The sequence below is a fragment of the Cinclus cinclus genome, chromosome 1 (assembly GCF_963662255.1).
Source record: "Cinclus cinclus chromosome 1, bCinCin1.1, whole genome shotgun sequence".
NCBI classification, from domain to species: domain Eukaryota; kingdom Metazoa; phylum Chordata; class Aves; order Passeriformes; family Cinclidae; genus Cinclus; species Cinclus cinclus.
In genome coordinates, this window is record NC_085046.1 from 37,767,427 (window position 1) to 37,900,645 (window position 133,219).

Sequence of the window (133,219 nt, forward strand, 5' to 3'; positions counted from 1 at the left end):
TGGAGGGCTTTCATTATTAATATCAATTGTCTCACTTGACTTCACCGAAGGTTTCCTGTGACAACAGGAAAGGGCCAGAGTTTTTTGGTTTTGTTTTTTGGAGTTTTATTAGGGGTGTTTTTTGTGGTAAAAATGAAGATTTTCTGTTTTAAAAGAGCTATTCTATATAAGCAGTGAAATTTGTTAAGCCTGGTCACTTTGCTCTGTGTCCTCATATCTTCTGCATTCCTCACCTGGCACATAGCACCATACTGCTAGCCCCATTCTCCACAGCCCCCGGGTCAGTTAGGAAAATGCTGGCAGAGGGGCTCATTGCAGTTTTCAGGAACTGAATTCTGACCCTGTTTTGTCAATAAGGGGCATGAACTAATCAGATCCACGTTTATCTAAATGTCAGCTTTCATGACATTTATTATGTGTCTTCAGGGCCATGGTCAATGGTAGAGATGCTCTACAGTTCCTAGAAGGTATCATCAGGCGCTGCTGAGATGTGTGCAGAAAATGGATGAGGGAGGGGAAAGAGAGAGGAAAAGAAGAGAGAAATAGCAGATGCACAAGTCCAAGGAACCAGAGGAGAGGGTGACAGAGGAAAAGACTGTCCCTGCAAGGTTGTCCACTCTAGGGGAACCTCTGGCTCAAAGATTACAGGTTATAAATGGTGAAAGGTCAGTGCCATGAGCAGATTCTTGTGTTGAGTCACGAAGTGTGAAGCTGCTGTCCCATGGGAGAAAGGCTCAGCCTCCCCAGACAGCCTGACTGACAGCTGACTCCAAAAGAAGCCAAGGGCACCCACAACCCAACCCCAGCCTGAAGGGTTTCATCCCCATTCAAGCCTCTGCCCTAGCTAAGGGGCAGGCTCTTCGCGGGGGACAGCTCCACACCGCAGGTCCCACGGGAGCCCGAAGGCAGCAGCTGGGCACGGCCGCTGGCCGCGGGGAACGGGGAAGGAGGGTTTCTTCCCCAGGCCGACCCCTGGCCCGCCGCTGGGGCCATGGGGGCAGCCCGGGAACGGGCAGCGCCAGACGGGAAGCCCTGGTTTCAGGAGGAGCCAGCCTCGGCCGCCCCCGCTCCCCCCCGCGGTCGCTGCGAAGCGGAGATGTCCAGCCTTGGGATGTCCCCTCGCCCCCGGTCCCCGCCGCTCCTGCGGCTTCGGTTTTGTAATTGACCCCTCGGGACTCCCCCGGTGTCGTGTAGCAACAGCGCCCTGCGGAGCCAGCAGTCCTGTGTGCCTGCGGATCACCTCGAGGTCCCCCCGCGGGAGAAAGGGTGACATACAAACTCCGATCCATTATCGTGGTGCGTGGTGGTGACAGCCTAGTGTATTTTCGGCCACTGAAGACACCAAGTAACTCGATAGGCGATCCCTCGATAGGCTGTGGAAACTGGCGGCACCGAGCCAAATGTGCCCCGGGTGAGGTCGGTGGGAATGCTGGTCCCCATTGTCCCTTCACCTGGGGGTCCGGCACCCCCAGGAAGAGCCGCGGCTGCCCACCGGGGCTGCTCCCCGCGCCTGGGCCGGGGGCGGTGGGGTCGCTCCAGCCAAATTACTTTTCTCCGATGAGTGGACAGTGAGCGAGAGATGGATAGCAGAGGTTTCGGAGAAATTAGAAAATCGCCTCGCGATTACAACACGCTAGCGAATACAACACGCCTTTTCCCGCAGACGGGCTCCCCATCAGGGGACTAGGGGAAAAATAATTCCTAATACTTTTACCTCTGGGAAATTGAAAGGTCTGCGTGTGTATCTGTGTGCGTCTGTGTGTTAGTGCTGTCGCTGCCAAGCCCAGAATTTTGTTTTCTCTCCCAGCATGCGTTGATGACATCACGAAGTGCCCCTTCTTTGTGTGTCAGTGATGTCACCAAATGCAGTGTGGGGGACAATGGAATCCTGAACTCCGGGCGAGGGCGAGTGGGAAGCGTCTGCTCCTGCTGCTGGTTCAGGGCTGAGCCGGGGGAGGGAAGGTAGAACACAGCTGCTGCTTTAGGGCTGAAACAGGTGAGAGACGGGAAAGCTGCTGGGGATTCCTTTTGCCTGGATCGGTGGGGGCGAGTGGGCTTTGGGCAAGGCTTTTTTTTTTCTTCCCCCTTTCTTTTTCCCCCTATTGCTTTCAAACTGAGACAGGTGAGAAGTTACTGCTGCCGGAGGGACAAAGCAGGTGAGGCAGGGGAGAAGCTCTGGGGTTGAAACAGTTGTGAGAATAGGAGGAAAGCAAGCAGCTCCCGCGCCGAGCCTAATAGCCCCCTCTGAGCCTTAAAAAAAGCAGCCCCGGGAGCTGCCCCTCTCCCAGCCACCTGCTTCCACCGCGTCCCCGCGGGGCTCTCGCACGGCAGCAGCAGCAGAGCCGGGGAGGGCGCCTGTCCCTCTGCCCCCCGACACCCCTGCAGGTTACTTTTCAGAGGGTCTCCATTAAAAACTCACGTCCCCCTCCGTGTGCCCCTTTCTCGCCTCCCCGGGGGGGAGGGAAAGGGAGGGGGCCGTGGCGGACGGGATCCCCCTCCATCCCTGGAGCTGGGGCTCCGCCGCCCGCCCCCGCCGCCCCCCGCTCCGCTCCGGGTGGCGTCCCGGCCCCGCCGCCCCCCAGCCCCGCTCGGCGGTGGGGGAGGCAGCCAGGGAAGCCATTGCCTGTTTAATAGTTGCTGTTGCAGCACTTCCGCTTCTCTCCCAGCGAGAGAGACACGAGTGGCCAGGCCCAGCCGCACCGAGGAGGAGCAGCCAGACACAAAGGGAGAGGTAGGGGGACGGGGCACCCCCCGCCGCCCTCCCCGGGGGCAGGGGCGAGGGGCAGGGCCGGCCGCGGCCCGGCGATGGGGCGGCAGCCGGCGGGGCAGGGGGGTCGCGTCCGGGGCTGTCAGGTACCGCTGTCCCCCGGCCCTGCGGGCCCGCGGCCGGGGCAGCTCGGCCGGGCCCCCTCCGGCTCTCGGCCGGCGGGCAAGGGGAGCTCCCCGGGGGCCCGTGGCCCTGGGAGGGAGGCGGCCGTGTGTCGCTACCGCCCCCCCCCCTTCGGGCCCGCGGCTGCCCCCCGAGCCTTTCCCCCGAACTCTGCCGGGGTGCCCTGCCAGCCCCCCCATCCCTCCCGACGGCTTCTCGCCCATCTCGTGTGCGGACCTGCCCTCGGTAGCCCGCCGTGCTTTCCCTCCTTCCCCCGTGCCCCCGGGGTGCCCGCATGGACCCGGGCTGCCTCTCCCTGGCCCCCGCTGCCCCCCTCCCTGACACCGGCCTCCCCGGGCCCTCCACTCTCGCCCCTTCTAGGCCTTGGCCCTCCTTTTCCCCCACGTCCCCCCCGGCACAGACCCTCTGCTCCCTTCCCCCTCCGCTGGCACATGCCCTTCGGTGCAGTGGGCCTCGGTGGGTGTCACCAGTGCACCCCACTCCCTGCTTAGCCCTTCCCTTTGGTCTGCTCCCTTCCTGCCCGCCTCCCCTCACGGCTTCCAACACCCGATCCCACAGGCAGGGGTTATCCAGCAGGCAGGGGTTTCCCCACCGTAGGTCACACATCTGCCAGGGACATTCCCTGTGTTGCCAGTGATGCTCCACTTCCATTTTAGAAGTGGCGACGGTCACCACCCCCCCCCTCCCCCCCGGCCCCATCCCTTCCTGCCTCCCCCACGTGCCTCCCGGGAGCCCAAGGGACCGGAGCTGTTCCATTTTTATCTCCTACACCCCTAGGTTCGATAGTGGTGGGTGGTGATGGCTCCTCTTGTGTGTGCAGTTTGGGGGAGATTAGAAAGAATTCCTTTGAGCTTCCCTGATCCTCGCAGTTGTCCTCGTTCCAATCTCCTCTCATTCCACCCTTGCTTTCTGAGAGGAAGCTTTTAAAGTCCCTTTCCCCCTGCTCCTCTGTGTTACTAGTGCAGGGGAAGCTACTGCTCCTCCTGCTATGGCTGTAGGGCCTAGATAGGAGAGGGAGACACGAGGATCCTTTAAAAGGAGCATGACCCAAACACAGAGCGAGATTGTCGGCAGCCTTTCTCTGTGTGTGTTTGTGTTCACTGTTTGTTCCCCACGCCCCATGGTGTCTCCTCTCCAGGTTGGGGTGTGTGGTGGGGGGGTCGCTATGTCGGATGACGATTCGAGGGCCAGCACCAGCTCCTCCTCATCTTCATCCTCCAACCAACAGACAGAGAAAGAGACAAGCACGCCTAAGAAGAAGGAAAGCAAAGTCAGCATGAGTAAAAACTCTAAACTGCTATCTACCAGTGCCAAGAGGTGAGGCTGCAGTCAGTTTTCTCACTGATTTGTTGCATCTTCTTCCAAAATTTTATTTTGCTCTGTTCCCCCACGGCTCTCATTCTTCATCTCTAGCCCTTGTGCTCAACCTTTCTACGTGAAGATGCTATTGTCTCACTTTTTTCAGTGTCTCACTGCAGTGAGTGTCTGCCCAACTTCACTGCTTTCAGGTCCCTCTTCCTGCTTATTCCAAATATTTTCCTGTCTTTTCTTCTTCTGGGCTGGTATTCTGACCCACAATTATTTCTGTCTTTTCCTTTTTCCTTACTAGCATTTGTTATGGGAATGGTGTAGGATTGACATTTAGACCTTATTTTTTTTCTCTGCTCCTGGAAGCTATATAGTCCCAAGTAAGGCATTGCATTTCAACATCCGTTTCCCTCTCTTGTGGTTTGGAGTCTTGAGTGTCTTTTTTTTTTCTTCCCAGGACTGATTTGGAGATTAATTAATGTTTGTGAAGTTTTGAGTTTGCTTGCTTTGGAGGAGTGCACTCCAGTGCTAGGAGTTTAATATAGACTCAGATCTTTACCAACAAATACATTACTGTTATTTTTGTCTGCTCATCACTTATATTGAATTTGCTGTGTATGATTGGATACTGACTGGAATAAACAATCACAGCAGGCCCACCTGGGGACATTCTGCTCTAAAATAGTCTTTGCTCACAGCACAGAGTGGGTTTGGAATTTTTTTGAGAATAAAGTAATTTTTATTCCAGAATAATGTGTAGGGAGAGACACATGTGTAGAATAGGAATTCCAGAATAGCTATGTCAGTCAGTTTTGTTCACTTGGACAGACTCTTAGAGCTACTCATCTTAAAATAAATAAATAAATAGTTACCCTTTCTTACTTATTCTGTGTGTCACCTGAATTCAGCACCATCCTGCTTCAGGGAGCTGAGCTGACAAATGGAGGTTTTCAAGCAAACTTGCAGTACTTCAGTAGGAATAATAAACCATCTCACTGAACAGCTTTGCCAAGCAGCAGAGAGGTTGTATCAGTAGGTGTCTAAAGTGACTGGGGTTTTATGTAAATGCCCTGTTGTAGCAACTAAGGTTTCTTTGGCTTTGTAGAATTTAGGCAGTTTGGTTATTCCAGATCTCCACTCACAGGTTTCCATGGTAAACTGACATAGACAGTGGCAAGCAGTGTTTGTGTTGTGCCCTTCACTCTTTTAAGGAGAAGATTTTAAACTGCCTCCTGTGGAAAGGCTGTGGTTCTTGTGTGTGACAAGTGGCAGGAGATGCTGGCTGAGTTAAAGGAGAAGGGAGGCAGGCTGAATGCTGGGTGGGGAAATCTGGAAGGGAAGCCTGAGTGACAGTAATGGGACTCCAGGGAAGAAGATGATAGCTGTTTGGGCGTTTTGTGGCAAAAGCAGTGTAAGCCCAGAATAGTCTGGGCTGGGAGGACAGGGTGTTGGCTGAGCACAGTGGAGAGAAGGAGCATCTGGAGTCCTAGGGAAGGGACATGGGAGCGTTTTGTGCCTCTCAAGGGTGAAGAGAGAATTGAAGGTGGTAAGAATGTGCAGGAACCTCAGAAATAGGTATTCACCTTCCTTAAAATGTCCTTGAGAATGGCGCAGTTATTGACTCCCTCAGGTCTGTGGGGTTTTTTTTCTCAGGATGGTGATGAGAAGCTGGGGGAGAGAGGAGGGAGCCAATCTGGAATGACTGTTTCTCTCAATCCTGTAAGACAAAATTCCTTTTCAGACTGCAGTTTCCTCTTGGTGCCTCACATTTGCAGAGGTTTCTCCTCATTTACAGGCTGGTTGGCAGAGCAAAGCGGACAGTGTTTTTCACTGTGTGGTTGGTATCTTTGTGGGAGTGCAGAGCAATGCACCTGTCTGGGTTCTGTGCATGATGCTGGTCTGCTTTTCTGTCTGTCCCTTTAACAGGGCAGGGTGGCTGTCCTGCCTAGGGGGTTTGGACTGGTGGGAGGCTGCAGCTAGGAGTTCCTCTCTCTTAGATACTGTGGCAAGCTCACAGTGTCAGTATGTCTGCAAGGAGAACTGCTATCCCCCACAGTGCCTTACCTTTGTTCCTTCTTGCTTTATTGCCACAGGATTCAGAAGGAATTGGCTGACATCACCTTAGATCCACCTCCCAACTGCAGGTTGGTGTTGATTCCTTACCTGAGGAGGGTGGGGGAAAGTGAGGGGCTGAAGTGTGCTGGTGTGTTGTAACTGTCCTCAGAGGCTCTGGATGGAGCAGAGGAATGGCTGTTTAGGTGACCAACAGTACTTTTGTGAATGCTTGCATGACTTTAACAGTTTCCAGGTAGAGGTATGTCCAGAGATTATATGTGTTTTGATCAGTTTTCTGTTTGTTTTGGGGGTTGTTTTGTTGTTTTTTTTAACAATTGCCTTTCAATATGTTTTACTATTTTGTGTGTGCATGTTTCAGAAACTGGTCTATAAAGAAGAGTGTGAAAACTTTCTCCTTGTTTGTTTTGGTTTTAGTTTATAAATCTAATGCTTCACTGCACTAATCTTATATAAATAAGAATCCTGCCAAGGAAGCAGTGAATGCTCTGAGGTTTTTAGCTCAGAGTTCTGTTGTGAACAGCAGCTGACAGTGGAAGAGAAGTGTGAATTCGTCACTCAGTGGGTGCCCCACTGGAACTTATGTCTTAGCTGATGAAACAGAAAGCAGGGATGTTCTGTTGCCCTTTACAAAGCAGCTTGGTTTTAAGTATGTTTTAGAAACTTGTATTGTTTTTTTTTTAAAACAGCTGGCAGATTGATTTGTTTCATTGCATGGTCTCCCTGAACCTCTTTGCATTTGAAGAGGAGGCAGTAGTAACATCATTGGTTATACTTGCTCATTCAAGAGAAAAGAGGCTTTGGGTCTGTTCTGTTTGCTGTAGTTGCCAAAGCATAACTCTGTTCCTATCTTCTTGCTGTAGCTGAGGTTTGGTGTCTTTTTCATGTTGGTAATAGAAGAAATCAGAAAAAAATCATGTTTATAAATAACTCTTTAAATTGGTCACTTTAGTACTGAGTTTCCACCCACAAAATGTACATGAACCTTTTTATTGAAGCTTTTTGCCACTGTTAGTCTGTGGGGAGGCATTAGCACAAGAGTTAGCTTGACAGGTCCAGAGCCACCCTTTCAGTACCAGTCCCTAAGATCATAATTAATTAAAGGAGAGATTGAATGTGATGTGTGACATCTGATCTGATACTGAGAAGATTTTTTGTGCTGTTGGGATGATAACCAACAAGTTTTGAAATCTTTAGCTGTGACAATGTTGTTTTAGCGACAGTAATGACTTATCTGATTATTACAAAATTTCCAGTTCTTGGGCTGGATATATCTGTCCTGTGTGCTCATCCCAGCTCTGTGTCAGGATGAAGTCCACATGCTTTTCTCTCCTCCTCCCACTTTAACATGATTTTCATGGGAAAGAAGCACCAAAGCACATCTCAGGCACTGTTACTGGCTCTCTATACAGCTGAGTCTGGATGGTCAAGGTGCTGGGACTTCAGATTGAACTTCGCAAGTCTGTGCAAAAGCTGTGAAAATGTATGAGTACATTAGATTCCATGTTTCTTCTGAAGGTTTGTGTAAATCATATTAGAACCCTAAATTGTCCTTGTTTCAATTGGATTCATTCACAGGTAAGGATGAACTAGTAGACTACTTTTCAAAATACAATATAGTTTTGGTTTTTCTTTTTTAATTACATAGACCATTGAGGATAATGCACTTCAAGGCCCATATAGTAAGTTTGTGTTATTTCAGCCTTTACAAATATTTCTAATGGTAAAAATAAGTTTGCAGTACAAGTAGTGATGATTAATCTTCATCCATAGTAGAGTTACAAGTATTCTGGATTCCTTTTGACTTTCAGATGAGTGACAGGGCTGGCAGCTCCTGCAAGTAATGTATGAAACTGGTATAGTTGTTACTGCCTTTTAATATGTTGATAGGTAGGAAAACGTGAATGGAGGGGTTTGCTCTCTGTGTGTGTGTGTGTGAGACCAAAGGAGTTTTGGTATTGCTCATCTTGGGGTGAAGTCATCCTACATCTGTAAATACGGTGCTGAGAGCCAAGAAGAGCAGCTCTGCTTATGGCTAACAAGGCTCCAGTTGTGCAGTCAAGCACTGGGAGTTTGCCCCTGTAGTTGCTTTGTAAAAAGGCAGGCAAGTGCTGATTGCTGCAGTAGTGAGATGAGTTTCAGCTATTGCAGTTGTGGGGAAAGTTCACCTCTTGTGAAAAAAAGAAATAGAAATAGTCAGTTTATGACTGTGAGGAGATTAAGCAAATGAGAGATTCTGTTTGCTGCATGATGTTTAAGGTTGCCAAAATTTTTTCTTGGGAAGCCTGCTGACAGTGTCACTGCTTTCCTTTATATTTTTTCCTTTCATATGAGCATTACTGGCTGACATTCTGTGAAGGGGGTATTAAGTATGTACTTGGAGAACATAGTTTCAATTTCCTGCCTTTATGACTTTGCTTATTCTAATCTTTCCTCTGACCTCCTGCCCCTCATATCTCTGCTGCCTTTGTGCCTCTACGGACTTTTTTTCAGGTGTCTCTGGAGGAGTGGCCAGTCTTCTCCTTTTAAGCATCTTGCTTTGTCCTGCAAGTTTAATCTTAAAACTTACATATTCAGGGCATGATGTATGATGCCATGTAGTACCTGTCGTGCTGTCAATTTTAGGGCTTGCCAAAGCCTCAAGTCACATTTGAAACTGTTTGTCCAAAACAGTATTCTGTTTTATGTTGGAAATATCATAATCTTTTTCTGGACGTCTGTTCTTACACCCCCCACCACCATGTTGGTATTTTCCCCTGTTCTGTGCCCAGTCCTTGATATAAGTTCATGGTTGGCTATGCTTTAATTTTTGGCCTCACTGTAAGATACTTTTCATCTCTCAGTCTTATTGCAGCGGTGGGAGTTCAAGATATTTAACACATCCCAGAGCAGCTCTGCATATTGAAAGACAAAGGTTCAGGTCGTGAATGATTTTTAGTAAGAACTGGTTTACCACATCTTACATGAGGTATTTTTCTTCTTACAAAATATGACATAAAAGATGCAATTACAAATAATGACAATCATTTGACATTTCAGACAAAATAGCTTAAAAATAAATGTTTCGTTTTTATTTTTGTAGCTTCGGTGACTGTATTTTCATGTATTTAACCCACAGATCATCTGTTTAAAAAACAAAAACCAAAAAACCCAAACTCCAAGCACACTCAACACCCTGTGATTGAGAAGCTGTGTGGTTTTTGCACATATGTGGGTAATATGAGGGGAAGTTTATTCCAGAACTTCTGCTCTCAAAAGTACTTTCCTTTCTTCTGTTTCTTTCCAGTGCTTGCCTCTGTCCCCCAAAAGCTTACCTGGGCTTATGTCTCATTGACTGGTTAATTTCTCATAGTCCCTTTGCACTTGTGTCTCCTTCCTCAGGCTGTGATTTTGATTTTCACAGGCTAGTACAGTAACTTTTGCACAGGTGCAGAGTATGTGCATGGAAATAGTCTGTGTTTGGCCTGCATTCAGAAAGTAGATTTTTGGAATTGAAAACATTTTCTAAAAATATATATTTAATACATGTTGAAAGTTTGTGGGTTCCTGCTGGGAGCAATGCTGTCCTCCTAAGTATCCTAGTGTAATGTGTGTTTGGCAGCTACTTCTGAATGGATTTTGGTCCTCTTCATTATTTTCAGTAGGCCAGTGTTCTGGAGGTCTTTAATTTCTGCAAGATGATTCGACTCCCAATATTAATACTGAGTTATGAAAGGTAAATGTGACTTTCAAGTTGAAAAGGTGGTTAGTGGTTAATATGAGTTGGAGAATGACTGTTTGGACCCAGGGTGTTTTAAATCTTTTAAGAGTGCATCTGCTTTGTTTTATATCAGACAGTTTAACTCCTGTTTGAGAACTCAAGTTAACTAGGATCTTCTTACTTTTATAGTCTTTTGTATATGCTGGTGACAGAGGAGATGTCATGCCTTTGCTTTGGGTCTGCAGATGTCAAAATATGGTCCCATCTTGTTATGTAGGCAGTCCTGACTTTAGTTTGCTGGTAACACTTACGAGTGGTGTGCAAAAGCTTTCCTTCTGTCTCTGTGATGAAGTGTCCAAAGCTTTAAGAGAAGTTAATTAAAGTTTAAAGTACTCTTTATTCACTTTGTGTCCTTTATTCAACCTCTGTATCTAAGCATTTCCTGATGGTAGATCTGCTTGTTGAAGTGAGGTTATGGAACAAGTGCTTTTCCCCATTCTTAGGGGTGGGGAGTTACCACACACAAAAAACAAATTACTTGTCCAAGGTCATGCAGGAAGTCTCTGGCAAAGTGGAGAAATGAATGTAAATCTCTTTTGTTTCATGCTAACTTGCAGCTGAGCTGTTCTGCTGGAACTGTGTGCATCAGTTGTATTATGAGCAGGGCTTTGAATTTGTGCTTTATTGGGTGTCTGGTATTGACTGTATGTAAGCATGGTAATATAATGTTATTTTTCCCATCTGTGTAGTGGGATCAAAATGGATATTAATTAGAATTAATGTTTTTTAATCTATTCTAGCCAAACTGAAACAAGTTTGTCTCCACATGGCTCATTTAAGTCCATATAGTCAAGACCAGCTGTTATTTAAACAAAAATTATTTTCAAACCTTTGCTGAAGGAGGTATTTGCCTGCAGGGCTTACCACTGCTTCAGAGTAAAATGCTATCACAAGTTCATTATTTCAATAATAATAAAATGCAGTTGTGTTTCTTGGCGCCTTCATCCCAGTTTTTGTAAATTTGCAGAATAAGGACCAGATCTCCTTGAGAGTCTTGTGAAAGTTAGCTGTCAGCACTTAATAAATATGTGTCTCAGTGAAGATGGTGGGGAGAAATGCTCTCTGTTATAACGTATGGAATATTAATGGTTTTCAAAACTCTGCAATGTGGAATTAAGATTTCTTGGCTTGAGAGAAGTCTGCATAAAATGCGTGGCTCAAAGGCAGTTTTGAATTCAACAGCTTCATATTATAATTAATATATTTCATCTGCATACCACATAAGTCTGGCATTTGTCTTGCTTACATTTATTTTTTATGGTGCTTGTAATATTTTGCAAATGTATTTTTTTAATACTTTCAACTCCAGTAATGCTTTAAGTGCTTTTGCTTTTAACTCCAGTATATTATCTAAGGATGGATTGTCACTCTGATATTGTTAAACTCTAATATCAGTATTGTTTTTGTTATTTTCATGTGTGAAATAGCCCTTCTTGAACTCTGTAATATTCTCTAGCATAAACTTTTCAGTCTTACATTTTCTACGTAACAAGCTTGATTTCATTATGACTTTTTTCCTTAGTGTGCACAGTCACATTATTAGGTCAGGAGTGACACAAATGCCAGCTTTTGCTGCCTTGTAGAAATAAGACATTATCATCATCTTTAAGGAAGGTGAAATTACCAGCTTTAGAAAGTGGTTTTATAACTCTTTTTTTTTTCTTTTTTCCCCTCTTGCTGTGTTGAAAATGTGTTTCCTGTGAGAAGTTTCCAGATGCAGGATAGTAGGACCTTCATAATTAGCGCTGTGTGTAGTTGAAAAATATCTTTTGTCGTATAAACTACCAGTGGTTCAGCATTCCCTCCTTGCTTTGTTTGGCACATGATCCCTGGAGAAATAACTCTTCCTTTTGAAATTGTGTATTAACTAATTTAGAGATCCTCTGCAGCTGTGTATGGTCTAGCTTGCAAACCATAAAAATAATGCATTTCTACACTGGCTGAGTTTAAGTATGTGGAGGTAGCAGCTCCTGCAGGTGAAGTCCTCTGCCCGATGTACTCAGACAAAGGCTGCATAGGAGCAGTTTCTTTGCTGAGCATCAGTTAGTTAATATTGCAGGAATTAACTTTTCCGAAGCTGCTTCTGTTTTTATTTTAACTGTCAGAAATGTTTTGATGGCCAGGCCGTTCTGTTCGGATGCTGTGGCAGTAGCTGGCTGATGCTGTGGTAGATTTTGCTTGGCATGTCCTGGCTTGGTAATTCCCAAATGAACTGCATTCTGTGCTCTTGCATGCCAAACATGGAAAGGATGAATCTTGAGAGCGACTGAAATTGTATGATGGCTAAGAACAAAGAGGATTGAAATCCTTTCTGTGCACACTCCCTTGCATACCACTTAATTTTATTATTTGACTTTCAGTTTTGCTGCCCTTGGAGGGCACTGTGCAACTGTGTTTATGATGCTGGCATATATGTTCTATCTGACAAATTCTTGTATTTCCTCTTGGTTGCACAGTCTTGTTTGGTTTTTCAATTGCACTTCAGAGCTTCTTGTCTAGATTTTTATATTGGATATATGTAAAGCAGCAGTTTATATGTCTGGTTTTGTTTTATGAAACGTACAATGTATGTGTATGATACTTCATAGACATGAATGGGAAACAATGTATGTGCGCTGTTTATACTTTAGGGCTTGAATCTATCTTGCCTTTTGATATGAAGACAAAATTACCCATGGATAATTGGCTTGTCTAGGGGATTGAGGAGGATGGGTTCATGTTTGAACATTTCAACAAGAGCAGGTTGCTAGAGCCTTGTGGTTTCTGAAGAGTGGGTTGGTTTCGAGAGCTGGTGTCATTGTGTCTGACAGATGTCCACTTTGGTCCTGCTGTTGGAGGGGGTTGTGCTGGGAATGGAGATGGAGCTCACCTCCCCTGGTACCTCAGTGGATTAAGGTTATCAGTGGGTTTGTGCATAGTGAAACTTCTGCAGCCTCTGCCTGCACTCTTCTGTAATTGTACATGACAGACCAGCCTTCCATGCAGCACCTTTTCAGAAGCATTTAATGTACAAAAAAAAGGGATACCATTTTATGTGAATGGATTAAGAGGTTACTGCACACCTGTGCAGACACACACCACACTCAAAGTTAAAGGCTATGGTTTCTCCACAAAACAAAGTGCTTCAAACTAAGTTAAATTAATGATACAATTTAGTCATTATATGCAAAATCTTGCCAATCTGTACATTTATTTGAATGAAATAAATTTATACTTATTTTTCCCTCTGAGGCTTAATAGTGGAGGTCTGCTCACTTCATTATATTACAAAACTGAGGAGACAACATGTATTGTCAAGTACTATAAATAAACTACAGCTATCAAAATAAGCACAGTGCACTCAGGAATTCGGAGGGATTTTCTTGTTTCTCTTGCCAATTTGCAGATTTCAGCAACATGCAATTAAAATTACAAGGCGTTTGGGGAAAGTGTAATGGTTGCAACCATGCATTTAATACATATTTTCTGTGTGTAAGGGGCTAATTGACATTACAATGAGGTGTTGCAGAGCTGTATACTTAACTTCAATATCTAATTTGCAGTGTTCTTTATTAACCTGAAGTCTGTGAGAAGGAAGTTGGGTGAGAAAAGGAGAGTGGGGCATGCAGACAGTAGCTCAGGGCAGATGTAGTGTTTGAATCTCCCCCACTTCCTCCAGTCTCTTCCAAAATTTCACAATTGAAAATATGGGTCAGGTAAGATGAAACTGAACTGTTTGGAGAACTGGGTCCAGGCCAAGTTTTGGTTTTAATTTGTTTAAGAGAAAATACAAAGTAACTGGATTAAAGAGACTGTACAATTAATGAAGTAGAGTCCTGTTAGATTTCTTTGTTTCTGTGTTTTTGTGAATCAGTGTAGAATATAGGTCTGAATTCCTCCAAGAAGTTTAACTTTTAGAGTCAAAAGTGAGTGTGGATCTAATGAAATAAATATGTTAGTAGATGTGTTTTGTGGCAGTGTAAATGACTGTTTAAACTCATCTCTCCCTCTGGAGCTGCTGGACTTGCTGGAAACACAGGGTTTTGATCTGGTACTGAGAATTGTAAAGCAAATTGGGGAGGGCCTTTCTGGAGCAGGTGGACTGCTAATATTTAATGCTTTTTTCTGCTGTGGCTATCTGAGCAACACATTTTGGCCAGTGTGCTAATCCCAGTGTCTCAGTGGGAGAGATCAGGAGAGAGGGGTCTTGTGTGTTTTCTTTTGATGCCTAAGATCACACAGGAGTTAAGACCCCAAAACATTAAAAATTAATTCTGAAATCAAAAGCATCTTTTTTCAATAGGTGAATTGATTGAAAAAAACAAAAAACAACCTACTTCTGATACGGTATAAGAATGTTTTCAGATTTATTTGAGACAGTGAGTGTTCTAAAAGGAAGACTGCCAGGGTAACTGCCTCAAAGTTTTTAGCTGCAGTTTGAATATCTTCACTGACATTTTAAGGTGCTAATTTCGGTTATTACGGATTGTCATATGTTTCCAGTTTTCAAGCGGACAACCTCTAGGAAGTTTCAGTGTGTTATTTTATATTCTGTACAAGTGTAGCTGGTCTGGGAAGTAGCCTGTAAATTGTGGACAAAGTGCAATTTATTTCATTAATGCAGTGTTTAGCTGCTGCAGCTGGCTTTGAAAGATTGCTAAAATGTACACAGTTGTAATAATACCGTTTTAAAGTAATTAGATCAATATTGTAGTATACCACAAAAGGTTATTTTATCAGAAATTTATGATCAATCAGATTGTTGTAATACTTGTATTTGCACAGTATTTTCTATCTGTCTTAGTAACCTTTTTAAAGGGGGTAAATTAGGTGATACATACAAGCCCTTATAGTTAGTGTCCTCCTTGTCTTCCTTACAAGTTATTTATCCACAAGAATTGTCTAGCTTTCTTTTTGATGGGGTAATTCTTAATTTGAGATTCTCATTGTATTTTGTAGTACTTTGAGTTCTGGTAAAAGTATTTATGCCTCCTTACACTTGGGTGACTGTGGGAGAGAGAAAAGACTGAAGGCTTTAAATAGCTATGCTAAGTCTCAAAATGTCATGAATCTCACTGAGTTCTCTATTGCATTAAAGTAGTGGTGGTGCTTTCCTTCCTGCTTTAAATTGAATTTCAACAGCACCCTTGTAACCTAGGAAATCAGGCAGAAAGATGTACAGTAGTGACAAGAGTGACCTAGGAGATCTAAGTGTTGAATGTAACTAGTGCCAGGCCTTCAGCTGCCCTGCTGCTTGTCTTTCAGCTGCATCCCAGAGTTGAAATCTCTAGTGAAATCTTAATGTTTTCTTTAGAATAGCGTCTTTCCAATTTTTCCATCCCCTCACTCCTCTTGTGAGGTTAATCAGATTGCAGGTATTGGTAAGACTGGGAGATGAATGAGTTGCAGGTGAGGAACAGAAAAGGACATAAAACCATTCAAGACAGCAAGACTTTACAAGGTATTAACAGAGACCATAAAGGACAGCAGAGAGAGGTGACCGCTCAGGATGACTGAAGTGATTTTGCACTGCTTCCTGGAACGCTTGCAGCAAAGTTGGAAGTAGACACAAGACTGATGCCTTTTCTGCTCCAGCAATTTAGCTCTGCTTTCTACTCCTTGCATGGTGAGGAAGGGGAAGACACAGGGCATCTTCCTCTTGACAGATGGGGAAGGACCATCCATGAGCCACCCTCTTCCTGGGCATGAGTAGATTTTTGAAACAGTAAACCGTACAAGCTGCAACAATAGTTTTTATGTGGTGATTGTTTTACACCCCCGCTTGGGAGATGAAATATTAATTTAGATAAAGTGAATGCACTTGTATGATCTTACAGTGGGAAAAACATACTATACCTTGAAAAGTATGTGTAACAGGTGCTCCACTGTATCTTCGCAGACCTCCTGGAACTGCTACTTGAATCACATGTGACTCTTGAGCCATGTCCTCCTAGAAGCATATCATTGAGGTGTGAGGAGTGGGGAAAAAAAGACTGGGGAAATAATAGCAAGCAAAAAGGCAGAGGGAGTGAAAGGTAGGCAGAGAAAGAGGGCAAAAAATGGAGAGAGAAACAAGTGACTCAGTCAATCCCAACCAAATAGACTAGTATTAAAGATAGGAATTTGCAAATTAATTTTGTTGAAGGCCCTGTGAATCTGAATCTCCCAAAGGAGCATGCCTTGTTTTTGTAGCAACTGGAAAGAGAAGTACGGCAAAAGCTGTTATTCAGTAAATTCCATAATACTGGAAACACATATTCACTGAAACTGTTAAAAGATCATTTTAGAACAGGTAGTCCTTCTACCAAGTAGGCAGTGAGGTTCTGGAAACTCTTCTGCAGGAGATTGTGGAGGCAGATAGTATCAGCAAGTTCAAATGTGGGTTGAACGAATTCATGAGCACCATGTCCATAAACAGATACAAAGAGAAAAGTCAGGCATGTACCCTTTAGCACCCCTAATGAAGTGGGTGTGGATTCTGAGGGAGTACAAAGGGAATGGACTACAGAGAGTGTCCACCATCACCTATTCTGAGAAGTAGGCTCTTACCACTGCCTGGAGTAGGGTGCTGAGTTAAATGACCCCAAATGGTCTTTTTAGGTTCTATGTGGAATACCCACAAAATTACTTCCTTCCCTCACCCCACTGCTTCTCATTCCACTCCACTAACTTCAGGCTCTTTTCTATTCTCTTGTTCCAACTGACATAGCTTTTAGCCGCAGAAAATGTTCAACTTCTGCCCTTCTTGCCTCTCTTCTTTACACTTTGCCATTTAAAGCAAGCTCTTGGTTCCTGTCACTTAGCCATTTCTCCTTGCTTTTGTGAAGGATTAACCTTCATGCATTTGTGTTGCTGAATTTAGACTGTAAAGCACTTCTTTAATTTTTGTCAGTGTTGGCAAAGTGATACGTAAATTTACATCTATGTTTAAATGTTCCTTAATAATAAGGTAGGTTTAGTCTTTGGGCTTGTAGGTGTCACCCTATCCTTCCTCCCCAAAAACGTTCTGCTTATGTTGCAAAATTGACTTTTTTTTTTTCCTTATCTGATAGATGTAAATAAGTGAGTTGTTTTATTCAGCAGCTGTTGTATTATCTTGAATATGTGATTTGGTTATTTTCCAGTTTTATGCACACCAAGGTTATCACAGCTGTTATTTTGTGATACTACTACTTTGTAATAGGATACTGTATTTTGAGATATATTAGTGCTGGGGCTTTTTTCTTCCAGGATAGTGGCAGAGAACTAATGAAGCTGTCCAACAGCTAATCTCCTCCTTTGGTGTCTTTGTGCTCCTGCTTCACCTTCCACCTCAATATCTAGGAGGACTGTAACTATTTGTTTGGGAAATATGAGTTAAAATGTGTAGCTGTTACATATGTTGAGACATTCCAGTACTTAGTATTCAGTGTGTGTACTCTTAATAACTATAAATATTGTGTTACATATGAGGTTTTGTAATGTATCAGGTGTGTGTTGTACATTATTTTTCCCATGAAAAACGCAATTTTTTTTAACCCCATAGACTATGCAGTCTCTACTTTGTGCATGGCATTTCAAGGATTCTGCCTTGTTTTTCATAGAAGAGTCTTATTTATGAGGAAACATAAAGTCCAGGCAAATAATTTAGTGTTGGGATTGTTCAGGTGCACATTTCACTGCATGCTGAGTACTGCAGAACTAGCCATTTAGGATGTATTTATTAACTAGTACTGGATTTTGTCAGGAAAGGCTGAAAAGTAGGGACTGCTAGCAGAGGCTTGTGTGGTAACACCTTGCAGTGGGGATCCAACAAGATGGCAGGGTCCAGCTGTAAGTGCTGGCAGCAGAGTGGAGGGCTGTGGGTTCGTGGCTGGCTGAACAGCTGGGTGAGATTTGTTAGTGATACACAGCTGGACTTAAAGAGAGGTAGGGGTGGAGTGCTGATACAGCTTTGGATCTGGAAAAGAGAGCTGTCTTTACTTACCGAAATCTGTTCTGTTTGCAGCAGTCTTCACTGATTCGGAACAAATGAGGAAAAAAAGAATGGAACTAGAGTTTATGGCTAAACTATGGCATACTAGGAAAGAGTGAAAATATAGGGTGGGGTTAGATGTAACTCTTAAAATCAGGGAACAAGAGAGAAGAATTGTATATTGCCCGGATCCAATTCCACTGGTAAATCTTAGTCTCTTGCAGAGGCTCTGAGCAATCTCTAGACTTCTTTTCTAGGTTTTTCTTTTCTTCATCATAATCCAATGTGTTCCAAGTCACCAGTGTGGTGTAAGTTCTGGAAGAAAGAGCTATAGTGCCTGTTTTGGCCTATGGAGCTGGGCTTCTTTCTGCAAGCCATCTCAGCCTTGTAAAGAGCAGTGCTAGTGTCTCCTGCCTCCTTATCCTTCTCAGCTGAGCATGTTCTGGTCCCTTTTCTTTTCTGATGGCTGCACTGATCCTTCAGCAGTAAGCCATTGCATCTGTCAAAGTCTGCAGCCCATGCCTACAGAGAACTGAAGAGACAAGTTTGTGCTGTTGACAGAAATAAAATGTATATTAGGAATTTAAAAATAAGCAGACATAACAATTTTTATTCTGTTAATTTACTTGCAAATGAAGTAGCAGTGATCTGCTAAACTACTGAATGTGTATATAGATTTTTTTTTTTTAATTGGCAAGGTACCTAGTCATGAATCAGAGTAGCTTGATGAAAAGAGGAAAGTGTTTTTAAAGTACTTAAATGGGCAAATGGGATAATCCTGAGTTGCAAGGTAATATAGAAATGGAATTTTGTCATCTTTATTTATGTAGTACTCTTTGGTCATTGGAAAAGTATTTTATTAGCTTGAAAGGTTTCTAGTCAAGAGGATACATCTAAACTTTACTTGGGAGTTATGAGGACATTTGACTGTGTGGAAGGTGAGCATGTGTGAGCATTATGTAGCAGACAGCTGTATGCCAGGCGAATCAAAGATTCTTTGGTCAGTATTTTTACTAATCCTCTTCTCACATACACGTGGAATGTCACACCCAGAAAGTCATTTAATTGCTGTTTTAGCAGATGATTTCTTTTCAGGGGGAGAATCTAATTTTTTTAGGTATTAAAATAATGGAACTATGATGTTTGTTTAGATTGGCTTTCCTGATAGATAATGTGTCATATCCTAATGACACACTAGGTCCAGTGTTAAATTTCAGTCCTTTCTAGAGACAGTGAATGAACTGTGTCTAGAAATAAGTGGGTTTGCATGTCCCTGCTTATATTACTAGAGTTCAAGGTCACTAAAACAGTTCTGCAGAGTTTAATGTGCAGTATGTGTTATTTACCCTTTTTTTTTTTCTTTAAAGTGCCAAACGTTGTGTGTGAGCATTTTACAGTTTTACATATAGGCAATGATTTTCTCAGCTGGTTATGCACAGAGTAAGCATTTTTTGTCCTTTTTTAATTAGTTATTAATTATGCTGAGACAGCCAGATGGAAGAAAGCATTCTTGCCTTTGGCATCTGAAGGAAAGACCTCTATTTTTGTTTAGTGTGCTAAGCAGGGTTATTTTTTAGTAAGGGTTATATAATATTATTATGAAGTCATCTTCTGTTCCAGAGGGTCATATATGTGACCTCTGGTCAGTACAAAGAAACACACTTTTCACCTTTCTATCTCTTTGGACCCATTACTTGTTGGACATAATGGTCTTTCTAAAATTGCTTAATTGTTCCAAAGAGATCGTTTGTGTCTACTCCATTATTGCCATTTGAAGCTGCCTCACTACACACTGCCAAAAGTCCATGGTATATCACATTTTTATTGTTATGTAAAACAGCTGTAAAACAAACTGTGGTTGTGTAAGTGTATTTGAAATCTTTGCTATTGGCTACTTTATTTTTTCCCTTTATGTCTCTAACTTTTACATTTATAGTTTTGCCACCACAGGGAGCTAATGAAAAGCATACATATAGACTGCTAAAAGAAAAATAAAGTTAATGCTATGCACAGATTGACATTGCTTCCTTACACATATTTGTTATACTGTTTCTCAGTATAAGAAAACATAGGAAGGACATGCGGTGCTGGCGTGTTTTTTGATGGGAGGATTGGGGATTTTGTCTTTTCTTTGCATTGCTTTGGCTGTTAAAGTCCTCTGATTTTAGAAGAATTCAGGAATTATAGACCTGGTGGCCAAAAGCAGACAAAGGAAGAAGGTGAATGTATGTGCAGTAAGACATTGATCTGGTTGAGGGTAGGTCTGTGTAGCTCCTTTTGTTTAATATTTGCATGCCTGTGGGCAGTCAGGCCCAAGTGCATCCTTAGCACACTCACAGGGTTATGAAAGGTGATTTCTCTTGTGTGTTCAGGTTTCTCTTTACAAGTAGTACGGAGGAAAACAAGGGCTTAAATTATCCTATATTTTTGATTCTTTTTGTATGTCTTTAAATATGTGGTAGAACACTATGTCTCATAGGAGTAAAATTATGACATGGATATATTTAAGGGTCTGACTTTCCACAAAAGCTGTTTCCAGTAAGAGTACTCATTGAGATTATGAGTCTCTTGATCATTCTCTGCTCTAGTGGGAAAAGTGTGTGAAACCAGAGCAGCAGCCACTGGGCAACCTCTCTCACCATTTCTCATCCATGCTGGTCACAGCTGCTAAGACGTTTTTAATAGGTAGACATTTTCTTAGTTTAAGCTGGTTTTCTGCTTTAATTGGAGCTTGCACAGCTTAGATCTTGCTTTCCAGTTTTTTCAGAAATATACCTGAACTCAGTCGACACTGAACCAGAGCTGCCTTCCCTCTGTAACTTGGGCTGGGGAGACGTACCTACTTGGTGGGGGTCTGTTCTACATGGATTAAAGGAACAGAAACTATAAAGATCAAAAGATGCCCAGTAGGGGATCATGTGCTTGGATTTTGCCAGCAGTTAAAAGTAAATCCCTTCCTACAGTAAGGAAGACTCTAAATGGTGCCTCTCAATATGTGTTTTGCAGTAGTTGCATTGTTCAAGAAGACTGAACGACTAGCAGACTTCTCTGAAATGATGAACAACTTTAAAATGATGAAGTAGATTTAAGCTTGATTTTTATTTTGCCAACCATTTCATTTTGCAAATTATTAGGTAATTCATAGTAATTTTGCACATTTTAAAACTGTTAGATACTATCTAGGACAGCAGCTCTAGGGGAGCAGTGTTGAATCAGATCTGCTTTTTGTCAGCAGTGTGTTTAAAGCATGTACGTGTGTGCAAACACTTACTTTTCATTCACTTACCACAGTGCAGTTGAAGTTTTGAGAAAGTAAAGAGTTGGTTTTTTTCTTTACTTTTTCCCTCCTAAATGTGCTGGAGTAGCTCTGTGGAAAATAATTTAAGATCAAGCGTCCTTCAGCATTTAATTTGACTTGTAGAAATTGACAATATGTGTTTTCATAAACTGCAAACATTACATCACCCAGGAGAAGAAGCACACATAGGAAATCTCTTAGGGCTGTGCAAAACAGACTCCAAGGATATCACTGAGTTGCCAGTTAATACCAATGGTATAAAAGGTAAAGTCAAAATTTTGTGACTGAGAGGGGATCAATGCTGCCATAATGTATATTCTTGTCATTATTTTGTAGCAAAAATGATTATACAGTTCTAGATCCACTGTAATGGAATACCCTATAGGAGTGTGTGTGTGTGTTGGCATGTCACTGAACAGAGTGAGTACAGCTATGGGGGTGTACAGGCTTTGTGTACTCCAGTTTTATACATGACATAGTGTCTGTATGATCAGAGCTGGCTATAACAGGACCATTATCACACAAGTTTGTTAAAAGATGTATGACACTTTTAGAAAATTCAATCTCAGTGTTGTCATGCTCAATCAGGACACCTCATTTTCTATATCACCTACCTGGGTTTCCTTTTTGTATCTGATTCTGTCATCAAGTAAGAACTAATTGTGCTCTTTTGCCCTTGCTAATCCTAGCAGACCTAGTGGCTTTCATCCAGTCTTTGCAGTGTTCTGACTTTGAAAAATGAACTTCCTGACGGTATAAGAACACTTTATTTATTTATTATCTGTTTCACTGTTGAAAATACACCTTTTAAAATAAATCTGATCTGAATGGTATATATTGTCAACAAGAATTTCTCTGCTCCAGAAATTTGTTTTCAAGTCCTCAAAACTGGGCAATATAGGTGAGGCCTTCTCATGTGTATCAAATGTATGCTAATGACCCTAGTGTAAAGATCAAGGATCCCATCATCGTGCAGAATGAAGCATTGAAGTGTGTATTTTTCCTCAACTGAATTGTTGTTTCCATTAAAATAACTGAGGAAAATTGGAATTGGGTGTAGAAAGATGCAGTGCAGGCTGGTAGTGGATCTAAGGGTAGGCAACCTTTGTATTTAGGGATCAATCCTATAGCTGAAGTAACATAAAAGCTCTGTCATTCTCTGAATTGTCCTTTCCTGTCCTGCAGTAACTAAATCAAGCAAGGTTTCCACTGAAATTGTGACACCGATGTCATCAGTCTGCAGTCTGGTGTGTTCCCTCCGAAATCTACTTCCACTTGCTTCTACAAATTTAATGCCTCTGCATGGGCATCCTTATTTAATAAAGTGTTTTGATTGAAGTAATTCTTTTGTTTGAGGCAGCTCTACACCCAGATAATGGTAGTTACACGCAAATACAGATGTACACCCTTCCTGCAAGCGTCCAGAAAAGTCATTGCAAAACGATGGCATTGATCCCTTTTTAAGCTGTTCATCCATGACCCTGATAATGGTACCTGAGAACCTGCTTATGCTCACAAAGGAAGCTGCAACTGTTGACTATAATTACTTCTACAATGACATGTAAAATAGCATGCTGAGTATGTGTGATACCAGAGGTTTGGGTAACATTACATATAAAGTTCTGGTTTTTTTCTTTTTTAATTGTCCTTCTCTCTCACTAGCATCTTCAGCCATACACACTTATTTAATTTGGTTAGCTTGTGGTTCCTTGGGGTCGTTTGTTTGGTTTGTTTTTTTCCAAATATAGACATACCAGCATTGAATAGGGGAGCATTTTTAATGCTTTTGGTATTTGTTTTCTCATTTTCTGTCATAAACCTTATGCCTAAAGTTCATAGGTTTGAATTTCTTTACTTCCTCACTCATCTTTCTCTGATTCTCCTAGTAGATAGGTAAGTTTTCTCTGAAAGAACAGACATTTACTCTGTCTAGAAGAACACAATCAGGATGAAATACTTCAGTCATTTAAATGCTAACTTCATGCTGCACTGAATTCTAGTGTAAGAAAAAATAAATTAGAAACATCTGTTTTCTTTTTCTCATAACAGAAGAACCAAGAGAGATGTTCTATTGAAATCAAAGGTGGCAAACAGAAGAGCAATAAAAGGAAGGTATTATATGTGTATTTCACGCATATAATTAGTCTCTGGAACTTACTTTCATAGGAAATTATTGAGGCCAAGAACATAACAGAATTTGAAATAGAATTGGGCAGGCATGTGGCTACCATCAACATTCAAAGTCAGTGTTATTAATTAGGGTGATTTGGGAGCAATATTAAATTTATGCTCCTAGGTTTAAGCAAGATAACCTTGAGATGTTGTACCCGAAGAGCATGGTGGAGGGGTTTTTTGGGGGCTGAGGGGGAGTTGTTTGTTTCTTCCAGTTGAACTTGCTTGTAGACTAAAATCTGCTTTAATTCTGAGCATTACATTGAAATCTTTGTCCAATCCCAGCTTGCACAAAGTGTTTTTTCCCTTCTTCCACATACACATGTGCACACTTTTCTTGTATCTCTTTGGGAATTAGAAATCCTTCTCCCATACTGACTTTGTCCCTTTTCATGCTCCTTTTCCACATCGCTTTCCATATCAGGTCATCCCAGAAATTACTTTTATGCATTATGTCTGATCAGGTTGCAAGGGAATGCCTGCAGAAATGACCTACAAAGTGAGCAATAGAATCCAAGGACTTATAAATGATTAATACCTACACAGAGCAGAAGCCACACTGTTGATTAAACTTGAGTGTGCTCTAATGAGTGAAATCACTATATTTCTGTAAAGGAAGTGATGGTAGCAAGCTCTTTACCATGGCTTGCTTTTCAATAAATGGCACTTCAGGTTACAGAGTTAATTCCACAGAATAGAAAAATACCAGGAGTGAAGAAAGAAATATGTTAAAAAGCTAAACTATTATAGTTGACATTTATGCCTGCAAATCTCAGCAGGACTTTAAACTGTACAGTTTCTACATGTTGGGGCTCAGGAGGGGAAATATCTTGATATGCTAAAGATGTTTTTTTAAACAAAACAACAAACCCTTCCAAAAAACCCAAAACCACATAACAGAAAAACCCAACACAAACCCACATCTGTAGATGCAGAGAGAAAAGAAAAATGTGGTTGAGCAAGAACTAATAGAAACAAAAATTAAAAGTAACTAGGCTTTAATCAAAATATTCCTGGCCTCAAACTTCTCATATTGGGAGTGTAGGAAAAGTAACTTGAATAAATAATGTGGCTTTAAACAAAAGAACCTTAAAATGTCTCCTGTAGAGGACTTCAGCTCTCGTAAAGCTCTGTGCTTTCCTTAAAAGGTTCTTATCTTCTGTTATTATCTATAAACTAATGTCGGTTTAATGACAGAAGCAAAGCTTGTTTCATATTTTGAAGATGCTCAGCAGCAGCATTGATTGATAACAAACTTTTAGACTTTACTCTTCCATAAAAAAGTACAGTATTTTGTCTCCTCATGGGCTGCAGATAGAACAAGGTTGCTTTTGAAAGTGTTCTTTGCTGACAGTGGGAATTAGGAATGCCATAATTACTGACTGGGCTAAGTGTGATGAAGCAAACCCCCCCCAGTCCAAGTGCTCTGCAGTGATCTGGCTTTTGCAGTTGGCAAAAGTTGGGAGGGTTTTGCTGCTGGCTTTGTTGGGAGGGTTTTGCTGAATTCCCAAGCGATTTCTGTGCCCTCCATTGCATATGAATTAGTTCAGTTGAACTTGATGGAATTTTTGTCATTGACTTCAGCTAGCCCAGAGTGATACAGAAGTACTTGCTTTTAGAAAGGGACTATGCTTACAGGATGCATCTTTAACAATGAGTGGTTTGCCACAAACTTTGAAGTAGGGAAAGAAACTTGATTTTTACTGGCCTTCTGCTCACTGGGGACATTATCACCTATGCTGATAAGTTTTCCCATTTTCAAAAAAGGATCTTTTGAATGAGAAAAAGGCTTAATTCAAATACATACAAAGTAATGACTCATCTATCAGCTTCTGTGGAATGCTGTCTGCTTTATCTAAAAGAATGTATTGGAGAAGTAAGTGGATTTTGGAGAGAGATGGAATTTATTAAAAAAAGGAACTGGAGGACTTCTTATGCAAAGACACACGGATTGTTTCCTTAAAAAAAACAAAAAAACAAACAATAAACGTAGCATTTACAGAATTACAGGATATGCTGAGTTGGAAGGGACCCACAAGGATCATCAAGTCCAACTCCTGGCCCTGCAGAGGACCATCCCCAAGGATCACACCATGTGCCCAACAGTATTGTCCAAGCACTTCTTGAACTGCATCAGGCCTGGTGCTGTGACCCCTTCCATGGGGAGCCTGAGCCTTTTCCTTATTTTTTTAACCTCAAGAGAAAATAGGAAAGTTTTTTCCTCTTCTAAGACAAGAACAAAGGCATATGGAATGAGATTAAAATATAGTGGAATTTAATTTGTTCACTTTTTACAGAACTAAATGAGGCACAGGGGTTCCATGCTATATTGCATTACTGAAAGCAGGAATTAAGTAAGCCTCAAAGTCTCAAGCTTCTATGGAGGTCAAAATCAGTCAATTACTTCAGTTTATTCTTAATACTGGTTTCAGAAGGAAAATGTGGATGCCTGGTGTTGAGGCTGAAGCAGTTACCACGGAGGGTGTTGCTGTGGTAGAGGAAAACAGAATACTTGGCAGAAACTTTCTGATGCCCATCTCTGACCTGTTTGACACTGGAACCAGTGAGATATGAGGTGTTAGACTAGGTGGACTTCAGATCAGATCCAGCCTGGTGGATCTGTATTTCTTCTGATAAGCTAGTAGATAAAATTTGCACTTGACCTGTGATCAAAATCTTTATAGTAGTACTATCTCTGGTGTACCAATGTGTGAACTGAACTTTATTTTAACACTGTTTTATAGGAGGAAAGATGTGTTTAGAAAAACAGTCTTTGTAATTTGTGTTATTAAAAGGTTTGTGCCGTATGAAGCACACACTCTCATATATGCGTGTATGTATATAACAAAACCACAATTAAGAGTGATTTCTAAAAGCATTTTCTGTTATGTTTTTGTCAAATTAATAGATCTCTTAGAGAATTGAGTCTTAAAGCACAAAACAAGGACTCACTTTGGTGTTTTACTCCAGTACTTAAGGTTGACTTTACCTGACCAGATTTCAAGTTTCTAGTAACATTAACTCATGGCTTGAAAGTTGCATGAGTTTTGTGTATATTTACATAGAGTGAATTAAAAAAAACCAAACATATTAGTATTGGTTAGTTTGCAAATCTGTTAATGTTGCTGTCATTGGGATGACTTTTTTTGTGAGTGATGTATTCTGCTCTTCTGACATGTACAAACTCAGCAGAAGAGAGTTATTTTCAGCTATTTTACCTTAAATGGAAAAAAGAAGTTGGCTCGTCATAGCCTGTAACTACATTTTATTAAAAACACAATATAGTCTTTAAAAAAAAAAAAAAAAGATAAGTCACTTTTAATGATGGGAATGTCAGCCACCTTTGGAAATTGTCTATTCTTACTAATTTGTTAAGAAGGCTGTTTGTGTGTACTCTAAGAGTTTTTTTTACTGGCCTTTCTGAACTGAGGTCTTGACATAGAAACTTAAATGAAGAAATACCTGCTTATTATTTTATCTTGAAAGTTCAGATGGGGTTGTCTAGACTGGATAAGAAATTTTCCAACATAGTGTAAATAGTGTAACTATATTTACATTGTGAACATATTGCTGTTTGAACATCTTTATTTCACTACAAGAAATAGTAAGAAAAATAAAAGTGAATTAATCTGGAGTGACTGGAAACAAATCACTTTCCTTTGTGATTAGAGAGATTGTCCCTACCTTCATACCTGAAAGCCCTGTGATTTGTAGCTAGTGAGAGATTTATTTCTCTTATGTTGTTATGTACGTAAAATTGCATCAAGCATGGGTATTAAGGCTGGCAGTTCTTCCAGGTGTTATGCCATACCACTGTGCTATTTTTCTGTTTTCATATTTGTTCCTAATTAGAAGCAATGTGTGCAGTTTGTGTTTAAAAACTTAATAGTGTAATGTTAGGTGCAAACTGCTCATCTATCCCTAAGTCAGTTTTGCACTTTCCTCGGCATGTATGGAAATGGTTACAGCATAACAAAATCAAGGCTCACTCTCAAAACATACGCCTACTCTTGTCACTCTTGCTTCAAAGTATAACTTGTAACAATGGTGAGGTTAAAAGGTTAGAAAATGTACACTGTTCTGTGTCTCTAAGACCCGTGTTTCTGTGAGGTGTGCTCTCCTCCTTCTGCCTCTACAATAGAAAACCTCCTGCTGGAACTACTACCAATTAAAATGTTACCACCATCCGATGAAGAAATGTGTATTTTAGACCTTTTATTGTAAATTTCTTGGATTGCACCAGAAGTTTGTGAGGAAAATATCTTTCTTTTTTATTTACTAGAAAAGCCTCTGTAGAAGTGTGAATCTAGAATGATTTTTTTTTTCCCCATGGCACCAAAAAGTTTAAATTTAGTTTAATCTAAGAATGTCAGTGATCAGATGAAGAAGCAAGTTTCTAAGCCATGTGGGACCAGGAGTGATGTTGAGGTGGGTGCCTGAATTTCTTGTGCTCCCTGGCAATTCCCTGTTCCCTGCCTGCCGTGATCCTCTGTCAGCAGAACTTGACTGCCACACATGAGAGTTGTCTTTCAGCTTATTAAATTGTTGCTACGTCATCTCTCTTTGGTGGAAATTAGGGAGGAGAAGGTACCAAGTGTTGTCTTGTGTGAATGTAACATGTTTTTCATAAGAGGTGTATGTGATACCATGCCCTAAGTTGAAACTGTTATTGCCTATCACTTCATTGCTTCATTGTCGTTAATGTTTTCTTATTTGGGACATGTGGACATTTCCAAATAAAAGGGTCATGAAGTAAAGGTATTGAGAAGTTTGAAATTCATCTATGACATTTTTTGCACTGCTCGGGGAAGTTGCTTAATATCAATTGCCAAATAAGGTTCTGGAGAAAAAAAGATAATTTGTGAAGGACTATATGTGTTCTTCAAGTTAAGGCATGCAAGTTGGCTGTAAAACTGTATACATTATTTAAGGACACTGCTTAGTCCTCTTGTGGCTTCTAATGGGGATTAAATTTAATGTTCCTAATACAAACAAACAAACAAAAAAGTTTGGAAAGTCACTATTTAGGCTATCTTTATGCATGTAAATCTGCTGTAGAAAAATCAAAGTGGTACTTTTCTTATTAAATCTCTTGATAGATTTTTTGTTGTTGTTTTAAGGCTTTTCCCTCTTATCAGCTTCAAAATATTTCTATCTACTACAGTAGATGTTGGCTACCTATTGTGACTGGCTTGTGTTATGTAATGGGAACAACTTGCAGTGGTATAGAAACAATTTTTAGTGGCTGCCATGTAGTTGGCTGGCAGCTGTGCTGTATTACAGTGTAGGTAATATTGTTTTACTTAAAGCAAACTCTCATCTTAGATTTCTGTTTCTAGTCTGTGCATGCCAGAGTTTCAAAACTCAAAGGCAGTCTTTTCAAATTACTTTACTTTTCTGACAGGTAATTTTCATAGTTTAGAACTGTGAAAATCAGGAAGGAGTTGCTCTGGGTAGTACATCATAATTGAGAATATTTTTTTGTTGTTTTGAGAAGAGTAACCAAATTTTGAGCTGTTACTGGCTTGTTTGTGTAGTTTTGCTGTTAGCACTCACAGTGGAATAGGTGCATTGAAATGCAGTGATCTTGATTTATTTAGTGAGTGGCAAGGAAAGGAGGTTTAATGTAAGTAATGGAGAAGGGGAAGGCATGGAGATTTGACTTATCTTAAAGATGCATGAAAGATAGAAAAAGAGATGTCCTTCAAGACATATTGTATATTATTCAGCAACATAAAGTTATCATTGGCATGCTGATGGGAAGCAGTATAAAGATGTGAAGCCAAGATAATGGGATGGCCTGTTTCTCTGGCTAAGTGATGTTGACTCTACCTATTGTACATCGAATGGGAAGGGGATTCTTTGTTGGTTGGCTGATGGATTGTTCTAATTTGTCTCATGTTTTTAGGGTGAGTTGGTCACTAGGTAGGTAGATGATGGGACAGGTAAATCAGTTTGGGAGCATGTGGTACAGGAGCAGGTTTTTTTCTTTAGGTTATGTTTTCTTGAAAACTTTTAAGTTTCATATGAACTAGTAATCGTAAAACACTGATTCATCTGTTCTGAGTACAGAATTCCTGCCATTCAGTGCAAGAGAGATGGTAGTGTATCTCTAGTCTGGAAATGTATTGACTCTTCTCTTTCAAGTAGCCCTTTTCCTCCCCATAGAGGTAAGAAAGTTAGCTCAAGGAGGCAGTTGAGTGACGCCTCAAGAACGTTGTCTTTATTAGTTGGAGGTGCACATAACCTTTAACTTTCTGGGGCTGGTTTTTTGGTTTTTTTCCGAACTGGTTTGTAGCTGCTGTTGCTTTTTCACCTGAACTTAGGGTATGCATTTCTTGACCTACAGAAGATTAATTAAATCAATACGGCAAATGCATGATAAAGTCCAAAATAAACAGTCCACACTATGCTAGCTTGGTGCTGGATAGGTAGGGTTATGAAATAGGTGGGATGCTCTATTTTTTTTTCCTTAACAGGACAAGCAACTTGTTAAGAGACAGAAGCATCCAGATCATGTGGTTTCAAATTTATTACTTTTACAGTTGATGTACTACAGGGCTCCTAAATATTTATGATGTACTGGGGGATTTTATGTGCTTAGTGAGATCATCTTCCATATGCTCACACTGATGAGAGCAGGACAGGAGATGGGTATGATAGACAGAAACATGGATGTAGGTCCCAGCTGGATTTTGGAATAGCAGGTTAAGAGTAGTAGATTTCTGTTTTCTTTGATGGATAAAGCACAGTATTTAGGAAAGAGCCCTGATACCATTCAGAGTAGCACCTCTAGGGCTTATGGAGGGGAAGGAGATATTATTGAACTGTTTAGCTGTTTCCATGTATGCAGAACCTACTATATCCTAGTAAGTGCCAGGAGGAATTAGATGTTTTCTTTTCAGGAGTATACCACATTTGAGATTAGTGACACAAGAATTTTCATATTTGTTAGTAGTATTGATTGTCTTTTATTTGTCTTTAATTATAGGCCTGTCAGTTTGATGCTAGGCAACCAGTTTAGCGTATGCTTGCTTTATGCAACCATTAAAATTACAGAAATTAATAGGTTCACTAGTTATATTTCTACACCAGTTTCCAAAAATCTGTTGGAATATGAAGAGGCTCCCTAAAATGGTGTAGTTGCAGAAGTGGTGCATTTGTGAAAGTGCCTGGTTTTGCTTACTAATTGTAAATTACACATCTGTGCTATAAATACATAAATAATTTGGAAATGAGGTCTGATGATGTGTAATAATTTCTGTCCCCGTTGTTGGTAGATGATAGTTAAGAGAAAAATGGAGGAAGGAAACTGATTTAAAAATAACATGAGATTATGTTGGAAGACCACAGATTCTACCATCACACCTTTTTGTCATTTTAAATGAGATGTTGATAATTGTTAGGTGTGTCAGATTCTCTGTTACTCTTTCCCAACTTGTTTTATTGTTTCTTATACAGGGTATTATTTAATGAGACATGTAATGTCACATATAAGTTGGGACATTTTAATTTATTTAATTTTTGGCCATGGCCTCTAACTAAACCTATGAGAAGAAAAGAAAAATATATGCATACAATGAAAATAATTTTATTGATTACTTAGACTGGCATATTCTGTATTTCTGTACTGTACATACTGAAGTCTCAGACTTCCAAAAACAGCCTTTCTGCAGTCATGTTTGACACAGAAAATCCTCCTGCATATATGTAGTGGGACAAACTTCCAGTACTTTGCAGTAGAGAAGGCTTCAAAGAAGCCACTGGAAAGGAAAACTGAAACCCTTGAGAGCTGAGCAGTCTGGATTTGTTTTCAATTTTGGAACCAATGCTAAATGGATTAATTTCTCTTGAACCTTCTTATAAGGACTTGCTCCTAAATTGGAGTGATTATTGTTAAACTAAATAGAGCTGCAGCACACTCCTGAGAATATCGTAAGTCTCCTGAACTCCCTGAGGTCAAAACTGAGATTTTTTTTAAAAAATCTTTGAAGCCTGGCTTAAAAATCAAACTCTGCAATGAAATTGTTTGAGAAGGTTGGCCTTTTCACCAGGTAGCTTAGTTGTAACTTCACAGTAATATTTTGCAGAGAGTGAAATATTTCAGGTAGAAGTTCTAAATTTGCAAGTACCCTGTGGCATTTGAGAATGAGATCTTGGCTGTGGTAACTCTTGGATGTTGTGTGATCTTATTGCCAAATATTTTTTATATAAATTGGAGAATATTATCTTTTTCTTTTTTTTCTTCCCACAAAGAAATCCCCCTGATCAGTTTTCCTTGAAGTCCCATAAATCCCTGCATTACACCTTATCAGCTCCATTATCAGAGCTGTTTAGCTCCTTTTTTAACCTAGTAAGAAAGTAATTCACTGCACCATTTATCCTCCAGTTTAAGCTTTGTGCAATTGTTCAAACCTTCCTAATTTTACATTAGGCTGATACTTAAGGGAAAAGCTTTCCCAGATGCTAAACCAGAAATTTTGTGCATGAAAATGCAGGGAAGAATTATATTATTTCTAACTCTGTTAGAAATGTGGTGGGATTTGTCAGGCACTTATGCTTGTGCAATAATATTGTGACTGCATTTTAAACTGAAGACAGAAAACAATACTTTCAATGACTTACAAGAAAAATAATAATATTTTCAGGTTTGTACTTGAAAACCGTATCCCTGAACATGAACTAGAAGGAGAATTAAGTTCTATTTTCAAAATTTTATGTTTGGATTGCTGTAGCAATATTATGTTCCATTTTGCTCACTTACCTCTCTACCTCCTTTGCTCCCTTCTTATGTTATAACTAAAGAAGGCTGCAACTTTTTCTCTTTCTGTCTTTTCCCTCTGCCTCTCATTGAGCCTGCAGGAATTTCACCTGATATCAATCCATCATTTTTATGTTATCAGAGAGGAGCAGCTTGGTTGTTTGTAATGACAGTGGGCAAAAATTGCCACTGATTCACGTAGGCATGTGGTAATTTGGTATGTTACCTTTAATTTGCCACGGTTGCCCAGGAGTGGTTTTCTTGTGTTGTGATTTTTGTTTTCCTTTATTTTCTTTTCATTTCCATTCTTTGACTTAAAAATGGGAGACATCTCACTGTTAAACTACTTTGCCAAAAAAATAGCAGTTAAATGGATGCCCCCAGGTATCCTTTTAACTACTTCTGTTTTGTCTATTTGGATTTCTTCCTAATAACTGTGTAATGTTTTAATGCTTATTTTATAATTGAAAAACCTTTGTAAATTGTGTACACGGGTCTTTGGATTGTATTGTAACAGGCTTGGCATCGTGGGGTCCTGCCCATGAATGGAATGTCACAGTGCTATAGCAATAAAAATAATAATAATAGATTTTGGTAGCTAAAGCCTGGCAGAAGGTGACAATTTATTCCTAAAATTAGAATTATGCATTAATACAAAGGTTTTGAAGTGATGTTTGGGCCAAAGGATTAGCTGCATTTTGTATTGTTGGTTTTCACTCTGTCCATCAATACTCCCATTTTAACACTTTTAAATCTTGCTTAAAGATCTGTAAAGCAAAATTTCTTTGAATGGGGGATTTGGTGTTTGTTTTCAATGGCTAAGATGGATGAGCTGCCCTGCTTCTTTGTAAAGGTGGCACCTGTCTCCCCCAGTGATCCAGTATTTCTGGGGTGCTTTTCCTATCTTTCTATCAGATCCATCTTAACAATGTAAGTGAGCAAGTTCAGGGTGGCCCACCTCGTGGGCTGTGAGAAAAGAAAGTGTATTTACCCTGAGTTCAGGAGTGAGAGGGGTGGATTAGTTAGGAAAATCAAGGTGCAGCAGAACTTCATATGAGAATGACGCGCTGTCTGCCTGGCATCCAAAACTTCTCATGTGTTTTGGGCTTATATCTTCAGAGAAGGTAAAAAAAAATAGGGGAGTGGCGGGGGGGGGGGGGGGGGGGGGGGGGAAGGAGAAAAGGGACCTTCTGACATTCAGCCATTTCTTAGAGCTGCATAGTAAGTCCATAACTAAGATGCACTTCTGTGTACAGCCATTAACTGTTTCTTACTAGGAAACAAAGCAACAGCAAAAAAGAATTTATATTGCTGTCAGTTTGTAATAGTGCAGTTTTACTTTGGAAATCATTAGATTCTCTGTCACCCTGAAATTCCCATGTGCTGTTAGTATGTTGTTTGCTTTCTGATTTGAGCAATGTCCCTTGGAAAAGGTCATGTCTGCAGTGTTTTTAGAATTTATGTTTATTTTCCCCAAGTGTGCAACTTCAAAACATCTTAGCTACTAGCATCAGACTCCTCATGTTTAGGGCAAAATAGCCTCAAAAATAGCACCTAGGGATGTGGAGTAGTTGGTGTATGAGTTCATGGGTTTGTTATTTGCAATTTTAACTGAAATATATTGTAGGTTTTCATTAGGTGTTATTTCTTTCATCATACTGTGGAATTGCCCTCCTTCTCATCACCCTGATGGACAGCAGTCTCTGGCACTTCTGAACTACTCTGCTAAGTTAGTTAGCTTTTAAAAGCAGTATGTGCTGCTTTGGTATATCAGAGTATTAACCTAGTGTCTGCAGCATCAACTATTTTGATTTATCACTCCAGTGATCTGCTATTGTCTTCTGTATCTCAAAGAATAGACATTAAACTATTTGCCAGTCTGAATTTTCACTAAAGGGAGCACTTACATTATCATTTGGTCAACTCCTAGAATGGTCCAGGTAGTTTCCAAATGAGCTAGGACATCTACATAAACAATGGACTCCTGCTGATTCATTCTCCTGGAAAGTACCGTCACTGTGTTCCTGAGGATTTTCGTACATTAGCTGTATATGGTAAACACCAAAGTCCTGCCTTCCCTCCTTGGCATAGGCATATTTTGAGTGATTTGCCCAGGGTGCTAGGGCAGAGGAGAAGCTGTGTTTGTGAGTGCGAAATATCAGGGTGGTATCATGTATCACACACTGTGATGGAGGTTGTATCTGGCTGGCTTAATATGAAAAAGCCATAGGCTGGGTGTTCTTGCAGGCTGTCATTTCAGCTTTTTCCATTTCTGAAAGTGTGTGTGTGTCTCTTCTTCATGAGCACTGAATCTCTGAGACAAGAGTTCTGTGTTTACATTTACTCAGTACTGCAAGGCATCTGCAGCTAATTTGCCTAGGCTTCGTTCTGCTCCCCAGCCTCTGCTCCAGGCGTTTCTAATTTACCTGTTGGATTTTGAAGTTGGAACAGAATAGGGCGCCTGCCAGCAAAGAGAGGCAGAGCAAGATCAGGTTTTTCCAAAGCAGCACAAGGCTGGTTAGGACTTGGCCCATGCAGGACTTTGAGCTTGGTCTCACTTGTGCTGAGACTTTCTCCCTGCCTTGCATCTACTAGGTGGTAATGCCTTGCATTTTCCTGCTTCTAGACTTGGGAAATCAGATATTCTTTGAACAATACCTTGGGTCTGGGAGGTTTCCCAAGGAGTGTTTCTGTCATAACATCTGTCTGAGGGATAAGCCAGCATCACTGGGAACAGTCAAGATCAGTTGTTACAATGGGTGCAGTGCATTTTCACTGAATATATTACTGTTTTTCCAAGAGAGATCTCAGTTGCACTGCACTGTAACACATGCTGCTTGTTAGAATAATAATGGGTTGGGATCTTTTCAGTTTTCTTTTGGATGTCATTTTTCACTTTGAAAAGCAGTTCACTTTGAATTGCTGGTATTTTCTTCATTTCTTTCTTTGGAAGCAAAGAGGTTGTAGGCTGCTTAGTTAATACAGAAAGTTGTTGCTCACATACTCTTGTCTTGCAGTGGGAACAATTTGTATTTAATTGGTTAAAATTGTCTTCCTAGTCATCATATGTTGGACAGCTTAAAAGTGCTGTATTGGTAGATCTAGATACTTAATTTGAGCAGTGGTGACACGTACCAGGCAAGGTGACAGCTGTGCCAGTGAGCCCTGTGTCCATGCATCAGTGAATTTCTTTCAGAAGCAGATAATTGCAAGGATTTTAAACAAAGAATATAATCTTTAGCCTTTGACAGTTTCCATATCTCCACCAAACGTTAATGCCACTGTTCTTACATTGTGGTCGAATATTGTCACTCTTCTATTATGCAGTAGGTCTTCATGAACTGTTTGATATTGCTAATCCTAAGTTAAATCTAAGCAGTATCATACTTGAAGCTGACTTGCATCTTCCTCTTTCAGTCTTTCTTTTATAAGAAATCCATGTTAATGGGTAAAAGTTGGACATGCACAGTTATTTTACTCTGTTAATTGAATTATGAAAAGCTTAAAAGGAAAGCTTTAGCACATCATTGTTAAAGGCTACTGATGTCTTACAAAGATGTTGCACTCTTAATATGGCAGTATATTACTTGTGTGCAGTGATAGCTCTAATTGGAAACCTAATAGGATACAAGAGATTTCTAAGACAATTACTAATGATAATATATTTTTAAAGTCTGTGGGATTTTTTTATTGACAGTCCTTTGGGCTGAAGCTGGAAAGAAAATGCGAAATGTTGAACTATTTCTCATTGGTTCAGAGGACTGTATTCGGTGCTAATCGCACATCACATTTCTTGAGTGCTGAAGTGCTCTCCGTTGGCAGTTCCGGTGATATAAATTCCAGCATTAAATTGGTGCTAACGAAGTTCAAATAGCTGTTCCCGTTCAGTAGCTCCACCTTTAGGGGAGGATGATTGCCGGCGCAACTTGCAGTAATGACAGTGTGTCAGTAGGTTGCAAATAGATATCTAAAGAGGGGATTCCTTGGAGTGGTGGCTAAGGGTGCCCCAGAGAGCCCTTTTCAGTAAGTTCGTGCTGTTAAGTTGGTGTCTTTCCAGAGGCAAAGCTTCCCGTCGAAACACAACACTTTTCCAGTCTAATGCACAAGTGGTAGCTGGAGAGTACTGAGTGCCCAAATATATGGACCTCCATAGGACAGGGACAAGTCATTAAGGTGGAGTGGGATGCCAGGAGTGTTCAGGATGGAATGGCTTTTACTCTAATTTAATACTCATCTTGAGCTGTGTGGGGTTTTGTGTTCTGGAGAGAAAAATCTTTCCCTTGTGGCTGGTGCATCATTTGCAGAGAATCTGTCTTCCTTTACTGCTTTTTTACATGCTTTCCTTTCCCTAGAAACAAGCTTTTAGTCATAACTTCACGATTGTTGAATTATCTAGCACCAACATATTGTGAAATTTTATTATTAGGTTAATCTGGGGGAAAAAAAAGCCAAAAACAACAAAACAAAACAGGTTTGATAACAGAATTAATTCCCTTTCTCTCTCCTGATTCCCCTGCTGTCAAGAACATGTTCACCAGTACTGGGAAGAGCAAGAGAAAAGAAATGTCTCTGATCATTGTTGTCATTATGACAATTTATGTTCTTGCAATTGTATTTCGGTTTGTAACATTGTTATTAACACTTAGTGATTACTCTGGTTCCCTGCCTGTTAATCAAATGCATATTGTCATGCGTATATTGAATTTTTTGTATTGCCTTCCCTCTCAAGTAGTACTGCTCTGTGATTATACTGATATGAAAAGAGCCTAGTTTTTACCTTCTGTCTTAGAGAGGCCTTGTTAAAAGAAGGAGGAAAGAAGAGCAAGGCTAATTTTCATTGTATTAGGAACGTTAGGATCCACCCCTTCAGAACAAGGGGAGAAGACATTTCTGAAGGTATGGTACATCCACGATGGAAAGAGCTGTGTCACCACCTCCCATTATGCATAAGGTTTTTCCAGCTCTGGCATTTTACAAACAAAATACTACCATAGCAGTACAGAAGGGAAGAGGCAGCAAAGGAGGCCTACACCATTAATGGCTTTATAGGTTGAGCTGTACTTAGAAATACTCAGTTACATATGGCACACTACCGAGTACAAGTGTCTGAGAATATCAGTAAAATTAATTTTACCAAGCAGACGTTTGATCTCTGCCACACCTTTAGTTTATACTGCTTGTAGTGAGCTGTTGACAGGTTAGGCAGAATCTCAAATAAGCAGAGCTAATTTGAGAAAGTGCTGTTTTAATTTGACACAGTGATTTTAATTCACCCTAAAAAAGCAGTTTGACAATTCAGGCAATATCAACAGGATAAGATCATGGAGCCTCATCTTAGAAATCAGTGCAGCAAAATAATAAAAGTGTAGAAAACTTTGGCATTTCAGTGTCATCATTAATTTAGCTTCCTTCAATTGTACTATGAGCCTTTGTTTAACATAATGCAGGATATATTGTAAAGAACACACAAGATTAATAAAATGAACATAAATCCTTAATTTGTTTAGCATGGTCTTTAATGTGGTACAGTTTTATTGAGATTGAGAGCCATTTAAGATAAAGAGCCATTTCTGAAAAACACTAGGAAATTGTTCTTTGAAACTTGGCTCTTGTGTGTTCTATTGATAATGTAGTATGTTTCATAGTAGTTCTGGGCAATGCTGCTCTTGTAACTGTCAAGAGAGAGAAGATTGAAACCATATCCCACCTTTAGTTTCTCAGCTTTGCTAAACAGTCTGGAATGCTGATAAATTCGGATAAGATCTCAGAGTGTTTGAAAGCATTCCATCCTCTTTTAATCCCTGTCTCTAGTTCAGGTGGTGTATGAAGAGTAACACTGAAATATTTCTTCCATACCATACTTGAAGAATGTAAGAAGTCATATTTATTTGAGCTGTGGTAGTATTTCTAAATGATTTTGTTTTTTATCTCTTAGTGCTGGCCCCAAAGGTGATAACATCTACGAATGGAGATCAACCATTCTAGGGCCTCCAGGTTCAGTCTATGAGGGAGGTGTTTTCTTCCTTGACATCACATTTACACCAGAATATCCCTTCAAGCCTCCAAAGGTAAGAGACCTGTAGCTAACATCTTAAGTCATGAGTGCTAAACATGAATAGTATGTAGTGTTAATGGAATGCAGCCCATTTGAAATCCACTCTTCTTAAGAACAAACTTAAGCTCATTTTAGACATCACAGGAGTTTCTATTAGCTAATGTTAACAGCTTCTCCAGTCCTCCTGATAATTATTTTAGAGCTTGTTTTCTTTCTTCCTGCTTCTGTTTGTAAGAAGTGCTAAGCATTTAGTGCAAGCATTGGGACAGGACTGAAGAACTGAGAAGTAAATAAACTTGAGGAGAAATGCTACAAATACTTATTTCTCAAACAACTCATGTACTGTAAGCATAAGTTACATGTGTTTTGGCCACCAAAGTAGTATTTAATTTCTCAGTTTTGTTGGACACTGGTGTTGTTCACCTATTTGTACAGTAACCGACTTTCTGTAGGGGTGTTATATTTGTGAAGCTCGTACATTCCAGTGTTTCTGTGTTCCAGTGCCCTAAGGAAAATACCAGTGCAGGTGAATGTTATCCGGTGGTTCCAATATGTGACCACAGGAAAAGTGTTGGGTTACAAGAGGTGCTTGTGTATACACTTGGTGTTTGTCGTGTATCTGAAAGCATTTATGTGCATGTTTAACTTTCTATTTAAAAGTTGTTTGATTGATGAGATACATGTCAGTGGCTGCACCATCTCTCAGACTTTGGTCCAGTCTGCAGCACAAAGGACTTCTTCAGGCCATCAGTCCATCTCAACAGAGCAATGCTAATTGCTTACACAAGACAAATTAGTGCAAGCTTGCCAAATAAAGGAAACTGTTTGCCTGTTCTTGCTCACATAACTTCAGGGTTTCTGGTAGTACCAATAGATCCTTAAATTCTACCTTTAAGATAGGGTTCCAATTCACAAACAGCATGGTCTACCTTGGAACATCTCTAGTACTTTTCTGGTGATATCTATCCATCTCTTTTTGGAGATTCTCTGGCAATGGGTGGTTCTCATGTCAGAATTTAATTCACATTAGAGTAGTTTTTTTGTTTGTTTGTGTTTGTTTTCATTTTGTTTAATTTGCTGAATAATTTGTTGTCCAACCAACTGTATGCAATTTATTATGTTGTGAGCCCAGTAAGCATTTAAAGAGGGATCTTTTGCTTTTCCATGTGTACTTTGTTACACCTTTGCTTTCTATGCTACAGGTCAGAAGCATTTATCAGCCTAGGCTTGTTCAGACCCATCACAGAATCGTGGAATGGTTTGGATTGGAAAGGGCCTTAAAGATTATCTAGTTCCAACCTCCTTACTGTGGGAAGATATGCTTTCCACTAGACCATGTTGCTCAAAGCTCTACCCAGCATGGCTTTGAACATTTCCAGGGATGGAACATCCACAACTTTTCTGAGCAACCTGTTCCAGTGCCTCACCACTCTCACAATACGGAATTTCCTTCTAATATCTCATCTAAATTAACCCTTTTTCAATTTAAGGCCATTACTCCTTGTCCATGCCCTTGTAAAAGGTTTCTCTCCAGCTCTCCTGTGGGCCCCTTTAGGTACTGGAAGGCTGCTCTAAGGTTTCTCTAGAACCTTCTCTTCTCCAGTCTGAAGAAGCCCAACTCTCTCAACCTCTCTTCATAAGGGAGGTGCTCCAGCCTTTTGATTGTCTTGATGGCCCTCTTCTGGACTCATTCCAACAGGTCCATGTCCTTCTCATGTTGGGGACCCCAGAGCTGGATGCAGTGCTCCACAAGAGTTTGTGATTGTCAGATACAGGTGCAAGGATCTTGCATGTGGCCTTGTTGAACTTCATGAGTTCACAGACTCACCGCTCTCTGTTCCTCCTAGGCTACATGTCCTTGCTTCCACTTTCTGTACAGTTCCTTTGTGTGTTTGAAGTCGTCCAGGAGCTCCTTGTTTATCCATTTAGGCCCCTTCCCCTTCTCTGACAGATGGATCCCATCAGTGCTCAGCAGACCAGGTTTCCCAAAGCAAGTCTCATGGTCTTAATAGCCAAACCCCTGGCTGTGGCACCAGTCCCATAACCATTTGTTGGTTTGCTAGATTTGACTAGCTCTTTTGAACCCTTTCCCTTTGACCAGGAGGATTAATGAAAAAACTGCCCATGCTCCAGAGTCCTTTCCTGTTACTCCCAGGATTGCCTTATTTGGCGCTTTTTTTTTTCTGATATGATGCGTGTTTCCAATCTCAGAGCAGCAAAGTAGTTCTGTGGGGACACCTCAGTCTTTGGGGGGAAGTCTATTCCTGCAGATCTTTGCCATAGCAAACTTCCATTCTTCTTCATTATTGCCCCTCCCCTTCCCCCCCCCCCTTCCCTGTGTGCTGGTGGGAGTTTCTGGCTGCTTGGCATAGGCTGTGGGTCCAGTGCCGTTTGGAAACAGCTGTCTAACTCCTCCTCAGCAGCCCTGATGCCACACAGCTTTCTCACTGCCTCCTCCTGCTCAGCCAGCTGCTGCAGGAGGTCCTCCATCTGGGCAACACCTCTTGCTTGCAGGCCTGCTGGCTGTCCTGCCCAGGAGAAAGGTCTCAGCACTGCCTGCAGTCTGAGTCCTGCTCTGCAGGCTCTCACATCAGCAGAGGTATCCCTCCATCTGGGCAGAAGTATCTGCCGCTGGAAGGGTGGATGGTGCAGACACCCCAGCCAGAGTTGCAGCCCTTGCTCTCAGATGTGTTCCCACCAGGCTGCTTTGAGGGTCAAGTAGGATGCCTTGCAAGACCATACTGTAACTATCAGAGCTACTGAGACAGCCCTACATGCCAGGTTCCCAGATGCAGAACCAAATAAACAGTTATGTCATTCCAGTTCAGCTCTGCTTTCTGTTCAGTGATTCTGACTCTTTATCTTTGATAGATCTCTTTATCTTTGGATCTAAACCCTCATCCAGATGGAAAGAAGGGTGGGATTAAAACACCAAGCAGATAGGCACCACTTACTGAGGCCTTAAAAGACAAGTTTATAGTGACGATTCACTGTATTGTAGCAGTTTCATTTAAATGGAGTCTTTCATCTAGCAAAGTCCAAGTTGGTTTACAAACCACATGTATGCATGGAAGTAAAGTACATTTAGCTTCAGTCTTGTTGAGATGGTATATAGGATAAAGCATGGTGGTGCTGCAATAGAACACACTTTTTCTACTTGGGCACTTCAGGTTGAAATGAAGAACCTTCCTTTGAGAACCAAAGCTGCTCCTGTATTAAAATCTCCACTAGTGTTAATCAATAGTAATGTGGAAAATATGATTATCGTATTGCTCCTGCTTTATTCCTTGTATTTTGTTGATTTCAGACTGTCCAACTGCTTGCAGGAGTGAGTAAATATGGTTTGTGGATCATGTTTAAGAGGCCAATGTAATTACAGTAGCCTTCCTGTAAGTGCCTTTTAGGGCAAGAATTAAAGAAATAGCTAGTTGAAACAGAACCCCATTTTAATAATAAATACTCACAGAACAGTAGAGTCATTTTAAAATAGAGTAGAAAGTAATTTTAAAAGCCTTGTTCTCTGAAAAGATGAAGCTCTGTAAGGGAAAAGGAACAGCAACCCTTGAATCTTCCTTGGTAAGCCCTATAAGACCAGTGGAGGAAAACCTCTGTGAGTCTTTGGTAAGTCCTGTGAGGACAGTTCCTGCTGTGGTGGGCTGCCCAATGGTGAAGTGCCTGTAGTTGAACAGATTTCATGACCTGAAAAGGAAATGTCATTAGAGGATTTACTTTCTTAAATAAAATTAGGTGAAAATGGTCATCCTGGCAAGCTTTCAAGCCCTTAGGAATATGTGTGAGAGAAGATGTTGAGGCATAAACACTGAGAAATGCTCAGTGTGTGATGAAGGATATACAGGTGTAGCCTTTGAGAACTGGGTCTAGCTCCAGCTGAGGGTTTGATTCAGTATGTTGGAGCAAATGTTCTTGGAGAGGATGTTGCTGAAAGAGAGCCAAAAGACTGTGCTAGAAGTGATATTTAGATTCCTGTGAGGATATTAAGAGGGACTGCACTACTGTGCTTGAGGTTGGAGAAATGAAAGATCTTAAGATTTGACTTGGAAATGTGTTGCACAGTACAAGGAACTTCAGTGGGAGAAATCTGATACGGAGACAGATACTCTCTTTCATGTTCTATATATGTATAATGGAGTTATTTTGCATTTAATTGAGTATTCTATACAATACCTTGAAAATACTAGTGTTAATCTGTTCTCTGCTTTTTATACTTTCTCATTTTGTGTTGTATTCTGATTTTGCCTGTGTTTTAGATAGCAAATGAATCAGGCACATGCTGGGTGTGCCTGGATTTAGGAGAATCCGATAAACAAGTATAATTGGAATTTAAGAGTTCAGTATTTGTACTATTACAATGGACATTTTCCCAAGAGTTACATTATAGATGGGTTAGATTTCATTTATCGAGGTGAAAACAGTAGCTTGTGTTGACCTGGTGTGTGTGCTTTGATCATTTGTATTAATAACCTCTAACCACTTCCTTCCACCCACTCCTATTCTGCTGCTTGTGTAAATTAACCTCTGCTATCACTTCAGGGTAAGGTTGAGATTAGCTTCTTTTATGTCTTTTCAAAAGCTGTGCTTAATTCCACGTAGTTACTGCATTAATGTAATCTCAGGTGGGACATTTCCAAAAGATTGTTCAGTTACACTATATTTTTCTGCTATTCCACATGCTGTTCTCTTCATTACCTTCTAAGTAACTCAGTTTCTTTTGATTTTGGTCTGAATGTACTAGGTTTATGTGAGATTTTTTTTCCCTCTTTAGAATGTAATGAGCATTTATTTGAAATATTTTTGTTTGTTTTCAAGTGGGCCTCCAATTTCTCCCTCTTCCAGTTCCATTTGGTTTCCCTGCACTGCTGGCTTTTGTGCCATCAGCAAAAATTGTAAATGGCAAACAACTGGACTATATGTGTCTAACACCATCCTAGTTCTGAGTTGCTGCTAAAGTGAAAACAAATCTAGATTTTTTTTCCCACAGTGCTTGGTAGAGTTCCTCTAACTGGAGAAAACTGTTTCAGTGTCAAGGATATATCCTTTAAGGATTATATCTTAAGGTGTGTTAAGAAACCAGGCTGTTACGCAAGTATATGGGAGTCTTCTTTCATTTTCACTTTGCCCTCCTTCATGAAAAATAATTTAAAAATAAATCTTACTCTTAAAGGCAAACAGCATTCATGCTTTGTCATTACCTATTAGTCAACTGAACTGAGAGGCTGTTTATGGAGTATTTAGCTTTTGTGTTGAGAATCAGGATTAACAACTTTCTGTCTTTACAAATTAGAACTGTTGACCTATGTTAATTTAGTCCTTATTGTATCAACTTGGAAATACTCCATGCTTCCCCTTCTGGAAGTGTTTAAACTGTCAAAATTGTTACCTCGCTTACAGTTTGAAACCATCTTGGAAGGAGGCCAAAGATGCAGGTCAAAAACAGAATACTGAGCAAGCAGCAGGGCTGGGCCGAGGGCTGCTCAGGAACCCAAGGCAGAGCCATTTGCCAGCAACTGCAAATGCCACAAACGTGTTTTGCCCTGACCAGTGTGGGCTGGGGCAAGTACAGCAGAGGCAGATCCGCCCTCTGCTCAGGCTGGTGCACGTGGACTTCCACATGACTGCAGGAAGTAATTGCTGCCTTTCCTCCGAAGATTAGATGATGTGGGAAACAAAGGTCATGTTGGTTTCTTGTCTGTTGTACTTCTGAGGCTCCCTAGGTAGAAAGCATCAGGAGTTCTTGGTTTTGGAGTGGCAGCTTGCTGCAGAAGGTGTGGGAGGTTAACACATCTCTGCTCTCTTGCAGTCATTTCCCTATTTCCCCCATAATGTGCAAACATGCAGGGATTTGGGGTTTCCTTTGTTTGCTTCCTGTTTTAATCCAAAATCCAAGCAGCTCACAAGAAATAAAGCATAAAATCTCCCCAAGCATGCAGTGTGGGTGTCTCCTGTGTGACAAGTAACCTCTTTTGCAAGTCCAAAAATAGCACATGTGCTCTGTGCATTGGGAGCATTCTTGGAAACGCTGCATGGATTCAGTGCACGGGGACATGCCAGTCACCAGAGCTCTGTAGCTGTTTCCCCTGTGCCTGTTCACCAGGCCTGTCACAGAGAATGAGGGTCACAGGTAATTTTTTGCATCAGAAAGGTAGTAGAAAAAATGAGGATTGACTGACAAGTTTTATGTGTGGGCTGGTCCCATTTCATGAGAAAGCACTAGTGTGTTCTTGTCATACCACACGCTTTCCAAGTGTGTTTTGCAAATACTCCTGTGACCTATAAACAGACAGTAAAATTTCTAGGTGTGGATAGCTGACAAATTTAGATGATTTAGGATATGAACCCACCAGCCTTTATCCATGCGCATTATCCTAATCCATGCAAATTGCACCCAATTTGTTGTGGCTGTTCACCCAGAGAGTCAGGGTAAGGCCTCTCTGCAGGTCCCATGGTGTTCTGAGAACAGCTCCTGGTGCTTGTGTTTCCCTTTCCCGTAACTTCTGTGGCAAGCTGCCTAGCTCAGTCATCTCATGAAAAGAAGTAAATCTAACTAACTTCCCCCATTGCTGAGCCTCTTAGAAGTGATGGAAGTTGTGCCTTGGTGATTCCAAGTGCCTTTGCCTGTCTGGAGGATTTTACAAATCCTTGGGAGTCCAGAAGGAGAAAAATGCTGGTGTTAAGGCCTCGGGCTCTTTTGTCGCTGGGTACAAAAAGACAAAAATTAATTAAAAAAAAGTGGAAAAAATTAAGCCCAGCTGTTTTTTGCGTTGACCGTGGAAGTGGGCTCCTGAGACTGTCACTCGTTTTTGTTCTAAACCCGGCTCTTTTTCGTTTCCGCCGCGAGAGGGCGGCGGCGGCGCGGGGAGCGCGGCGTGGGTCAGCCCGGGACCCGGGCGCTGCTTCGCTCCCTCGCTTGGTGCTTCTGTGCTGTCCCCTGCGCACAGCCTGTGGCACCCGGCACACCCGCTCACACCCCTCTCTTGCAGGTAACGTTCCGGACAAGGATCTACCACTGTAACATTAACAGCCAAGGCGTCATCTGCCTGGACATTTTAAAAGACAACTGGAGTCCAGCATTAACCATTTCTAAAGTTCTCCTCTCCATCTGCTCCCTCCTCACAGACTGTAACCCCGGTAAGTCCACCTGCCACCTTGCATTCCTCCCAGCACCTACATAACGTGTCCCTCCTCATTCCGTTGGTTCGGCCAGCTCAGCTCATGCCTCTGGTGGAGCACATTTCCCTCTCCAGGACAGTGAGAGAGGGGCTGGAGGTTGGTGGGGGGCAGCTATACCTTACCAGCCTGCTGTTCACCGCTCCTCAGGCTGACCCATGGGGAAACAGGTGATCCTCCTGCGCATGAAAACTTCTTCCCCTTCCAAACCCAGTCTTCACTGCTCTGTAGGGCTACAGTAATTCACTGACAGAGCTTGAAGAGTCGCAAACAGTTCTGAAAACAGGGGAGTTGACTTTTTACTTTCTGTCATCCATTTAAAGAAGTTACCAGCTATGCCACAAGTGGTCATCACTGCTGCTCTAACTCACCCGCTGTCCACACGAGTTAAGAGGAATTTGTTTCCAAAGTCATTTTACAAGGCTGCATTTCTGTATGTCTAAATAGGAGAGAAAGGCCAGATTTCACAATGCAATAAACTTGTACTAAACCCATTCTTGAGATTTTCTTTCCTAGAAGGCAGCTTTACATTGTTACAAGTACACTTTGTGTGAGTATCTCAGGCACCCTTAGAAGGAATAAAATAAACCTGAAATGTATGAATTGGTGAAAACTTTCAGTAATACAAAATATGACTGGATTGTTGTGTCTTAAATTTCCTAAAACTTTATTGGCATTTCACTCTATTAAATTACAGGTTAGTACATCACCATAAATGCACAAAATCAGAGGAGATACAGATCATCAATTTAGTATGCTGAGGTAAAGCACAGTGTGCTTTACCTGTGTGTTTGCCTTGTATGAAATTTGCACTTCAGCTTTATTTAAAAGTTTTTATTCGGTACCTTGAAATAAGCACTGTGTTTCCTTTTCAGCTGACCCCCTGGTTGGAAGCATTGCCACTCAGTACATGACTAACAGAGCAGAGCATGACAGAATGGCCAGACAATGGACCAAAAGATATGCTACATAAATTGGATTTTCGTCAAACTCTTACATTATTTGTCTGTGATGGAAAGAGCTGCTTATGATTTTGAAGGGGTGGGGGGAGGGAGGGTGCTGGTAAAGAGTAGGGTATTTCTATAACAGATTTTATTCAGTCTTTTATTTCCTAAGATTTTGTTGTTGTAACTTAAGGTATCTTGCTACAGTAGACAGCTAGGATTTGGAATAGCATACTTTAAGACTGTAATTAGTTCAGCAATATTAGCTCACATATAGTACCGAGAAGAATGTAAACTTCTTAGACTTCTTTGGTTTTCAGTTTGCTTGCAATATGTAAAAGATTAAAACAGCTTAATTTTGTACAGGTAAATAGGTTGACATTTATGTAAAAGTCCTTTCAAGACTCTACACACTGTTTTTGATTTGTGTTTGTTTGGGTTTGAGGGATTTATTTTTTTCTGGGTTGAGTTTCTTTTTTTTTTTTTTTTTTTTTTTTTTTTGTATAAAGATGTTGGGATTGTTTTTCCCTATGGAGGGCACATTGGTATTTAACAAATCCTTTCTAAAGACTGTCATCTCATTATCTGTGATATGGAGAGGTGGATATATGGCCTCATATATGAAATGAGAAGTAGTTAATGTATTATTTTATAAGCCAATCTATCTTTGTGAAAAGAATAAAGGGTTTAATCAGGACTTATGGTAACCTGTAGTGAAATACCTTAAGCTGTTTAACTGTAAGGTGTGGAATAGGAGTCACTCAGTGGATTGGTTGTATGTTGTGGGCTACCTAAGTCTGCATTTGTTACTGTGCTAATAAAAAGATGTTTAAAAAAAAAAGGAATAAGAAAAGATTTCTACTTAGTCCCTTGCTTTGTCATTTTGCCAGAATGGTGTCTCTGTTTGCTTTGAAGGATTTATGCTGTGGTTAAGGACAAGAAGATCTGCAGGTGAGTGCACTGACTGCTTCTATTTTAGGAAGACAGTTCTAGACAATCATACAATGAATGACAGCATAAGACCTTCACAACCATTCACTAAGTGTTGTACAGGGACCTGGCCATGAGGAGGTAACTTGCCACAGAAGAGTCCACAACAGTTACTTTTTAGCTCAAGTTTTCACAGCCTTGCTTCTGCAGGACTGGCATGTTGTTTGAAAGTACAACCAGAAAAGTGTAAGCTATCTGGAAGGGAAAGAGGCAGGAAGTAAAAAGAAGAAAATAATGTCTTGATGCTTTTCTGGTGGAGTGGTCTATTCACATTTGGAAGAGAAGGAATCATGTCCTGGTAAGGTAGCAGACAACACTGTAAAAGAGTATCTATAGATCTTTAACTACCTATAAAGATTATCTCCTAGAGACATAGTGTTTACATTGAGGTGTGTAGCAACAGAGCAATTGGTTGTGGACATGGCATTTCTGACCGCTCCCTTAAGGTAAAGGCCGGAAGCACAGATTCATTTTCACATGGTGAGTACTTCACCTCATGACATTCTTGTGAGTGCTGGGTGGTCATCTGCGCTCTCAGATTTGGTTTGGTACTTTAAAATAAATTCTGTATGTATTTCATTTACATACTTCTCTTCCTATCTAGGTACAGAGCAAATCTAACTTGGTCCAAAGTAATCTGTTAATTAGAGGTGTCCTTCCTTTCCTTTGCTGGGTGGGTAGTAGCAGCATATCCTCATCTGGCTGAACTGCTGTCATTTGACACAGTGCATGTTTTGGTGTATGAGCTCCTTCAGCTGTTTGCCTGTTTAGTATATAGCTACATCACACTAGGAGCATCTCTGGTAATCTTTTCCTCTCCTCTACTGAGTAAAGAGATAGATGGCTTCATCTCACTAGGTTTTTGCCAGCTTCTTTCCACCAGGACATGTCAAATTAACTGTTGTAACCGGTGAGGGTGAATGATTTGTAGAGTGTTTATTCAGCAGGATAGAGGCTTTAGAGGAACAGAGAAAGATGGATTAGTTTACTAATTTGTTTTCTTCTTTATAATAATTTTTCTCCATTATCTTGTGAAGGGACTCTGGTTTTGCAGAAGGTAAGTGATCCCAGTGACCTAGAACAGAGTTTGTGTCAGTGGAGCAGTAAGAACAAAATAAATGTTCTGCCCATTAGCTACAATGTTATCCTCTGTACTTTGCTTATTCACCCTATGTAAAACTCTACTACAGCAAGTTTCATTTTTACTCAGTACCAGCCACTGTGTGCATATCGTTTGCAGAGGAGACACCAGATTTTCCATCACTGGTCAGTAAAACACTACGATACTTAGAAAAACATCAGAATAAGTTTATGAAAGAAAACAGTGCGTAGTGATTTAAAGGCCTCAAATTATCTAAATGCTAAATTTAGCCCGGTCAAAGAAAATGTGTTTGTGTTTATGTAGTCTATTTGAAAAAATGTCTTTAGTAATTCAGAGGATACTGTTTCTGTTGCCTGTCTTCAAACACTGTAAGTCCTGGGAGTCCAGTGGAGTGAGTGAGCAAGCTACACTTGCACTACACAGCTCTGGCAGCCTACAGGTGACATCAGTCTTGGCAGAAGAATTGGCACGGAGTCTGCAGCATGCAGAGCTGAACAGGAACCAGTCATCCCCATTCTTTCCATCTCCAGGCATTTTAAGTTCACCCTGACTTGTCAACCTGCGCTCCCTTCCTTGCCTCTAGGGTCAGCTTTAGTGATGTGCTGTTAGTAGACATCTTCGCTCATTTTGATTGATCCAAGGGTGATTCAAGCCCCTTCCAGAAGAAAGGTTCTGCAGAGCTGGAGAGGAACATGACCCATTCCTTGGTAAGAGGTTGCAGCGAGGAGCTGAACCATTGCTGCTCTGAAGTCACCTCCACTTCCCAAGCGTGCAGGAAGATGCGGAGCCTTCTGGGCAGGGAGAAGCCTGAAGTACACGTGTGTTCAGTAGGAAATGAGTGAGGAGGGAGTGTCATCCTGCAGCATCGCTGGGGACAATGACTGTTACTGGCCAGGTGGGGGGGAGGTCGTGCTATAGTGCTTACTCAGCTGCGGTGTTGCAATGGAAACAATTGTATGTTGCTGGCAGGGCATTACGAAAGCTTGCTCATTCATAATTGCTCTCTTATCTTACTCCTTGGCCACAGCAATTCAAACTATATTGAGCAAAGCACATAAGCAGTTTCGTCTACCTTCATTATAATGGTAGGGATTCCGGCTTAATTTTTAGTGAAGTGTACGACTGCTCTGACATTAATCATGCTGACAGGCTTTAGTAATGCTGACAGGCTTTATTAATCAGTATTCAGGAAGAACAATACTATGAGCTTAATTGTGATCATTAAGCACACTATTTAGCAGTTATGATATGACAGTGCAAATATTGCTTGTGGTTTTGCTGATTCACAGTGAAAAATCTCAGTATTTGTTCAAAAGAGGATTAATTTAGTGGAAAATGCAGAAACTGGGTACTTCACTCCCTCTCTCTGCTCTTGCCTTCAAATATAAAGAAAAGCTAGCATCAATTAGTACAGGAGGTTGCTAGATGCCAAAAACTGGCCCTTGTCTTTGGGAAAAGTTGTTCATTCTGTCAGTTTTGTTCAGTTTACTGCCAGGCTGGCCTGGAACAGCAGATTCCTGCAGCACACAGATTTGCCAGTGTTGTGTCAAACACAGCACACGCAGTTGTGCTCCTGCAGCCAGACCATGTGCAGTGCATGAAGACTGGGACCATTTGTATAGGTATTTCTGGGCATTTGCCACAGGGATGTCTCCAAACAGGCAGCCTCCTACCCTCCTTAGCCCCCACCTGCAGACTCATACAGCACTTTGTACCAGTTGTTATCTGGCCTAGGGAGGGTGGATTGCTGCAGCTTGCCTTAGCAGCCAGGTAAGCATGCTCGAAGCAGAGCCCAGCAACACCTCCTGCACAGAAAATACAAAATATGTTTCTCAGTAAAATTACCACGTATGGGAATATGGCTGATTTGTAGTGGACACGCTGGAACAAACCCACAGCTATGTTGTCCTTAGGTTGTTGTTCAATCAGTGAGTGCTCTGAAAGCTTTTCTGGTTTGTACAAATGAATTCCTGACCTGAAAGCAGTGCTTACTAGACTTTGTTGACAAGGTACATGTTGGGGTATTTCCCAGAAGATGTGGGGGGTGATTTTTTTATGATTTTGTTGGGTTTTTTTTCTTTCAGACACTAGCAAAACATCAGTGGCTAAATCTGATAACTGTTTCTCCTGTTCCATATGCTTCTCCTACAGCAAGACACTGATCTCAGCCTCTTGCAGCATCAAAAAGCCCCGTGGCCCTGTTTAAGGTCAAGGTAAAAGAACTGTTGCCATTTCAAATATATCACCTTCCCAAATTGAATGCCTTATTGCAGCTAATACTTTTTGTGACTACAGGCTATAGATCTGCAGGAGGATTATATACTGGTAAGCTTGTTGATTTGTCCCTCAACATGGCTGTATCCAGGCATAGTAAAAGCCCCTGCTAGAGAGGTATCCATCTATCCCTTCCTCCTCCATAATGCTGGTTGCAAAATAACTGCTCTCATAAAGTGCTTTTTGAGGCTTTATCACCAACAGCTTTTACAAGCCAAGTCTGTGAGAAGGAAGGATACCTCTTAGCTATAAGCTTGCTGATTTTATTGTTGAATGATATTATTGCTTTAAGTGAAACTGCAAGAAGCAAATGGCACAAAAAAGACTTAGACTGTGACCTGGCACCAGGAGACAATGCTAAGCTAGTCTAGTTTTCACAGTTATTCCCTTTGCTCTTCCTTCCAGGCAAGGGAAATGTTGATTTGTTCTGGGACTGGGACAGCTTGCTAGCTAAGAAGGTGAAGGGTTCAAGCAGTGTTTTCCGATCTGTCACAGTCACTTCCCACAGTCTCACTTTCTCGGCCCTTGCCCATTGCTGAGCTGCTTCTGTTTCGACTTGCCTTTGGTCCAGGAGGTCAGTTTTGTTTCCCAAGACAATAACTGCAACCTACAAATCAAACAAGAGGGTGAGCTTTATACCAAAACCATGCACCAGTCACAATCATTTTAAACAGCAGGCAAGTAGCAACACAGTTCAGACTTGTTCTGTAACAGCAGTGGCACAAGGTAAATTGCATGTAGTTTGGAGGATCAGGGTCTGGGATTTGAATTAGCCTCATTTGCTTATGGGTTGGAAGCTTGTTTTAATCATAGGATATGCAGGACTTCCTCTTCTCAACACCCTACTCCCTGCCCTCAATGACTGCTTGAAGGAAAACAATACCCAAGAGATCCAAAGTTAAACGTCCCTATTCTCCACTTACTTGCCAGTTGAGCTGCTCTAGACAAATGATAAGAGCATGACATCAGAGTAGGTCACAGCAGCAGATGCTCCAGAGATGAAAAAATGCCCAGCAGCAGAGAGCCTAGATCCCACAGAGGTGGATTTTGCCCTGTTTGCTTCTTTCCCAAGCCCCATCCTGCAATATAAATAAAGCCAAGCGTGCCAGCACCCCTGGCAGGCTGGGCTATGGGGCCCCTCTCCCAGCTCAGCCCTGCCGGCTGCCCAGCCCCAGGCACCAAGAGCCACCCCAAAGACTGAAGGGGACAATCTGCTTGAGAGGGGCAGATGAGCACCAGCAGCATCCTCGGGGGAGCAGTTTCAAGAGCAGCTGGTTAGCTAAGGGGAGCGGCACAGTGGCATCAACTCAGATCTGCAGTTGTAAGGATCCATCTAGTGACTTGTGTATCACCCAAATAGTCCAGCGTGGCTGAGCTCAGTAAGTGCATGAAGCCTTCCCAGTACTACAGCTCTAGGAAGTGCCAAAGGCAGTGCTGGCCACGTGAAGCTACTGCTCCTCCTTATAATAAGTTAACTGTTTTCTAAAAATGCTTTATCAGCACCAGCTCACTCTTAGGGGAAACCATGCCAACATTTTTAGTTTAAGGTCCTAAGTCAAACTCTGTTTTCATCTCTACACTAATGGTTTAACAAAGATCAAGTGATAAAGTCCTCTCTTGCTGATGATTTGTGGGGTTTGCTGTGGCCACACCTGCTTGCTCTTTCCTGTTCATCAGGCTAACTCCAGAATGCCTTCTGCTTCTTTCCAGCTAGAGATGTTACTCCTGTTCCTGTGAGGTCTGAGCCTTCCTTTTCTACAGCAGTCCAGGGTGTTTGGAAAAAAAATGCTGCTTAGGGTTTTTTCCCCCTCCTGTGAGGGTTTTGAAAGAAGCTATAATCATGTGTATTTACTGCATGCTCCAGCTGAATTTTAGCTATGGCAAAGCTCTGTCAGTGTAGCAGAACAAAACCTCTATTTAGTATAAAATTTGGCCAGGCTTTAAGGTGCATGCTGGAGAGCAGCCACAGCCAGCAGAAGCAAAGAACCAGCCATCAGTGCTTTCTGTCATCTGCCACACAATAGGGGACTGTGCCACTCAACGAGTTGAAGTTCTGCCAGCTCAGAAGCACCATGTGTAGAGATACATCCCCAATTCAGTACAGAATTCACTCTAGCAGACACCAGACTTTAAGTCACAGAAACATTAATCTGCTGATTAACAGTTATTTTAAAGTAGGACTCCTGATCTCACCTTGTATACTTTAAAGCCTATTTTTAAATGGAAATCACGGAGATGAAAAATATTTTATCCATTTTACTGTGGCCAGCACTTTTTAAACTGTTAATCCTCAGTCAAAATCACAATTTTAGGCTCTCCAAAAGGATAAGCAAATTAGCTGTTTTCTAAAATACCTGTATGCAATGAGAGAGAAGAGCTCTGACAGGTAACACAGAGGAGCAGGACGCAGATCCTGTTGGGGCTGTGACTCCCTCTCTGCATTACAACATGCTGTATAGCACCAAATCAGGGCCATCACAAAACACAGTGCCTGGGAAAAATTTCCTGCTTGTCCACCTTTCCTTGCCCTGCAGGCGAGTTATGTTTGGCTCCTGTGTCCCTGATATACGTGACAGTCTGCAGCTCACACCAGCCCTACCACCTAACATACCTCTCCTGTGACTGCACCTTCGTCTGCCGTCAAACTTGAGCCTGCCTTCCTCCACCACCCTGTGTGCTGTCAGTACAAAACAAGTTACATTTTTGCAAAGTGTCTCCCTACCATTATCCAATTAATTCTTCATGCCGTTGTTTTTTTGCTTTTTTATTTCTTTTAAACAGCATAGAACAGGCATTTGAAAAGCTGTAGGCTAAAGACATTTAACAGGGAAAACTACTCCAGAATACAGATACTGTAGGAAAAGCTGTAATGCTAATGCCACATGCACATTATATTTGTTTAGCTAAGCTGGAACACTGTCAGCTGAAAACACTAGCTGCTTTCTAAGGGAAAATAGACCAGTCATTTCACACAATTGAATTGATTCAATATGGTTGTTAAAATACATTAAAGCTGCTTTGCCAATTGACTAATGTCTGGGAGACCCATTGTCAATTACACTAGTTTGTAAGCCATCAAGTACATGAATACAAAACAAACAAAGATAATGCTCTTCCTTATATTATTCTGTGCACTTGACTTCCCCTGTACAATATCTAAAAAAACATGAGCTGCACTGCTGTAGACCATGTGTTTTATTAGTCTTAAGTGTCCTGGCTGGTGCATTCAGCTGACTGAATTTTAGCTGTAGTAGAGGAAATAAGGAGGGAGAAAAAAGAAAAAAACATTCTTTCGCATGACCTGCATGGCAAGTGAATTAAGCTTCCCTAGCATGTGAAGGCCTCCTTCTTGCTGGGTTGGCCAAGGCTGTGAGTACATTCATTTTCCTTTGTACATGACGTTTACAGAAGCAAAAGCTGGACTTTGCAACCTTAACTTCCTATCACTGATGCAGCATTTAGCCAACCATGCACTTACCTCCTTTTTGTCCCTGAAGACGTCGATCTCCTTTTTGAGCAGTTCGACTCTTTGGAACGCTTCGAGGCTGGTCACAGCGTACACCAGGACGAAGCCATCAGCCACAGAGAAATAGTGCTTGGGCAATTCCACGCCCTCCTGCAGACCCCTGGTGTCATAGAGCCGCAACTGCTCCTTCACGCCTCGGTCTGTCTCCACCGATGCCAAATACACATCTTCCATTGTGGCACCCTCTTCTAAGCCTGTTTGAAAACAAGCAGGAATGTTCCACTCCTGTAAGTAAAGCCTCCCTATAAGAATTATTTGCAGTGCAGCAGAATTTTGCAGAGTGACTTCACAAGGCCTTGACCTTGCCTGGTATCACCATGGAGGGCTGTATTCATAGATGACTTCACTACCTATTTCCAATAGTGACACTGTAAATACATTAACATGTAAGCACATAATCATGCCTGTAAAATCAATCTATATAACAGGCACATTCAGAATAGGATAAGATACATGCTCTCCTCCCAAGTTTTCCAAATTCCAACCACCCAGTTGCACCAGTTCTGTGCCAAACATGCTGCAAAAGGAGCCTGCCCAAACATACCCTTTTGGAACAACAGCCAGGGAACACCAGATAGTCAAGTACTAATATTTAAGCCTCCTCATAATGAGGCAGAAGCAAGACCCAAAGGAATAATTCTGGAAATGCATGTGCATTGGTGGTACCATTAACCCACACGTGGAATTAAGTGAGAAAGGGAAGGGGATGCTTGCAGGCAAACAAAGTTGCATGGTATATTTCCTCAAATACACGGTGAGCTTTTTCCATCCCCTAGGGATTTAAAATTACTCAGATTGCTAATGGGAACAAGTTCATTTGTTGCAAGGCAAGAGCACGCACAAGGTAACAAGCTTTCCTATATGTGTCACCTGTTCCTCCCCGACTATCTGCATTATGGGCCCTCCTTCCCTCCTCCTCTCCACTTAGTAAATCTGAGGTAATTCAAGGCAGCTTGATTTGAACTAATTTACATTATTTTTCCTAAGACAAACCTGAAAACACATAAATTACCTTAGCTTTGTGTTCCTCCTGGATGCAGGTGCATAACGTTACACGTTGAAAAAAGTCTATGTGTAGTGTAGCTGGGCCACTTTCAGAGTTGGTTTTAAGTATTCATATAAACCCTCTGCAACCTACGTTTTTGCCTCCACTGCACTCCTATATACAATTGTTTGCTGTTGCAGGACTACAATAATGAGTCCTGCTTTATTCTCTTTGTCTGCCAAAAAGGGACCATTTTAGTGTATTGTTTAAGAAAACACAAAGGATTATCTGGCCTATGAAAATAAGGATTTTGCTATATTCAATGACACTATTCAAAACACTTCACATTGACAAACAAGCTAAAGCATTCCACCCACGCTGATGGTTTCCCATGATGTATGTAGCATTCCTGTGCAGGAAAATGGCATAAGCTGTTCTTTTTGCCCCTCTCTGTGCAGTCTTCATAGATCAAACTCTTATTAGGTTTCCAAAGATTTAATTTATCTTGCCTCCACATACAGCCATGCTAATGTGAAGGACAAAGAAAAGGTTAATAAAAAGAGGAAGCACAAATGCGTCCTGTGTGATTGTAGAATCTGTTAAAGGGGCTTTTTAAGAGGCTGAGGCAGTAACAAAGCCCTTTCTGGATATAGCACTGTTGTTTAGACACTGCACTATATTCTTGCTCTGCCTTGTTGCATTGTACAGACAGGCCAAGGAAATATCTGAAATCAGTAAATATGGCTTTGGCAAGAAGGAAGGAACCATAAGTACATAAGTTTTACTTTTAAAAAGCAACAAATAATATTGTACAGTAATTTAACAGCCTCTAATATATCCACATTATCCTGTGACAATCTATTCCTAGTGGCATCAAAAGCAGCAATGAAAAGTATGTCTTTTAACACCGTATTTAAAAATGAAGAGAAAAATTTAAGACCCAAGACTTAACTCAGCAGAATAGAGCAACAAATTTTGATGTGAAACAGGGAGGGGCACTTAGGAGGGAGTTGAAATTTATGCACCAATATCAGATTCCAGAGGCGAAACTTCACCTACATGTACTGAGGGAGGGAACACATGCAAGTAATTTCCTAAGTAAACATATACAATTTTTAGAACCTGTGTCACCTTATTCTAGGTCCTGCTCCTAAAGCCCAGACCACCTACCAGCCACATCTTGTTGACAATGATGTTTACACTTCTTGTTAGGAGCATCCCATTCAAACATGGGTTAGGCAAGTTGTTGTAAGAGAAGCAACACTAGTCAGTGTCCTAGAAAGGTGCTGGCACCATCCCATCCTCCCTGCCACAAAGACCTGCTTCTCCTTCCCCTCACTGGCATCCCCAGGCATCCTTCTACCATCTCTACCTGGGTGGGCAAGGGTAGCTTGTGCTGAGAAGTTACTGTCCTGCAGACTGCTGCCAGCTTGAGTAGTTTTTTCCATGGAGCAGAGCACTACAGTAGGCCAGCTTTCAGGTTCAGAAGTTAGAGGGGTGAAGGGGAACTAACAACATAGTGCACAGTGTCATGTTTCCTTTGATGACTAAAGATACAAAAAAGTTGGAGAGAGAAAGGAGGAATAGACAGAAGTGATGCCACTCTCCAGCACCTACTCAGCTGGTGAAAATCTTAGGAGAGGCAGAGAGGTCTTTTTTTTTTTTTTTTTTTTACTAAGTGCTGCCACAGAGGAACTGCAATGGGAAGCCTCAGTCATAAATTGGGTGTTGTTCCAACCCCTTGTGGCTTCCCAATGAGGAAAAGAAAAGGCTCAGTATACTAATGAATACTGCACACACAGGCTAGGTACAGCAGATAGATGGCAAAAACCTAAGTAAATCAAAATTTCAAGAGGGATGGAATTTCAAAAGTACCCAGTTGGGTCTTGAACATTAATGCAGTACAAATTTTATGTCTTCTTGAGTACTTTTGAAGATCTCCCGTGTAATGTCTTTTTCCCCTTTTCCAGAGGAATTCAGCAGACCTCCTAAAACCTGCTATTCCTTCTGTTTGTAAACTGCAGAATAACAGGCTTTTCTTATTTAGATTTAAAAAGACAATGTATCAGAGGATCCTTGACTTGGGAAAGAGCTGGACAATCCTCAAGAGGAGCTAATCTGTTTAGATTTAGCTGCTAGGGAAGTACTGGTCCCACCAACAAATAGCCAGGTTGTGACTCTCATTTACATACATTCAGTTCCATTTTCATCTATTTCTAAAATGCAAAGCTGACTGCACCTCTATCACCAGGTAGTTTTAATTTAAGAAGTGAAGATGTAAAAAGGTATCTCTGCCCATGGCAAGGGGGTTGGAAGGAGATGATCTTTAAGGTCCCTTCCAACACAAACCATTCTGTGATTCTATGAATGCATAATTAGGTTAATTAGCCTCCACATCCACATCGTGAAAGCCAAAACCCCAAATCCCTCCATCTGGAACAAGAGAGGCAATTTCTCTCATTATGCCTTCTACCACAGTAATATATGATGTTCTTATTCCTAGCTAGTAAGAGGATCTCAAGTAGCTGCTTATGAATAACCTGGCCATACCAGCTATTTACACAGCCAGGAGGCAGAGATAAGTTTCCTACAAGGGAGAGTTCTCATCTCCTCCTGTTGAACTGATAAGCTTTAGTACAGGTTGAGAGGCCAGAAATATTTTAAGGGCAGAAGGAAGACTCCTTTCTGCACCATCACTGAACAGGAGCACTGTTTAAGGAAAAACATCCATCCTCTTTACAGACATGTCCTCTGCCAAAGCTAAGCCTCCTAACCTGGTAAAGAGAGATCAGGCCAAACAGTGCCAGGTACCACAGGTACTTAGTGGGACAATGTTCTGCTGCCAGTCAAGGCTGGCTTTTCATGACTGAGGAAATGAGACTGGCCCCTCTTTCTTCAGGACAGCAAGAGAAGGTGGAGGACAAACACAACACTTAAGTCACAAAAAGGGAGATCATCCCAGGTACCAGGCAATCGCAGAATCAGAGAATAGTTAAGGCTGAAAAAGATTTCTAAGATCATTGAGTCAAACTGTTCAGTCAGCATAGCCAAGCCCACCACTCAACCATGTCCCCAAGAGCCACATCTACATGGTTTTCAAACACTTGCAGAAATGGTGATTCCACCACTTCCCTGGCAGCCTGCTCCAATGCCTGAACATTCTTACAGTGGAGACATTTTTCCTAATATCCAATCTAAACCTCCCCTGGAACAACTTGAGGCCATTTCCTCTTGTCCTGTTGTTTGTTACTTGGGAGAACAGACCAACCCCCTTCTGGCTACACTCTTGTGTCAGGTATCTGCAGAGAGCAATAAGGTTCCCCTTTGGAGCCTCCTCTTCTCTGGGTTGAACAAACCCAGCTCCCTCAGCTGCTCCTCATCACAGCAGTGCACCAGACCCTTTCCTTCACCAGCTTGATTTCCCTTCTCTGGACCCACTCCAGCCCTTCAACATCTTTCTTGTAGAGAGCATCCCAAAACTGAACACAGGATTCAAGGTGCTGCCTCATCAATGGTGAGCACAGGGGGACAATCACTGGTCACACCATTTCTGATAGGCCAGACTGCCTTCGGCCTTCTTGTCCACCTGGGCACACTGCTGTACCTGTATGTGTACCACATACATATCCTTAACAACTGTTTGCCCTGACCTATGGCAATACAGTCCCCACATGACTCAATATTAAATCTGCACCCATTTCAAACATTTTCTTTGTTTTTGTTTTGTTTTTTTTTTTTTTTTTAATTCCTTGTACTAGTTTGGTGAGAGTGTCTGCCATGCAATAGCTACATAATTTTATGTGGCTCTGAGAGCACCTCTCATCTACATCCTCTCCTTTCCAATCTTGGGACACAAGATTGGAAATTCCCTCGCAGTTTAAAGCCTAGCACAAAATCCAGTATCAGACATTGTTGCTCACATGCTATAGGGACACAGATAGTCCTTTTTTTGGGGTATTCCTCCTTCCTGAGTACTCTTTCCTCTTTGACCTCAAGCAATTTTAGTGTCTTTGCAAGAGTGTTAGCTGCTGACCACGTAAGTAAAAATGGCAGTTACGGACTCCATCTATGACAAAGCCAGGGAGACCTGAAGGTGTGTGTTTTTCTAGGAAAAGAAACAGTGCCACTGGGTTTACAACACCATCACCAAGTACACAGCCACAAGCACAGGCCCAAAGCCAAAGGCTTTACACAGCAGCGTGAAACCTCCAAGGACTCTAATCACTTCCCTGACACCAGCTGTGCCACCACCCCTTTTTACAGGAAAGTCAACAGGAGGCACTGAACATTGACAGACTCATGGCTGATTTACAGCCAGGAGTATGCCCTCGTGACAGTGGCTGAGCCACCTCGGAGAATGGCAGCAGACCTTGTGTTCTGAGCCTCCAACCAAGTTCTAGCATACCTCTTGTCACTGAGAGGAGGATGTGCCTACCATCAGAACAGAAATAGTCCCTGTATTGGCTCGACCATCCTCCCCGCAGCTCCTGGGTCCTTGGAGCGGATGCAGAGCTGCTCCTGACGTCAGTCAGGAAGCACAGGTTTTGAAACAGCTTGTGTCCATGCTGCCATGCCCAGTGAGCTCCCTTGCTGGTTGGCTCTGAATAGGCTTTCAGCAAACATGAGTCCCTTCTTGCCTCCAGCCAAAAAGGCTCAAAGCCAAGATGTACATTTCAGCTTTCTGGAGCTCACAAGCTTTAGGAAATGAGGATCAAGATCCCGTAATCATGTTTTAGGTGAGGAAGGGTCACCCCTGCAATGGTAGCACTATCCTGCAGTTTAAAGCAGCTCAGCTAAGGAGCAGATAAAGACTCACCATTCCTCAAACTCTGTCCTTGCATAGTGAGATCCTCACAATGGCATCCTGCCTCTGCAATTCAGGAGTTAAATCACTACAGAGTGGAACAGTAGCTGAAGGTCTTCTGGGGACCATTTCCACCAGCCCATACTAGTGGCGCTCTCTGCCACAAGTGCCTATGTGCTGAGGAAGAGGCAGGGAGGATAGTGACCACTCAGCAGGACTGCCTAAAGTACCAGTTTATCAGTCGATCCCCCCAAAGGTACCTGATGGCCTCTACAGGGATTATCAAAATTGCTGGGCTGTGGCCACTCAACTCTTGGGGTTGCAGCAGCTATATAATAATCCTCTCCATATCTTGATCTTGACTCTGCTACTTGCCCTCTTTCTCTGAATGTCTTAGGAATATGATATGACCAAAATCACAGAAAACAGGAAACTACCTTCTTCCTTCTCCCCTTGCACTCCCCATCCACTATCAGCTCTTTCTTCCCTTATCAGTAACTTCAAAAAATAAGAGCAGAGCTGCAGTCAAGGAAAATGATATTTTAACTGCAGAGGGGCTGGAGGGGGAGGTCTGCACTGCTCAGTGGCCAAGCTGGAGCAGGGTATTTGGGAGTGACAGGGGGACACCCATGGCTAAACCCCAGGCATGAGGCCTCCCACTGGTTATGTCAGCCAGTGTCCATGACGTTGTATAATCACATACATGGCTGGCTCCATAAATAGCTCCTCTGATCAGCAACACCCAAATAACCTTCTTGCCTGGGTTGCTAATAGGAGGCAGGAATTAATGCAAGGCAATACGATTTAAGTAACGTGGCCTTGCTCATGCTGCCTGGGTGTCTCTGACAGGCCGGGTGTCTCTCTCACCTGGCCGGGCACAGAGGAGAGGCAGGTTGGTAGCAAAGGGAAAAACCTTCAGCCTGCAAAGCTCTGCAGCCTTCACGTTGACAGCTACACGGGGCTACGTGCCTAGCGCTCGGTAGGATGCTGGAAACAGATGTTGCTGCAACATTAGAGGAAATCCTCCCTTTAAACACGGGTATTAGCACACAGTTTTGTATCAGCTTTGCCAGCAAATTCCTCCCATCCACACATTTTAAAGGTGCAGTGTTGTAAAGCACCATGCTAGAAATCCTTCTGTTTATCCGGCTCAAGAAAAAAAGTGTGAAGTGACTAAACATATTCTGTCAAAGCCCTGGTGCCACCCCTTGTTTCTAGGTGAGGCAGGAATAATTTGTCAGCCTGATGATCATTGCCCTCCCTTTCAAAGCCAAATTTAGGAACAGGGAAACCTGCCTGCTTTGCCTTCATTCCCTTTTTTTTTTGTGCACAGCAAATATCAGGCATCCCTTGTTCCTCTGTCAAGTCTGTTTTCCCCACGAGGATTTCTTAGAGAGCTGAGACTCTTGGCCTTCAAAATTCAGCACAGAACATGGAAACTAAAGCTGAGCTGTTTTTTTTTTTTAACCAGAGCTTCAATTAAGTGTTAGCCAAGACTAAGCAAAATAAAGCTCTAAGAAGATGAAACAAAAGTCTAAACAGTGTCTACACTCATCATGTGACAGCTATTTAGTTTTCAGGCATCTACATCTTTCAGGGAACAAGATATTTCTTTTATAAATATGCAGCAGGCACATCACCTACTTTCAGTGTTTGTTTCTTTTTAAACATTCTTATGTTTTATTACTGGGAACATCATGGAATGAGTTCTTCTCCAAGACTCCTTTAAAAATCCATAAGCAAGGGACTATAAATTTTAAGAATAGCCCAGAGATGCCACAAAACCACATTAACTTCCTCCTTCACCTCAGCACAGCTTGCAGTTCTCCATTACTGGAGTTTTGGGGCCCACACCAAACAGGATGCTAGAAAATGAAACAACCTCCCCCCAAAAGTAAAAATGTCTCACCAACAGTATGCTTTCCATAGAGAAGCTGCTCCAAAATCGCAGTCTTTCCCACTGAGGCCATTCCACAAACCACCACCTTGTAGCCCTTTCCCATGTTTCCCGAGGGCCGGTCCTGCAGCGGAGCCCTGTGCAGACACGGGAGGCTGTGAGCCTGGCACGGGTGGGAGCCAGCCACGGTGCAGGGATGGGCACGGTGCAGGGATGGGCACCGGCGGGAGCCGAGCCCAGGGAAGGCACAAGGCAAAGTGTGAAGCAGCGGGGGCACAGCTCCCTCCCAGCGACTGATATTTTTAGGACTAGAGTTTCCTCCCACACCATTTTCTCAGGTTTTAGGCTGCTGCCAGTGGTGCTGATGCTTGCCTGCACCCCCGACACTTGTCCTGTCATGTTTGGGGAGACTGGGAGCACTGGAGCATGCACACCCCCAGGGAAAGGGCTGTGTTTGTTGGTGTGTGTGTGCACAGTGTTATCGGGCTTCCTTGGGTTTGCAGTGGGCTTGATGGTATCTCATGGTACCAGGATAGCTTCTGGAAATGCAAGAAAATGGTGGTTCCTTCTCTTTTATTCTGCTCACAGGAAGTTTCTAGCTTTTATGGATTAGGAACTACGAAACAGGAGCAAAGTTAAATGCAAAAGCACAGGAAAGAAAATGCAGAAGCAGGTTGTTTCTAAAGCAGGTCTGCTTTAAAGCACTTGGATGGGTGGGGGTTGATCCTAGCCAGAGACATCCAGCAGGTAGGAGCACTTTCCTCTGTTAGGGGATCCATGGCAGGCCCTGGCTCAGTTTGCTGTTTGGAGCAATTTCCCACAGAGAGAGCTGAAGAGTACCTTTTCTGGACCAGGAGGGGCTGGCGTTGTCCTGCTTCAATTCCAGTTTAACCAGGCAATGCTTCGCAAGCCAGGGTGCTCTGAAAAGCATATGCTGAAAAACAGAAAGTTCATTCTGCAGCCACAGGTAGAGAGGCAGAAATGACTTGCAGGCCAGGAAAGTCTAACTCATAGAATAATAGAATGGCTTGAGTTGGAAGGCAGATTAAAGATCCTCTCCTTCCAGCCCCCTGCCATGGGTAGGGATGCCACCAATGAGACCAGGTTGCTCAAATCCAACCTGTGCCATGCCATATGCAGGAGGGATGGGAGCAGGGACAGGAGCAGATCAGTGGGTAAGGCCAGGGTATGCAGAACCAGGGACCATGGTGCCTTCTCCCTACCCTCCAATGAAAAGGTTTTAGGATTTTTTTTACAGCTTTCTCCATCTCAGGGTGAATAGAATAGAATAGAATAGAATAGAATAGAATAGAATAGAATAGAATAGAATAGAATAGAATAGAATAGAATAGAATAGAATAGAATAGAATCATTAGGTTGGAAGACACCTTTAAGATCATCCAGTCCAAACATCAACCCAGAAACAGCACTGTAACCACTAAACCACATCATCCAGCACCAGATCCAAGCACCTTTTAAATGCCTCCAGGGATAGTGACTCTGCAACATCCCCGGGCAACCTATTACAGAGCCTGACCGCCCAAAGAGTGAAAAATTTTCTTCTAATACCTAATCTGAGTCTCCTCTGTCACGGCTGAAGGCCGTTTCCTCTGGTCCTCTCACTGCAGTCCCAGCAGAGGACACTGACCCCATCCTCACTACATTCTCCTTCCAGGAGTCGTAGAGAGGGATGAGGTTCCCCCTGAGCGTCCTCTTCTCAAAACTAAACAAACCCAGCTCCCTCAGCCGTTCTTCATAATCCTACAATTTTAAAATTATTATTATTTTAGAGGATCTTGTTGTTTTTTAAGGCTTCTTTTCAGGGTTTCAAGCCAAGTCCCAACCCAATCCCTGACCGGGGTTGTTTTGGGGTTCGGGGAGAGAGGGTGTCTCGGGGGATGCCGCGTCTCGCCCAGCTCCTGCCCCAGGTGCAGCCCCCGGGCGGGCCGTGCCCCACTGCCCCGGCCCCCGAGCGCGCCCCCGGGGCCGCCCCCCTGCCGCGAGCGCGCACCTGGACCGAGTGTCCCGGCCGGCCCCACGGCCCCGCTCGGGCCCCGCCCCCGGAGCCCATTGGCGAGCGCGGGGGGCCGGGCCGGGCCGCGCCGGGCCGGGCTGGGCTGGGCTGGGCGGGGAGCGACGCGCGGCCCTCACGCCCTCAGGACTACATTACCCAGGAGGCATCTCTGCCGCCGCAGGAAGTGTGTTGCGGCCCGAGGGTTTGTGGGAAGTAGGGCCTTTTCTTTCCGTCGCTGGGCGCCATCAGGTGAGGGCCGGTCCGCGCGCGGCCTTTCCCTCAATCCGCGCCCATCCCGGGACCCGAACGCCCATCCGCCCGTCCTACCGCCGCGCCCGCCCGGCTGCGGGTGGCATGGGGCCGCTCCTGCGGCGCGGAGCCTGGGGGAGGCCGGTGGAGGAGGGCCCGGGGGCTGCGCCTCGGTGGCGCGGGGAGGGGAGCGGGGCGCCCAGCGTGGTCCTGGAGGGCCAGAGCGGGTGCAGGGTGGTGACAGACGCCGCGCCCTGGTTTGCTCCGGGTTTGCGGTTTGTTGGTGGGTTTTTTTGTGCTGTTAGGCCGTGAAAAGGCGGGCTGGCTGGGGATGGGAATGCATGAGCTATAGCTGGGCAGGTTGAAACGAGAGGGGTGTACAAAATCACACACGAACTGTGTTTGGCGTATAATAGAAGGTGACCAGCGTGTATCTGATGGTGAGTTGGGTGAGGGCTTGATGGAATTGAGGTACACGTGCTGATTGCTGCAGATGTGTGAGGCCTCAGAGGAAAGCAGCAGTAAACATGATGAAAAAATGAAATAATACTTGATTTTTTAAATGCCTTGAACTTTTAAGATACATTCAACTCAGGAGAGGGAGCCTGTAGCAATCATTGTTTTCTTTAGGACAGAATTTGACCTGTAGGAACTTTGTGTTGAGCCCTTGCTCTGCTGAAGTAAATTCAAACTGCCCACGATGGTGCTCAGGAGAAACGATTTTTAAAAACAGCTTTAAAAAAATCCACAGGGCATCTATGGAGCAAATCACAAATGTCAGCAGCAGCAGGACACCAAGCTATGTCACTTCTGTTTTGGTATGACATGGTCAGTATGTCCCATTTTACTTAAAACCCAATTTCAGCAAATGTGGAGAAAAGGGTTGTCCTTCCTGAGATGTGGGAGACACCGTGTGAATACCTCTAAGGAAGCAAAAATCCCAATCCAGTTCATTTCTTAAGCAACTGTTAAACTTCTATTTACTAATTAAACTGTTAACTTTCACTTAGAAGTAAAACCTTACTAAAGTCTGAGTTAACAGTAAAGGCCACGCTCCTCATAGTCCTCTAGTTCTTGACAGATTTCTACATAAAACTTGTTTCAGGTGTTAGTTGTTGGGTTTGGTATTATCTTTGAGGAGTTTAACACTTCAGAATAAATACAAAGGAAGAGAATTGCTGGGAATGGTGACTGCAGTGTGTCATGCTGAAGGCCTCCAGGTGTGATCTGTGTTCCCAGATTTGTCAGTAGTACAAAGAAGCATGAGAGCTCCCTGCCTTTCAGTGCTGTTCCATGTGCGATTTGGTGCAGTGCCACTGCTGGGAGATGTTCAAACGGGGAATTTGTTTTGGTGCACTGTTCTCACAGAGGTGCCTGTCCAGCAGGTAGACAGACATGGGTGCCTACAAGTACATCCAGGAGCTCTGGAGGAAGAAGCAGTCGGACGTGATGCGGTTCTTGCTGCGCGTGCGCTGCTGGCAGTACCGCCAGCTGTCGGCCTTGCACCGCGCCCCGCGCCCCACGCGGCCGGACAAAGCCCGCAGGCTGGGATACAAGGCCAAGCAAGGTAATGGCACGGACAGGTGGAGCGCGTGGGCCTCATGATGGAGTGACGTTGGCTTCCTTCAGTGACAGCAGAATTACACAGTGTGAGACGGAAGTATCCCCCAATAAACTGAAGTCTCCCGCATGAAATTTAACAATATTGTAAATGTCTTCAGTTGGTAGCAATGCCCACAGCCTAACACCTTAACTTCACTTAATTTTGCATCTGTGCCTTCTGTTGCTGTTCTGGCAGGGGAAAATCAAGTGGGCTTTGGCCTTCATTTTGTTTCTTGTGCAATGTTAGTGCCACAGAATTAAACAGGGTTTTTAGTATCCTAGGTTTGAGGGATGTCCTTTCTCTGCCCAAGTTTTGTCATGTGTTACTTTGACTTTTTTCTGGTGGCTGAACTGTGACCTTCTAGCCCCTTGAAAAAAGCTACGAGAGATATGTATAACGACTTGCACAGGAGCATGTAGTGACAGGACAAGGGGGAATGGCTTCAAACTGAAAGAGTAGGTTTAGATTAGATGTTAAGAAGAAACTCTTTACTGTGAGGCTGGTGAGGCACTGGAACAGATTGCCCAGAGGAGTTGTGAATACCCCAGTCCTGGGAGTGTCCAAGGCCAGGTTGGATGGAGCTCTGAGCAAATTAGTTTGGTGGACGATGTCCCTGTCCATGGCATGGGGGTTGGAACTCAATGATCTTTGTGGTTGCTTCCAACCCAAGCCATACTATGGCTTGCATGTAATGTTACTGTGCTACTGCTGCATGAACTTGGGCAAGATGATGGAGTTTGTACTGTCATTGAAAACCAGTTACTGGTCAGGGGAAAAGTGGCCATCCATGTCTAACTTGTGGAATTTCAGTTAAAAACCCAGTATGTTTATTCACGAAGAAAATAAAAAGCTAAGACTTGACACTGCTGTCACTGTTTATATCTAATTTCCTCCTTTCTCAGTGACCAGATTTCTGCAGGGTTTGTGAATGGCCTGTGCTTTAGTGCTTTGTGAGTTCTGCCATCTGAATTCTGCAATTTGGGTAGAGTTTTGCTGGGTTTGGGTTTTTTTTTGTGGGAGTTTTTTATGATTGTATTATGATATAGCTGTAGCTGATCTTATTTGGTTTGGGACCAGAAAGTGCAAAGGTGCCATAAGATCTGGTTTGGAACCAAAAAATAGTTGCATCAGGATATCACTTTCCTTACTTAGTCGTTATGAAAATAATAAAAACATATTGTACTATCCACCTTGAGTTGTAAAATATGGTAAAAATTGGTATAATGACTTTGTGTTGCAGCATTTCATGTAAATTTTGGGGGATTGGAAAAATGCAGTCCACATATGAAAATTGCTACTAGAATTGTTCAAATTGCAAAGTCACTGTTTGTTTTAGGTTACGTTATCTACCGTGTCCGTGTCCGCCGTGGTGGCCGCAAACGCCCAGTCCCCAAAGGTGCAACCTATGGTAAACCTGTGCATCATGGTGTTAACCAGCTCAAGTTTGCCCGGAGTCTTCAGTCTGTAGCAGAGGTGAGTATTTTGGTCATTGCTCACAGTGTTGTGCTGGAAAGCTTCTGTAAAAGCTGGAAGTACTCAGAGACAAAAAATACAAAACCAAAACCGCTGCTTTGTTAACAAGTTCTTAGTAAGATTTTGAATAATGGTGGCAGGAAAGCAGCAGAATGTCTTTAAGAGTTCTGTTGAGTCAATACAAAAGCGATTCAGACTCTAAAAATGGAGTCTGTGGGAACCACTTGAGTGGTTTAGTGAAGTTAATACTTCTAAAGTATGCCACAATATTTGTTATTAAAAGCACGTAACTAGTCCAAGCTACAGTAAAATAAAGAGTTAGGCATGAGAAGTAAGAACTTAGCATGTTCTAAGGTGTCGAACTTGTCAGTAAATCCCGTTGCTATGTTTCCTGCTACGTGGTGTGGATCACCAGCTGTAGGTGATGGTCCTTTCATAAAGTACACCTGAGTTCCTGTCTTGAAGCCTGTAGCACCTGTTTGTGTAGTAGTAGTGCTGCACAGCATGCTTAGCTGTGTTGCAGGAGCTGAAGGCAACATGCCAGAGACCTTCTGCTTCTTTATAAAAAAACTGGTACCTCACAGGCACACAGCTTGGTGGCTAACTTAATTTTAGGTGAGGTCTTGTTACTGAAATACTCAAAATGTAAACTTCACTGAGATCTTGTAAGCTTCATTGCTGTCATGGTTGTAGTCTGGAAGAGATAGAGTTCTCACCTTTAAAAAAACCCACTTTTTTTTCAGTGGGTTAGAGTTAATTCCAGGCTGCATTCTCAAGTGAGACATTGTGGAGAGTGTCATTGCCTTTCCATCTTGAAGCAGAAGACTTTTATGTTCTCAGGACTTTGAAAATATTGCTGAGTCACTTCTGCAAGTTGAATATGGTGGGATATTCTTTTTTCAGGGAAAAAACAATTGGGGCATACTTACTTAAAAGAAACACAGGTGGTGAGTTTGAATTAAAAATGCTACTGTTTTCAGTGCTCATGGCATTCTCTTCATACGTGTTATTCCCAGTTATCTGATGGCTAATTGCATGCTCACAACAACTATGGAAGAGGTTATTTGCCCTCAGTTCTAGCTTGAAATTTTCTGAATCTGACTCAGTCTTTATGCAAAACTTACATTTTTCAGATTACAGATCTGCAAAGCCTCAATTGAGCTCCCATCCTCGAATAGAAGCTGGTCAAGGGTGATGGGTGTTTTTATATTTCATACAGGTGTTGCTCTCACACTAGATTAAAAGGACTTGAAAAAATGTTATTCCATGAGCAGAAAATAGTCAAGGGCTTTTTAGGGAAACCTGTAGCAATAGGTTAAGATCATATTGGGTAAGAACGTGAATGGGGTCCATTGGTTCATGCTTCCCCATGATGATGATAAAGTCCTACAATTAAACACACTTAGTATGTTTTAAATAGGGAGCATTCTTGACAGGGGAAGCAGATTGAGTTGCATAATTGCTATTTTCTGCTTTGTTTTGTTTTCTATACTAACATTGTGTCTTCCTAACCACAAGGGAGGATAGGAATAGCAAGTACTAATATGCCAGCAGTGGTACAAAGACTTACATCAGCTATTCCTTTACTCCTACCAGTACAGGCTTACACTCTGCAGAAATTTCTTTCTCCCCTGTAGCTTTGGATGTACAAATCAATCAGTCCTTCATAGCTTCCCACAAAAGATTGTTCCGTGACCCCAAGTTCAGCTCATGCTCTTCATTGTCACACTTAAGTTATTTTTAACATTGTGTATTTACTGACTGGGTGCTTCTGTATATGCAGAGTTCTTTCTTTTGTCAACCAAGCGCCTTCCTGCTCATGGTGTTTAAAAGCTGTTTCATGCAGGATTCCAAACAGCCTTCTTTTTTTTTGTAACACAGCTTCTTTTCAACTGTTACTTTCTTTGCACCTTTACAGCTGGAAGGGGATGAATTTTTGCAGGAAAATAGGTTGTCCTAGGGAAAATTGAAATTTTATGTTGGTAATCTTTCTGCATGAAGAGTGCCCTGCATCCATGGTTTTACAGCCTGGTGCATTTATTTTTTCCTCTAGGAACGTGCTGGCCGTCACTGTGGGGCTCTGAGAGTCTTGAACTCCTATTGGGTGGGTGAAGATTCCACTTACAAGTTCTTTGAAGTGATCCTGATTGATCCCTTCCATAAGACCATCAGGCGGAACCCCGACACCCAGTGGATCACCAAGCCCGTCCACAAGCACAGAGAGATGCGTGGGCTCACATCAGCTGGGCGCAAGAGCCGTGGGCTTGGCAAGGGCCACAAATTCCACCACACCATCGGTGGCTCGCGCCGTGCGGCCTGGAGAAGGCGCAACACCCTGCAGCTGCACCGCTACCGCTAATTCTTGTAAACGTGGCCGTCTAATAAAGATCATGCAGGTTGTTCAATTTAACAGTGCTTCTGCTGCTTCTTGGGTTACGTGGATAAGCGTGGAATTTTTACAGGAGTTAAGGTGTTCCCATGTTTTGACAGGCTTTTGAAAATGTAATTTTATACTTGTGAAGATTGTAGGCTTTGAGTATAGAATTTTGTGATGGGCTTCACTTGATAACATGGAAGGACGTGTGCAATGTATATTGAAAGCCCAAGCGCTGGTCCCTGTTCTTTTTTCTCTTGGTCTGAGTTTGTTTAGTCACCGTTTGTAGGTTGGGGTCTGTTGTCCTCTGCTTGGACTGATGGCCAGCTTTGATCTTGTGCAATGAGATGTAAACTGAAAGCGCTCATTTCTTTTTTTATAGGCAATTAAATACTAATGGCTATTTTATTTTTCAAGTTCTGGTTTTTTTTACTTCTTCAGTGTCAAATCAGCTCTTGGGCATGTCAGCTACAAACATTGTCTAAATCAACTAAGCCCTGAATGGAAAGGTAAAACTTGCTCTGTTCTTTACAGTGCACAGTATTAAAAATGTGGGCACATCACAAAGATGATAAGGTTTTAGGCTGCATAGTAAAATGCTGACTGTAGAGTAGGTATTATTTCATTTGTCAAGATTGAGGGGGGATAGTTTCTTAAGCCTTCCTTTTGATACGAGAAGACATGTCTCTGTGTTAAAGAGCTGCATTCTGATTTACTCTGCATGGTTAGGTGGTAGAAATAAGCACATTTCGATAACAGTTAGAGATGAATGTATTTAGACTACCTTTTATGAAATCACAGTGTGATCTTTTCAGCATGAAGTCAGTTTGCACATAAAGGCTGAGAGATTAAATGCAGTTCCTGGTAAATTACGTGGATCATTGTCACAACTTCCACAGATTCTGTGCTATATCCATTAGGTAGTGATAGGAAAAGAGGTTGATAGAAGGCCCGAGATGTAGCTGTGTCTTCCTGGAACTTCAGTTTCGGATGTGGACTTTTTTTTTTCCCTGAGACTGAGAACATGTCAACATTTTCCCTTCAACTGAGAAATTCACTTAATACTCCAGTTAAGGTTCTTACAGGTGGGTGGTAGTCTGAAGAAGAGACGTTTAGGCATTGTGTTCTCAAAGCCAGGAAGAACAGCTCAAGGTGGCAATTCTTTGATGATATGTTTTGTTTGGTTCAAACAAGAAAAATGCAAAATACTCTGTTAAAAAATGTTAAAGCTACATGCTCTAAAGATGGATTTTTTTAGCCTCTCCTTTGAAGTATCACTGGTGTTCTTGAAAGATAGACCTGTGATGGTGTAGGACAGGAAGTGGAATTTCCTCAGAGCAAATTTGATGAGTGGGGTCTCTCCTGAGCATGGAAGGGGTTACTGCAGGGAGCGGGCTGACCTCTCTGGTTTCTAGATTTAATGGCTTCAGGTAGTGCCAGTATGGCCACGTTCCTCTGGAATTTCTTTTGTCTGTTTGAGCAACATGGTCTAGAAGAAAGTCGTGTCTCTGCCCATGGCAGGGGATTTGGAACTAGATGATCTTTTAAGGTTCCTTCAACTCAAATGTGTGGAGGTTTTTTTATTTTTTTTTTTTTTTTAAGGCAACAACTTCAAGACTGATGATACTGTACTAGGGGTTGTTAAGCTGTTTGGGACCCTTGCCATTGATGCAGGAGGGTGACAACAGCTGATGGGGCAGGCAGTCAGCACTAATACTGTGTCCTTTGCCAGCATTTAAACCTTGCAGCACGTGCCAGGTGTCTTCAGTGAGGCCTGCCTTAGGTTGGCCCCTGTGGTCCTGTAATTCTTTGGACTTTGAATTAAGAGGGAAAATACCATCCACTCTGAAGTTTATTGAAAACACTAATGACAGTGTATCTAAAAGGGCATGGTATCTAGCAGAGCAGTGAAGGAATTTGAAACATGGTGGTGCGTTCTGAGGATGCTCTGGGGTATGTACAGCTCATTCCAAGTCTTTGAGAAGCCAGATTGCCTTAGTGTTTTCCCACACTGGAAGTGTGTCATGCTCTTAGGCAGGATTTTGGGTTAGAAGGGATATTGCTGTGCAGAATTTATGTGAAGTGGAATGACAAATTATATTTTATTAAAATCTTTGTTTTAAAAAGGCAAAACATTGAGGAAAAACTTTTTTGTTTGGGGTTGTTGGCTTGGAAAGTCAGGGTTAGAGAGAGGTTATGTGATCTCTGCCTTTCCTGCTTGATTCTTGAACCTGCTGTGCAAGTTCAAGAGATTGCAAGTGTCTGTGTTCCTTAAGGTTGTGGTAGAAACCAGTCATCTGTGACAGTCCTAGTGAGAGGCTGTAACTTGAGTTCAGACACCAGGAGTCTGCCTGAAACAGGGACACTAAGCTGTAGCCGAAGGAGGGCAGGGGGAGGGAAGAGGAAACTTCAGGAATTCCACTCGGTAAATCTATTAAGGAAGGACATAGAGGAATCTAGTAATCTGTTTCCAAGCCATCTACTTGGCTCTGTTTGCAGGACTGATCATTTCTCAGTCTGAGCAGGCATGTTTTGGATGCAATTAAAAGAGCTGTCTGGTTTCTAGGCAAGACAAAATGAATACCACAGTTAAAACTGCAGGGAAATTAGGCTGTACAATACCAGCCTGGTTTTAGGTGCTGTTGAAAATAGTTGACTGTAAGCTTTTATTAGGCTGGATTTCACTTCTGTGTCAGCTGCCTAGATTAGCTAATCACTCAGTTTTTGTTACAAGGTGAGGACCTGGCAAGGGCACTATTTTTGTCCCAAAGGGTGGGATGTGTAAAAAAAGATTGTGTGATTTATGATGTTCTTTACATAAGCAAGTAGTAAACTCCCTTCCACATAGCTAATGGAAGTGCTCATTACTTGGCAACACTAGCTGGGTTGAAAAGTAGGGACTCAGTAATCAGCAGTGAGTATAATTGTTTCCTCGCTTTGTCTCCGAAGCATTGGGAATCTCTGCGGGGCAGCTGTGTGCTGCTGGGAGAGGGACACTGGCGTGATGCCTGCAAAAGGCACAGATGCTGGTGGAGGAGGCAGTTGGCTTTTTTCTTGAAGCAGAAGGTCATGGAATTTCACTGGTGATTTTTGTGGGGGCCTTAGAATGAAGTAATTAGCAATGGAGGAGAGTTATAACTTGACTTTTCTCACTTATCTCTGTCCTTGTAATGCAGCAGCTGTTCACTAGCCTTGACCCAGTAGAGAAAAGTGACTGCCTGTGAAGAGTTCTGTACAGCTAATGAATTAAAAAGCTAGGCTCTAAAAATAAAGCCTGATTCCTACTCTATTACCTACTCACACTCTCCAAGCTGGGGAAAAACACTGTATTTTTGTACATCTTTTCCAGCAGACACAAGTCTAGTTTGGAGAGTATCAAGCCACAGAAAAAAACCCAACAATTTGGATTTGAATTGAATGCTTTTATCTGGGGCTTTGAGCAACCACCAACTTTTTGATCCAATCCTTTTAAAGTTATTGTTTGAAACGTAAAGCTGTATGAAAGGATGGAGAGCCTGTAGATTGTTCTCTTTATCTGTCAAGGTTCTGAATCAGCTTCAATTTAATAATTACACACAGAGTGTTTAGGTTGCAGAGCCTCGCTCCCTACAGTTAGGAAGTGTCTGAGCTGCACTCCTTACACAACCTTTAATTCAGTGGCTGTCCTGCTCTTATCTAATGAGCCCCTGACAAATCCAGGACTGGAACCCAGTTCTTCTGGACCCCTTGTCATTGCCTGAAATTTAAGAGAGCATGCATTTCTTTGGTATCAAATGATGTTCAATGATACAATTAAAGGCTCTTATTGTAATGAAGATGACATTCAATCTCATTAAATACTGTCATCTCTCCATCATTCAGGGAAATGGAGAGCAGGGGTATCCTGGAGATCAGAGAGCCGATGAGTGATTAAATTAAGCCTGGCTCTGATAAGACCAATGCTGGATGACACTGCTCTCTCAAATGGCAGGTACCCTTCTTCCAAGCCTTCTCAGGTCTCCCTGCACTTCCAGTGCTGGGCTTTGAGGAAACCCTCCCTAGTTAGTTTGTTGGACTCTAGCTGACTCCATAGGGGTTTTGCAGTCTGTATCTCCTTGCACAAGAGCAGCCTCTGGGCTCAAGCTGGCTGTCCATGTGCAAGTTCAGGAGTTCCCTTGGAAACAGGAGTGGAGAGGCACATCAAAGGGGAAAAAAACAACAGAGGAGAAGTTAAAAAAAAAAAAAAGAAGAGGACAAGTAAGCTGGTTTTCAGTGGGGCTTGTTAGTATCCTGGTGCTGCTCAGTGACAGGAGCACCTGGTAGAGGAGGCTACAGCTAGCCAGGGTCCCTCAGGGCTCATCAGCCAGGTCTGTGTGGGGCAGTACCTACGGGATAAACCTGGCTGAACAAACCTACAGCTCCTCAGAATAGCTCAGCTTGTGTCTTTGGTACAGATCTGCTTCCCTGAAACACCAGGTAGTGGCTGCACTTCACCAAACCCAGAGCAGGAGGACAGTTTTCAACTGGTGCTGTGAAATAAATGTCCTGCGTCCAGTGCTCAGGCCTTCCATGTCCCAGGCCTTGTCACCAAGGCTGTGTGTCAATAGAGCAGCAGGCAGAAACCAAGACCCTGTTAACTCTGCGCTGTGTTCATGAGTGTAGCTGAGTCGTCATCCCCTGAGAGCTCATCCACTAACCAGAGGAAGTAGCTCATTAGTGCAGTGTTCAGTCATTCATTTATTCATACAGTTTTCTTGCAGCATTGTTTTTCTGTGACTAACAAGCAATTACTTGAACCCTTTCCTTGTATGAGAATCGCAGTCCTTCAACTCATCTGCTGTTACAATCCACCTGCCTCTCTCACGGGTTTCACGATTAGTCAGATAAATTTAGATAGCAAGTTGCGCAACCTTTATAAATTATGTGTTTTGTGTGTTCAGTTCTTTCAGAGCAGTGTATAAAAATAATGTTTTATAAGTTGCTTTGTTTGCAACTATGTGGAAAGTGGTTTTGCCGAGGCACAGTTAAACAAAGTCCTAGTGAATCTTTTAAGCAAAACAAAGTTTTGTATTATTTTCACTTTGCAAGTTACTGCTACAGGTGTAGTTGGAGAGCATCTGCTTAAAATCTTTTTTACAGAAAAAGGCACATAGTAAGATTCAGCTACACAGGAAAAGTCAGTGTGCAAGTAAAAGGATCTTTCTTGAGGTTTGGGTTTTTTTAAATAGAATTCTAGAAAATACTTTATTTAATTGGTTCTGTTGAACCTGTAGAATCAAGTCCCCACTCTTAATCTAAGTAGTTTTATTTCTGATAGATGTTTGGTAGCCCTTTCTTAAGAGATAGAGACTAAAAACTCACATAAGCTAATAGTAAGATACTAAGTTTTTCATTTTAGACCAATGATTTTTGGTGGGAAGGTGATTGCTGTCCATTTGAAACAGCAATTTTAAAGCAATAGTTATATCATATCAATGGGAAACACAAAATAAGTTGATTACTTTAAGTTACACTGAAAACCCAACTCTTAGATTTAGGATTTATGTTGCTGAGAAGGAAAACAGAAATGAAAACCCTGTGAAAAACTGAATCAACTGTTCTGACTCCTGAGGCTAAATGAAAATCTCTAGTACAGTTATTACTTTCATTGTCTAGTTTAATAAAAAATACGACAATCATAAAACTTTGTAAAGCATATGGCATACATAAGTTCTATTTTCTCCAGTCATGGGCCCATCTGTTTAGAGCTGAAAACTTCAAAATGCCTCTCTAGCAAACAATCTCACCTTCCTGTAGGTGCTATTCTGACAACATTCTGAATTCTTAACCTATTTTAAGAAAAAGTAATTTTAAAATAAGAAATGTTTTTTGCGTTAATAATTCTGTTAGCCAAATTATGACAGCATTGAAATGAAACACAGATTTGAAACTTGATGGTTTTCACAGATTCTGCAAATTGTCCTAAAATTACATGAATTGCATTACAGCTTGAGCATTGAACTGTATGGTACTTCAATGGGAAGTTTGTAATAGCAGTAAAGGCTGATGCTATTTTGTCCTATGCAGGGAGTCCTACAGAGAACCAGGGAAGTGACTTCCTTCCATCTTCCCCCACTTTGGCCTACCCTGAAGTGGTAACCCTGGACCAGCTCTTTCAGCACCCACAAGCCAACCCAGGCTGACCCATCTCATTTCTCCTGGGTTTATTTACAGCTCTGTGCAACAGGCTACTCCTTGCTGCTGACTCGGTTCTTTTTGTCGTTGTTGTTGTTATTCAGTAGGAGTGAGATTGCCAAAGTTGTAGTTGTTTGGTTTGTAAAAGATGAGCTGCTCAGCTTCTTGTGCCAATGGTGCTGTCACAAGAGCTGATTCTGACTGTCTGTCAGGCATGGCAGGGAGGAGCAGAGGTGGGAGAGCAGTGGGTCTGAGCTGGCCAGCTCTGAGTTGGGAGACTTCCTAATTCCAAGATAGACACAGTGTAATGCGTCCTGCTGGGATCTGTGACCCAGCACTGAATTAAAACTTGACATTGCCCCAAAGGGAAATGAAACAAGAAAAAAATGTGAATGGCCACATAGGGCCAGCCCCAGAGGTCTAATGGGCACAGTGCCTGCTTTTGACAAGGACCAGCAATGGGCATTTGGAAAAAGGCTGATGAGTGTGGGGCAAGTCCAGCCCCACATGTAGCATCTCCAGTTCTCCGAAAAGCAGGGTAAGGATTTCCTCATGCTGTGGTTGCCCTTGTGCCAGCAGCCACCCAGGACAGCTGCAAGCTGTGACATCCAGCACTGGCTGGGAACTCCCACAGGGCTTCTGGCTCAGCAGGTGCATGGGCTGGATCCGTATGCAGGATGGCATCTGAAGGTAGATAAAGAGAAAATTATTGCCTTGACTCATAAGTGCCTCCTGTAATTTAAAATGGGAAGTGGAAATACAACCTGTTTTGAAGGTCTGCTCCTGGAAGCTCACTGAACCAGAGACTTTCCAGATGACTCAGAGCAAGACTGTTGTTTGCTGAGAACTGCTGTATCAAGGATTCAGCAGGATTATGTAACGAGCAGCTGTCCTTCACCCCTGATAATGTGTCTTTTCTGCAAGACCTATGCTCACAATTCACCAGTGTTGAGGAACAGCAATAAAACAAAATGGCAAGTGCCTGGAGGCATCTTCAGGATGCAACTGAGCTCCTGCCTGGAACAGATCTATTTTTTTGCTTCTAGACATTGCACTCCAGTTCAGGAAAACATGATTAAAATTTCACTACTAGCTTCATGGTGCCACCCATTCCTTTGCAGTGGTACTGTTTAGGTTATGTTTGTCATAGTGTACCTTGCTCTATTTAGCAGGAGCACTAAAACTAGTTCTGGAGAATGTGCTTCTTTCTTTGCTAAGGCTCAGAAAGTGAACTTCTTGAGAGCTGGAGCAAGGCTGACTTATTTTGGGTGCTTGAATTTTGCTATGTCTCTTTAAGAGCCCCGCCTAGAAAAGATTGCACTGGATTGAGCTTTGGCAAAAATTGTCAGTGTTTGTAGATGAAGGTTAAGAAGATCCTTTCTGGGGTACATTGTCCCAATTCAGGGAAAAAGCCAACAAACACCCCCACACAAGAAAACTCCACCAACCAAACAAAACAAACAAACAAAAAAGAAAACCTAGAAGAAACAGTAATGCTCCTTTTTGTCAATGTCTGATATCAACTTTTGAAGAAGATAATTGATTGTGTCAGGGAATTCCAAGAGTATTTTCAGTCCTTGGAACTGTATTTGAAACTAATTAACTCTGTTCCAGCCAAAACCAGCACAAGACCCAAGCTGGGAATTGTGTTTATTTGCTGATGTTCATGTAACAAGAGATGAAGTGACCATGATGATTTTATTAAAACTGCAAGCACCTCACCGGGAGGTTTTGTTGGTTTGCCTGTGATCACTAGAAGGAATGAAAGAATTGGCTTCCTTCCCTCTTATTTAATGGTTCAGAGCAGAAAGTTCTTACTCTGACTTAATGCAGAGAGCCAGTTTTGCTGCATGTGAAACTGGTAGCTGAATCTGACTAAATGCACATCTGCCTTTATTCACAAGGCTGATAATATTCAGCTCTGTTTCCATCCCATCAAATACGAATGGTCCCTTAATAGGAATATTGTTGTGTCAGGAGTAATCTGGGCAAGTCACTGAGGCATAACACAGCCAGACCCAAGATTCAGGACAGCCAGAGAGGTCAGCATTTCCACTGCCTGTACAAGTGCCAAAATTGCAAGTGCAGATTAGTTTGGATACACAGCAATGTTTGTACCCAGAGATATCCCACCAACATATTTCTAAGGCCCTACAAATATAATTTGGATCTCATGCTGGTGCTTTGGGGTTACACCCTTCTGCTTTCAATAGAGTTATTCCAGATTTATCTGGAATCTGAGTTATTTTAAGAAGCGTTGTACACTTGCAAATGCCTCAGGTTTGTTTCTAGTAAGCTTTCACTCTTGCTACCAAAGCCTTGTGAAGTGTTTTTACGAGAGAAACTCCATTTGTTTTAACAGTTAAGGTTTTATAGCTGGAAGCAATTTTCTTTAGTGTAACATTTCAAGAGTTCTTTATGGCTAGCGATATTTCATTGAATACCTGAAGATTGAGACCTACTGCATGACTTTATCATGTATAAAGCTTATTATCTGAGATAATTTGGTGCATAGCAGGCTTATTTATTTAAAAGGTCACACAATCATATTTCACCCCTGGTAATGGCATTTTTATCCATTTAATAGGTTTATCCTAAAGCATATTTATTCCTAATGCATTTTATTCAGAAGCCAGTTAATAACTTTAACTCTTTAGGCTCTTAGCAGAATACAGAAGCCAGCTTTTCAGAACAAGAGTTTGACCGGTGGGGCCTAATCCAGCAGCACACAAGGTACAATAGAGAGTCCCATACATCATCTCTTGATTCAACTCAGCACTTTGAACCTTTAAAGCCATCTTTTGGGCCTCCAAGTCAGCCAGGGTAGGACAACAATCAGGAGAAAAAACATTGTGCTGTGTAGAGCCTGGAGTTGTCTTGGCCCTTGAGCTGCCAGCTATCCTTTGGGTAGTTACAGGTAGTAAGTCTCAGGGCCAAAATGTGTTTTGGTTTATTTCCCAGAGAATTTTTTCAGATTTGACTATAGTTGCCTTTGTTTTGTCTGGATGTAAAAGGCAGTTCTCACTCTCTGTGCCAATGCACAGGGACTAATGGCACCTGTAATGAAAGCTGTTCATTTTCTACAAGCCTGTGCTATTTAAGGCCGAGATGCAAATCATATTTGTCTCTGTTGGTGACTGGGTTTTCTCTGGAATTTTCCTTGTAAAATATACCAGTAATCACAGTAAGCTTGTGCTGCTGCAGAGGACAGAAGAAAGGGTGATACATAAAACCTCACATGAGCTGGGGCTATCATTTCTGTCTGTGTATCTCCTTCATACAACCTCCAGAATTTCCCCAAAACAAGGAGAAGACATCATTCGCATTTCTGCTCTACCCAGGATGAGCTTTATGTTTGTGTTACACTACATCTCTCCAAGAATGAACATAGCTTACAAAGAGAAAATTCAAACTGGGTTTATGTTTTGATGGCCTGGAGGGTTCAGAAGGGGAATGGTGGAGCTGAGCTATGAGAAGACTTCTGAAGCAATGGTTTTGATCTGGTGACAGCAGTGACACCATATCAGGGATGTCCTGGCCAACACCATGTCATGCAGTGCCAACGTGGTTGCTGCCAGCCTGCAACTTAGCTAACTTCATAGAGAACATCGGTGCTTTGAAATAAGGTGTTCTTCAGGACACTGTGATATAAAAGAGTTGGGAAAAGGCAGAGGAAAATACAAAAATCCAGACTTAGAAGAGTATATTACAAAAGACACCAGACTGGGAAACGCAGTTGCCCCGGAGAGGTTTGGATGGTGGGGCGAAGGGACTGGCAGCTGCCAGAGCATAAGGCAGAAGCAGTATGTTGACTGTGCCTTCAATACAAGGCTGCTGATGCCTTCTCTGGGACAGCACAATGTGTCAGAAATCACCTGTAGCTAAGTTGTGTGAGTCTTTTCCAGTGAAGGCAAAGGGTAGCTCCTTGTATATCCTTTGCACTATCCATTCTGCTTCTCTCCCAAAAATCACATTTGGCACAATCAAGCAGTATATATTCTCATCTTCGTCTCATTAGATGATGATTTTATTTCTGGATAAATAGATGATATACTGACAGACTAAGGAATTTATAGCACAAAAAGGAAAAGGTGGCCAGTGATATTACTGCCATATAAGATAGGCTTAATTAACATAGAATTAATGCTTTGTCATTCTAGACTAAAAGCCCAAGTCATCACCTTCCATGGCGCAGATGCGGCTAGTGGTAATACATCACTATTGCATGAGGTTATTTCCCATCAATTTGACCAGCCCAGGTAACCAGTTGTATTACCAAGTATGTGAAGTAAAAGCACGCTTGGAATAACTCTGGGTAAGAGAAAAAAGTGGCAGGGTTATGTGCTTCAGGCTATAAAATGACTGCTGAGGACTTTAATCAGGAAGAGAGTTACCCTATAGGCAAGTTAGTATATGACTGTCTATTATGAGCTTTTATATCTTCCTCTAAGGCTCTGATACTGAGACAGGATGTGAGTGCAAGGGGATGGTTTGTGAGCCACATCCTCTGCTTGGTTATACTTAGCTCTGTGACTGCACCACTCCCAGTACCTAAGCTAGCTGCATTTGTGTCATGTAGGCATGCCCTTAATGGGCATCTTTAAATTATTCTATATTTAGCTTTTGCTTCTTCCTAAAGCATTCTGCACACATTCAGCCTATGAAGGGATGTGATGATAAGCTGAAGACCTCTGGGACCTCCTTATCAGGATTTCTCTTTGACAGAGAAAAAAATGCACCAACTGAAAGTTAGAGATACATATGTTAAATAGGAATGGAGAAAAAGTAGGGCAGGGGGTCAGAAAACACTCTGTAGGGCTTGACCCAAGCTGACTCTGATCGATAGAAAAATTTCCACTGGCTTCCAGAGGCTAAGATTAGTTAGATGAGTTATGGCTATTTATATCACTTAATGTACGAAAGAAAGTCACAGTTACAGCTATCTTTATAAAGACTTTTAGAGGGCAGTATTTAAGGTAGTAACTGTAGATAGCAAGTGAATCTTTGCTTTTAAGAAACTGGAAATGCAAGCATGGGTTTGGTATCAGTTGCCTCACCTAAGTGTACTTGTATGAACTAGTTCCATCTGCAGTTGTGGAGCACAGATTATTCAGGACAGATACATATTGATGAGGGTTTCAGGAGGATCTTATCACACAGACTGACCAGAGAGAAAAAGAGTGACAAAGAATTTTATATGGGGGAAAATAATTTATTATATTTAAACGGTTGTATGCTGTAAACAACCAGGGAAGAGAACTCGGGCTTACTGTAGATCTGTGCAAATGTCAGCACTGTTCCGAGCATCAGTCAAAACGACAAATAAGAGGTTAGGAAATTTTTCCTGAGGTAATAAGGAAATAAAGAAATAGAAAACTTCAGGAGCTGTTGTGGCATGAAAAAATGCTGCTCCTTGGCATTCTTTAAGTAAACAACTTTTTTCTCTTTGCAAAGTTTATGTTTTGGGATCAAACTATTATTACTGCAAATGTGCCAGTCACTGAAGAAATCCAGCTCATCCGAAAGCACAAATGCCTGCTGATGGAAACTCATGGCGTTCCTGGCTGATGTGTGGATGTTTACCAGGATTAGGAGGGCCTCTCCACGGGGACAGAAAGGTGCAGCCATTCAGTTCCAACCTGAGGAACCACCAGCATTTTAGGCCTGAGGACAAAGAGCCATCAGCCTCTACATACCTCTGCTGAGGTAGCCAAAGTGCATCCTGTCCCACCATCCAGCTATCAGCTGCATTTAACATTTAAGTCAGCATTACTTGGTGCAACAACATTGTGCCATCTCCCATCCAGAGGCAGCACAGATGGGAATCACTCGGCAACCTCTGGAATTTAAACATGCAGCTTGAGCTGCTCCATGTGTGTGGGCTGGGAGGAAAGAGGGATAAATATTTGTGTTCCTTCCCAGGGGTGGGAAGGGGTTTGAAGAAGCTTTTTGTCCCACCTTCTGTGCTTTTTCCCTTCTTCTGCCCCTTCATGCTTCAATGTCTCACTTCAGTGTGTTCCCAGAACCACAAGTCTTCTGCAGACAGCAGCAGTAAACAGAGGCTGAAGGATTCTAAGGACTGACCAAACACACAAATTCCCAATCACTTTTCCACTGATTCAAGTACCGGCCCAGCCTTCAGGTTGGAGAGGTGCCATGCCACTGTGAATGCCAGCAGTACAGTGCCTCTCCACAATGCTAGGATTTGTTTTGCCTTTCATGGAAAGCTGGATCACAGTCCCTTGTGGGGACCATGGAATATCCACTGAGAATCACATCTTTAAGGGAATGTTGTTTGCAGCTCAGCAAGTAACACTAGAGCTTTAGCAGCCAAGCTAGAGTCAAAGAGAAGCCCCTCAAGAAAAAGCCCAGACACCATGACTTGGCCAGCACTCAAAGCCACAAGTTACTATGCCAGGTGTTTGCTTGTGTGGGTTTGGAAGAGGTAGGCAGAAACAGGCTCCAAGAAAAATTCGACCCTCTTATTACATTGGCAGAGTGCAGTCTTCTTCCAGGTTAGAGGGCAAGATTAAAAACCTTGATGTCCTCTAAGACATCTTTTTCTTCTCCAAACATTGAAGTTCCTCCCATGGTCTACTGTGGCAGTCCACAGCTTTGTGCTAAACAGCAGAACTAGAGCATAGGAGTGGACAGGGCCATTTCTGAGACCTCCTTTAGAAACTCCAGGAGAGGCGTCACACTGTTTGCATCCCATGGCTACCCACAACCAGCTCTACCTTGCTGGACCTTCTCAGGAAACATCCCTTTTGCTGCCCTTGATGTGGACAAGGATGCTGTGTGAGGCTGGGTGGTGGCCCCATTATTTGCTTTTTGCCATACTCTATCCCCAAGAGAAGTGCTGGTCTCTTGCAAACTGTGTATGTGTCTGGAGCCACCTCAGGGAAGGAACCAAAAAGGATGTAGTATGGGAGCATAGAGAGCACTCCTAGGCCTGGATGAGTTGCTCTGAGATAGGAGAGAGAAGCAAAATAAATACATTCTTGAAGATAGATGGGGGCTGGCTTCAGGACTGTCAAGTGCAGTATCAGAAGCAAGAGCAGGCTGAAACTGCTATAATGATCCCCGAGAGTCTCAAAAGTAGATGGTAAAAGATATTAGAGGCTGGAATCTCTCTGGGAGTGACAAAGTCATGCTGTGGCAGTGAATGGGATAGAACTGAGATTGGGAGCAGTAATATGATGGCCTCTCCCTACGGCATCCTACGAACCTGCGTACATTGCCTTTCCCATTTGTCCCGCCAGGCAGGAGCAGCAGCATTTATCCTTGCCCACAAAGGAAGTGAACAAGCCGTCCTTCCCTTTATTGACCACTCTCAGGAATGGAGTCCATGCACCTGAAAAACCTGGAGCCTCCCTAGAGCACCACAAATGGCCTGCAGGCCAGGTGGACCTTTGGTCTGAGTGCCAGTGCCTCCATACTGGCATATTTGAAGCCTTATCCAAAAGCAAGAATTCTGTAGGGGTTTTTAGCAGACCTAGTGAACATCTGGGGTTGATGACCCACCAGTTAATAAATATTACTCAAACATCTGTTTTATTAAAAATCCAAATACAACATCAGAAATCCCAGAGACACAGAATACACAGGCAGAGAGGACTTGTTCTGCTGTTGTTACTGATGTCCAAGCTAGTTTTCTAATATCATTTGATGTATTCACTACCTTCTCCTTTGAGACTGTAGGCCAATTTAATCTGTTGAGGGGTTTGAATTGCCATGATAAGCTAATATCAAATATACCTTATTTGTGCTCTGTTCACAAAGACCAGCAGCCAGGCAGAGCGGAGCAAGAGAGCCCTGAGCACGGGAAGGGAGGGTGGCCCAGGGCAGGCAGCACTGCTTGGCAGCCAGGTGTGCAGGCAGGGGCTATACAAGAGCCAGAGGGCAGCATGGCAGGCCTTAGGCAATGTAGTTTAAAGCTGGTTTGAGGAGGAGAACTGGGAATATGAGGAGCTTTTTCTATAGGAAATTGGGGCTGGGGGATGAAGGGTCTGGAGATAGTGGTGGATATTGAGTGCGGACCAAGAGGAAAGCTGTATGCCTCCCAGCTTTTGACCATGCACAGAAAAATGGGAAAACTCACCCTCTTACCTTATTCAAGAAGTGATGAAGCTTGCACAAACTGACCTGTTTACCTCATTTGAGAGGAAACTCACCCAAATTAGGAGGCGGTAAACTACATTTATCTCCACTTGTTAACCTCATTTAACTCCACTGCCTCACTCTCAGTCTGGAGGTCAATCTAATCCATGAAGCCAGGCATCTGCCTCTGAAACCCGGAGTCAGGGAGGGACAGAGCTTCATTTTGGGCTCTGTATTCGCTTAATGGAGAATCTTCCCCAAGTTTCTGGTCCCTTTTTTGTTGTGGTGCCTTTTCTTCGTGGGTTTCCTACGGGGAGCGGGAGTCTGGGGACCCCGGCGGGGACATCCCTGCTTTAGGTCCTCTGGGGGCGCATCCCTTCCGCGTTGCGGGAGATCTGTGACCAGAGACATCACCGCATGGTATAAGGTATTAGAGGCTGGAATCGCTCTAGGAGTGACAAAATCACATCCTGGCAGAAAACAGGAGAGACCGAGATTGGGATCAGTTGCGTGATGGCCTCTCCCTACGGCTGCAGAGGGAGAGACTATGGCCGCAGCGGTGTGTGTGCGCTGCCGAGAGGGGTCTCTCCCGGATATTCCCTTTTCCCGGCAGCGAGAAAACACGCGGCCAAGAGGGCACGGAGCGCTGACAGTTGGAACTGGGAGCTGTCAGATGCTCGTGTCGGGATAGGAGAGAGCTCGTCAGCTGCGGCAGTCACAGCGGTGGCATTTCCTGCCGGTGCTCGGCGGCGGAGCAGCTGACACACCGCCGCCCCTCACCGTACCCCGCGGCCCCGGCGGGCGAGCGCCGCGCCGCTTGCGGCAGCGCCGGTGACCTCGGCGGGGCTCCCCCGCCGCACCACCCGGCGAGGGGCGGGGGGACCCCGCTCCGTGCGCCGCCCCCGCCGCCGCAGTGCCCCCGCACTCCCGCACGCTCCCGCCGCACGTGAGCGGCGCCGCCGGCGCGGAAAGTGTGTCACTGGGTGAGGGGGGCGGCCGGGGGCGGGGCGGGGCGGCCGCCGGGGCGGGGCGGGGTAGAGGCGGGGCGGGGCGGGCGGCGGTGCCGCACTCGCTCTGCGCGGCTCCCCGAGAGCGCTTTTGTTGTAAAGGGGAGGGCGCCGCGGCGGGGACGCGCACCCGCTGCTCTGACAGGAGACGACAGCGCGGCCGCCTCCCTCCCTCCGTCCGTCCTGCCTGCCTCCCGCCGGCTGCATGTAGGGCTGCGGCGGGGACACGGAGCTGGGAAGACAACGACCGAGCGGAGCCGCGCCGCGCCGACCGGAGCCGAGCCGGCCCCGGCGAAACCCAGCGCGGCGCCGCCCGTGCCCCTGCGGGAGGAGGCCGCCATGGAAGTCAGCGCGGGTAAGCGGGGTCGGCCGCTGCGGGAGGCGGGGGAGCAGCCGCGCGGGATGGTCCCGCGGGGCCGGGCGGGCGCGGGGGTGCGGGCGGGGGTCGGCCGGGGCGCGGCGGGGCGGGGGGAGCGCGACGGGCGGCGGCGCTGCCCGGCCCCGGCCCCGCTGGTGGCCGGGACGGCCCCGCGCCGCCTCACATGGACCCGCCGGGCGAGCCATGTGCGCGCTGTGTTTACGTTCCGCGCGGCGCGCCCGCTCATTGGCCGCGCGAGGCGGTGACGCGCGCATTGCATAATAGCGGCGGGGCGGCGGCGCGGGGCGGCGGGCGGCGCGGACACGTGAGGCGCGCGGGCGGGCGGGCGGCCGCTGTTTTGGTGACCTACATTCGGGGCGGCGGCGGCGGCGGGGGCGCGCCGGGGACACGTGGGGCCGCGCCGCTGCTGCGGCGTCGGGCGGCCCCGCCCCCGCGGTTCTCGCGGCTCCGCCCCCGCCGCTGTGGAGCGCCGGGGGTGGGTGGGTGTTGGGGGCCCGGCGGCGCGGCGCGGCGCGAGGGAGTGCGCGGGGTCGCGGGGGGACACGCGGTGCGGCCGTGTGCGGCGGCGACGGCACGCGGCCCGCCGCCATGCGCGGGGGCGGTGTTGTGTAACGGGGAGGGGGCGGCCCGGGGGCAGCGCAGGGCGGGCCCGGCTCTTCCAGCCCCGGCGCCGCGTGACCGCGGCAGGGAAAAGCCGCAGCCCCGGTGCGGTGGAATGGGGTGAGGCGGGAGGGCGGCTGCGGACACGGCCACCGCGCTCCCCGCTCCCTTCCCGCTTTGTTAGCCGGGGGAGATCGGGGTGCCGGCCGGGGAGCCCCTGCTGCCGCAGCGTCCCGGGGGCCGGTTTGATCGCCCCAGCGGTTCGCAGCCTCCTTCGCGTCCCTGCGGCGTTCCCGCTCCCCAGGTCTCTGTGTTCATGGAATACCAGCCCGTTGCGGTACCACCCCCGCCCCGTCCCTGAAGTTAATCCCGCCGGGTAGAGCCCAAAGGGTCCGTGTCCCTCGGCCGGGAGTGCCGCAGCAGCAGCAGCAGTAGAGCGGCTCCGCGTAGCCCGCATGTCTCATTTCAGCACCCTCCGGCAGGTGGGTTCCCTGAGAAAATCCCTCAGAACCGGGGCTGCCTTCTCCACCGAGCGCCCCGGTGCCCCCTTTCTGCGGCGTGCCAGCATCCGTGTGCACACGTACGTGCTCTGTGTCTGTGCTCTTTGTTCCGAGATGTCACCCTGTGCTCTGTGAGAGAGTCAACTTCTGACTGCTGACCAAACAAAACCAGGGTTCACAGGGAAGTGCAACTTCTAAAATAACAAAAAATACGAGGAATCGGGCCTGTGACGCTGGCAGGACTGCCAAGCTCTCCAGGGTGCCAGAGCAGCCCAGCTATCTGGCGCTCCTCCAGCTCTAAGGAGGAGAGGGGTGAAACTCCCCCGCAGGCGTACACTTTCTGTGCTCCTCTGTGACATTGGCCTTACCCTTGAGGGAGAAGAGCATTTCTTTTACGAGCAGGATTTAAAGATAATGGGGCGCGGTGGCAGCGCGGAGAAACGTGGAGTTCCCTGCAGGGGCTGTGCTTGCGTGTCCCGATCTGCCCCTTTCCGATAAGGATGGCGCCTGCTGAGGAGGCTGGTGCCTCCCTGGGCCAGGTGAACAGTGAGCTTTGACCTGGCACCTGGCACAGGCGCGTGCGGCTCTGGGGGATGGCACAGGCTTTGTCAAACAGGTGGTGTCTTAGCCCAGCACGGGTGGCTGATGATGCCTTGTTTCTCAAGCCGCGGCTGAACCCGTGACCCCCTTGCCAATCCTCCTTTCTCCGAATACCTGATCCGAAATGCGTGCTATGCTGTGTGGAGGATTTCTTAAAAAAAAAAAAAAAAAAAAAAATCAGTGCGGGAGCAACCCCTGTGGCAGGGTGCAGGGACATTGGTGTCTGGGAACGTGAGCAGCAGTCTGTGTGTCCTGCTCCTGTCACATGGCCCCTCAGTCTGACTTCTGCTCCCCAGCAGCTCTGCCAGGAGCTCCTGGGCCGCGTGCTTTTCGGGGAACCCTCCTGCCAAAGGTTTCCTTGGTAGAAAAAAATAAAGTGCTGAAGAGGAAGTGGGCCAGTTTTGTTGCTGCAGAGGTGCTAAGAGGACGGTTATAAAAGTATTGCAAATTTGTAAGTCAGAATTGTTCCCTGCAAGCAGCGGTGTTTCCAGGGTTGTCTAAAACCACTGCTTTTATCTGTGAGGAAGGTATGGCTGATGTAAGATGCTATAGCCTCTGCCTGCTGTGCCGATTCAGCTGATCAAGGACTCTACAGACACCAGTGCTTTTTTCCTCCAAAGGCAGGCAGTGCGTGGCTCTTTTAAAGTTTCAAATTCCTGTGTGTGGAGTTCCTTGCTGCAGTGTCCTGAGTCATCAGTGAAGAGAGTCCACTGAGCAATAGAGGCATAAAATGTAGAACATACGGAGTGTAGTTTTATTTAAACAATTTCATGGCTATGGCTTTTGAAATTCTTGTGTGAAATATCAAATGTTTTTGTATTGACTTTTGAAATGCTGAGTCTTGAAGACAAACTCATATGAAGTGCAAACAATTTCTCTTGCTTACGAGCAAGAAGAAGGAGCCTGTGAAAAGCCAGAACTGCTCCCAGGTCTGCCTGAGGACAAAAAGCTGTTTCATATGAGGGATTCTCAAGCGTGTCAGATTGCAGGACGCGGCAGGACAGAGGCTGTTTGCAAATAGCAGCCTAGCAGTTGGAGTTTAGCTGCTGCTTGAAACGCTACAAAGGCTTGCAGTTGGACAAATGGCGTTCAGTAGGCTAACCAGACTGCAGTGCTATTTCCTTCCCTTGCCCCCTTCCCTTCTGCATCATGAGCACCTCCCAGCCCTTCCTTTCTGTGCCTCTGGCGTGTAGCCTGCATGAAGTCTTTCTCTCTGCCCTATTTCTGTCCCTAACCTAGCTTGTTTGCATTCTGGCTCCACAGCGCTCTAAGATCCTGTCTTTGCTCTGGCTCCAGATGAGCTCTGCTCAGAGGGTGGCCAGGGAAACCTTCTCTGGGTCACTCAATGCCCTGTCCCTACTGCCCCATCCTTCCATGACCGTGGCTTGTTGCTCCGTCTTTTGGTTATTCCATTTCATCTCAGTCTGGACCAGAGGAGGCTGATAAGATGGGAGAAGGGGATGGGGCAGACTGGGAGATCAGCCTTAGAAAACAAAGGGAGACAAACAAGCTTGAAGGAGAGAGGGAGAGAAAGGAGTGCTCCCAGGAGCATGTAATGGCTGATCTGGTGGTGCTGGGTCATGGTGTGGCTCACATGGCAGCGGTGCATGTCTGCTGGTTATGTCACTATGTGCTGCCTTTTTTTCTTGCCTTAGGGGGTGTGATAGCTTACATCAGCTCTTCGAGCTCGGCATCTAGCCCAGCCTCATGTCACAGCGAGAGCTCAGACAGCGGTTTCCAGTCGTCCTCTTCGCCTGTACCATCTCCTCCAAACAGCTCCTCCTCGGAAAGCGGATGCAATGGCCGGAGCAGTGAAGGCTCTGACGGGGCACCAAAGAGCGATCGGCTGGAGGAGACTATTAAAACAAACCAGTCGAGTGTTGCTGGTTTGACAAAAGGCCATAATGGAGTCACAAGTATGTTTGGTGCCAGTTCCTGAAAACACCATTTTCCCCTTATGTATTACAACCCTGTGTGTTACAACCAGGTCTCCCTTTGACTTGTGGTGTAGGTGCATAGCAAAGCCTCCATTTGTATCTTTTGGCATTACACGTGTGGTAATACGTATGGTATTGCCATACAAATGCTAGTACAATGGGGGCCCATTGCTGCCAACTTCTAACAGTCCATAAATACAGTCCAGCTTTACTTCAAATCTTCACTAGTAAAAACTGATCTAAGTAAAATCAAGTACTTGATTAAAAAGAAGTGATGAAGTAAAGGTAATCCAATCAGAAACTGCCTTCAAGAGTATTTATGGAGCTGTCTTGGAAGTCTAGTTTCTCTGTTCGTTCATACTCTGTCCCCTGCCCCTTCACCTTCCCTCCCCCCCAGCTGTGAGGAACAAAACAAATTAATTACCCAAGCATAATACTTTTATAGCTGTGGGTGGAACAGTTATCTTTTTGATTCCAAGTCATTATTCTGTGGATGTGAAAAATAAAATACTTATAAACTGGAGCTAAAGGATTGCCTTTTAAAATGCATGTAAGAATCTATCTCCACATATTTACTTCACACTTCTTTTGGAAATCAGAAAAGATCAGTGGTAGATAAGTATATTTGAACAGTGTTGGAGGTGCAGGATTCAAAATAGGTACTGGAATGAGTGATTCAGCAAACAGCTGGAATTTAGTCTTTTGGAGGCTCAGTTCTTTTATTGGCAGAATTGTTTTATCATTTTGAATTGTTATGCAGCTGGAATAAGTGTGTTAATAGTTCTACCTCAAATAGGTTTTTTTTGTTGTTGGTTTGTTGTTGTTGTTTGCTTGTTGATTTTTTTTTTAAGTGTTGCTACCCTAAGTTCTTAGTAAGAACCTTTACTTAAAAATTCTCTAGTAACTGGGTTCTTGATATCAGGGCAGAGGTTCCTGAAATGAATCCTGTTGTAAATTGTTCCGATAGATAATTTTTTTAACTCAGTACTATCAGTGTTGAAAAAAAAGAGAAAAAGTTGTGGTTTGGTTCTTTTTCTTTTTGAAAACCTTAAAAAAAATGTTTTAGTTCCTCTTTAGAAATGAAACCCAAGTGTCAAATAAGTTACTTTTCTGGTAGAATATGTTTCTGTGGGAGCATTTCCAGCTGTCTCTAAGGTAACTTTGTGGTTACTGAACTCATTGGTAAAATTCCCATTGGCTTCAGTGAAACCAATGTTAGACCAGCACTTAAGACTTGCAAAAAAAATTTTATTGACAAGCTGAAATAAAATAGGTGGGGGAAAAATTAAAAAACCCAAACCCATGAGCATTTTTATGGGATTGAGAAAGTATTTTCAATTGAAGTGTGCAAGCCATTCTGGATTTGCACTCAAATGAGTGGTCTCTACATATGTAGATATGGCTGAATTACCAGTCCTAAATTGTTATCAGATAGGTACAGTGTATGGCTGGTGTTGAATACATTATAAAGTGTCCTTTAGTATTTCTGGTTTTTAAGAAAACGTGCTTATTCTCTGTTGGGGAAACTGTGGCCTTTCACAGGCTTTCTTGTCCTGATGGAAAAAACAGATTGAGCCTGAACTTTGGTGGCCTAGTTAACTGAATGGTTCTTTTAAAAGTGCTTAAATGTAAGTAGACTTTCTTTTTCTGCTGCTGAGTGCAGTGCTACTCTGTTTGAAAGCCCAGTGAATATGTGCTTTCTCCCTGTTCGTTTGAGTGCTTCATGTTTGTCCTTTTTTTTTTTTTTTTCCCCCCACCCTTGCACTGGTACCTTCTGAACTGTTCAGGGCGTTTGTACATTCATGTTGTCTGTTCTGTATTTTTCATGTGTGGTACTGACCTGACATCTTTCGATTTAAGTCCAGGTTTTAAAAGCTGGAAACATGCTCCTGCAGTTGTCGTTGGTTTCTATATCCTTGACTTTTTTGTTTGATTCTAGAATTTAATGGCATGGTTCTTCTTTGCAAAGTCTGTGGAGATGTCGCTTCAGGATTTCATTATGGTGTTCATGCCTGTGAGGGCTGCAAGGTGAGCTATATTTCTGCTCACCTTTCTGCTGGTGAAATGCTCAAGTTGTCCCCATAGGGGAAAAAGGGGTGATACTGTCCAAAAAAAAATAAATTGGTATAGTTCTCTGTTAAATACGAGAAATTTCAGAAGCTGTAGGGAGCAAGCAAACCACTTACGAATATACAGCGTTTTCCAAACTCTGCAGTACTTTTTGTTCCCACCCCTTGTCCAATCCTGCCTGACTTGGAGCACACAGCAGAGAACACAAACTGGAAGCAGAGGTGGTAAGGACCATGTCACGCAAGACATGTGCATGTTAATTGCATTAAGAGATAGTGGGTGTGAGTTGTCACCTAGGCTGGGACACAGAACAGAACAGCTTTGGAAAAGCAATTATTTACCACAGGGAAAGCCAGAACTAGATATGCATTTTCTTAATCTGTTACATTGCAAATGTTATGTTCTGTGAAGGAGCTTTTCAGCATAAAGGGTTATGTGAAAAAAAATCACCTTTTGAAGGTCATATGGTGCAGCCAGGATAGTTTAGTTGCCAAACTGCAAAGATGGAAGTCAAAAGATGTTATTTTGACTCCCATCTTTGCACTTGATATCATAGGTGTTTGAGTTCTTAGGAGCTGTTGGTACAGTGATAGAGGTAATACTGGAGATAGTTTGGTCTTAGATGCTGACTATGCAGAGAACAACTTGACATATTCTGTAATTAGAAGTCATAACTAGTTCACATTACATACAGATCACACACAAAGGGGAAGTAAGTCATGAGGAGTACTAAGTTCTTTAAAATCTCCTGGGCTGATGGCTCTGAAGCAGCTGATGAGATGCAGTAAGGTTTACTGTCTCTGCTTGCAGAGAGACGAATCTTGGTGGAAGGATTTGACATGTGCTGTAATGATAGTTGTGGGGTATTTTTGCTTGTTTACAGGGTTTTTTCAGAAGAAGCATTCAGCAAAACATCCAGTATAAGAAGTGCTTGAAGAATAACAACTGCTCTATAATGAGAATGAATAGGAACAGATGCCAGCAGTGTCGTTTCAAAAAATGCCTGTCTGTTGGGATGTCAAGAGATGGTACGTTCTTGTACTGAGCAGGGATCGTCTGAGAGGGAATCTGCTGCCCACCTCAAAACCAGTTGCTGAGAGTCTTAATGGCAGATAATGCAGCCAAGCCCTGTTGTCAAGGAGAGGTTCCCTGTCGGAGAGCATTTAGTTCAGCTTGCCTTCTTGCTCCATGAGTGTCCTGGGCTGGTAAGGTGATACTGCAGGCAGCTGCAGAGCTGTCCTCCTGCCTCTGGAGCTGATGCAGTGGGATGTGCTGCAGTGGCCTGCTAAGGGGATGGTTGTAACAAGTATCTCAATTTTGGTTTAATGTTAAGACTTACAGCTGTATCCTACCTGAATCTGAAAAAGACTCATATTTTTTTTCTTTTTTTCTTTGTTTTTTCTATTTTCTTTTGTTACTATTGCTTTTTCAATGAAAGGGAATTCTGCCCAACATGATAGCTTTAGAATAGTAACCATAGAGCCTAAAGAGTTATCTTTGGGTGCATAGGATAGGCATGTATCTTCTCCTTTTTATGCCTTCTTTCTTCTCTTAGAGGGAGAGGAAAGGCAAGGAGGAAATGGTGATGTTGGTTGGTGTCTCTGACCACCTTGCTGTCTGTCTGCTCCTTGTGATATTTTAATAAATAATGCTGAAAGTGTAGTTCATTTTTCTGCTGCAACTTACTGCCACAGCCAGAACTCTTCCTTCTGTTTCACTTTTTAATTTTCTCTGGGTGTTTATTTCACAAGAGCTAGGAATCTCGGGCTGTTAATAATTTAGTGGGTGGAGTGTTGGAACTTATTTTAAATAATTGTTCCAAGTTCTTGTTGTGTATAGGAGTTATTTCATCCCCTAGGCGCTTGTTTGTGCGCAAGGTTGCACCTGTGTTAATGAAAGAGACATAGTTACATTAATGATGGACTACTGCACGAGCATAATTACATCAGTCGAAACTGGTTATAAGCCCTTGTGCAGTTGGACAAGGTGGGAGAGGTAGTTGTAGATTCCCTAGGACAGGGTCAAAAGTTCTGCAGCCACAATGATGCCCATCCCCTTGCCAGCAGAAAATGTCCTTGTCAAGGCAAAGTTATCAAGAAATTTTTCCCAAGGTAAGCTTCGTTCAGCATTGATTCTCTTGTTTTGGTGAGTTACGTAATTGGTCCATGAGGACCTGTCTTGTAGGACTTTTATGCAAAGATGATATGAACCGTGTTTGCATTCACCTAATTGTCAGCTGATTAAGTTATGCTGATTTAATAGATCCAATCTTAAGTCTTGACATTTCTTCAGTTAACACAACTGCGTAGCCAGGTTTGAGGCAAAAGGGGAAAAGGCATTACAGCCTGTGCCTTAGAGCTGACTTCTCCCTGTGTGCAAACAACAGCATACATTTGTATTCATGCCATTCCTATGCCTATGCTCTTTGACTTTACTGGTAATACCCCTACTGTAGCATTAGTGAGAGCAGTTAAAATCTTGCCTTAAAAGGCAGGGTTTTTTTGTTGGGATGTGTATTTTCTGTGTGCATGCTAATACTTTCAGGACTGACTTTTTTCTTTTTTTCTTCCCCCATTTCCACCACTGTCCATTTCTCCACCTTGGCAGCTGTTCGATTTGGCCGTATTCCCAAACGTGAGAAACAGCGGATGTTGATTGAAATGCAGAGTGCCATGAAAACCATGATGAACGGTCAGTTCAGTGGTCACTTGCCCAACGAAGCATTAACAGAGCATCAAGACCAACCACCTCAAGAAGATCTTTCCTCCAAGCCCAAACAAGAGCGAGAAACCATCAAAAGCCCTTCTCCCCCTCCTAGTGCTGACATAGCTAAGGAGGAGGTGATCGGTATGGTCACTAGGGCCCACAAAGACACTTTCATGTACAACCAAGAGCAGTCCCAAAACCCAGCGGAGATGATGCGGCCGCAGAGTGGGGAGAGAGTGTCAAAGAGCTCTGAGCAGTACATCCTGAGCAACGAGCACTGTGTTGGTGGCCTCGGTGGCCCTCAGTACCCTGAAAGGGAGCAGCACCTTGGCGGACAGTACAAGGGAAGAAGCACAGTGCATTATCCCAGTGGGCACGCCGTGTGCTTCACAAACAGCCACTGCATGAACTTCACCAGTGGGTACGCTCAGCGAATGTGTGAGAGGGTCCCAGAAGATGGCTTTTCTCCAAACAAGAATACCACTTACTCTTGCACCTCTGGAGGAAGAATGCATCTGGTATATTGATATCAATTGTTTGATTTGACTTACTTGTTGGTGGGTGTGATCCAGCTGTGCTTCAGTGGTCAGTGAAGCTGCAGGCAGTTGGACCAACTGCTGGAAATTTAAAGGGGGACACAAGTTTGATAGTGCAAATTGTGGTGAAGGACAAAATTAGCTCAAGGTGTGAAGGATTTGAAATCATGCAAGTGGTGGGGATTTTTGGCTTGGTTTTTAGCTAGCTGAAAGTAGAATAACATCAAAGAGCATTGGTTGAAAAAAGTAATAGGTTTTTTATGTGACATTTAAAATGAAAATAGGAGTTTATAAATTCCCCTTTTCACTCAGTCCTTTCAAAGACTTCGCTTTCAAATAATCTATACCGTCAGGTGTACAGTATTTTCTTTAAGGGTATTCAGATCAAATTTCTGGAGTAAAACCTCAGGCCTAGGATTTTGAGCCAGTCTACAGCCTTACCATGGGTTCTAAAATCTCTTTTGCAGGGTAGGCAGGCTGCTTTCTTGGTGATGGGGATGTTTTTATTTGTTCTGTTTTAATGAGGCCTACAGGCTACGCATCCTTTTCACTGGAGAACATCTTCAGATCTGAACAGAAGCATGAGGAAAATGCACAGCTAAACCATTAGAGAGAAGTTCACAGTCTTTTCTGTAGTACTTACACAAGTGGGGCTCTGCACATGCTTCTGGGTACCTTAGATGACTTCGCTAGAGTACCTTCTCACTGAATTCCTAACAAGGATGCTTCCTGGTTTTTTGCATATGGCTGTTGGTTTGGTTAGGTTGGGGTTTTTTTGCCTTTGCTTAACAGGTCCCTCTCATTTGCCTTGCACCTGCTGTTTCTCTGCCATTCAGGCAACCAGTTCTGTAAGCCCCTTAAAATAGATTGTCCTTCTCTTTATCACTGGAGCCGCCTGGGATGAGAGAACATAACATCCTTGTTCTCATCCTGTGCTCCTGGTGTGAAGCACGAGCCCCTGACCTTTCTGAAGTACTTGAGCTGCTGGTGTTTTTCTTCCTCCTGTTTTGGTGAGAATCCTTCACAGGTTCTTGAAGACCCCCCAGATGTCTCCACAGTGAAGGTGTTAATTTTGATGCTGCATTACCATGGGGACTTTTTTTTTTTTTTTTTTGTTTTGTTATTTTTTTAAACCCTTCTTTGTCTACTGCATATATAGACCATGCTATCCCTAGCAGGGTCTGACCTTAATTGCAGACTCCAGGCACTACATTGTGGCAAATTATAATTCCCAGCCTTTCTTCCTAGCAGGGAAAGTATGTGGTGTCACTAAAATGGCATTCTTGCCTCTCCTGAGAAGCAGAAGTTAAACCTGTCAGTATGGGCGGACAGGGAGTGGTGGTGCCTTGTAGAGGCTCAGCCAGTCAGTTTGACCTGTGCATGGCAGCTGGAGGCAGGAGTTAGTCAGTGATGAGGAGACAAAACCAAATCCAACAGAGCACTGCAGCTCCCCCTCCCTGCTCCACATGCCTGATATGGATGAGGGCTTTGCCCAAGAACTCAGAGTTCAGGATCTTACCAAATGAGTCAGCAGCAGTAAGGGCAAGTAATTAGCCTCTGAACCAGTATGGAGGCAGATGTTCAGGGGTTTGGTCGTTTTTACTCAATACCCCTGTAACCAGAAAAGCAGAACAGGTCATTCCTGAAGAGGTCCCTCTGAAGTGAGCTGATGACTGTACAAGCTGACAGCTGCTTCCATAGGAAGCCTGTCAGAGTTCAGGGAGTGTCTGGATGGCACTCTTAGACATATGGTTTAGTTTTAGGTGGTTCTGCAAGGAGCACAGAGTTGGACTGAGTCCTTATGGGGCTCGTCTAATTTGAGATACTCTGATTCTTGGGCAGAAGTCTATCAAGAGACCAGAGACACAATGCACCGAGTGTGGAGGTGGTAGTTTCCCGTTGGGACTGAGTGCCTGTGGGTAAGGGTATGCTGTTGTAGAATGAGAAGTTAAGGTGATTTTTGTGTCCATTGCAGAGCAGGGTACTGGACCAGAGATTCTTTGTTTTCAGTGAGTGCTGTATTTATAACAGTTCCTATGTGAGCCATTGCAATACCACAATCAGAGCAGTGGTTGGCATCTGCTGTCCTTCTGGTTGTGTGCCTGGACCTTTCCTTTTGCCAAAATATTAGAGTCTTGTAATCTTAGGACTTCCCACGCAAAGAATTGCCAGGCAATTACCATATTAAAGATGACCTGCAAAAACAGCACAGCTCTGAGGAATTGCTAATCTATTTCACTATTTTCTCTTTGTTTTGCTGACATTATGTAGGATTACATACACCATTTAGTATAGCTGTGAGGAATACTTAAAAGGAATTTTTGTCCTTGATGATGACAGGTGAAATGAATATTAAAAAGGTTTAAGCTTCATTAAAAGATGTAAATTTTAGAAGCTAGAACTGAAAATATCGCAGCGCTTCTGGTTGCCTCTTGCAGAGGGAATTTATTGGCAGTCAGCCCTGACTGATACATCTGATCTCGATGTAATGGATTCAGACTTTCCTACAAAAATTGCTGTATGTTTGTATAAAAGAGCACTTTGTCTTCTTGTGACTGAGAAATACTGGAATACCAGTTCCTTGGTGTTCCTCCTTCAGTGATACAAGTAAAAGCAAACTTGCAGGAAAGGGTTATCCTTGTAATGAGGGTGTAAACCTGTGACTCAGGAAACCAAGGCTTGCTTTCTTGCTCTGGTGTTGGCATCTTTGTCACCTTGATTGAAGCACTTCAGTTGCCTGCAGAACAAGAAAGATGGGAGAATGAATGTTGTAGTGACTGTGAGATTGCAACTGATTGATTGTGAAATCTCAGTGTACTGTGAAATTGCAGGGATAATACAAGGAAAGAGAAATTCAGATGTCAGACCAAATCAGTTGAGGTCAGGGAAGAATAGCATAACCTTGGTTCTGCCAGGTCTTTTGCAGTACACAGTGTTGTAGGTTCCAAAGTTAACAAATTTCTAAACAGATTGTTAACAATCCCATGGATTTTCTTCTTGTTTGTTTTAAAGCAAGAGGAAGAAATCCAGTTTCTTTGGGAATTGATTGCGGAATACTGACTTTTTTTTTCCCATGTCATTATTGCAAAGTTTTGTTCAATGATAAACATGTTTTTTAAAATATTTGTCAGTATTTGGAATGATACCTTTAAAAGTTGTTTTCTGTCTATGTTTTGCAAACATCAGGTCTGCCCAATGAGTAAGACTCCCCATGTGGACCCAAACAAGTCTGGCCATGAAATCTGGGAAGAGTTTTCCCTGAGTTTTACTCCTGCAGTGAAGGAAGTGGTGGAGTTCGCCAAGCGCATCCCAGGTTTCCGAGATCTCTCCCAGCATGACCAGGTCAACCTTCTGAAGGCTGGGACCTTTGAGGTGAGACCACTCTGTGTATATTGCAAACCTGACAAGCTGAGCATCAATCTGACCCTGTAAGAACAGAACCAAATGGAATGGGGTTACATCAGGTGAAACCAGCTTGTTCATGGGTGTTCTGAGCGTTCTCTGAGGTGTTGGTGTCCAAGAGATCTGTGATAGATCAGGCCTTGGTGACCTGTTCCTCTTCCAATGAGCTCAAAACGGCTCAGCCCTTCTACCCTTCCCTCTTCCCTGGGCATTAATAAATGCATAATTAGGGGTTTCTTGTTACCTGTGCTTACTCTGGGGAACTGTACTACATCTGAAAGGTGTATAGGTTAGAAAGCTGTCTACTGACTTAAAAACTTTGTTAAGGAATTTGTTTACTGCTCTGCATGTCCTTCCTTGTGCCACTCTGCTTCCTGCAAAAGCCAGAGTATCCAATCCTGACCAGTCACCACTTTGGTGGTGACTTGGGAGTGTCTGAAGCTTCCATGTCCAATGCAGTAACAATGGTAACTACCTGTACTGCTGCAGCTCTGTAGATACTGTGTGCCAGCTGCAGCCTGACTTACTCTAGACTAATCCCACTAGGTCCTCGTGGTTAATTGCATCCACTTGTGGTCATGACGTATATGTGAATTAGTGGTATTAATTTGGAAATGATACCACAGAGCTTGCTGCTGTTTTATAATTAGTGACCTTCACAAGATGACCTTTACATCATGTTTTAGTTGCCCTTCCAGACCCTTGTGTCTACTGGAGGCCGTATTCATTTCATAAATATTCAAATGTGAAATTTGAATAGAGACGGTCAGAGGAGCCGAAGTCCCAAGTATTTGATGTTACTGTGCTTTTCTGGGAAGTGTAGCATTGTTGATGCCTTTGCTCTTGTTTACATGATTTATTCTTTCAAAGAGAGATGCTGGATTTTATGTTTACCTGAGATGAAGACATTTCTCTTGTGATCTGTTGGGTCTTCTGTCTGCATTTATACAACCCAGTTCTAAAATTGGGTAATTGTTGGTTCGGAAGGTACAAGTTATACAGGAAGATTTCTTGCCTGGAGTCTATTAGTTTTCTTGTTTCCTTCATTTTTCTGTCATATATTTTTTTCTGTTGTACTTACTCTTGACCTTTTAACATTCATCCACACCTCCTGTAGTGAAGGGGCTGTATTTTTACTTCTTCTCTACTTTCACCTTACACAAAAATGTTGGTTCCTTCCTCTACAAAGGAGGAGGAGGGTGAAGAATTTGACTTGAACTGTCCCTATAATGTGAGACCAAACTTTCATGCTTTGCTTCACCTGAAGCTTTTGTCAGGCCTCGCTCATACGCATTTTTACCAGTTACAAGCAGTGCTGATAAGGAGGTTTCTATATCCAGGAGAATTAATAATTACATATGGCTGCATGCTTGTCACTATTAACTTATTTATAAGAAACATTTATGATTCCTGTTAGTGAGCTACAACTTGTAGTTAAAGGCCTATGTGGCATCTTAGCAACAGGAAAAAAAAAGTAGGGCTTCAGAACAGTGGAAAAAATCTACAACAGGATTAATGAAACCATTGCGATAGAGGCAAAAGCATCTCAAAAGCCTGGTGCATCCAAGGTCATTTCTGTCTTCTGGGTAACTGAACCAGGATGTTCCAATGTCTGCATGTTGATAGAAGAACCCGAGTGAAAGTGCTGCCTCCAAGTCTGGTGTGGCTGGCTTGGCACTGTGCTTCTTAGCAGCTCGTGTTCCAAGAGTGCCTGTTCCTTTGAGGGTAAGAGGACACACGGAGACAATGTTGGTGCAGAAGCTGCACAGCTATATATATTCACACACATGTAAGCTAAAAAGGTCTCTTAGAACTGGGAGTACTGGGAAGCTCAGTGTATCGTGGTGGCATTTGCATGGCTTCTTAGGAGAGCCAGCTCAGAAACAGCAGTGAGCCTAAAATTAAGAACTCGACTGGTTTTGAGTGGGCCCTCCTCCTCCTCCCCTCCAAATGTAGTTGATGGTAGAGCTAACAAGGCTCTTGGATCCCTTTGAGTAGTGACTCAGATTTGTCTATAGCTGGTAGGGAAGTGATCAAGCAACCTCCAAGAGTGGAGGTTTTTATGTGACCTGCTGTGGTCAGGTGATAGGATTGATCAGCTGTGTCCTCAGCATGCACAAGTATGAGCCTGGTTTGAAGTGAAATGGGATGAATCAGTCCTGTGCTATGCTATAGTCCAAACTATTCTTCCTTGTTTAGAATGATGGCATTGAAATAGGTGAGGTCTTTGCCTTAGAATAAGTCAGCACAACTTCATGGGCTTCAGTTTTGAATACCAGAACTAATCCTGGTTGCTCATTATTTAAAGATGTTTTTAAAGCCTAATTCTATAGGGAGAATTCCGTTTTGAACTGAAAGGTTGCTGGATACCTGGTGGGTCTGTGCTAATGCACAAGTTCAGCTTTGTCTGCCTGCCCTTTGCCTGTTTTTTTGTATTCTGATGGGTTTCTGCATTCTGTAGTTAATGTCGTCAAAGGACACATAACTTAGCTGACAAAAGTGACTAGTACGTAGTGCTCTTGTATCCATCAAGGCTGCTGCATGTTGTTTGGCTCATAAAATTATGGAGCAGGTCGTGTAATGTGCATGAACAGTATTTGAATTCTCAAACGTTTTCATTTGTTTTGAACACTCTTTCCTTTAAGCTTGTCAAAGACACTAGTCTTTGCGAACCTGGTTCTCCTCTCACCTGTAGTAAACATTTGAATTAATGCAGATAGTAGGGTAAATGAGAAGCGATGACTGTCACACCAAGAGATTACAGCAAGTCTGAAGTTTTAACCAATGCCAGTTAGTTAGTTTTCTTCAAATAAGAAGGCTGTTCTGTGCAACTTAAACCTTGAAAATGTAAACAAAAGGTTGTTGAACATGAGCAAATGAAACTTAACAAGCCATTCCAGAGGGAAACATTTTACAGTACAACTGAGAAACCACAAGAGAAATTTCAGCCCAAAGGGGTAAGTTTAGCACACCTCAACTGCTCCAGCCCAGGTGCTTGTACCAAAGGGGTATTCCCAGCTGCTGCAGACCAGGTGCCATCCTCAAGCTGTGCTTCCCCAGCCTTTTAAAAGCTCTACATGTGGCTCCTTTCTAGCAGAGCTTGTTAACATTCCTGTGGGTACAGTGATGTGGCATGGTACTTTTTCAAAGGATGCCTAGGGGGCCGGATCATCAGGTGGTGTAAATCATCGTTTCCATAGAGCTGCTCCACTTTAGTGGAGTGAGAATCTGGTTCAGTACCTTCATTTTGCTTCTCATGAGTGTGGCCAGGAAAACATTTCTTTGAATGCCCTGTATGCCTTTGGCTGTTGTGTGGCTCAAGCAAGTTGTCCTACTCGCATATTTATGAATTACATGGTCTGTGTGGCTCAGGCTGTCTGAGGCTGAAATTTTAATTTTCCTGCCATTCATATGCTGTAGCCCCTCCCCTGCATCCACTCCCTAATTTTGTCACTTGTTTGTTTCTCTCAGATTATGGGGCCAGAGCTTGCACTGTGTTTTGCAGCTCAGTAGCATGCTGACAGTTTCTGTATAGAATGCTTTTAGAATGGTTAATGAGACACTTTGTATGATGTTTAAATGTTTAATTTTTTTCTTTGACTTTTCTAGAAATGCATCTACATTTATCCAGTTTTGTTGTTCTTTTTTTCTTCCTTATTCTTTCACCAGGTTTTAATGGTACGATTTGCATCTTTGTTTGATGCAAAGGAACGTACTGTCACCTTCCTGAGTGGCAAGAAGTACAGCGTGGATGACTTGCATTCAATGGGAGCTGGTGATCTGCTCAACTCAATGTTTGAATTCAGTGAGAAACTAAATGCCCTGCAACTTAGCGATGAGGAAATGAGTTTGTTTACAGCGGTTGTCCTGGTATCTGCTGGTAAGGAGAGAAAGTTGACTTCCACCTTTGCCAAAAATTGAATGTGACTCTCTACTTAAAGTTCTATTTAAAGTTTTCTGTAAAATGTACACCTTGTTATTTCATGTCTAAGTGCACTTGAGTAGGTTTTAAGGTAGTAGCAGCCTGTAATGTACTTCTTAACATACCTAGTTTTTCTAATATTGCCCTTAAAAAAATAAAGTGACGATGCGCTTATGTTTTCCTACTGCTTTCTATGTAATGCAGAAACAAGTAGCTGCCTCATGGCTGCTTAGATGCTATTTGTCTGACTCCTCTAAGTTTCACAGGACAGCATCACTGAAATTACTCCTGACTTGCACAGCGTAAGTCTTTGGATGAGGCGGTATCTTTGCTTCCAAGTATTGTCGTTTAAGTCTGTTGCGTATTTTACTTAAGTCTAAATCCAACAGTTTGATCTCTGCCTGTGTCAACAAGAAAGCCCTATCATCTGCATTGTGACTTCTTACCACTAAAGGCCTGCCAATCCACTGACATCTTCACCGGCCTCCTATCTTGTTTCAGTCCCTGGATAGACAAAGCACCCTGGCCCAGATTCAAAGAAGGATTAAGCACCTACTTCTGTAGTATTATCTCAAGCCTCAAATTAGGCACATTAGCTCTGCATCTAATGCCTGGAATGCAAGATGCAGAATCCCTGCTTGCTGGGTAAGAAGCTCTCTAAAGGTAGGTAGCAGGAATGCTCACGGCGCCCACTTAGACAACGAGCCAGCAGCTGGGGAGCACTGAACTCCTTGAACAAATGCACCCCTTTCACTTGAGCAATTTAGACCCACGTGTCATCAAGGAGGGGTGCCCAGGCATGGTGCTGTAGGCACTTAAGGCCTCTGTAACAAGGTAGGGCAGTTCAGTCTAATAGCTTTGTGCATGGCTGAACTGAAATGTCAGAGCACAGGACGGGGCAGCTGTCGCCTCTTCAGTTTGTAAGCCGTGATAATGAGCAGAGGGTGGCACAGAGTTAGCAAGCTTCAAGAGCCAGAAGAAATGGCAGTGTGAAGGAAGTATGGCACTATAATCTGAAGGAAGCATGGAATCTGTTAATGAAAATGTTCAGGTAGCAGAGAGAAACCTGAGGTCTTAGTTGCCTTTCCGGATTCTGGAAATTTTTGACAAGAACTGGAGGCGCAGCCTTTAGAATAAGGACTGACAACCAGGTCTCTCCCCTTCTTGTGCACTCTAACTAGGCTTACAGCCATTCTTCTTGCTTGCTCAGCTCCTGGGTCCTAGAATATCTCATTCTCTGTGCCACCTGTTCTCAGTCTAAGTGGCTGTATCTCTTCTGTTGAATGTGCTTCTAGCACAGTGCCATCTCCCCAGCCTTTAAAGCACTGTGCTGATTGCCAGCTCCCAGCAGGGATTAGTTTAGGGATGGCATGTAACATGTACAGCGTGTAGTGTCAGCCGTGCAACAGGACAGGAAGAGAAGGTGTTTGGTATTCAGGCTTCTTGCAGTTGCTGAGGATTTTTCAGATCATATTTTGGATATTATTGCTGCCTATCTTAGCTACCTCATGGTCTGATCTGCAGTCTGATCACAGCCCTTCCTGGACATCTTCACAACATTTTATAAGTGAACATTGTCATATAGTCAACATTGGGGCTGTATTCCTGACACAAAGCTAACCCTGATGATTGCTGTGAGTTCAAAAATTTTCAGAGCAACTTTGCTCTGTTGTATGAGACTGGGTTAAAATGCTGCAGTTGTTACTTTGCACAAGTGAGTAAATGAGCAGGCTTCATGCTCAGGCAGGTACTGAAGAACAGAAGTGGCCTCAGCAGAGTTCCTGGGGAGGATGCTCACAGTGTGAGGGAGTGCTGATATGAGAAGGTGCCCGTAGAACTGAAGGATTGTGGACACGTGTTGATTAAACAGGTCTGGAAAGACAGATCCCTGCATACCACTCTTTGAGGAGTAGTGTAACAAAAAAAGTAATGTCCTGTAAGGGGAGGTGATGCTTCATTAGAGATGAAGAGTTGAAGAACAGGATCAGAGAGAACATCATGGAGATGCAGGCAAAGGAAAAAAAAATGCCATAAATGTAAGAAGAACAGAAGGTGGAAGAAAAAGGCCATTATGACTTCTTCTCAGAATGAAAGTTATTCAGGAGAAGACTGAAAGGAAGAGAGTAGTCAAGATTTACATAAGTTCCAAAAGCAGGAAGAAGTGTGACTGTTGAATACTGATTAAGTGATCCACGATATCAAGTGCCATGCTGCACTAATTAAAGATCTTTTAAAAGACTTTTAGCTGATTAAAATTAAGAAAAAAACAAAACCCACCAATGGAAATTAAGTCTCTAAATACTGCTAGTTGGGAGATCAAGAAGTTGCTTGATAGAAACATCTCCACTTAACACTGGATGAATAACCACTTGTAGGAGGAGTATTTAGAACATGTTGAAGAAGCAGGGGCAAGTAGCAAGGACTGTGTGTAACTCTACGTTCTCTCCTTCCCATGTCGTGTGGCAAAGAAAGAAAAAGCAGGATCACACTTGGATCAGGCTGAGGAATTACCTGGGTACTGTTCCAGAATTAAAAGAATGCTTCACCTCTGGCTTCAGTTAGCTGGATGTGTTGAGGGTGGAGAAGAGGTAGCAAGGTGGATCTTGGCCACTGATGGAGGAAAAAGCAAGGCGGAAGCAAAGCTGAAAGAATGTGGTTTGTGCAGGTTTAGAGACCAGATAATCCCTTAACTAAGGGTCTTGCTTTGTGGTAGAAGAGTATAAAGTACACACCCTCTTTACTCTCCCTTACTGGCATAATACTGAAAAAAAAAAAACAACCTGCTGGCCACTGGGAGCAACTGAAAGGAGACAGAGAGAGAGAAAAAAAAAAAGACTTGGACTAATTGAAAGGAGGAAGCTATAGTAACTCACCCGAGGCAGCCAGAAAAGGCTGGGCTGCATTCTTTCACCTCCCTCCAGAGGCAAGGCAGCACTAGTCTCAGTGTACGGAGCTCTTGGGAAACTCTTGGGCATGTTCTGTGCAGATGTCATTGTACCTGCTCAGAATAGAGCAAAGCTTTTGCAGAGCAGGTGGGTAAGCAGGAGAGATCCTTTAATAAATAAAGGCAGAGAGATTTCTCCTCACTCACATTCTCTTGGACAGCAGCTGTCAAACCTAATGGACAGTCTTCACAGAAGAGTGGAATGTGTGCTAATAAAAAGTGTTTAATAGTAATCAGAGCTCCTAGTTGTAGAAGACTCTAGAGCAATCTTCCTAAATGAGCAAAACATGTAACTGCTTCAAGATGCATCCTTAAGTGGATTATGTAATAATTTTTCCTATAGCAGTAGGGAACTGCACTGAGTAGTCCAGGAGGACTTCCTGGACTGTTCACCTGAGCAATCTGATTGGATTGACACTGACAGCATAAGGAAGGGATTCCCACTCTGACTGTAGAATCTGACTCAGTGTTACTCCAGAAAGCTGCTGTCATTCCATGTCCCAGTTCTGCAAAGTGCTTAAGTACATGTACGCATCAAAGCACATTTCTGTTTGTGCCAGTCACTTGGCTATGTGTGTGCCCTGCTGAATTTACATAGTGTTTAAGAAAAGAAGCTACAGCTTGGAAACAAACAGCTACTGTGCATGGTTATGAGGTGAGATGTTTTACTTAAAAATTCATCCTTTCAAGCTGCTTACTTAGGTTCCACCTAATGATACCAGGTGTGTTGTTAAATACAGCTCTCTTGAAAAAAATGCTTCAGGCGTGGTGGGAGTGCAGCATGTGAGAACATAGTATTTGTCTTGATGTTGACATTCTTCTTTTCCTCAGCTGGGAATTTTTGGGTGCACAGTGTTTCATTTTGTAAGTGCCTCAGAACGCGCTCGGGAGTAGTGCCCAGTCATATGAATGCTTGGACTCCCTTTGCCCCTGGGAATCCCATTGTGCAGATAACAATTGTGGCTTGTCCTGAGTGGGATTTCCTCCTCAAACCTTCAGTTTAAGTTTAGGGTTCTATATCTAGCCTTAAGAAATGTCGGAAATTTTTAGTTTCATGTGCCCTGTCTTCCTCCTTGGGTTGAAAGTTGTGATTCAGCAATATATTTAAACATTTGCTTCAATCTGTCTTTCTCTGGAAACATGGGTTAAGGTTCACAGAAATAGGGATTGAATGCTGCCAGTTTGGCATGAGCTTACTTTGAAAAAATTACTTTGAAAAGTTAATGCTAAATAACCTTTGAAAGACTTTTGGTGTGTGATTTAAACCTTCTGGCATAAGTATCTGATTTTTCTTGTGCTTGTTAATTTAGTAAGGGATTCTTACTGCCCTGGTTTTATGTTGCAGGCTGCATCTGTTCAGTCATTTTTTTATTTTTCTCCTACCCTCCTGTTTTTTAATTTCTCTCTCCTTCTCTCCCTCTCACCCTGCCCTTTTGTTTAGATCGCTCCGGAATAGAAAATGTCAATTCTGTGGAGGCCCTTCAGGAAACACTAATCCGTGCATTAAGGACCTTAATTATGAAAAATCACCCAAATGAAGCCTCTATTTTCACAAAACTTCTTTTGAAATTACCCGACTTGCGTTCCTTAAACAACATGCACTCTGAAGAACTGCTGGCCTTTAAAGTTCACCCATAGGCCTTTAGGTCTTGTTTGTACTTGGACTTGCCTCGTGTTAAACTGTTTTGTGCTAAAATATGTATTTATACAGTTGTACCACTTGTTGGAGAGAGTTCACAGAATGTGAACAGTTGATAGCTGTCCCATAACCATGCAATAAAGCTTTGGCAGGTGCTTTCAGCTGACGGCGGCGCAGCCTTCGGAATCCTCCAAGGCATCCAAACCCAGCTGTGCTGCCCTCCTGCAGAAGAGGCTGCAACGAGCCCCAGTAAATATGGACTCTTCTTTCATGTAGGAAACAGAACCACCACTGCCCTCTCATGTAAACTGAATGCAGAGTAGCTGTGTATGTGCTTATGGAGCATGGAATGGGGTGGGAACAATCCTGTGCTAATAGGAGAATGGAAGAGATGATTTAATTGGTCTTTCAGTTATCTAATAGATGTATGTCCGTGTCTCTTGATAACTCACTCATGGTTTCACTATTGTTATTCCATTAAACCCGATGGAATGGTTTCAGCCTGCACCAACTCTTCACTGACTGTGTGTTCATGCCATGTGTATATAATATAAATAGTTAAGTAGTGAGTGTTTATGGCTATATAAAGTACAGAGTTGTGTGTATATATGTGTATGTATATAAATAGTTCTATACATAAAGTATACATATAATTTCTTCACAATATTTTAAACTGTGAAGGAATTTAAACTTAAAACAGAAGGTGATCTATGGAAAGAACCAAATAGATGCACTTTGCTGAACTAATTATCTGAGCATTTTTTAAAAGACATCAAATTTGCATTAATATGCTGTGTTTGTTAATTTAAAAAAAAAAAACCACCAACCAAGAGTGGCACTAAAGAGGCAGAGTCAGATTCAACTTCCAAAAGGCTTTTGTAGAGAATCTCAAGCAGATATGGTTGGTTGTGGCACTAATGAGATGGATTGTCCATTGCCACTAAGGTTCTTGTGTTGTGATATAGGTTAAATAAGCACTAGATGCTCTTCAAAAACTTCAGCACAGCCAGAAAGAAACTATCAGATGAGTAGCAAAGTCTGTCAGAAAAAGAAAAAATGGGAAAAATGTATCCATGGGTGCATTTGGGTGTATGTGTGTTCTGTGACTTTATTTCTTGCAGTACATCATTTTGCTGCTTCGTTGCTAAATGAGAATTGAAAACAGAAATGTGAGATTCCCCACGTCTTTTCACCATTTGGGCTTTGTGGTTCCCATGCCTGTTCTTCTGGAGCTCTCCATTGGTGCGTGTGCATGTGAGCGTGTGTGATGTGCAGAGAAGGTGCATTAGGTGATCTGGATTTTTTTTTTCCTTAAAAAAAACACCACAAAAACCAACCAAACAAATGGAACTTTTTCTTGTTGTTTATGCCAGTAGGAAATTGCAAAGCAGATCCACAAGGCTTAAGATTGTGCTGCTTTTCCATCTAGGAAAGCAGCTCTCTATGGGGTTTTTTCCATTTGTAGCAGGACCTGGCACCAGAAAATAGAGATGAAAAGAAGTCAAAGCAGTTATGTTAATTAGTTACACTTATGTTTTGCTAATGTGGGAAGATGCTCCATCACCCTTGTTCGGTTAACTTGCCTTACAGGTAGCCCTCTGGGTCTCTCGTGTTCGGTAAAGCTGCTGTTTGGAGCGAGTCTGCTCCTGGTAGTCAGGGCCAGGACCCAGGAAGCCTCCAGCCTGCAGAGCTCCTGCCCACACCACGGTGGGCTGGGAGGAGCCTCCTGCCCGTGGTGGAGCTGCAGCAGCAGCAGACGTGTTTCTGCTGCTCAGCATCAGGATCTGGGATGGGAAGAGGGAGGGCTTGCACCTGCCACGCTCCCCTCGCCTTTGGGCTGGGGATTCCACTTGGACCAGGAGGAAGGGGCTGAGAGCGGGTGAGCAAGTGTTTGGTGAGAGGTGGGGGACATTGAGCTGTAGCCTTGGCCAAGGAGCAGAAGAGCCCACCCTTTCCTCTCCTCTGCAGCAGATGCAGGCAGGGCTGTCCTGCTTCAGGCTTCTTCAACCAGTAGGTAATGGCCCCTTCCTACCTACAGTTGTGCTACCCAAATGTGCTATCGGGGCATATTGTCCCATTTCTGTTAACAGTCTGCATCCTGCCAGTATTATTTGTTTGAGAGCTTCTCTGAATTATGCATCAAAACATTCAGACTTTAGAGAGGAAACAGTCACACGGTTTTTATTATTTAGTTGCTGAAATGACTACTTTTTAGACCCCATTTCAGACATGGAAAGTGCAGTTAGCCCTTGGTTGTTCTGGGAGGGAAAAAGGCTTCTTACAGAGATTGCCACCCTACAGCTGTGTTTTGTTGTGTTTGTTTTATTTTTTTTCTTCTTAAAACTGTATTATTAAGCCTTTAGGAATGTATAACCAGGACTGAGTAATTACTGCTTATTAAATTTTTTTTAGTTAGATTGACCATGTATGCCTATAGATAGATATTCTAACTTGTGCAATTTCATCTGAAATAAATCTTCCTGTACATAATGGAAAAACTCACATAACAAAAAAAAAAGAAAAGCCCCAAACAGATTGACTGAAGAAAAAGCTGATTAAAGTATGGTTCAAAAGTGACCCATGTATAACAAAACCCTAGCTGGACTCTTAGAAGAAAATCTAAACTCATTGTGTTAGCTGTGTATTGTGAGCTCTTCTTTTACTGTGTCACTGGTTATACACTTGTTAAATGCTGAGATAATAGACTTCATGCCAGGCATTTGAGTACTGTAGATTGGGTCATTGCTGAAAGATTAATGTACTGTATGACTTAAATGAAATTTTTATTCTTGATTTTATTCTTGATTTTGTTCTTGTTTTAAAAGATTAAATATGGGCATTATGTCAGCAAGCTAAACTTGAGTGTCTGTGTTCTTTGTATTTCTCTGTATGAAATCTGGCAGGCAGGACAGCACACTGTGATGAACAAAGCAGAAGAGATTCTCTTCTGGGTGAGAACATCAGCTGCAGAGAGGTCACGGGGCTGAGCTGAGGCACAGCAGCAGGGAGAGCCAGCATCTCCCTGTCTGTGCTGCTGCTGTGTCTTCCTACGTGTTTGGATGGGGTTGTCTGGTGCCCTTCATTTGCTACAGTTACAGGGCTTTTTTTTTTTTTTTTTTTTTTGGGTAGGTCATTAAAATAGTTATTTTAAACACTGCATTAATGTGGAGAACATAACTTTGTAACTGAGAAAAGGATAAAATGGGAATAAAACAAAAAAAGTTGCTGTTTGGTTAAGACAAGTCTTCGATTTATAAGAGAGGTAGAGAAAAAACAGGAGGGACAAAGATCTGTTATTTTTCAGCTTGATTTCTTAGAGTGTGCAGTCTTTTAGGAGATAAGAGAAGCTTCTCCAGGAAATGTATCTACTGATGTTTTAAAAAAAGACACACAACAAAATAAGTTGAACAAAATTATAACTGCTGGTATTGGAAAAAGTTAACAGCACGAAAAATGCTTCTGCTGGTGGCTTTTTTTTTTTTTTTTTGGTGGCATTTTTTCTCTGGTGCCATCTTTACTTGGCTTTCCTTCTAGTCTGAGCCCCTGTGAATACTGTCACAAGGCACAGAGGTTCCAGGAGCTGGGAGGTCCTTGGGAAGAGCTCTTTTCAACTCTTGCTGAGTTGGGCCACAAGTAATTCTTTGCTGTTCGGCTGCAAAAGCCTTACCACAGCGAATGGCAGGGGCAGCAAAAAACGATTCTGTTCCCCTCACTCTCCCAACCTCCCAGTCTGGCAGGATGCTCTGGGAATGGGAGCATGAAGTGCCTGTGCTTGTTCATGAGAAGTTTGCTGGGCTCCGAGTCTGCCGGTGTGCCCAGAGCACTGGGCTGTCCTCACTCCACCAGGAAATGGTGAATGTCACAAGGAAAACAGAGCTATGAGTGTTCTGTGTGAAAGTGTAAACTGATGAGGGTGTGGGCAGCCAGCTACCTCCTGTTCTGGCTCATGAGCCAGGCTGTGCTGGGCGGGAGGGAATCGGCGTTTGCAGCTCAACCGCAGAGCGCTTCGATTGCAGAAACAGTTCCTACAAGGAAGTAATTGGCACTTCCTCTTCTTTGATGAGTACAGCGAGCAGCTGCAGGAGCCTTCATCAGTGAATGCCGCCTTTTTTCCCCCTTTTAATTTGCTTTTTTTTTATTTCAAGGTGAAGTTTGGAGTGGGGAAGAAGAACATCCATCCAGGTATAAGGAGAGCCTGGAGGCAGCCACCCCTGAGCTGCAATGGGCAGCTTGTGGAAAGCACTGTAGAACCTGTGCTTGCTGGGCAGGAAAGTTGGTCAAGGACACAGATGCATCAGCAGCAAGAGAGGAGCTGAGTAGATGTGTGTGGAAGCTGAGAAGCTGCACATTCCTGGTTATTTGGAACAAAAATACCTATTCACAGCAAAAAAAAAACAACTTTCCTCCGTGGCAGACAATGCCACACCGGGTTCCTTCACAGAGCAGTTTATACCTGCTGTAAATGCACACCCTAATTGTTTGTGAATACACAGCTCGCACTGCTATGGGACTGAACTGTTCTGTCTCCTGCCTGGCCTGAATTGCCATGGCAGGGTTTGCTCCCGTGCACTGTATGTACCCCAGGACTGCCTTTGCCTCTGGCTGGAGGGGGATCCTCAGGGGATTACTTGTAAAGTTACATACCTAAAGCTTGATGGAGGGGGTTATCTTAAAGGGCCCTTCTATCTGCTCCCCACCAGTTTAAGATTATAACTCAAATTATTCCATGCAACAGCATGGAGAGCTACTTATAAGATGGTAGAAGGCAGAGGAAAACAACAATGTGGCACAAGCCCATCTGGCCCAGAACCTGCAGCTCAAAATGAAACACAGCTAGAGAGGTGTGCTGCTGGGTTGCTGCTGTACAGCAGCTCTTCTCCATTGTGTGCGATGCTCCACAGACCTCATGCAGGCAGCCCTGGATTAGCTGCCCTGGTAATGCTGTATAAAATGAGGCTGACACTAATGCCCTCTCATATGCCACTTTGGCAGGTTCAGTCGCCAGCACACAGCTGAAGATTGTCTCTGACCTAGGATGGAGACTGACTTGGTTCCTGCATAGTCCCAGAATATGGGACGATCTCGAGGAGAACCTCAGGTACCCTTTGGTCCCCTTCCCTCTGCTCATGAAGAAGCCTGAGGAAGCAACCCAGACCTGTGCACGTCCTGATAGCTGGCTTCTCTTCTGCACAGCACTTGGGGATAGAGAAAACACAAGGGTAAATGATCAGCCTAACATGCACCTGGCTTCCCAGTGGAGGATGGCAAAAATTATTTCACTATTTAACAATGTTGCCTTTCCCCAATGCTTGAACTAGCACCCGTCAGGCTGGCTTGTCTGTGCGGAGCTCAGTCAATGCAGCATGAAGGATTTTTTTCTTTCCACCTTCTCATCCTTGCCCAATAGGAACCTCTCCAGCCTTGTCTGTTGCTGCTTAACATGTGTGTGGCTTGGCAGCCCTATTTCCTACTGTGCAGTGTGCCTTTGCCCTCTTTGTGCCCATGCACAAGGCTCCCCCTTGTTGAGAGTTTGACATGGGGCCAAACTGACCCCCTGCACACACACACACACCTGCAGGGGAACATCTGTCCTGTTAGTGCCTTTATGAGAGTATGAGCAAAACTGCCAGGTTAATGCATCACAAAATGAATGCTGGTCCTTACACTGCACAAGGAGAATTCAGTCATGTTTTCCATAATTTGTGGAATTCATGGAAAGCTGCCAGGTGGAAAATGTCCTGGGGGGACGGGGGGGACGGGGGGGGGGGGGGGGGTGGTTGACAGCCATCTGAACACAAGACAGCAGTGTGCCCAGGTGGCTAGGAAGGCCCATGGCATCCTGGCCTGTATCAGCAGCAGTGTGGCCAGCAGGACCAGGGCAGTGACTGTCCCCCTGTGCTCAGCACTGGTGAGGTCGCACCTCAAATCCTGTGTTCAGTTCTGGGCCACTCACTGCAAAAAGGACATTGAGGGATTGGAGTGGGTCCAGAGAAGGGCAATGGAGCTGGGGAAAGGGTGTGGAGCACAAATCTGATGAGGAGCAGCTGAGGGAGCTGGGTTTGTTCAGCCCAGAGAAAAGGAGGCTCCAAAGGGGAACCTTATTGTTCTCTGCAGATACCTGACACAAGGGTGTAGCCAGATGGGGGTTGGTCTGTTCTCCCAAGTAACAAACAACAGGACAAGAGGAAATGGCCTCAAGTTGTTCTAGGGGAAGTTTAGTTTGGATATTAGGAAAAATGTCTTCACTGAAAGGCTGTTCAGGCTGTCCAGGTAAGTGGTGGAATCATCATTTCTGCAAGTGTTCAAAAAAACATGTAGATGTGGCACTTGGGGACATGGTTTAGTGGTGGAAAAGTCCACCACTTGGCAATGCTGGACTTGACGATCTTGGAGACCTTTTCCAGCACAAATGATTCTTTGGTTCTACAATTCTATAATTATTTACAATCATTTGCCCTGTGCCCCACAGAAGTTCTGTGCTACAATGTCAACATATCAAGAAGCCCAGTGCTATCACTCTGTGGCTGCTTGTTTTTAATACATCTGCACACAGCAAATGCTGTGATAACTCTGGGAACTAAAGTACCATTTCTCATATAGATGCTTCACCAATGGAGAGGTCCTTCCACTGATTCATGAGGCAAAGTGAGGTGTCATTTTTTAACTTCACATATCACTTTTTAACTTCACCATAAAAAAGCCTTTCTTGGTAGCTAAATTAATGTAAGCTCCCGCACAGGGTTGTTCTTGCACAGGATGCTCACTTGAGCATAGGTGGGCTGAATTAAAGCACTGCTGTGAATAGCTGGGGAGATCGCCTGCCAGCAATACCAGGAATTAACTTACACCTGCAGCCAAAATTCCTTGGCATGAGCAAGAAGGCTGTGGGCTCAGCCTTTGCTGCTTTGTAGGTGTCAGCCTCCCCTAGCTGCCCCAGGCACCACAGCTTCTGATCCACACTCAGACTGAAAATCTGGCTCTGAAAAACTTCCTAATGCACTGAAGCCAAGACAAGAGTGTGTCATGTTTGGGGGCTTGGAGGAGATGAGGAGATGACAAACATGGGATGGGCCAGGATAATAAGTCTTGGTGACTACATTCACAGCTAATAATAATCTTCAAATCATGGAGAAGATCCCTGTGTTTGGTCCTTCCCACCCACCAGGTGTCTGCAGGTCTGTAACCAGGTCAGGATCTTTAAAAATAGTTCTGGGCCTGAAGGGCAAAGTGCTTGCAGGCTCTGACATCCACATAGTGCTTGTCTCTGGTGAGCATTTCCAGTTGTGGCTTGGCCTTCAAACACTCTTAGCACAACCCCTGGATGGCTGCTTTGCCTCTTTACTCATCTTAGCCCCTAAAATGGCCAGAAGCAGTTATGACAGAGCTAAGTTTGCCTTAGAAACATGAGTTTCCTTGTTTGATCCTATCATTTCATTTGAACTAGGAGAAATAAAACTGTAAGACCCTCAGAACCAGAACACAGTTTTGTGTGCCTATCCAGATATTTCTGCAGACATGCATAGGTACCCTTGCTGTGGTGTAGTTACTGATCACAGAATCATAGAATGGTTTGCATTGGAAGGGACCTTAAAGGTCAGTTCAATGCATGGGTAGAGACACCTTCCACTAGAACAGGTTACTCAAAGCCACATCCAACCTGGCCTTGAACACTTCTAGAGATGGAGCATCCACCATTCTAGCAGCAGAGCATCCTGTTCCAGTGCCTCACCATGCCCATACTAAAGAATTTCTTCCTAACTTCCAATCCAAACCTGTCATCTTTCAGTTCAAACCCATTAGCCCTTGTCCTATCACAACATACCCTTGCAAAAAATCCCTCTCCAACTCTCTTGTAGGTCCCCTCTAGGAAGTGGAAAGCTGCCATAAACTCTGCCCAGAGCCTTCTCCATCCCCATGTGTCTCAGCCTGTCTTCATAGGAGAGGTGTTTCAGCTGTTTTACCACCTTTGTGGCCCTCCTCTGGACTCACTTCAACAGGTCCATGTCTTGGATGCAATACTCCAGATGGAGTATACTCGTGAGTGCAGAGTAGAGGGAGAGAACCTCCCCCCTTGACCTGTTGGCCATGCTGCTTTTGATGCAGCCCTGATGCAGTGCCCACCTCTTGGCTTACACACTGGCACAGCTCAGGCTCAGTAGCTACTTCAGCCTAGTGACCCAACCACAGTACTTTGCCCTGTACAAATCACCTGATGTCTAGCAGCTGCTGAGGTTTCCCCAGAGGAGATACCAGCTTCAGCCTTGTCCTGCAGCCATATTTCTGTTCCTGTACTCTCCCAGCACAGCGCGTGTGCATTCCTGCCTGCTCAGGCTTGGCACTCCTGAGGCTGGCTTGGGGACGGGAAGGTGTCCTCAGTCAGGAGTGTGCATCCCTTGGGACTGTGCATCCCCACCTGAGGGAGCAGTGTCAGTGCCTCAGAGCCGTGGTGCTGCTCTCTCTGGCAGTGGAAGAACCCGAATGAGTGCAACTGCATGGCTGTGGGTCACATTCCTGGTGTTACTGCAGCTATGGCTTAAAATGATAAAGTGGTGCAGTGGAGGGAGGGCCTAGAGAGGAATAGCTGTGGTTTAGTCCCTAGTCTGTCCTTTACTCACTGTGTGCTCCTGGACACGTTGTGTTCTATCACTCTGCTTGAGCTTCCCTGGCTGCATAGCACAGTGCTTTACCACGTGGGAATTCCATGGCCTCCCATTCCATAATGTTAGCTGACTGCTGGGACAGCCCTGACAGGAGCTTATGTTTTTCCCAAAGTGCTGAGGAGTTGCCATGTATTAGCAAGGCTCCTTCCTGCCCTGGAACTTAAACACGCAGCTACCAGGGTAGGTTTTGTCTTCTTTGCAGTGTCTTAAAAATACAAGAAAGAGCAAGACTCCAGGGGCTTGTTAGTATAAGAGGACTTTATTGAAGTCTAAATGGAGTGCCTCGATGGAAAATGGTGTTTCTTATATTAATAAAGTTTAATAGCAATAAGAAGACTATTTGAAAAGGATTGCATAATGTAGTTATGCATTTACCTTAAACCTGGTGTTACAGTTTCAAATGCACCATATGTGTTCGTACCCCCCTCCAGTGAAGTGTGGGTAGTATGTTTCCTTCACATTTCCTCTTGATGCAGGTATGAGCAAAGCCTTCTCTGTGCAGAGAATAGTTGTAAATTGAAGGTGTTTCTTAGTCTCTCTTCTTTCTAGCTTCAAATGGACAAATGTTTCAAGACAAGCACTTCAAAGAGACCTGAATACACAGAGCCACTGGGGGGGGGGGGGGGGGTGGGTGTGAACTCACAGGTCAAACCATAGTTCAAGGTCTTAGTCATTTTGTTGCTACAGAAAACAAACCATCTGCAAGAACTTTTCTTTAGAGAGTGGTGACAAGGTAAGCACCATTCAGCCCCCAAAAAGGCAGGTTAATAAAGCATCATATTCCTCTGCTCCACCCACCTCTCCACCCAGCAGTATCCACCCAGAAACACTGGGATGCAATGGCTGGCTGTGCCACCCCACTTCTGCACAAAGGCCAACAGCTGCCTCTAAACCCATCTTCATAAATCCCTTTAAACTGAGCTGCCAGATTTTGCTCCACTGTAGCCAGAGTCCAGAGACAAGGTCCCTGAACCCTTCCATTCATGCCACCCTGCTGACTGAAAAAGTGTAAGAATCACAGAATCATAGGATCATTAAGGTTGGAAAAAGCCTTTAAGGTTATCAGCCTCAACCACTGAACTGGCATTAATTCTGCCATTAAACCATGTCCCCAAGTGCCATATCTACAGTTTTCTGAACACATCCAGGATGCTGATTCCACCACTTTTGTGGATTTCCTGTTCCATTGCCAGATCACACTTTCAGTAAAGGAATTTTTTCCTAGTATCCTATCTAAACCTACTCTGGTGCAACTTGAGGCCACTCCCTCTTGTTCTTGGGAGAAGAGACTTATTCCCACCTGTCTACAACTTCCTTTCAGGTGATAAGGTCCCCCCTGAGTTTCTTTTTCTCCAGTGATGCTGCAAGAGGGGCTGTTCCCTTCATAAGTGACTGGACTGGGCCAGATGAGAGCAGTCTTTAACCACAGAGTGAAATTTGTCAGTGTCTGCCAAAGCTCAAAGCCCAAAACATTGACCAAACAGAAACTGCTTGCTTGGCGTGGAATCAGCTACTGCAAAAGGAAAAAGTGCTGTCCTGCAGGAGGGCCACCTCCTCATGTGCAACCTGAGCATGCAGGAGAACTCTGTCACTCTGCCCCCAGCCCACCACTACTCCAGACCCTTCCTCTGAGCTCTTAGCTGGAAGGATCAAAACGCAAGTTTGAAAGGGACAAAAAGAAGCACCTGGAAGAGAAGGGGAAGTGAAAAATCCAATTAATAAAGGGCATTCCCTCAATCCAGGAATGTACTCCAAAAAACTTCACTTCCTTACACATCATTTGCAGCAGCATCCTTTTAGTTAGTCTCATCTAAGTACCTGGATATTAACCTGTGGCTAGACCCTGAGCAGCAGAGTCCTGCTCGGCTGTGTTTCTTCCCCTAAAGGGGGTTGTGTTATTCCTCAATATTTCTGGAAGGGGGCACTCTGGCTCCAGGATTGCAGCCCAGCACGCCGCTCTCTGCTGCTAGTTGCTTCTCAGCCCAAAAGGGAAGCTGTTAGGAAAAAATAAACAGTTCATATCCAGCTTTGAGACAGAGACATTAGAAAGAGAGGGATAAACTGCTGCTCTAGGGACAAAGATAATGTAGCAGTGAATTTATTGAAATGTCAGGGCAAATGGGAATGACATAACCAAATAATCAAAAGGGGGAAAGAAAAGAAAGTATCTGAGATGATAAAAAATTAAAATGGCAAACACAGCACGACAAGGAGCAATTACCCTAGGCTGGAAGCAAAGAAAATGTACAGCACAGAGATATACAGAGAGTAGTGGTAGAGCACAGCTCGAAATGAAAACAATAAAACAAAAATATAATTAAGAACAACTCAAGCCACCCAGATGCATTTGTAGCTCAGCTACATGCATCTGGATGCCAAATTCAGTTAATAACTTCTTCCAGCTGCTCAGCAATGCACAGCCATTTCTCACTGCAGCCTCTGCACCAGAGCTGGGCAGAGCATCAGCCCCACAAACAGGCAAAGGCCCCAGAACACAGTAAGGCAGCAGGAGGGAATTAGGGGATGGGAAGAGCCCTAAAACGCTGCTGAGAGTAACGGGAGTGCAATGTAGTGTAGTGTAGTGTAGTTTTTTCCCTTCCCAAACCCAGGAGGCCTCACAAGTTAGCTTTCTCCTGTTTAAACACAGAGATTCCACCTGGCCAGCCTCCGAGTGCTTGTGGCACACGTGCACAGATACACACACAAATACTCATGTGTGCACATACACACACAAACACAGTTCCAGTGCCTGGGGCTTGATGGGGACCATCAGCAGGCATGGACTTGCAGCATGAGCATCTCTTAAGTTTCCCAGGGGATGACGTTTTGTCCTGTAAGACAAAACAGTCCTCATATAATCAAAGAACCTTTAAATCACTTCTGGGAGGTAGGACATGGAGACTGCCAGCAAAACTGAGAACAAAACAAAGACAAAGAAGAGGAAAACCTTTTTATCCCTCTCCATCCCCTTTTTAAATTTTAATTTTAATCAAGCCTAGTCAGTGATGCTTAAAATGGTCTGTGTTTGTTAATCACAGCTCATTTGGTTGAGTAGAAAGGTCTAAAGAGCGTTTCATGTGTGACTGATGGGAGCTGTGAGCCAACCCCTTGGGTAGTTTGCACTGCTCCCATGAATAGCAGTTGTTTATATTTAATGTGTTTATATGCCAGGCCCCAACTCCAGAGGATTCTGCTGGAGTCTGCTGTGGCTGGACTTCAGCTGAGAGAAAGGAATCCAGCTCTGCTGGGCCTCTTCTCAAGTCCCATCTCCAGCAATACCTCCTGTCTTTGCCAGATGAGGTAACATCAAGGTTTGCATCTTGTTTTCTGCAGCTCACTTTGTTCCTCCTCTGCCCACCTGCCAGTCGAAGGGCAGAGACTGCTGTTCTGATCTTCTAGCACCTCCAGCCATACATATCCTCTCCTTTCCTGAGATCCCTCCTCACCTCTGACAGGTGTGCAGCAAGCTTCAGACTCTCTCCCACATCCTGCTGTGTCCAGTCTGCCTTTTCTGGATGCCTTCTTCAGTTCAGGTTGCCTGACTCAGGGTTGTTGGAGCTTCCTTGCTCCTACTGACACTTCCTTGCTTGTTGCTGACCCTCTCTCCTTCCACTCCTAAATGAAAGTGTTCCCTTGCAGCTGCTCCCACCCCACTACCCCATGATACCCTCAAGAATTGGCCACAAAGACAACCTAAATTTGCATTGAGAGCCTGATTTGTGTCTGGGAAGCCCAGTAGCAACCAATAGCATTTTATTAAAGCCAGAGTGATCAAGGAGGGGAAAAGAATCGAGGAGTGATTTGCCATAAGACCAGAAAAAATGGTTACCAAGCACTGCACAGCATAGGGCTGGCAGCTCAGTAATGCCATAGATGCAGCTGTGTCAGCCACAGCTATTTCATGCTATTAAACTGCCAGCCATTTGAAGTATTTTGGTTTCTCTACCTATTGACTCAACACCAGGCTACTGCACCAGAGATCTCAACGATTATCTGTTCAGGTGGGAGGGCAAGAACCCAGTTCTGCTCTATTTAACTCCTGCCAATGCAGCAGCTCTGAACGATGGCAGGCCTTTAGAGAAAGGTTGTAAGTACATTTTCAGGACCAGTCTTGCATTTGAAGTCTTCAAACTACATTGATCTTGAGCTGTGGGGAAACCTAGTTAATTTTCTTCCTTGTTTACATATAACCCTGATTCAGCTTTGAGGTGAACAGTAAGTGCATAGGAAAGTCTGCCTTTCAGACGGTCTGTGTGTCCCTGCTAGGCCACTCGCATCACTTTGCTGCTGGTGGTGAGTGAGCCATGATGATGACATTTTCATCATCTCTCATCTAAAGTTGGAGAAGGAACTGAATAAACCCTGGTTGTTATTTTCTATTTCTTTTTCACTGTCATAGCTGAGCCTACAAGAAAAAAGTTTGGCTGCTGTGGGAGAGTTGGGGAGCAACCACTGAACGACAGATAGGTTATGAATTTAATGACACACAAGGCAGCCTTTGCTGAGAATTTTGCTAGTTGCACCCTTCCCTTCTGGCATGGGAACCTAGAGGCTGCACAGTGTCCCTATGACTGAAGAAGCCTCTGTGGTCTCTTGGAACCTGGATGCTGCTGTGTGGGCAGGGGAACAGCATCCCACAGTGAGCAGCATGAGCTGTTATCTAAGACCAAAAAGGGGGTTACTCAAATTCAGCCTCATTGAATGATTGCAGGTGAGTATAAGAAAGCCACCAAGGGTTTGGAGCTTACAGGTTCTTCTATCTGTACTGCACTGATTCACAATATCATACCCTAATCCTGTGGCTGACAAAGATTTTACATCAACAGGAAGGATTTTTTCTCCATCATGCCAAAACTATTGTGGACGACCTCAGACATTTCAACGCCCTAAGTGATAAATATCCAAGTCAAGGAGATACTCAGCTATTTAGCAACATGTGTATGTGGCAATAAAGTTGTACAAGGCTAAGAATTCCTGCCATGTGCTTTTCATCAGTGTAATAGAAAGAATTACGCAGTCAATCAAGCCTAATAGTGATTATGCATCTAATTTTTGTTCAGCCAAAACAACATCAAGGACAAGTTTTTCAAGAGCTCTTGACTATGGCAAAGAAGTGCTAGCTCCATTTTTTTTTTGGCTGCCACTCTCATTAATTAACATGATTTTTGCTTCCATTGTGATGAGAAGCACTTCAGAAAGATGCCAAATATAAATATAAAAATTAACAGCAAAGTGAGATCAAACTAGAAGACACTGGTTGAGGGAGACACAGCTAAGTTTTCCCACAACATCACTTTTTTGTATTTCTCTATTTAGTTGACCCTTCTCTAGCAAATCATAAATCCCTCAGAGAAGAGTAAGCCTTAGTGCTGAGCTGCTATTGTGCATGAAGATTGCTGAATTATCCCTCAGCCTCCTTCCTTATCAGTGGAATATGTAGAACACTTTGAGGGCTGGGGTAAATTATGAAAAAAAGAAAATACACCTGACATTTTGGTTTTAAGCCTCTTCAAAGATAATCTGTTTCTCTGAACTTTCTGAAACAACAGAATTGTGCAGGAATAATATTGAGACATGTTTCAAAAGCATCCAAATCCCTCTTCAGACTCCAAAGGTCTCTTCAGACTACCACTTGCATGCCACACATCCCTGAAAACCACTACATAGCTGCACAAGATCACATGCCTCTTGGCATACCCTGCAGCTCAGAGTTTGAACCTTTGGAGCTTCAGTTCATCCACAAAGCTGTCTTTTTTCTAAGCCTTCCTGGCAGCCCTTCTGTGTGGCACCCCTGAGTAATGTAAACAACCCTCATTATCCTTATCAAGAAGGAACATATATAAAAAAAATATTATGTGGCTTAAAGTATTAAAATAGCTTGTTAATCTCCTTTTCCTATTCTCATTCTCTTGCCCCTCAGAAGCTCATATCTTCATCATTTCAGTCCAGCAGCCCTAGAATAGTTGTGTACATTTTTTCAGGCCTTATTAATTGCTGCTAAAGAGCATATTTCATGTTTGGTAATGAGAATATAACACGGGGTGCAAGAAAGTGTTGAGCATGTTGATAATAATTAGTTGTTACTCCACATAATCTTCAAATTATGCTCTTCCACAATGTGGGCATTCATCTGCTTTCTCCATTTTTTTCTCTCCATCCCACATGGATCCCTTTCTGTTGAATAAGTACTGAGCTTGTATTTTGCCACAGTAAGTGGAACAGAACCTCTTCTTTAACCTGAGGCCTCTTAACCAGCACTCTTGATATTTCAGTTCCTCTAGAAAACAGCAAGAATCAAAACTTACTGATGAGAGGGAAGGGTAAAATCAAGGGGGGTACATAAAAACAGAGAGGGAGAATGAAAGCAGAAATTACAGGCATCTTAAGAAACTGGCATTTTAAAAAATAGTTCCTATGTGTTTCCTTGTCCTTCTTCATTTATTCATTATGCCTCCTTCATATTCCTGGTGTTTTCAGAGAATTAATTTTGCTGTCCTTTTCCGGACACTAGTAGAAATCAGAGAATGGCTCTGGGCTGACACACACTCTATTCCCATCAACACTCAACCTGTCATATTTTTGCCTTCCACCAACTCCCTGAGTTATGTTTCACACCAGGTATGAAGATGCCAGTCTTTTAAGGAGGCTAATCTTTTCCTGAGGTAAAACCTGTGACCACAATTTATCCAGGCTCCTGAATGGTTGAATAATAAACTCATTCTTGAATTGAACTGTAGAGTTTATCCTGCCAACACTCTCAGACATCAATTACTGCAACAGTAAGTACTGCAACAGAGAAATACATCCTGAACCTACAACTTACAAGCATTTCTTCCTCAGTATTAATTCATATCCATTAATGTAACAGCCAAAGAAATCACAGTGGAAAATATCAGTGGAATTTATGTTACTTGACCTGTGGAAGAAAACACCAAGTGTAGCAGAGCAGGAGCAAGCTTTCTGCTCCACATGGCTCAAGTCCATGTCCTACATGCCAGGAGGATACTGAGAAGGCAGAATTGGAGGGGTTCAAGACACTTCTGTCTGCTGCAGACATTAAAAAGTGAATGGAGAATGAGGACCAGGCTGTTCTTTGTCTGGAAAGCAGCAGGTTTTTTACTCCATTGCTTCTGTTTCTCTGTCAGAACAGCATGCCCCCTTGCAAAATACTTGTGCTTGCCATAAGAAAAGGTCTTTCCCTCCCTGGGATTCTTTTCATTCTGTCCAATTAATTTTATTAACACCCTATAGACTCAGTCCTCAGGACTTCAGGTGAAAATGTTTCATCATTACAAGTGTTTCACAATAAGAAGCACACAAAACCTTCCAATGCTGTGTGTGTGGTACTATTAATTACCCTGTCAGAAAGCCTAGGAAGGGTTGATAAAATGAACTGCATTAAATCCACCATCCAGAGGCATTAATTCAAACAAGCAAGGCTGACTCAGGCAATTGACAGCAGTGTAGTATACAAAAGGTGGCATTCAATATGACATGTATGGAAGAGATCAGGCTGTCCTACACTGCTCTAAAAGGCGTAAGTATGACTCTTATTATTGTGCTGTTTCTATATCATCAGTACTCTAAGAAGACATAGTTATATTATTTCCTTTTTGCAGACAGTTTAGCTTAAGACCCAAGCCCAAGATTTGCACCTTCTGAGCTTCAGTTCCATCTTCATCAACCCCTTTCTTGTCTCATTCTCAGTGGTGAACAGGGTCTATACCCAAATGGCAACCACAGTGCATCACATAACCCAAGCCAGAAGTCAAAACAAGGTGAGGGACAAGTGGGTAAGAGGTGGCACAGGCTTGAGCCCTGAGTGTGCCTCCAGAGCTGCAGGCAGAGAAGCTGGAGCTCTGGGAAGAGAATTCATTTGTGCTGGTTGAGTCCCAGGAACAGAATGAGAAACACATGAAGAAACTCCTATTCAAGGAACTGAAGTACATTCCTAGATTCCCATTTACAAACCATATATTTGAGACAGAACCAATATCCCCAGGCTCCCCCTTCAGTGCTCATCTTGTGACGAGCAGGGAAACAGGGCAATGAGCAAGATCAGCTCTGGAAATGCAGTGCTGTGAGGAAAATACCTGATACAGGATGTACTAATGAACTTGTACCAAGCAGATGTTGTGCTGTAATATCCAAGTGCTCAGCTGATATTCAAGATCTTTGTGGCGCAGGACTCTGAATTTTCATAAGTCTCTACTACTAAGAAGTACTAGAGAGATACAAAAAATGGCATGGGAAAGATTTCTCTATCTAATCAAGCAAACCTTGTAAAATCAGAGGGATAAATATGAAGACGTAATCTCTGAAACCTGTTCATCATATATTCTGGTAAATTCCTTAGCTTGGGGTTTGGAGTAATTTAGATTATCTTGAGCCCTGAAGATCTAAAGAAAACGACATAAAAATGTATGAGCTTCTCAAAGCATTTCTGGAGTCCTCAAAGGGACAACTGCAGGTTTCATCCTACAGCCCCTGCCTGGAGACTGTCATTTTTCTCCCTATTACATCGTGGCTGACTAACAAGAAATGATCCAAGATGAGTCAGTAAAATACACACATCATTTTGAAGCTGGGCAATCAATCTGTTAAGAAGAATGTAACCAACATTTGTGTCACGAATAGTGATGTTAGGCTGACAGGGAGGTACTGATACCATCAGTCCTGGAAGAGATACCAACATGGTGATGATGGGAGGCTCATTTTGTCCATCCTGGGTGTTCTCTTGCTGGCAACTGAATACACACAGGGCCTCCTGGCTCTGGAAACAAGTTAGACATGCATGGTATGATCCCAGTAAGAGGCTTGGCTAATTGTCCTGCTTCAGGCTGTAGTGATAAAGGGCAGGTGCCCACTGACAGCTGTGCTTACGTCATTATCACCTATTAGGCCTTTTCCCATATTTCAATCCTCCTTTCTCCACCCTACTCTCCTCCTAAATGAACAAGAAAACCCTAATTACTTTTTCCTTTTCAATCATAATCTGGCTGGATCCGCATCCAAATCATGTATTTCTGATAATGTTATATAGATATTCTTAACCTTGTATGTCTCACCTTGAGTCATGTGTGCAGTTTTGGGCATTACAACATTAAAAAAAGATATTAAGCTATTAAAGAACGTACAAAGATGCTGAAGGACCTGGGAAGCTGGTCGTACGAGGAGTGGCTGAGGCCACTTGGTTTGTTCAGTCTGGGGAAGAGGAGACTGAGGGGAGACCTCATTGAGGTTTTCAGCATCCTCATGAAGGGAAGTGAAGGGCAGGTACAGATCTATCTCTTCACTCTGTGGTAGCCTGTCATGTCTGGCCATTGCTCATGTGGTTTCTGCCCAGTGGTTTCTGATGACCTGCTCAGTCACTTCAAAGGCAGGTAAGGGCACAGCCATCTGCCTACAGATTTAAAAAATACTACATGATTTTCAGGCAGCCCATGATGCCCCACACCAGCTGTACGCTGCAAGAAACATGGACCAGTATGGAAAAACTCTGGACAGAATCACACTGACGTCACCCTAGACCTACAGGAGTTCTGACAGGAGACCATGTGTGTTAGGACTAGTAGCCAGGCTGTATTTCAGAGCAGGGAGACTTTAGATGATAAATGGTTCCCCGCATCAATGCATTGGTATGTCTGTCACAAAAGCTACTGTTTGTGATGCACAGGTGCACAAAAACACTCACAGCACAGTGAACTGACCATTTCATGGAGAAGAGCATTCTGAATGATGGAGGTGCAAATGTTCTGCCCTACAGCTGCCATGATCTGATCAAGCACTCAGCCTTCTAGTCACAAAGCACAGCTTTGTGTCAAGGGCAATGTGAGGCTTCCCAAACACCCACACTTCCACTTCCTTTGCCTTCTTTTGTAAAAGCAACAGACAAGCTTTACCAACAAAGAACATGAATTTTTGCAAGTGCAGTAGTTTTATAGTAGGATGGATCCAGGAAAGACATCAACCTGCTGGAGCAAGTCCGGAGGAGGGCCACCAAGATGATTATAGGGGTGGAGCACCTCTTCTGTGAGCATCATCTAAGTCTCTTTTGAAGCTTGCAAAAAGAAAAAAAAAAGAATTCTTTATCAATAAATCAGGGGAATTGAAAAACTAGTCCTGTAATAGCCCTTTAAAAGTGCAGCACCATAGTTTCTGGCTCGTGAAAACAATGGGGGCTTATGAAAACAATTTTGAAACCTGGCTTATTAGTCCAGCCTCTTCTCCTGGCCTAGACACCTACCTGGCCATGACGTTTCATGGTTAAAATCCTTATTACCTACTAGTTTCCCATGAAAAAAAAAAAAACCACAAGGAATATTATTAGGGTGTTCTAAAGCTGAAAACACTGTCATCATGACCACTTTGGGAAGAAGCACACTCATAGGAATAATGGAGTGTAGGTGCATTTAACTGCCAAGGCTAGAGGCAAATCTGATCAGATCAGCACAGTTAGAAATGTGACAAGCTATCATTAATATCAGGTGATTGCCTGGTTTCACTACTGATTTATTTAACAGAGCTGGAAATAAAATTGAAATTAAGAAGAATCCCACACCTCACACCCCAGGTGGACTCTATGTGTCCTTTCTGCCCTGGGTTCATACCAGCTGGAATGTAGCTCCAGCAGCTCCAGGCTCACAGGGCTGTGTGCCTGCCAGCTGCTCAAGGCATGTGCGGATTTCACTGTGGATATTCCCACCCAATTCCCAATATGATGGGAATTCCCTTCATTTTGGCACAGGGCAGCCTGGGAGTTGAAGCCATCCATGGCTCCCAAAATGAACTGCCCCAGAGGACCTTTGATTTACAGGGCAATGAAGAAAGCCTGGGGGATGCTACCTAGTGCTGGCCAAACCACCAGGTTTGGCCATTGACCAGGTCATTAGCTGTCATTAGCTTCAGTCACTCTTCTGTCTGCCCTTCAAAATGTCCCAAGCCTCACAACACTTGCTGATGTCCTTGCTTGTCCTCAAGGTCAGCAGAGTTAAGTCTGGGATAGGACTAACTCTGCTATAAAACCTGATATTCACAATCCAAGTGCAGGCTGTGGTTCTTTCCCCACACTTTTGCCATCCATTTCAAGTACCTTTTGCTGCACATTGGTGTGACAGACTTGCTTTGATGCATTCTGGAAGCCCCTGTAGACATCCTTATGCTATTTTTAAAAAAACACAGACTTCACTGCTACAAAAGAAGCCTGAAAATGTCCCAGGCAGAGCACTGGAATTTGGAAGAACTATTTCTTCACATGCAGTAAACAAGTTTTTACCCACCAAATTAATTCCTTGCTCCAGAGCTGGTCCTGGGGGACCAAAGCAATCCGCGTTGCTGCTCGCTCCGTGCAAACCCAGCAGAGGCTTTGGCAAGGCTTCCCCACACGGGTGTCTGGAGTGCTTGAAGGGATTCCATTGAATGCACAGCAGGGATTTCACACTTTCCCTCCAGCTCCTCACATACAGCTCCTGCCTTTGAAAGCAGCCCCTCTTCCCACAGGCCACAGCGGGAACAAACCCTGGAGCTGCTGCCACAGCACTCCCCAGGGACATGAAGCCCCTTGTCAGGAATGTGCTGCCAGGGGTGCCAGACAGAGCGAGCTCGGGGAGCACAGGATCCCTCAGAAGGCTCCCAGCACCTCCTGCAGAAGGGGACCAGGAGCAGGAGCGGGCAGCCAGCCAGTAAATGCCTGTGGAAATCACAACAACCCAAAATAGGTTTGCCATCTGGGACAGGCCAAGAAATTACTTGGGATCTATTCTTCCGGATGGGAGTGAATGAACAGGAGAATAATTTGAAATTGCAAAGGAATATGGGAATGGAGATAACATATTAATGAAGAAACCTTTTCCAATAGGTAGTACACCATGAAACACATTTGGCAATTCAGGAAGTCTTTTTCTATTTGAACTCTTTTGATTTGCCCTTACCAATCCTTCTGTACAGGTTTTAATTAAGAATATATTTTTCATATATAAATACCTCTTCTTTCCAAGACTGCATTTAAAGATAGTTTGATGCACTTAATTTTCAGCTTAATTTCACAAAGTAGCTTTCCTTCAATACTTGCCTCTTGAGACAGGGCAAGGACACAATTCACATGCCTTTTGGAGCTGCTGGGTCTTCATTTTCTGGGACAATTATGTGCATTCACCATGCTGTGATGATGAAGCACTTCAGACAACACCAGAAAGTGGCTCAAAAGTTTCTCCTATTTAAAAAACGTAAGTTATGATGGATCATTACACACTTAGGATGATTCAGGCCAACAAGGATCTTAAAAGACTATGTCTGTGTGCCAGACAGAAACGCCCAGCTGTATGCCACAGAGACAACTTTCAATTAAGATTAAATACACATTTTAACTGTCACTCTTGAGATCAGTCAATCTGTCCTTCCAGTTGCTTCATCCTGGGTATATCTTGGGAAAACACTGGAACTGTATTTCTTACAGTGCACTTCTCCATCCTTTCAAGTCCAATTGCCCCCCCATTTACACAACTCTGCCATTGAATCTGCTGTCTCTTAATGGTCCAAGCCACACTCACCCAGTGCACCCTGAGTTCAGTGATCCTTTAAACAGTGATGCCCAGTGTACAGGTTTTTTGGCAACATACTGTAAAATGGCCTCTCTTCACTCAAAAAAAAGTATCTCCCAGCTTTGACACTATTTTGTCCAGACAAGAACCTGCTGCAATGAAAACAGGCCATAAAGAGGGAAGGATCGTATTTGGAACCTGTAAACAGCTAGAGTGTTAGGAGCTTTCTAGAAAGACCTGGGTGGGTCAACATATAGTTACCAAATAATCTCTGTTTAAAGACATCCTCCAGAGCGGAACTCAGGAATGTACTACTGATTGAGAATTCCTCTAAACTACTGCAGTTTGGAAATTTTAACTGCAGGCCACATCTGTTTTTCTAAATAGGTTTTCTAAATCTTTTACTTTGTAACAGCTGTTGATTACATAAATACTAATTGTACCACTGAACAATAGTTGTCTCTATTGAACTGCACAGTAGATAATGAAAATAGACTGCAGATATAAGAAAGCCCATCTTCAAATTCTTCTGTTCTGCGAGGCATCTCCATCCAAAAGGTCCACCCTTTACTGACATCAGTGTACCCTTTTTATGATAATAAGTGAAAATTGCTTCATGATTACTTCAAAAGCAGTAATTATGTTGTAGAAACAATGTCTAATTTCTACTTAGATTTGTTTACTTTTGTCTGGAGCCATTTTCATTATGGAAGCAGCATTGTCAGACTGTTGGCAGACCTTTGAAATAAAATGAAAAGGCTCATTTCTGTTCTTATCAACCTTGGATTTCACATCCAAGTGTTTCAGCATTTTCAGCAGCACATTGTAGAAATTCTCCAAGGAAAGAATGAAGAATTTAATGAATAACAACAATTTTTAGGGCAGTAAACAAGTTGTATTGCAATCAGAAGGGTAAGTGTATTGTATAGAATTTTCAAATGTAAATACAGGTTAACAGAAGGTTAACACAGAACATAGGAATACAGAATTACAGAATGGTTTGAGTTGCAAGGGACCTTTGAAGATCACCTAGTCCCAGTCTCTGCCATGGGCAGGGACATATTTCAAACTAGACAAGTCTCTCACACACTGAGAATGGAAACAGCAGTCATTTGTGTGTACCCAGTCCTTAGAAGGTTCTGGGGTTTTTTTCCCTTCAGCTCAAAATCACGGGCTTTGTCTGCATAGCTTTTACAATGGTGTAAACTAATTTATTTTGTTTAACTTATTCTTAATTTACATCAAAAAAGTTGGGATTCACTTTCCTTCTGACAAGTAAGTTTCTGTGGGAACACATTTCCTTAATCCAGCATAAAGATCCCCCTTTGAAATACATGATGACATCATAAAGACTGGCAATCTCTTACTCTTCAATATGAAAAATGATGAGAAAATTAGTTAATTAAAGCCTTTGCTTTGGGTCCTAATGCCACAGAAATCCAAACCAGCATTTCAATTTCTCATCTTCTTTCCCCCACTCTCATTTCTGCCCCCCTGTTCATTCTTCCTAGCTCCTCCAAAGATCTACTGGCCTCCTCCTAAAGACAAAAAGCCCCACAAACTTGGGGAAAAGTGGGATTCCACTGGATATAACGGAACAAGTGTCCAACACAGTAATGGTTTTATAACACTGCACAATTACCTTCATCCTAACACTTCCCAAATCTTCCACCATTTTTTATCCCAACAGCTGGGCATATCCCCCCAAATAGTCAATACTTCTAGCTCAAGTGGCTCTCTACTGTAAGCTGATGCTTTTCTCTAAGAAGATGGTGTTATATTGTATCTGTTAATAATATTAGTTTATTGCAGGTAAGTTTATTCATATGCCAAAACAGTTGTTACAGCGACTAGAGTTGGAGAATTCAAAGACAAAACCTCAAGTCAGGTCTAAGCTGTCTCTATGAAGTCATGAGGGTAGAATTACATCATACAGTTACACGAAATCAAAGGAATCAGAGCTGTGGTTCTGGCAGCAATTCCAGACTCTTCTCATCAGAGTCTGGAACTCAAGCTACACTTTGCTGTGTGACATGTGGTGTAGGGGTCAACATACAGCACCACCATGGGCTGCATGTGGTGCTTTTAAGTTCAGAAAGTTTTTTCACAGCTGAGCAACAAGCTGGATCTAAAATGTCCTGTCCAATGTTAATTAGTTGATTTGGTTGCTCCCATGATCAAATTCTTCAGATTACAACTGGAATTGTAGCATTCTTGCTGGATCATTGTAACAGATGTAAACATCCCCCTCTAAAATACATGATGATACCATAAAGAATGACAGCGTAGAAAAGGATGTAAAGATTTTTACTACTTTCAGTTATTCACCAGTTTAGTGCAAATAGGTAAGTAAAAGATGAATAAACCTTCTCATCTATATATGGAGGAAATTCAAAATAAGAAAATACATGCAGGGGTTATTATATAGATGAGAAGCTGTTGTTTTTTTTTTTTAAAGGCAAAAATTTATTATTAATACTTCAGCATACATGGGTCTGAGTTCAGAAAAAAGCTAGAATGCCACAGATATATCCTTATCTCCTGGCACTGTTAAAACATATATATGTGTATATATATATATATATATATATATGTGATGAGAGTAATATAGACAACAAAATGTGTATTTGCACTTTACTTTTTCTGAACTCCTCCACGGAATGTATATCTTTAAACTATCAGTTATGGATGCACACAGAAACCAGGATGCTGGTGGCACAGTGCAGTGCAACAAAGACCAAGAATATCAGTGACAATGCTCTGTGTCCACATTGGCATCATAGGAGTTAAAGGAAATCCTACAGTCTAAAACTGCTGGAGTTGAAAGTTCTCCAATGACAATGTGATGCACTGGCTGGTTGTGTGACCTAGTGCCAGATTTTTATTATTATAGCTGCAGGTGCAGACCAGCAATCACCACAATTGTCACTTGGTGGAGCCAGATTTCTCTGCAAATGGAAAACACTTTATGAGTGGAAAAGCTCTCCGAGTCGGGATTTTTAAACCACAGATTGCAGAAAGAAAGATGGGAAGCAGAGGACTTAAATGTTTGGAGAAATTAAACTTTTAATAATTTTGCTCTTAGTTACTCTGTCATAGCCTTGCCACCTGAAGAAACAGTCACTACCATGCATTGAAATAGGGCAGAAATGAAGTTGACATACATTTGGGAAATTATATGCAAACATGTAAGATGCAACCAAAAGCTGTCACTTTTTTTTGATTTGCACAGTTTAAACAAGTTCAGAATGTTGACGCTAAACTGCTGTTAAACTGCTGTTAAACTGATGAAATCCTTCTGCTGATGATAGGTTTTTAAAATATACCTGCCATTTTTCCCATTTCTCTCTTAATTTCTCTTAATACAAGTAAGAGAGGATAGAAGGTACTTCTAGTATAACAGACAGAACATCCTAAGAGGGAAAAATGACAGGATTCTGAACTATAAACACCTTCTCTACACTGTGCTCATATTAGCACATTTCTTTTCCTGACAACATGTACTTTAATTAGAGAAGTGTGATTAAGTAAAAGCTTCTCTGACTTCTGATTATGGGTTATATTTATTACAATTTCTATAACAGAGTTCAGGGAACTTGCATTACTCTCTGCCATCTTGATCTTCAATGATCAGGAGTTATTACCAAGACCATAAAATCACAGAATGGTCTGGGTTGAACGGGTTCTCAAAGATCCAACCCCCTTGCTGTGGGCAGGGACACCTTTCACTAGACCAGGTTGCTCAGAGCCCCATCCAGCCTGACCTTGAATACTTCCAAGGCCGGGGTAGCCACAATTTCTTTGGGAAAACTGTTCCAGAGCATATGTCCTCTCTAGCATGTTTGCATCTTCTCATTACATAATTTTTCTCTGCACTGAATTGCTCTGAACCAGTGAGATAAGGATAGATGACAGGTCTACTTTTGTGGACTTGTCCTGACTGGCATATAAACAAAGTCTTACCTGTTTTTCCATACCGTTTTCAGACCTGTCAGATCCCACACAGTGGGAACAGACTATCACTTGGCTCTAGCCTGCTGTTTTTCTTCAAAACATATTGAAAGAATAAGAGAGCTTCAGGTAAATGACCTCACCTGCCAGAAAAGGCTGGCTCACACTGCACTCTGTCCATGGGTGTATCTTGGAAGCAGGACAGAGGAGAGAAGTTAGAGTCCCCCATCAGAGAGCACTGAGGACTCTGGTTTAGTGCTGACTTGGAAGGCCATCTGCTTCCACGGCACACTGGAGAAGATGATAGTCATGATTTTCAGATTCTCAAGACACTGGCAAGCCTGGCACACAGTCTGGTTGTAACAGGTGCTATTCTATCCTACAGAAAGATGAGAAAGAACAAGAACTGCTTATGTTACAGATTTTAGATATAAATTTCAAATACACAAGCATATTGGACATCATTAAGTCCTACCTTTGCTTTCCTAGGTAGTTAATTTACTCAATTATTTCTACATAGCTCCCACTCTTTCAAGGTGGATGATCACATGATCATAAAAATGAATTACATATGATGAACAATTTAATTTATTACTATGGGCAGCAACAGGACTTTTATGAAGAATTAAAAATTACTGTGTTATTTTTATCAAGGAAAGCAAACAGAACAAGTAAAAGTCAAATAACACACCACATTTTATAGGAAAGCAGAATTAAGTTAGATATGAAAACCAGCAAAGATAAAACGGAAAACATTGGACTATATGAAATAAAGGAGTGAGTTTTCTATGTACAGAAATACAGCATTGTCTCTCTTAATGCTGGGAGTCAGAGCAGAAGCAAGATGAAGATGGATCATTGGTTTTGCATACCTGGAATAGCTGGGAAGGTGCCCTGTGATGGCATTAGCTAGGTAGGAACTAGTATTTTCAACCAGCAAGTTGATGGTTTTACTCTCCCATCACGTGTGGCTGGAGCTGACACCAGGGTTGAGACCTGTGCCCTGGACAGGAGGAACAGTCCCACAGTTGGCCATGGAGGCCAGGGAGGCTGACAGGGTTTTTGTTCAGGTTGGAGAGGTCTGCTATTTGTGCTAGGCCTGTTTGGGCTCCCCCACAATTTGGGGAATGTATCTGTGTCTTGGCTTGTTTCTTGGCTTGTAGCAGTTTCTTGGCTTGTTGAAGGGGGGATTGATGAACACTATTCCTCTGTGGTCCCATGGATGTGAACACACCAGGATTTGGTGCAGAAACTCCAGATTGTCCCTGTCTCTTATATGCAGTGGTAGAAAGGGGTCAGGGATGTCAGGTCATGCAGCATCTCGAGTTTGGGCTTCAGGTGGGCTCCTCTGCTGGACTTTATGATCTTGGAGGCCTTTTCCAACCTCAGGATTCTGTGATTCTGTCACTCTCTTCTCCCAGCTAACAAGCAACCGGGCAATAGGAGACGGCTTGAGCTGCACTAGGGGAGGTCTGGATGGGATATTAGGTAAAATTTCTTCACTGAAGGCGTGGTCAGGCACTGGAACAAGCTGCCCAGGAAAGCAGTAGAAGCACTGTCCTTGACCAAAAGACATGTAAATATAGCATTTTGTGATGTGGTTTAATGATGGCCTTGGCAGTGCAGGGTTAACAGCTGAACTTGATGGTCTTAGAGATCTTTTGCAACCTTAGTGATTCTAAGACCAAAGAACTGGAGACCTAGAAATAGTTGTGCATTCTTTGGAAGGTTTCTAAAAGCCAGGAAACAATGAAGTGTGGCAGTCACTCCTTTCCCAACTCTCCTGCTGCTCTGCTACTCCTGCCCATTTCGGTCCTCTTGACCAAGCTGGCCAAGTGCAAATGTTCTTGGCCACAGGAAGGGGACAAAGGTGCTGCTCCTAGTCAGTGCAATGGCAGATCCTT

The 133,219-nt window shown here is 43.3% G+C and overlaps 4 protein-coding genes across 8 annotated transcripts; 3 read left to right on the plus strand and 1 right to left on the minus strand.

The window, feature by feature from the left end:
• Positions 1 to 1,816: 1,816 nt before the first annotated feature.
• LOC134046025 (ubiquitin-conjugating enzyme E2 E1-like) lies at positions 1,817 to 46,420 on the plus strand. Its single transcript, XM_062496238.1, is given in 8 exon segments — positions 1,817 to 1,996; positions 2,123 to 2,156; positions 2,667 to 2,731; positions 4,029 to 4,207; positions 6,292 to 6,342; positions 38,131 to 38,263; positions 45,249 to 45,396; positions 46,311 to 46,420. Coding segments are annotated over 8 exon segments (888 nt in total). The 3' UTR covers positions 46,409 to 46,420.
• Positions 46,421 to 51,112: 4,692 nt separating this feature from the next.
• NKIRAS1 (NFKB inhibitor interacting Ras like 1) lies at positions 51,113 to 62,063 on the minus strand. The gene is made up of 3 exons (XM_062496251.1): positions 61,970 to 62,063; positions 54,224 to 54,465; positions 51,113 to 51,352 (listed from the first exon to the last, which is right to left on the minus strand). The coding sequence occupies exons 1-3, from the start codon at positions 62,061 to 62,063 to the stop codon at positions 51,113 to 51,115; spliced, it is 576 nt and encodes a 191-aa protein (XP_062352235.1).
• Positions 62,064 to 64,169: 2,106 nt separating this feature from the next.
• On the plus strand, positions 64,170 to 70,078 carry RPL15 (ribosomal protein L15). Of its 2 annotated transcripts, none has more exons than XM_062496271.1 (4): positions 64,170 to 64,220; positions 65,603 to 65,787; positions 67,160 to 67,296; positions 69,350 to 70,078. In XM_062496271.1, the coding sequence occupies exons 2-4, from the start codon at positions 65,616 to 65,618 to the stop codon at positions 69,653 to 69,655; spliced, it is 615 nt and encodes a 204-aa protein (XP_062352255.1). In that variant the 5' UTR covers positions 64,170 to 64,220; positions 65,603 to 65,615; the 3' UTR covers positions 69,656 to 70,078. The 2 variants fall into 2 exon arrangements, with proteins under 2 accessions (XP_062352255.1, XP_062352247.1); XM_062496263.1 differs by having other exon boundaries at positions 64,197 to 64,220; positions 65,606 to 65,787.
• A 15,060-nt stretch (positions 70,079 to 85,138) lies between these two features.
• Positions 85,139 to 110,442, plus strand: NR1D2 (nuclear receptor subfamily 1 group D member 2). 4 transcript variants are annotated; one of them, XM_062508757.1, is made up of 8 exons: positions 85,139 to 85,285; positions 88,665 to 88,925; positions 90,886 to 90,974; positions 91,900 to 92,044; positions 93,624 to 94,240; positions 97,445 to 97,630; positions 101,330 to 101,540; positions 105,968 to 109,969. In XM_062508757.1, exons 1-8 carry the CDS (start codon positions 85,270 to 85,272, stop codon positions 106,162 to 106,164), a joined length of 1,722 nt encoding a protein of 573 aa, XP_062364741.1. In that variant the 5' UTR covers positions 85,139 to 85,269; the 3' UTR covers positions 106,165 to 109,969. The 4 variants fall into 4 exon arrangements, 3 of the variants coding, with proteins under 3 accessions (XP_062364741.1, XP_062364749.1, XP_062364757.1); XM_062508765.1 differs by having other exon boundaries at positions 107,287 to 109,969; XR_009933952.1 differs by lacking the exon at positions 85,139 to 85,285 and adding an exon at positions 110,311 to 110,442 and having other exon boundaries at positions 88,604 to 88,925; positions 105,968 to 107,407.
• Positions 110,443 to 133,219: the final 22,777 nt, after the last annotated feature.

What these genes read in the sequence shown, in the direction of transcription:
- NR1D2 (XM_062508773.1), top strand. Translation starts at nt 88,604, where the DNA reads ATGGCAGCGGTGCATGTCTGCTGGTTATGTCACTATGTGCTGCCTTTT. An exon ending in TGTTGGGATGTCAAGAGATG is followed by an intron (nt 92,045 to 93,623) that starts GTACGTTCTTGT and finishes CCACCTTGGCAG; the next exon opens with CTGTTCGATTTGGCCGTATT. An exon ending in CTGGAGGAAGAATGCATCTG is followed by an intron (nt 94,241 to 97,444) that starts GTATATTGATAT and finishes TGCAAACATCAG; the next exon opens with GTCTGCCCAATGAGTAAGAC.
- NKIRAS1 (XM_062496251.1), bottom strand. Translation starts at nt 62,063, where the DNA reads ATGGGAAAGGGCTACAAGGTGGTGGTTTGTGGAATGGCCTCAGTGGGA. An exon ending in CTATGGAAAGCATACTGTTG is followed by an intron (nt 54,466 to 61,969) that starts GTGAGACATTTT and finishes GTTTTCAAACAG; the next exon opens with GCTTAGAAGAGGGTGCCACA. An exon ending in TCTTCAGGGACAAAAAGGAG is followed by an intron (nt 51,353 to 54,223) that starts GTAAGTGCATGG and finishes TTTGATTTGTAG; the next exon opens with GTTGCAGTTATTGTCTTGGG.
- RPL15 (XM_062496271.1), top strand. Translation starts at nt 65,616, where the DNA reads ATGGGTGCCTACAAGTACATCCAGGAGCTCTGGAGGAAGAAGCAGTCG. An exon ending in GGGATACAAGGCCAAGCAAG is followed by an intron (nt 65,788 to 67,159) that starts GTAATGGCACGG and finishes TGTTTGTTTTAG; the next exon opens with GTTACGTTATCTACCGTGTC. An exon ending in GTCTTCAGTCTGTAGCAGAG is followed by an intron (nt 67,297 to 69,349) that starts GTGAGTATTTTG and finishes TTTTTCCTCTAG; the next exon opens with GAACGTGCTGGCCGTCACTG.